Source organism: Daphnia pulex, chromosome 7, assembly GCF_021134715.1.
Source record: "Daphnia pulex isolate KAP4 chromosome 7, ASM2113471v1".
In the NCBI taxonomy this organism is placed as follows: Eukaryota; Metazoa; Arthropoda; class Branchiopoda; order Diplostraca; family Daphniidae; genus Daphnia; species Daphnia pulex.
This window is the reverse complement of record NC_060023.1, coordinates 3,859,711-4,001,812: the sequence shown is the minus strand read 5'-3', so window position 1 is coordinate 4,001,812 and position 142,102 is coordinate 3,859,711. Positions and strand designations below refer to the sequence as shown.

At 39.2% G+C, this 142,102-nt stretch overlaps 10 protein-coding genes across 23 annotated transcripts; 4 read left to right on the top strand and 6 right to left on the bottom strand.

Moving 5' to 3' along the window:
* Positions 1-12,306: 12,306 nt before the first annotated feature.
* Positions 12,307-20,614, bottom strand: LOC124196719. 3 transcript variants are annotated; one of them, XM_046591894.1, is made up of 6 exons: positions 20,267-20,614; positions 20,127-20,198; positions 13,516-13,723; positions 13,292-13,354; positions 13,063-13,215; positions 12,307-12,995 (listed from the first exon to the last, which is right to left on the bottom strand). In XM_046591894.1, the coding sequence occupies exons 3-6, from the start codon at positions 13,541-13,543 to the stop codon at positions 12,823-12,825; spliced, it is 417 nt and encodes a 138-aa protein (XP_046447850.1). In that variant the 5' UTR covers positions 13,544-13,723; positions 20,127-20,198; positions 20,267-20,614; the 3' UTR covers positions 12,307-12,822. The 3 variants fall into 3 exon arrangements, with proteins under 3 accessions (XP_046447850.1, XP_046447848.1, XP_046447851.1); XM_046591892.1 differs by lacking the exons at positions 20,127-20,198; positions 20,267-20,614 and adding exons at positions 13,795-13,866; positions 13,931-14,180; positions 14,283-14,341 and having other exon boundaries at positions 13,063-13,354; XM_046591895.1 differs by lacking the exons at positions 20,127-20,198; positions 20,267-20,614 and adding exons at positions 13,795-13,866; positions 13,931-14,243.
* Positions 20,615-25,922: 5,308 nt separating this feature from the next.
* LOC124197790 (uncharacterized protein K02A2.6-like) lies at positions 25,923-30,371 on the bottom strand. Its single transcript, XM_046593337.1, has 2 exons — positions 30,203-30,371; positions 25,923-30,130 (listed from the first exon to the last, which is right to left on the bottom strand). The coding sequence occupies exons 1-2, from the start codon at positions 30,369-30,371 to the stop codon at positions 25,923-25,925; spliced, it is 4,377 nt and encodes a 1,458-aa protein (XP_046449293.1).
* A 1,512-nt stretch (positions 30,372-31,883) lies between these two features.
* LOC124197667 lies at positions 31,884-36,400 on the bottom strand. Of its 2 annotated transcripts, XM_046593200.1 has the most exons (6): positions 36,029-36,400; positions 35,443-35,880; positions 35,139-35,366; positions 35,057-35,073; positions 32,730-32,870; positions 31,884-32,660 (listed from the first exon to the last, which is right to left on the bottom strand). In XM_046593200.1, the coding sequence occupies exons 2-6, from the start codon at positions 35,798-35,800 to the stop codon at positions 32,493-32,495; spliced, it is 912 nt and encodes a 303-aa protein (XP_046449156.1). In that variant the 5' UTR covers positions 35,801-35,880; positions 36,029-36,400; the 3' UTR covers positions 31,884-32,492. The 2 variants fall into 2 exon arrangements, with proteins under 2 accessions (XP_046449156.1, XP_046449155.1); XM_046593199.1 differs by having other exon boundaries at positions 35,443-36,399.
* A 7,636-nt stretch (positions 36,401-44,036) lies between these two features.
* Positions 44,037-48,839, top strand: LOC124198281. Its single transcript, XM_046594083.1, has 9 exons — positions 44,037-44,574; positions 44,639-44,701; positions 44,767-44,859; positions 44,925-46,075; positions 46,139-46,243; positions 46,327-47,088; positions 47,148-47,388; positions 47,447-47,787; positions 47,860-48,839. Exons 1-9 carry the CDS (start codon positions 44,298-44,300, stop codon positions 48,619-48,621), a joined length of 3,795 nt encoding a protein of 1,264 aa, XP_046450039.1. The 5' UTR covers positions 44,037-44,297; the 3' UTR covers positions 48,622-48,839.
* A 153-nt stretch (positions 48,840-48,992) lies between these two features.
* On the top strand, positions 48,993-51,602 carry LOC124198275 (cyclin-dependent kinase 8-like). Of its 2 annotated transcripts, none has more exons than XM_046594067.1 (10): positions 48,993-49,365; positions 49,429-49,615; positions 49,696-49,836; positions 49,905-50,094; positions 50,160-50,274; positions 50,335-50,433; positions 50,531-50,603; positions 50,673-50,770; positions 50,838-50,922; positions 51,036-51,602. In XM_046594067.1, exons 1-10 carry the CDS (start codon positions 49,205-49,207, stop codon positions 51,507-51,509), a joined length of 1,623 nt encoding a protein of 540 aa, XP_046450023.1. In that variant the 5' UTR covers positions 48,993-49,204; the 3' UTR covers positions 51,510-51,602. The 2 variants fall into 2 exon arrangements, with proteins under 2 accessions (XP_046450023.1, XP_046450024.1); XM_046594068.1 differs by having other exon boundaries at positions 49,079-49,365; positions 51,048-51,602.
* Positions 51,589-57,075, bottom strand: LOC124198274 (protein disabled-like). The gene is made up of 6 exons (XM_046594066.1): positions 56,884-57,075; positions 56,378-56,467; positions 56,085-56,320; positions 55,875-56,018; positions 55,712-55,816; positions 51,589-55,657 (listed from the first exon to the last, which is right to left on the bottom strand). The coding sequence occupies exons 2-6, from the start codon at positions 56,460-56,462 to the stop codon at positions 52,199-52,201; spliced, it is 4,029 nt and encodes a 1,342-aa protein (XP_046450022.1). The 5' UTR covers positions 56,463-56,467; positions 56,884-57,075; the 3' UTR covers positions 51,589-52,198.
* A 124-nt stretch (positions 57,076-57,199) lies between these two features.
* Positions 57,200-62,916, top strand: LOC124198280. The gene is made up of 6 exons (XM_046594082.1): positions 57,200-57,745; positions 57,984-59,836; positions 59,897-59,963; positions 61,884-61,967; positions 62,053-62,245; positions 62,306-62,916. The coding sequence occupies exons 2-6, from the start codon at positions 57,999-58,001 to the stop codon at positions 62,431-62,433; spliced, it is 2,310 nt and encodes a 769-aa protein (XP_046450038.1). The 5' UTR covers positions 57,200-57,745; positions 57,984-57,998; the 3' UTR covers positions 62,434-62,916.
* Positions 62,478-65,364, bottom strand: LOC124198279. Of its 5 annotated transcripts, none has more exons than XM_046594076.1 (9): positions 65,233-65,364; positions 64,910-65,003; positions 64,676-64,815; positions 64,431-64,563; positions 64,249-64,358; positions 63,849-64,170; positions 63,678-63,776; positions 63,006-63,605; positions 62,478-62,935 (listed from the first exon to the last, which is right to left on the bottom strand). In XM_046594076.1, exons 2-8 carry the CDS (start codon positions 64,995-64,997, stop codon positions 63,388-63,390), a joined length of 1,110 nt encoding a protein of 369 aa, XP_046450032.1. In that variant the 5' UTR covers positions 64,998-65,003; positions 65,233-65,364; the 3' UTR covers positions 62,478-62,935; positions 63,006-63,387. The 5 variants fall into 5 exon arrangements, with proteins under 5 accessions (XP_046450032.1, XP_046450036.1, XP_046450034.1 ...); XM_046594080.1 differs by having other exon boundaries at positions 64,449-64,563; XM_046594078.1 differs by having other exon boundaries at positions 64,910-65,000; positions 65,233-65,315.
* Positions 65,365-65,416: 52 nt separating this feature from the next.
* Positions 65,417-67,642, bottom strand: LOC124198276 (baculoviral IAP repeat-containing protein 7-B-like). Of its 2 annotated transcripts, XM_046594070.1 has the most exons (7): positions 67,330-67,641; positions 67,110-67,271; positions 66,851-67,048; positions 66,355-66,793; positions 65,981-66,285; positions 65,789-65,917; positions 65,417-65,715 (listed from the first exon to the last, which is right to left on the bottom strand). In XM_046594070.1, exons 1-7 carry the CDS (start codon positions 67,565-67,567, stop codon positions 65,651-65,653), a joined length of 1,536 nt encoding a protein of 511 aa, XP_046450026.1. In that variant the 5' UTR covers positions 67,568-67,641; the 3' UTR covers positions 65,417-65,650. The 2 variants fall into 2 exon arrangements, with proteins under 2 accessions (XP_046450026.1, XP_046450025.1); XM_046594069.1 differs by having other exon boundaries at positions 65,789-66,285; positions 67,330-67,642.
* A 609-nt stretch (positions 67,643-68,251) lies between these two features.
* Positions 68,252-70,252, top strand: LOC124198277 (loricrin-like). Of its 5 annotated transcripts, none has more exons than XM_046594075.1 (4): positions 68,443-68,600; positions 68,660-68,741; positions 69,040-69,090; positions 69,238-70,252. In XM_046594075.1, the coding sequence occupies exons 1-4, from the start codon at positions 68,592-68,594 to the stop codon at positions 70,065-70,067; spliced, it is 972 nt and encodes a 323-aa protein (XP_046450031.1). In that variant the 5' UTR covers positions 68,443-68,591; the 3' UTR covers positions 70,068-70,252. The 5 variants fall into 5 exon arrangements, with proteins under 5 accessions (XP_046450027.1, XP_046450031.1, XP_046450030.1 ...); XM_046594074.1 differs by having other exon boundaries at positions 69,040-69,174; positions 69,322-70,252; XM_046594073.1 differs by having other exon boundaries at positions 69,040-69,519; positions 69,652-70,252.
* The last annotated feature ends 71,850 nt before the right edge of the window (positions 70,253-142,102 follow it).

Here is a 142,102-nt window from a genome sequence, read left to right as displayed (position 1 = left end):
TCTAAAATGAGTGATACTGATTCTGCGCCATCTCCAGCTAAGAAAATATTCAAAAGAAAAATTCCACCCAGGCGTGTGAAAATAGCTGAGAAGTCTCCTCGGTTGGAAGCTCAGCCAGACCGTGGAGGTCCTAAAAGGCCCAACCATGGCAGGGGACAAAGTGAAAGGAGACTGGTATACAAAGAAGCGTTTCAGCCTCGTCCTAGACTTGTTCAGGTATGCTTCATTTTAAATTGTAATCTATTTTTTACCTAACTATTTTATGATTTTAGATGAAAGGCAGTCTGTATGGGCAGGGATTAGCTGATTCTGGAAAGAAAATGCGTGTATCAACATCCAAACCAGAGGTGGGTCTATTTTTAAAATCAAGTTATCCTCATGTATGAAATAAATTGTTTCGTGCAGATCCAGGAAAGCTCTGATCCATTTAAGCCTGCATTGGATGCAGATGATCAATATGAACATGTGGATCGATTAGTGTTGAAGAGAGTTTGTCAAATCAAAAATGTTGAGCAAAACATGTCTCAAAAGTTGAAATTCCACCAGAAAGAAGGTGTAAAGTTTATTTATTGTTTTCTGCAACCGAGAAGTCTCCTCGATTGAAAGAAAGAAATGCAGCTCAGCCAGACCATGGAGTTCCTCAAAGGCGAAACCGTGGCTAGGGTTACTCCAGAAAAAATATGAGGTAGTCCAGCAATGATTTCAGCCACAAACTGAGGACAGTTTAGAAGAGAAATTTTGCTCAAATTTTACCACCAAGGCGTGTAAGAGCAATAAAAAATTTATTGTTGCGTACCAGGAACATGATTCCTTGGCGGCGTACTCTCCAAATTGTAACAAAAATTTGACGTCCCTAGATAACTTCGTAAAAAAGGCTGACCCCCCCCCCCCCCCTCTTTTTTTAATTCAAAAATATCTCCCATCCTAAAAGAACGGCCCGATGACCACCTAGAAAACGCCGAACGAGAAGCTATGTGGAAGTTATAAAGATACACTAGTGTATCTTTATCATCATCATCTCGGTCATCATCCCATAGCTGTGTGATGAAGTGAAAGTATGCTTTGCTCAGAAGAATGCAATTGGTATTGGGTACAGAGAGAGATGCGACGTGACCGTCACTACAAGAGGGGCAAATTTGGACTGAAGAGGAGCGAGCCGTGAGCTTCTCTGTTGTGCACATCCATGGGGGATGGGTGCCGTGTTGCCAGATGTAGCGTCATCACACACTAGTTGCTATTTCTAGCCAAGGAGCCTCAAACTAATGTTTGCCGGCTTTTTAAAATACTATGTTTTTGAAAATTTGATTTTGTTTTCAAGCATGAGAATGTTTTTCGATGAGTGAACCGGTGAGGCACAGAGGAAATAAAACGACTCACAGCGTCACCCCTTCAAAAAAATTGCCAGATTGAGGGAATTGTACTCGTTGACCAGGGGTGCCAGTTGGGAGAAATAAAATAGGCAGGGGACTTCTGTTTTGAAGTCGGAAATGGAATTTTTCCTTTTTGTATTCCAAGTACATTAACACCCATCATCTAAAATTAAACAAATACCCGAGTAGTCTACTATCAAGTTAAAAGTGAACGCGACATTCCCCTCATCAGAAGAAATTGAGCCATTCCATCCCTTAAAGGCCGACAGATTACTTTTCTCTGGAGAAAAGTAATCTGTCGGTTATCTGAATTGTGAACAGAAAAGTCTTGGAAAATTGACTGTGAACACAAAGTTTTGAAGAATTTACAGTCAATTATCCAAGAATTCACAGTCAACACTCTATAATATATTTAAATGTTCTGGAGATCAAAATATTCCAAGCGACAAATTTAATTCTAGTTTACTTGGTTGATTCAATGCATATTTTATCAAAGAAGCATATCACAATAATCAAGCGGCCACAGCACACAAGGCAAGGGGAGTATTCTTTTAAAGTACAATTTTCCAGGGGGTAGCAAATCAGGGGTAGCCAGTGTCGGTTAGCCAGTGTCGGGGTAGCCAGTGTCGGCCGTATGGGTAGCCAGTGTCAGGGTATTAAAAGGGTAGCCTAACCACTTTATGTGGTTTGTGGCCTAACATAACAAACATCTTTTGAAAATAGAATTATTCAGCAAAAAATATTTTGCTTCTGAACTGGTCACTGTAAACAGTAACACCAGATTTGGTGTTACACATTTTCCTTGATATCTCACCTGCTGGGGCCATGTTTGGAGAACACACGATTGAATCAGAATTACAAACACGATAGCTGGAAATAGGTAGACCCCTAATTGACATTTATTTATCATTTGTTTATCTGAAGTCAAGATGAGTGCTTAAGTTTCCCTGGTTTATTTTTTAACTTGATAGCACTTTGTTATTTTTGCCTTGCATTCATTGTGAGAGATAAAAAATGTAAACTGTTTTCTAAAGGCAGGAATATCAAAACTGGTCCCAACTCCCAATGAAGGTAATTGCCATCTTAGTTAGAGCAGACAACCTTTGCCGTTATCTTGTCAATATCCTGGCATAATTTAATTCACTTCAGAAAAAAGTAATTTAACTTGATTCATGTGGATGTAGTCCTTCTCATAGTTCAGCAGTGCAGTGTAGACGTTAGGTGTTGATTGTCCAATGCAGCATATTGCTAGCTCTTTCCCAGTTCTGGGTTCCTGTGTTTGTTCTGTATTAGCCCAATGAATAGTTTTCTTGTATTATAAGTCAAATTTGTGTATACCTTTCAACTCGAGTTTTATCATGTGGGTAGAAAATCAAATTGATGTATCTTTTCAACCCAGCAATCAAACCATTTGCCCTCTGTGTGTCTTAGGTATAGTTTTAATTAATTGGTTTTATTCAAGATGTTTGTTTGTTCTTATTAACTATCTAAAAACATCTAATACAAATACAATCTAATGTAAATTTTTCAAATGTTAATGTCTACCATAAATTAATACCGCCTTTCAATGTCTACATCAGGGTGCCATCAGCAACTGCCGGAGGTGGCAAAACCATTTAACGCCGCCACTTGGTTTTCCACCCCGATTGTGTCAGGGCTCCCTGCCGTCGCTGCATCGAATGATTAAGTTTAAGCTAAGACAAAGAGCTGACTGAACACGGGTTTTAAAGGGAACACACGTCGATACTGTATTCCTAGTTTTGCCACAGTTTAAAGATATAAGACAGTTTACAAGGGACTTGACTGACAGGGAGTCGGGTGCCACGCCGGCCCGTATCTAACAAAGGGACAAGTCGAAAGAGAGAGAGGGCCGGATGCCAGCCGACCCGTTCGAAAGGTGTAGAGATTTGACGTACGTCTCAACAGAACTGTGAGACAGAAGTGAAGAATTAAACATAAAAAGCACACAAAGAAGACAACGAAAATATAAGAGGAATGGACACTTCATTGTTTCTAATGCGCGCTGATGCGTTGCCAAACGTAGCCTTTTAGACGTCTCGCACATTGCCGGCCCTGTTTCCGATTCCGGAAACAAACTGCTTCGTCTGGAAGGCGGAGTTGGATGGACCGAAGGTTGTAGAGATGTGGAGTGCGGTTGACATCAGGTGACCCACCGGCGTTTGGTCGTCTAGGAGTTGCACGAACGATTTTTCACATTGCGGACCGAAGGAATAAATCGGAACTCGGACTGGAGTCTACGACCGATCGGCCAGTATCCGCATGGAGTGTTGTTTTGACGAAGAGAATTCGTCTGAGTAGTTGCTAGGAGGATTTGCTGCATTTGGGGCCAGTTTAGTCTCTTCAATAATGTTCGGGGCGGATTCACGGAGCTGCTTGGTCCAACGATGAGTAATGGGCTATTACGCGTTTCAGAAGTTCATCTTTTAATCGGCTGGTTGCCGAGAGGAGGACTACAGTGAGATCCGGGATGATCCAGCGAGAACAGGAAGAGATAAGGAATTTTGGCTTAGAAGTTAGTTGTGTTTTACGCTGACGTGGGTCAACGGTAGAGAATTTGGGAGCGCTAGGCTCTAGTAATTGATTTGACGAGGATGACCTCGTTGACGGATTGGTTGTTTGAAGTGCCGCGAAGGGCGATTTTGGTAGATGTTGAATGATTGCTCATATTCGTCTCTACAGTGAGAAGCTAGGGACGATTAAATCTCCACTTTTTGGGTTTTTGTCGATTTTCTTTCTTCTTGGCCGGTTTAGCTTAGCTTCAGCGGGAAAGGGCGAGGTTGTTTTCTTCGGTTTTCTTTCTCAAAGATGACTAGAATATTTCTCCGTTGTCGCGTTGAGTAAAGTTGCGACGGACGACGACGGCCGACTAAACGGAAGATTGCACCGATGAGAGTTCGTAAATCCAAAGGAATCAGCAAACTTGAAGTACAGAGTTGAAGAATCAAAACAGGTGGAGGTCACGCTAGTGGACAAAGCAGATCTTTTCCAGCGGTACGACGATCAATGGGCCCATGATCAATGGAGCTGGTAGAATGTTGCGGAATTTGCGGATGAAAACACTGTTTGATGATTGGATTGACTGATAAGTTTGGATTGGGAATTTTGTGGTGATATTTAGCCCGGTGTGCGTGAAGCGTAGACTCTGGGTTGGCGGGAAGAAGAAGTTTGTGTATTTCGCTGATTACCAATTGCCAATTGGCTTTCAGACGACAACACGATCGAGATTTGTGTCTTCGGGTAGAGCGGATTGCTGGAGCTTGCCACCAACTCAATGATCCGGAATGAATCTAAATGTGTAGAGTTGACTGGTGGTGAAGCTGTTGGCACTGGCTGTATTTCGAAGAAGTAGAAGATTCTTTTTCTTCGAAAGCACGGGACACAGATGCTGAAGCGGAAGACGCGAAGTTAGAGCTTGCACAAAGGTAGAAGACACTTGGTGTTGGAGATCGATGTGACGAGCACTGACGAATGGAAGTAAACATGACACGCTGACTTTGAGTTTGATTTTAGTTAGAGTAATTTTGAGTTTTAGTTGTAGATGTCACGATGTGGTCGGTGTCTGGTATGGGTGGACCCATTTGCTGGATACTTCCGTATCGTCCGGTTGTCACTTGTCGTTTACGCCGTTGAGGCGCGTGAGCAATAAAAGGCGAGATGTTTTGGGCCGCGGAACCGGCAGTTGAAAAGGATGGCCGGATTGCTGCGGGAAAACGAGTTTGGTGAATTTATTTCGCCTGAAATGTGAAGTCGCTGCAAAGCGGAATTGCTGCACAGATTTTTGATGATCCGGTACGTGATGAACGCTTGAAGTTGACACGACACGATGAAGTGAATCGATTGATGCTCTTGTTGCTGCTAGTCTGCTTTCAGTAACAGCATGGATAATCGTGACGTGATGGGATCTGAATTTCTTTGTGTCTGAGTCGTACAGCTGGACGCCAAACACCGCACCTTGTAGCGTTAGACGCGGGACGGAGCTGACGGAGAAGGGCTGCTCTTGCGGAACAAGAAGAAGATTGAAACAGACTTGATGATTTGTGGAGTCGGCTTGCAGGTAGACAGCACAGGTGCACCGATTTCGAACTCGTGTGCCTCGGAGCAGACGTGAAGTACTGGGAGACGGGTTTTTTCGAGTAAAACGGAAACGGAGCGGAATTTTGTTTGATAAGGTGGCCGGAAGAACTTCTGTTCGAAACGTCCGGATTAATAACAGCAGAGAAGTTGGTTGCTCGTTCCAGTCGGTGAACCGCCAAATGGTTTTGAGTGTTTTCTGCGCGGTCTTGACGATTAGGAAGAGAAATCGAAACGGAATGAAGATGGAATCCACTTCTTGCTGCATCTCATCGTTTGGTCTTGATTTTAGTTTCAATCGACGATTTGAAGTTTGAATTTGTTGTGTTGCAGCTAACTGAAAGTTCGTTTGGGTTGGCTGCTTGTTGGCATCAAGGAGGTTGATCTTGAGAGACCAGAATAGTCGACCGTGACTGGAACAGATCGGGACGATGAAAGCCGATAGTTTGGAGCGCATGCTGAAGCTGCCACACTTAAACAAGGCTTGAAGATACCGTATGAGTGAGATGGCTTCGTCGTCTGTCTCCGTTGAGTCTAGGAGCTGGTCGGCGTGAATATTCTTGAATACCGTGATGATTGGCTGCGGGAAGACGGCGGACACCAGCTTCTGTCGTTTTTCTCGAGGCGTAGATACGAGTGTTTAGCGCCGATGTATCGTACGTGAGTTGGTTGGTTTTACGACGCCAATGAAGTTCCATGAAAAACGCGGAATGCGGAATTCTGCTGGTCTTGAACGATGACTTGCTGGAACTTTTTCGTTTGTCGCCTGAGGCTGGAGCGTGGATTGCCACGAACCGAAAGCGGACGCCGATGCGGACTGATTTGGAAAGTCGGGACCGACATAGAGTTGATCGCTTGGCGATTGTTGGTTTGAGTTGAGCTGATGAGATTGACACGGCGATATTTTGGATTTGTTAGGCCATGTTACAAAAGCTCTGGATGAAGAAGATAGTTGATTGGCAGGACACCGATGCTTTCCGTGAGCCGTGAGTGATTGACAAGGCTGTGTGAACCTTGATTGGGGAGTTGATAGCTGATGGACGATGAGTTGACGTTAAGTGATTGATGGAACCGCGGCGGATGCCACTGGTCGCGTTACACGTAACTGAAGAGTTTAAATCCATCTTGAGCTTCAACTCCGGCTGCTGGATAACGGGAATGAATCACATCGACGACACGAAGCAGGATACGTCGTAAGAGAACGTCGATTTCTTGAGTTTTGATTGCTTGATTAAGTGTCGTCGAGATGACTCGCTTGGTGATTGGCTGCTGGCCTATTCAGGCTTAAGGTGTGACTCTGTGAACGCGGAACTGGAAACGTAGTGTTGACTTCGGATGAACGACTGGAGTCCGCGATCGGGATGATGAGAGACACAATTGAGTTTGTTTTGGGGATCTTTTTTGTGAAAGGTTGACTGTTTCAGACCGTCGAGTTTCAGTTTTGTTTTGAGTGTTTTGTACAGAATCAATGACGCTTGGTTTTCTTGATCCAGATGCCGACTGCGTTGATTTCAATTCCGTTGGCTTTGCTTGTGATGACTGGAACTGCTAGCAGACGGGTGGTCGTTGAATCTCGTTCGACGGTGTGTGCACGGACGCTCTTTCGTTTGCTTCATTGCTGATACCGTTGATTGGTTTTGATCGTGCACCTTTTCTTTCTTGAACGGCACATCGATTCTTCTGGCGCCGTGTAGAGATGGGCGGTGATAGACAGCACGCTTTTCTCTGGTGTGGTTTTTCTGTACTTAAACAGTCACGCATCAAACCTTTTCTTCGGGAGCATAATCAGCAGCTTCGTTGATTCCTTAACGCCTTTCTTTCTTCTACGGATGACGATGAGGAATAGTTGCACGATGCGAGCGGCGAGCGCTTCTCTGCACAGAAGCCGCGCCTGGGTTTTCTTTTGGTTTACACCGTATTGCGAATGGCTGCTGTTGAGACGGGGCAGATGATCAGTTGTCACTGCTGTTGATTGAAGGCGGATGATTCGCCTTTTCGTCCGTCTGCTGCCGGCCCTGCTTTGACTGCGTTTTGTTGGGCTGGTTGATGATGCTGGTGTGATGGGACGAAAGCTTTGTCGTCACTTGAATCTTCACAAATGTGTAGATCCAGGTTGAGAAATCTTGTTTGTTGTGGTAAGAGGAAGACTGGGTGGCGAACTGCCATAATCTCCCCCACCTGCTTTGAATCCAGGGAAGTTGACAAAAAAGAGCTCGAGTGAGCATGATGACTTCGGGTCACGCTCGAATTTTCGGATTTTCAAAGCTGTGATGAGTAGATTTAACGAGAACTTGATCAGCAATTTTTCGGTGATTCAATCGAGGACTGGATGTAGGCTTGACACGATTTGAAGGTGGAGTTAAAATTTCTTGAGCTCAATAAAAGCTTCACTTTTCAAAGCTTAGCCACTGAGTCACCTAGTCGATGTCGTTTTTCTTGAAGAGTTGCTCCATCCTCGATGACGCCATTTTTCTTTTTTCTTTCATGCTGCAATCTGGTGATGAACCAATTCTCTTGATTTTTTGGTTTGCTGACAGTCTTGAGTTGATGACAGCAAATTGTTGATTTGGGCAGAAAAATCTCTCCTGATGAACTTGGGTTGAGTGCGACTTGCGTTTTTTTTTTTTGTTTGGTTGCAAGTTTGTAGCACAAGTTTCTTCTTTTTTGGGACGTTCGTGTAGTTTTTTTTTCAGCGCCTGATGAATTTTCAATGGTGGGTATTGGTGGATGGATCAGTTTGCACGTTTTGAGTTTGATTTGCTTGATATGCTCTCTGATCGTCTGCTTCAGGCGTTGAGTAGTGCATGGCCAATGCCAGCGAGTGGTTTTTTTTTAAGACGTTTTCAGCAAGCCCAATGAGAAGCTAGCCCAATGGACCACGAGGGATCTAGGACTTGCTCTTAGGACCGTTTTTTTTTTTTTACTGAAATTAAAGAGAAACCAGCAAGCCCAATGAAAGATGGCCCAATGAGCCTTGAAAAAGACTTAGAACCAATCCCTAGGACCATGCGTTTAAGAAACAGGATGCAAATCTTGATTTTGGTCTTGAGATGTGCTTGCGTTGGATTCTTCTTTAGATTTGGCAGCTGACTGCCTTTGTTGCTGCTGCTTGGCCGCTCGTTCGATGCTCGTTCGGCCAGAATAGCTTGCAATATTCTCTCTTCTTCTTCGATGGCCGCGTCAACTGCGGCTTGCCTGCTTGCTGATTTTGTTTTCGGCCGATGTCTTCTTCTTGAAGTTGCTCTGGTCAAAATCTTCGCGCTGGAATAATCTTCTTTTTCTTGTATGAAGCGGCATAAAAGGCGCTGAAGGTGTGGTGTTGTTAGGCTGCGAAGCGGCTTTGAAAGTTTTTAAACGACCACGTGGTTTTTTGAGAAAAAAGAATGGTGGGTGGGCGACTATTCAGACGGGATTACCAGAAAAGTTTTTTTTTTTTTTTACAAGATGAATTTACTTTAGAATGAAATTTGTTTGTTGGTTATATTAGCAAATGGATACTACAACTGCCGTGTATCACACCGAAGCGTGGGCAATTACGAGAAAAAATTAACTCTAACTGCTGTTGCTACGAATGAACGTAAGTAAGCAATGAATACCCAAAGGAACCTGCTGTTTTACATGAGCGAGTTTTAAGTAGTGGCCTGCCTTTAATTATGAATTAACATGGGCAAGTTTCAATTTTATTTAGTTTTAACCAACAAAGAAATTCAAAGAAATAAGTGGCCAAAGAGTAGCAAGACTTGCTATGAGCACGCAACATGTGGGCTCCTCAAGTCTTACTATGCAAGAAATTTAGACAAAGAAGAGATGTGGGGAGAGCTCTTAACCATACGGTCGTCGGCAGCGAGAGAGAGAGAGCGTCGTCTGCTACTCGCTGGCTCCCCCTAGTTTCCCGATTCCCTTCCTCTTGGCTCGGTTGCCAGATGAAATTAAATGGACTCGGCCGTTTCTATTGAAATTACGTTTGCAAAAAATTTTAGGCAATATGCTAGCTAGACAAAATCACCAACTGGTTTTAATTTGCAATGAATTAAATAGAAAAAATGAGTTTACGGGGAACGAGGTTTTTTGAACTACGAGTAATTCGGGTTTTTAGTTTTGGACTACAACGAATAATCCGGGTTTTTTGTTTCCACTGAGTTTAGACTAGTCGATTTTTTTTGTTTTTCCCTTTCTGGTTTAGACCCTTAAATGAAATTCCCAAGGAATACTTTTTTACCTATTGGGATGTCAAAGATACAAGTGGATAACTTTGACGCTGAGTGACGCCGCGCGCTTGGTCGTCAGCCATTTTCAAAGGATCGGGGGGAAGGACTACAACGAGTAATCCGACTTTTTGGGGATCTATCGCAAAGGTGGATGACGCAGCTTGGTTTTTTCTGGTTTTGCTACGGGATCGCACGCTAGGTCAACTCCCTGTGATCTTGCGGGACTAACGCGAAGACGTTTCCCTGTGATCTAGTTTAGTTCAAATCGCAAGTGCTTTACATGAATAGACAAAACAATTTTTTAAAGAAGCAAGGTTTTCACCAAAGCATGAGGTCTTTACATGAAGCGTGGTTTTTTGCGATTTGAGAGCGAAATGTCGATGCACACGATGTGCAAGACTTTTCGCGAAATTTTTAAGGTGATTTTTGCTAGGATTCGAAACGCAAGGTCAGTGCAACGATGTGCAAGACCATCGTAAGAAATGAGTTTACTTTTTAAGATTCGAAACGCAAGGTCGATGCAACGAATATGCACGACTTGCTCTACGACTGATTTTAGTTGGTTCGAAACGCAAGTTCAGGGCACTAAATACGCAAGACTTTTGCACGAACTGATTTTACCTTTTTCTAGGATTCGAAACGCAAGGTCGATGCACCAAATGTGTCAGGGCTCCCTGCCGTCGCTGCATCGAATGATTAAGTTTAAGCTAAGACAAAGAGCTGACTGAACACGGGTTTTAAAGGGAACACACGTCGATACTGTATTCCTAGTTTTGCCACAGTTTAAAGATATAAGACAGTTTACAAGGGACTTGACTGACAGGGAGTCGGGTGCCACGCCGGCCCGTATCTAACAAAGGGACAAGTCGAAAGAGAGAGAGGGCCGGATGCCAGCCGACCCGTTCGAAAGGTGTAGAGATTTGACGTACGTCTCAACAGAACTGTGAGACAGAAGTGAAGAATTAAACATAAAAAGCACACAAAGAAGACAACGAAAATATAAGAGGAATGGACACTTCATTGTTTCTAATGCGCGCTGATGCGTTGCCAAACGTAGCCTTTTAGACGTCTCGCACACCGATCCTTTTCCGTTTAAATAGGACATTTTCTCGTAGCTGACCAAATTTTAAAAATGTCCAAGGGGTAATAGGACAAAGCAAAATGGTTGCATTTGACTGTAAGACGCAAGAGCCGGGCTTGGTATGTTTTTTTTTTCTTTTCAATTTTTTGTTTTGTTTATTTCGGTTTGTTTATTTCGTTCCCTTTTAATTCTTTTCTGAATGGAGTGATCAGTAAGGAAATTTGCGCCTATCAATCCCAGATGCTTTTCTTTCATTACTTCTAGGTCAAATATTTTTTGGTTAAGGTCATGGGGATTAAAATTGTCTGATTGATGAACTATTTTCGTGATTAGATGTCAGACAGTAAATTTTTAAGTGATCGCGTCGTGTGTGTGTCTGTGTCTGTTTTAATTTGAGTTTCTTTCATTGTCAACAGCATTGAGGCGACGTTTAGCAGAAAAAGTGAAATGCGTTTGCAGTCAATTGTGCCCCATGTCTTCCCTGGTCTGGGTACGAATTCCGACCGGATTCATTTCATGGCTGCCGTTGAAGGCTTCGGTAATTGTCGACGCGCTGTATGGCTCCAACTAGAAAGATTTCAACATGGGTCTACTTCGACGGAGGTTGCAGATCCACAAGGAACCGGAAACTAAGGTAAGACCCCCTAAACTTAGAGAATCTTTATTTGTCTCTATAGTAAGATGGCTGATACGACTGCACTCACTGCCATCATTTTCCCTCCTTTTCACTAGTTTGGTATTAGATCATTCCTAAAAGCACTTTTGCGAGAGGTTGATGAATGTTTTCTGCTTTTGTGGATATTAGTTATTGAATGAGTCGAGTTCTCAAAATGGTATGCTAACTTCTAATAGATGAGGTTTGTTTAGTGTTCCCGTTTTTGGTTATGCTGTTCAAAGAAACGGGGTCGTTATCAGAGATCGTTATGCGTATTTCTTTGACGTGAACTGAGTACCATCTCAAAAAAACTCTTTTTGTGACACAAAGTGTTTTTAACTTAAACTTGGTTGGTCTTATCGATTCTTCTGCTCACGCATTTAAAGGTTCAGGGAATCTGATCATGTCATCTGTTGTACGGTATAGTATAAATGTTCTTTTGTTTGCAGTCTGGACGCAGCAACTTTTCCATTTTTGATTAACCTGTTTTGAAAGTCAGGAAAGCTTTTTAATGCTAAATGAGTTGCAAGGAAACGCTAATGAACAAGCGTAAAAAAGGGTATTATTTTCTGTTAAGTTCGTGAACTTCCTATTTTCGAATTTCGTTGTTGAGAAGGTTAGGTTATTCAATAAGCATCAGTGATTCGTGATTTTTTCCCATAACGATCGTGATGAACGCTATTAGCTTATTAGAACCCGCGCTGCCGGGGGTCTAATTTTTACGTTGAGGATAGTGCTGTGTGTTTAACATGTTGTTGTCAGCTTCTATGTTTTTTTTCTGATGAGTTTCTTTGCATTTGCTTGGCCTTCTCTTGCCTTGAGTGGATATCGACTTCATGCGTAAACGTAAACGATCGATTTCTATAATTCTGCGGATAGGCAAAAAAAAAAGAATTTGGCTGAGATTTCCTTTGTGTTGTGTATTGGATTTTTTCTTGGTGACAGATTTAGTCAAAGAAATGGAAAAATTATTGATGCAAATATATCAGTAAAATTGAAGGCAGAATCAGTTTTTAATGCATTTAAAAATTCATATTCCGGAAATCTCCTTGTCGATGGTATCGATAATGTCACCAAACTCATTTACGTTGTTATGTTTGTCCAGATATCAAATTAAAGCGAGAAAAACATTTTTTCGTGCAGAAGAAAACCAGTGAAATGATTATGGTGATAATTGCTGTCCCACAATGTGACACCGGGTGAAATGAACCAAATCTGCAACCATATTTGATCTCCCTTTTGCATACTTAGCGTTGATTGCATCGTTAGCGTGGATGAGTGGCCAGGGGTGTTTGCCTCACCCACCTCAGCCGTACTGAGGTAATTGCCGTTTAAGTAAAAAGCGATTTTCAATCCCTTTGTTTGCGAAGTACTTGAGAAGCCAGCCAATCCCGTAAAAGAAAAGAAATAGACTCCCTAGACGGGTGCCGTGAATTTTCCCGTTGACAAATTCATTCCTCCACCCATGTTAATTTTTTCGCTCTGAAACGGAATGGGAACATTGGCTTCGTCGAAGGCACTATTCCGCAGAGCGTAGAAGTAGACCAGAGTTGATTTCACGTTAGCGTAGCCGATCCATTTCTGCAACCCTTTAAATGGCATCATCTAAAGTTATAAACCTCTGTGCTGTTCTAAACAAGACGGCCATTATTTTACCTGCATCTCCAGTTGGTTTAGTGAAATCGCAATAGACGTTTTCGACTTGTTTACTTCCCATGACAGAGTACAATCCGCTTTTCTTGTGGCCGATCTGATGAAGATCTCCGCATGAGACTGGGATTTTGCCAATGGACGATGCGGCCGTACTTTCTGTTTTCACCGAGAATACAGTCAAAATGGTCAAGTTTGTGGTTGTCAGTATAAATTGATATTTGAGAAATTTAACTTGTAAGTTGCGAGGTCAATTCCTGAACTTTAGTATTGGTCACCACCAGTCCCTCCGTATTTTCTGCAAAAAAAGATTTTTAAACCGTCGTTGCAGTTTAATCCATAAATTCATAAATAATACGAAGTCTCAATGTGATTAGATTGGTAGTAAAATTCATTACTTTTCAGTTTTCAGATCCCTTAGGCATGGTAATTTTAAAACTTAGGGATTAGTGAACTTACCATTTGTATTAATTTTCAAATTTTTCATTTTTAGTCATTACGTTGCTCAATTCTTTCTTTACGCTTTCGACGCGTGATGTGTGAGTTTCGTCCAATCGTTAAGTAGTCTGTGCCAAATCGTTTTTGGTGATAATTTCTTTTTTCATATTTTCGACCGTGGCCATAACATTGGCCAAAAGTTGAGTTGACGTCGAGTTAAATGGCGTATCTGAGAAATCAATGGAGTTATTTCAAATTTCCATTATTCTTCGTTTGTAAACGAAAATAATAAAAAATCACCTTTTAGCTTATTCAGTTCCTTTTTAACATTTTCTACCTCGGAATGTGTGTGCACCAAATCGGCTTTCGTAGCTAAATTTCAAATAATTTATCTGAATTATCATTAGAAACGAATTTTAATTCATTTGTAACTTACTTTTCAGATCCCTCAGGCATGTCGTTAGCAGTACGACATGAGATCCTAGCGTGTTTTGCATACTGTGATCGTTGTAATTAGTGAATAGCTGCTGCGGATTTCCTGCTTTTTCATCGGCCGGGACCTTCTGGGTTGGCAGGTCCAGTGGGGTGTTGTAATGGTAGTTGAAGTAAGGGCTGGTCCAGGTGGTCGGTTGTTGGGCAGAGGACGTCGAACCGTAGGCCGTCAAGGAGACAAAGATCAAAATAATCTGAAAATTCAATTCAGTAGGAAGTCAGACAGTGGCATTTACGAATTGAATCAATATTTAACCAGCATATAAATAAATTAGCAATGATTTTTTTTTAATTACCGGGTATTTCATGGTTGCGATGGCTGCGAGTTTTTTACTGGATCGTAAAACTGGCGACGACTGATGGAAAACTGGGGAAATGGTCGCCCTTTATATAGTGCGGATTTTGCATTGCCGTCGGTTAATTTGCCATTTATTCGAAATGTCTGAATCAACCGCTGAAATGGAAGAAGAAACGACTTGACCAAATGTATCGCGAGTCTAGTTTTATTTTCTAAATGATTAGTTATGCGTTTTCCTTTGACGTGAACTGATAACCATCTCACAAATTTCCATTTTGTGTTAAAAAAAAGGTTTTAAACTTGAACTTTGTTGGTCTCATCAATTCTTCTGCGCACGCATTTCCAGTTCTAGGAATCTGATCTCGCATCTGTTGTCTATCGTCTAAATAGTAAATATTTATTTGTTTTTTTTTGTCTGGACGAAACAACTTTTTCCCATTTTTTGAGAAAACCTGTTATGAAAGTCACGAAATCTGTTCGTTGCTAAATGAGTTGTAGGTGAGCGCTAATAAAAAGCCACAAAAAAGCTTGCTATTTTCTGTCAAGTTCGTAGTATTTATAGCTTTTAATGCTCAACTTGTTTGTGGAGAAGGGGTCTACAAAACATCTTGCAGACTGAGGGATTCGAAGAAAAAATTTATCATTTCACTAATGATTAAAAGCTGAGAGGAAATCATGACGAATTGAGAGGAAAGGATTTGGCGTTTAATAGATATAATTTTAAAATTTATTTTTGTATTTAAAAGTGAAATTACTTAAATTTAATTTTGTTTTTTTAAGTGCGTTGGTAAATAATGAAAATAAAGGTTTTCTCGGAGGAATGCTTTCTCGATTAGAAATGTCGATGAAATTGATATGCACTGTACAGATGTACACTTCCTGATTCAGATAACTAACGATCGCGTCTGACGCTGTAAGAGATGAGGGACTGCTGAAATATTTCCAACCGTTTTTGGGATATCGTGAGCTGTAACTCAGTGAGAGCAGAATTTCAAGATCGTGTAGCGCAAGTCACAGACTATGTTGAATGGTCGTCGTTGGTTTATAAATTGATTCAAGCCAAAAGCCGCCAAAAGCAGATATAACGAGTTCATTTGCAACTTTTCCATTTACCTTGCATTTTATAGTTGATTCATTTCGGGACACTACTTCTTTTTGCACATTTCCATCTTGACATTCTCCCTGCCGACCCTTTACCCCACATCTATTGTTTTTCACCAAGATGGCTTTGGTTTAAGGTTGAACAATTTTTTTATTTATAAAGAGCTTCGTAAAATTGGGAGTGGGCAACGATCGCATCTTAATCAATAAGAAATTTCTCGCCAAACTCATCAAATCGTATCAGACCTTTAAGTTTACTTACGCGATCTTGATTTGATAACGCACTACCTTGTCGTACTGTCTTTAAATTAGAGAAAGAACCGGTTCACTTTCAAGCTTCTCGATGAATTTGACGGTATTTTTATGCCACTTTTTTGACTTTCATGCCCGCGAGCCAATTGTTTCCTTGGATTTTGTTTTATCTTGACAACCTGTAATTTGTTATTGTAACTTCAGCTGTTATATATCTTGATAAAAATGTGGTAGAAGGGGGGGGGGGATGCCACTATAGTTAACGCTTACTTCTCGTTCTTATCTGACAGCAAATCTATTCCACAATCGTTTCTCCCACTGGCACACCAAATACGAATTATTTTGTTTTACGTGTGTGAGAAAAAAAACTTGGCTTTACTTTAAATTAATCAGTAATAATTAAATATTTAACTAAATCTGTAGAAGTGTTTTGAACGAGCCAGAGCTATACACAGCAGATAATAACATTTAATCTGTTAGGGTGGTGGAGAATATTAGTGCTTATATTCCATTAGCATTGTTACCGAGTGTCTCACTAGTATGGATGGTATTAAGACTATTAACCTTTGCTGCATGTATTGCTGATTATTCCAATCTAAAAAAAAATTTTGAAAATAGATGTGAGCAGCTGAGAAAAATATTTTGCTTCTGAATTTGGTGAACTGGTCATTGTGGGTGGTGTTACACATTTTCCTCGTGACATATCACCTGTAAAGAGCCATATTTTGAGCAGACATGATTGAATTGCAATTACAATCTGAAGCAGTCATGGTATCTAGCTGTAAATTGGTAAACCCTTGATTGACTTTTTTCATTTGTTATCTTAAATTTCCTGGCTTATTGTAGAATTTGATTCCACAAATTATTTTTGTCTTGTATTAACTATAAGATACACACAATTCTGAGGCCATTTTCTAAAGCCCAGAATATCAAATTAAGTCACAGTGTTGAGCTCAGTACAAAAACCTTTGAAGTTTTCTTGTCAATATCCTCACATAATGAAATTCACATCACAAAAAAAAGTTTTCTCACAGTGCACTGTACATAGAAAAATATTGTTGATTGGACGTTGTTGAAGTTGCCAAGCTAGCTCTTCCCCAGATCTGGGTTCCGTAATAGCCTAATGAACCTAGTTTTCTTGTGTGGGAATTCAAATTGTTGTTTTTCTTTTTAACAATTGATCAAACCTTATGTCGTCTGATGAGCCTAAATTGATTTCATTCAAGATGTTTTTTTTTCTCTACTCCGCTACATTGCTGTATTAAAACTGATTAAAACTGATTGGTTATTTCAATATCAGTGTTTTTACTTTTCCCACCACAGTTTCCCACTATACCCCTAATTTAGATTAAATGTGTCATCTGACGGACGGACGCTGCTTTCGTAAAATTGATCTAGAAATTGAATTTTTAAAACAGGGTTTGGCACCAAGAGCTGCTGGAGTTGGCAGTAACCTCATCTCATGCTTCAGCTTGCTTTTCCACCTGGATCCTTGTCCGTTTGGCTGGGACATTTTTTCACCGACTGATTTTAAGAAACAGTGTGAAAATGTCATAAGGAGAAAGGGACAAGGCAAAATGGTTGCCTTTTTTCGTTGGAGCCGGGAATGGTATGTTCTTTTTTATTTATTTTTTTCGGATTATTTCGTTTCACATTTCGTCTCCTTTTGATTATTTTGTGAAAGGGGAATGGGTCATCAAAAAGGAAATTTGCGCCTATCTCTTCCAGTTGCTTTTCTTTCAAGTACCAAACAAATTATTACTTCAAGGATCAACACTTTTTGTCAAGGTCTTGGGATTAACAGATTTAGTTTGATTGATGCTATTGTCGTGATCAGTTGTCAGACAGTCAAATCCCTCAATTTCAAAGTGATCGCGTCGTCTGTGTGTGTGTGATTTTTAATTTATGTTTCTTTCATTGTCAACAGCATTGTGGAATTGCAGTGACGTTTAGCAGAACCACTGAAATCCGTTTGCAGCCAACTTTGGTCTTATATTTTCCTGGCCGACTGGTTTCATTTCATCGCTGCCATTCGGTAATTTTCGACGTGTGCAATTGACGAACGAGTACCTGGACAGAGGTTGCAAATCCACTCGGAACCGGACACAAAGGCAAGACCTCAACTAGGGGGATCCTTTATTGGAATTTTAATAATGATTCCGACTTGACTCAATGCCATCATTTTCCTTCCTTTTCTCTTGTTTGGTCTTAAATCAATTGTAAAAGCACTTGAGAGAGGTTGGTGAAGGTTTTTCTGCTCTTGTTGTTCGTTTTTGAATGAGTTGAGTTTTCAAAGTGGCATGCTAACTTCCAATAGATGAGGTTTGTTTGTTGTTCCAGTTTTTGGTTTTGTTATAATAGACAGGGGTCGTTGTCAGAGATTGGTAGGCTATTTTCCAATGTGCCCAAGCAACCTACGAGTTGTTTAATAAGTAATTTAGCACGATAAATCAGGACACATTTGTAGGCTCATTTCTTCGTTTCTCTCATTTCTTTCTCGTTCCTCATTTCTTACCGGACCGCTGACCGTCAGTGACGTAAAAAAAACAGGCAATTTTGCCATTGCATTGGCGATTCTATTTTAACAGACAAATGAATTTTTCGATGTTTGTTTGTTTCTTGTTCCTTTTTATTTTGACGGATAATTTTCATCGTTTTCCACCCTAAAGATTTTGATTGTGTTTAGCTGAACCGAACTACCGTCCGTGAACCGGTTTTTCTGCCCGGGCAAGACGACAACACGAGGAGGAGAACGTTCTGCCTTTCTAGTGTTGTTGAAAGTTAGGCCTTTTGTTTCATGTATGGGTGAACCATTTCCTTATTAGATTGCAGGAAAATATGCCCTGCCCGCCAAGGAAGTTTAATGGCCAAAGCAACACATTTTCCTGCATCCTACTGTACCAAAAACGAAATTGAAATTGACTAGCCCTTAATAATGCCTCACTAACCTGGCATATGGTTGGTTTCCGACTTAGCAAGTTAGTATAGCAAGTAGCACGATTTTCAAACCCATTCAACCGTTCTATATGATTCCATGAGGCCGTTGGGTTTTAATTAAGTTTTGACAAGCTCCTAGTAGAATCAGAACTTTTTTTCTTTAAAATAGGCAGGGATCTGTAATAAATAATAAACAAATCGACACCATTGCTTTATTTGTAACTAGTGTAACTATTCCCAGTCCAATAAAAATAGAACATTCGCCATTTTCCAATTGCAATTTGTCTTCTAAGGGCAAACAAAAGTAAACTATGCATGTTTTGTTAGAAATTGTTTCCGTAATCAAAATTGGTTCTTTCAAAATTGGCGTTTGCATGCCTTTTAATGAAAGATGTCTTCCTTGAGTAGCTGACCAACAAAATTGGTGAAATGGTGGGCGTGATCGTGGAGTATTCCATCTATTAATATGAGTCTAATTTGGTCGCCCTTAGCAAGTTGCAAGGTGGATTTAAGCGAAAATGTTTGATATTCACCAACTCCGATCCCTTGCGTTATCCTTGACCAATCTACGGTTGCTGTATTCAATTGCAGATTAAGACGCACGCTGCTACGATCACTAACACCCGAAAAAGTGAAAAAGTATTTGCCTGATGTAGGAGCGACAAATACTCCATTAGTGTTCATGGCATTCCCCACGTTTATTTAATCTCAGCAAATCAAATGGAACAATGGCGTTGAGAGTCCCAAAGCCTAATGATTTTTGGGCGTAAAAATAAATGGGCGTTACTTTAACGTCGACCTGACCGATCAATTTTTGAAAGCCTGTCCACCGAAATTGTGAATTAATTGATGGACAATTTTTGTTTGAATATTTTAGTCGGTACCTGCTTCAGTCATTGGTTTTGTAAAATCACAGTAGATGTTGTCGATAGTTTTGTCGCCCTTGACTGAAAACAATCCGCTTTTCCGGTGACCAATTTGCTGCGGATCGGCACAAGATTTAGGCATTCGACCAATACTGAAAGGAGTGCTCGCTGGCAATTAAATTAAAATTGAATTTGATTTTTTTTCAATCAGAGTGTGAAACAAAAATGTAGCGGGATTGATTGAACTTACCAGCATCTGTATCTATTTTCAGATTTTCAACTGTAGCGATTACGTCAGTCAGTTTATTTTTTACGCTTTCGACACGTGATGTGTGAGTTTCATCCAAGCGTTGCGTAGTCTGTGCCAACGCTGTTTTGTCGGCCTTTAAATCCAATGCTGTTTTGTCGGCCTTTAAGTTCAAAACTGTTATGTCGGCATTTAATTCCAACGCTGTTATGTTGGCCTTTAAGTTCAACGCTGTTTTGTCGGCCTTTAAGTCCAAAGTCTGTGCGAAATCAGTTTTAGTGACCATACCAGTCATCTCTTTTTTCATACTTTCCACCGTGGCTATAACATTGGCCAAAAGTGGATTTGACGTCGAGTTAAATTAAGTATCTGAGAAATCATTGGTTATTTCAAATTTTCAATTATTCTTTGTTTGTAAACGAAAATAATAAAAAATCACCTTTCAGCTTATTCAGTTCCTTTTTAACATTTTCGACCTCGGAATGTGTGTGCACCAAATCGGCTTTCGTAGCTGATAATAGTTTGTAAACGTAATTTATCCGAATTCCCATTAGAAACTTTTGTTTTATCTAAACTTACTTTTCAGATCCCTCAGGCATGTTGTTAGCAGTACGACATGAGATCCTAAGGTGTTTTGCATACTGTGATCGTTGTAATTAGTGAAAAGCTGCTGCTTATTTCCTGCTTTTTCATCGGCTGAGACCTTCTGGGTAGGCAGGGTTAGTAGGGTGTTGTAATGGTAGTAAAAGTGAGGGCTGGTCCAGGTGGTTGGTTGCTGGGCAGAGGACGTCGAACCGTAGGCCGTCAAGGAGACAAAGATCAAAATAATCTAAACATTCAATTCAGTGGAAAGTCGGACAATGGCATTTACGAATAGAATCAATGTTATACCAGCATATAATAAGCTTTATTTTAAAAAAAAGCTTCTGGGAACCGAGTTGGGATTATAAACCTCCCGACGACCAGGTACAATCTTTTCTCCTCTTCCTCGAGGCGAGGCTTCATCGCTAGGGGGTCCCGAAAAACCAATTGCACCTCCACGATTAACATCCTTCTTAGGCATTTCTTGACGCTGCGTGGGCGGACGGGAATCGTGACTGCGTTCCAATACACAGACGCGTTCTGAGGGAACACCTCTTGAGACGACACCATCTCGTCCGCGAGGCCGAGAATAAGCATCTTCATCTTTCCATGGTGTAACATCCCACTTGTTACGACCACATGCGAAGGCCCAATCTGTAAAAAATAGATTCACCTGACGGTTAGTGAAAAGTAGATTGTTGCTAACTCGTTAACCGTGCATTACCTCGAATCTCCTACTTGCCGGCGAATGTTGCATCCGTAGTGATCAACCAACTCTTGGTCACTCTTGGGCTCTTGCTGATTTGGGTCAAACATATCATGACCCCAACGATCGGTGGCTTCACTTCTCGTCTTCTTCGGTTTTTCCACCACTACTCTGGCTACAGGCTCTTTACTACACAAATGTTGAAAAATATTATCATTTACAATGAAACAAGTTAAAAGGGAAACTTGTTATATTTATGTGGCTGCCTCTGCAACTTTTTCGTGATTTCGAACATCGTGTTAAAAAAAGCCACCTCTTTTCGGAATATATTGAGGCTTTTGGCGGTCTTCATCATCATCTAATGGCTTGGCTAGAGCATCTTCGTCGTCACTTTCTTCTCTATCACCTTCTCCCTTTTCTCTTTCTACAACCTCTTCTTCTTCATGTTCGCCTTCAACTTCTTCGCCTTCTTCACCTTCAACTAGCTCACCTTCTTCGTCTTTACTGCTTTCAGGTTGTTTTTTCTTCCACATGAGACTCTTCCTGCACTTCCTCTGTTGCTCCAACTGGTGCATCCACCTCTTTGTTGCTCTCTACTTGAATTTCCTTATTGAAGAAGAAAAGTACCGTGATGCCAGCACAACTCTAAGAGAAATTGAACCAATCTACAGTGAGTTGAAAGGATTCATGGAAGAGCAATGGCAATTGCACGAGTCTCTCCTCGACTCTGAAAAAGCTACAGAGGTGATGGCCATTAATATGGGTCCGAAACAAGGAAAATTATCCTCTCTTCTAGAATACCAACGAAAACTGGAATCCTACAATTGACTGGACTACAACGCAATTGAGCGGAAAAGACTTTAAAGTTCAAAGGCGTTGGGTACCTTCCTGGACTCTATTGATCAGTTACAAATTTCCTACTTGCCAACAAATCCTTCGGAAATCCAAAAGCTAATTAGTCAAGTTTTGTCATCCAGAGACAATACTAACATCGAAATGTTGCTAGATAACCTCAAATATTCTGTAAAAGTGGAATTTTTTTTAAATTCAGTTGTGTTGCTCTAGCAGCAATTTTTTAAAATGTGTCAAATCCATTAATGTTGCTCTAGCAGCAATTTTTTTTTATGTTTCTATTCCAATGATGTTGCTCTAGCAGCAATTTGTTAATTTTTTTCAAATCCAGTGATATTGCTCTAGCAGCAATTTTTAAAATGTTTCAATTCCAGCAATGTTGCTCTAGCAGCAATTTTTTTTTATTTTTACGACCGTGCTGTAATTTCTATTGCTCTCATTGCAGCAGTTTTCTAATTAACTACGTAACATTGCTATCATTACAACAATGTTTTTTTCTGGTTTCAACGTAATTTCCTTTTTGTTTTAGGTACGTGGTTTGCTTGAAACATGTACAGATGCCGACGGATTTTTCATACGCTAGAGGAGGTGCAGTGACATCATTACATGTAATCACGAGCTGTACGTGTACTGGAAAGAAGTTTGTCTATTGATTGAAAGACAGTGTCTCTACATCGAGAAAACATCGCCATTGTTTTCTTTCTTAAATTCTGCACCAAAAGAAATATGTTTTGCGGTTTCCCCAGTTGTTATACAAGAAATGGAGGTAAGCACAGCTTTACAGATTTTTCACACAGGAACTTGCGAAAACTTGAACAGAAATGTGACGTGAACCCGCAAGAATCGCAAAGGTTTTCACCATAGAATGCTACAATAACGTTTTCTATAGAGCTACCTAAAGGAACTTGATGCTTATGAAAATTTGGCGAAGCATTTCCAAATTGAAGACAGTGTTCGTGATTTCATCAGTGAAATTTTCCAACACCACAGAGAGAAAATGGTAGAAAGGCTGACCATGGTGAAGATTGCTCTTACCAGGAGTGAGCTCAATGAAGTTGTTGAAGAGACAAGAAGAGAAGAGACAAACGAAGTAGTTGAAGAATCCATACAGGAAGTAGCTGATAGGATGTTTAACCCATTAATTTACGTCACTGGCCCATCTGTGAACACCCCATTTCTTCCTCCTACAAGTAGCCGACGAAGAGCGATAGGTTCTGGTGGTGGCGTTTTTACAGATCTTGCCTTTCAGAACGAACTTGAGGGCGAATATCAAGTGTTTGTTAACAGTGCCGTCAATCTTGCGGCATTCACCATTCAGCTCGTCTCCGAAGAGAGCCAGTTGAAGCGTATACAGGACGATCTAAACACCATGGAGCTAAGTATGTCTTCATGCAAATTTCGTTATAATTTGCGTCAACTACGTTTTCCTTTGTTTCACCCTTTTCAGAGTCTGTTGTTGTAAAAAAACGCAAGGAATGTGCCGCCAAATACCACGATGACGGCACGTGGTACAGGGATAAAGTTACGGCGAAGGGAGTCGAAGTAGAGTTCGTCGACTACGGCAACATCCAACTTTACGAAGAACAGGAGCAGGAGCAGCCACTTGCTTATCGCTGCTGCTTAACTGGAATTCGGGCATCACGTACGTGGACTGATGATGAAATTACCGAGTTTTGCTCTATCGAAGGTACTACAGTTCATCAAGCCACGTTTCTGAAAACGGTGGATGGCCTATCCCACATACGGTAATTTATTCTGCCAAATAATTTCCTCGCATAGCAGCAGATTTTAGTGTGTTTCATCTTAAAATTGCTCTCTCTGCAGCACTTGTGTAGAAACATTTCTTTTCTCTTGGTTTCTATATTGCTTGCAAAGAAGCAATTTTTTTTTTCAAAATCAACTGTTGCTTCCATAGCAGCAACTTGTCTACATTGTGTTCAAATTCTTTGTTAAGACTAATCCGTCGAGACGCACTACTAAACGTGAAATTTGGCATGCCCGAGTTCCGCAATGTACCCCTATTGTCTACTGGGTTCCTGGTGAAGCCATGGCCGACTCGTACACAGCACTGTACTGTTGCCTCAATCTTTAGCGCAGATGAGCTCTATTTGAGGCCATCCAATGTGGAAGATTACGAGGTAACCACCTTTTTTATTGTTTATCATTCTGCACTTTATGTGGCATTTTAATATTTGTAAACAATTGTCGCGGTTATAGATGATTTCATTTTTTATTTCTAGTAGCATTTGTTATCAGTGTTTTAGACCATTTATTGATCAACTAATGTAAACATTACTGTAGACGAAATTGGAAGACCTCAATGCCTTTTACGGTTACTTGCGGAAGGGTGAGTTGTCTGAGAACTCTGACTTTTACTATGGACAACCGTGCGTCCTACTGGACGACAAGGGCAAGTTCCATCGAGCAGTCCATCAGTCCGACTTGAACGCCAATGGGGACTTTAAAGTTTGCCTAATTAACCAAGGGATCTTCAGGTTGGCGAAAAAAACAGTTTACGCCAAATTGTGCCAGAATTCCTTGCGTTTCCAGCATTGGTAAGTTTGTTCAATGCAATTCAATTATGCTCAAGGAAAACCTTATTCTTGAAATGATGCAGTTGTGGAAGAGCAAAATTGCTGGTGTGAAAGCGTTGTTGGAAGAACCATGGGCTCATATTTGCGTTTCTACGGCTATTATGAAAAAAAGACAAATAGCTGAGACTTGTGACGTTATTAACGCAGGTAATTTCATCTAGGTTTTTTTAAAATCTTATGAAATTTAACTTATTTTTTATTTGGCAGGAGTCCACCATGTCTTTCTTAACATGTCTGCAACGGAAGACGTGGCTCGTTACCTAATCAGGGAAAACTTTGCCGTTGTCGGAACATAGGTAACGCGAAAGACTATTTCATCATAAATAATTTTTTATCTCGATTGTTTTTCAATTTTATTTAGATCCGCAGTTAATTCGACTTGACGAAATCATTTTTTTTAATGGCACGAATGTCTTCAATATCTACCTGTTTTTTTACTGTACGTCTAATTCTATTGCTTCGAAGAAGAAGTGATAAAGAGTTGATGTTTTTAAATTGGATCAGTCTATGTTTACGTGTCGAATTTCAATACCACCGTATGTGGTAGTAAACCAAGAAAGGTATATAATAAATCGAAATCACCTTCTGGATATTTTTTCCCACGACATTTTAGTTAACATTGGTTTGGCTTGACGATCTGGTGGTTAACTCGTTGGTTTTCTACTTTCTTGACAATCTAGTGGTCATTATCCAATGGTTCCAATGGTTCGACTGTTGCTGGGCACTCTACAGATATGTGGATCGACGATCTGGTGGTTGACTCGTTGGTTTTCTTGACCTTCCTGACAATCAAGTGGTCGTAATTCACTATTGTCTTTTGCTGGACGGTTGGAAATCAATAAAAATATTATTTTAATTTTAAACGACTATTGCATTTCATACGTAGAGCTCACTTCTTGAACCGAGAAGTCTCCTCGGTTGAAAGAAAGAAATGCAGCTTGTTGTGTCTGCGTTTAAGATCTTTATTAAGACAGCACAACTAAATTAGACAACGAAGATTACACACAAGGGTACGATGCGGACACGAAGGGAGAACCTTAACGCGAGGAGTCGCGAGCCCGAATGTCCACCTCTCATCTCTCTCTCTAGCCCGTCGCTGCCACGATCGTCGCGACATCTCCCGTACACGGAGAATGTCATCGATACACAACAACTCCTCCCGAGCCGACGTACGCTGTCGACGGCTGTCGACGTACGGGCGGCGGCTTCAATATCTAGATAATGAGGGTGCGGTATGCGCGTACACAAATAAGGAACTGATTTGGGCACATGAGACACATCATAATCCACGACGGTTGGCGCGTTGAACATGAGGGACATGGAGGACATTGAATGAAACAAATCGATGATTAAATATGAATTGACACCGACATGGATGGCATTAGACATGAAAGACATGGAATGACACAAATCGATGATTAAACATGAATTGACATTAACATGGATTGCTGTAGACATTAAGGACATGGAATGAAACATCTCAATGATTAAACATGGGACGTTAGACTGAAAACATAACCCGGGGCTTGCGTTGACGGGCGCTTCTGCGGGGAGCTGGTGGTATGGTTGCTGCCGGCTGCCGCCCGTCTTCCGGGCGGTCCATGGTCGCCGCTGCGTGTTGGTCGCTCGTCTCCGTTGACTCCGGTTCTGCGCCGCTCTCTTCCTCGGCCGTTGAAGGTACCATGAGACGGATGAATCGCCTGTTGCGCCAAAGCACGCTGCCGCTAGCGAATTTGACGCGATATGACCGGTATCGGCCAACCGCGACGATTACCCCAATGTGGCTCCATAATTTTGTCTTGTTATCCTGAACACGTACCGGCGCCCCGACGGGGAGGGGGCAGAGTGGACGGGTTCGGGAGTCAAAGCGGAATTTCGTGGCCGCGTTCGCTTCCGCCTGTCGTTCTCGCGCCGCCATAACCTCTTTCCATTGGCTGGCGTAGGATGAGCGGTGAGCTGGAACGATAGAGCGGAGCTGATGGCCAAAGACGATTTGAGCCGGCGACAGTCCCGTCTCGTGCGGAGTATTCCGGAATTCCAGCAATCCGGCGAGGAACTCCTCCGATGATAAATCTCCGGATGGGGCCAGCTTCAGCACCAACTCCTTCACCGCTTTCACCGCCGCCTCTGCATGCCCGTTACTTTGGGGGTAGTGCGGGGTGGAATTGCCCCACGCTACTCCCCAGCGTTGAAGAGCCCCCTGAAAAATTCCGGCATCAAATTGCGGGCCGTTATCCGAACGAAGGCGCATCGGAACACCCAATTCCACGAAGTTGCTGATGACGGCCTGCATCACCTCCCGGGCCGTCGGGTCATGCTTCCACTGATGCACTACCGGCCACCCTGACAGGCGGTCGGCATAAACCAAGACATGTAGAGACCCATGTTGGAACAAGTCCACGGAGACGTCTTCGAAAACATACGTTGACATAGGATCAGCCAACAGCGGTTCCTGGCCTTGGCTCGCCAAGCGTTCCTGGCAGGTGGCGCAGCGCTCCACCAACATCGTGACGTCATTGGTGATTCCCGGCCAATAAACGGTCTGTTGTGCGCGCCGTTTTGTCCTCACGATCCCCTGATGAGCCGCGTGCAATTTTGTGAGGATTTTACGGCGTGATGCGAGAGGGATAACGATGCGCGAGCCGTACAGAACGAGGCCGCCATCTGTGGACAGCTGATCTCGAATTGACCAGAATTGACGGATGTGGGTCGGAATGAGCGCACGATTCGTAGGAAATCCGGATTCAACTGCAGCGATGAGGTCAAGGTAATGAGGATCGGCTGCTGCTCCCGTGCGTAAATCGTCGAGAAGGTGATCCGGCAGATGACTCGGTGAAACTACTTCGTCTTCCGGTTCGATAATTGCGTTGACGCTCTGGATAACTACATGACGCACGGAGAATGCTAGTTCCGTCCCAACGCATTCATCGTCCACTGCCGGGTCGTTCACGGGTGCTCGTGAAAGTGCGTCCGGTATTGCGTGGTCTTTTCCCCTGCGCCACACGGTGGTGAAAGAATATGGGGACAAGCGCTCCTTAAGACGCTGGATTTTTGGATTGTCGATTGCGTCGAGGGTATATTTGTCAAGGATCGCCACCAGCGCTTGATGGTCGACCATCAACGTGAAGTTAGGTAGGCCTGACAGGTACAGGCGGCACTTCCGGATAGCCCATTCTACGGCGGCCAACTCCAGTTCCACGATGGCATATCGGGATTCGGTGTCCGTACACCAGCGTGAGTTGGCATCCACCAACCGCCATGAATCACCGTGGCGCTGTAGTAGGGCGTATCCCATGCCATTTTTCCGCGACGCGTCGACCTGAATTGTAGTTTCTCGTCCCGGGTCGAAATGAACGAGCACTGGAGGAGAAACGAGGGCTAGCTTCACTGCTTCGAAGGCCTGGTCGTGGTCTGCCGTCCAGACATATGGGTTGCGAGTGCTGAGCAGAGGGCGTAGAGGGGCTTTTGCGGCAGCTACTTCTGTTGAGAATCCCGCCAACTGTTCTACCAAGCCCATAAATGATCGGAGCTCCGAGATATTGGTTGGGCGGGGGAACTGTGATAATGCCTTCAATTTACCTTCCTCGATTGTGATGCCGCCGTGTTGAATGTCATAGCCGACCCAAGAAATTCGGGGTTGGGCGAAGCGAAACTTTTCCTTACTAAACGTAATCCCAGCTACGCGGGCGGCTTGCAAGATCGCGCAGACGCCGGCGACATGTGCTGGAAACGAGCGATCAAAGCGCAGCAAATCGTCCACCACTCTTATGGTGTTGGTCATGGCTGCAAATGCCGCGTCCGCCCGCCGGTTGTACTCATCGCCGGAGCTGCATAGGCCCATGGATGCGCGTAAGAATTTATACCGTCCCCATGGAGTCATGAACGTTGTGAGGTGCTGGCTGGATGGATGAAGGGGGATTTGGTAGTAACCGTTCACAGCGTCGAAACTAGTGAAGAAGCGACATTCACTGTCGATTTCGGCCACTGCGTCCCGTGGCGTGCGAGTCGGGTGTGTAGGCCGTTTGACGAATTTATTTAAGCGCGTGTGGTCGACACAAATCCGAAGCTTACCGCCTGGACCGCGGATCACTACCAACGGTGCGGCCCACTCCGACGGCTCACTGACGGGCACAATCACTTTCTTCTTGACCAGTTCGTCCAACTTATTCTTGACTTCGACGCGGTCGCCGAACGCAATCGGGCGCGCGCCATTGACGTAGAAGGGGACAGCATCATCGCGTATTTGTATCTCCATGTCTGGGCCAACCATCTGACGTAACTCGTCGTCTTGGTCGAACACTACATCAAATTCTGCCATGATGGCCGATTCGACGACAGAAATCTGTTCCGCACTAGGCTCCACCGGAATGTAAACGCCGCGGAGAAAGGGACCGCTAGAAGGGGCTACCGTGTCGCCCGGATGTAATGGAGCGTCCGTCGCCCTTAAAGAATTTATCGGCACCAACGGTTTAGGATAATCCTGATGTAGAATGTTCAGACTGATACAGTCTACTCGGCATAGCAGCATTCCACTAATCTCAGGGCAAAACACGACCGTGATGCGGGCACTTTGATCACTGTACCGAACTGTCAGATCCCGTTGCCCAATAGACAACAGTGGCGACGAGCGGTCTGCCATAACCAAGTCGAACGATGAAGCTGCCAACTGACTTTCAGATATTCCGATGGCCTCCATGACGTCCTTTCCGCACACACTGACTTCAGCGCCAGGATCCGGAATTGCATTAGTAAGCAGTGCTGCTACTGCGCCGTCTTCTTCCAGTATTTCCAGGGATATAGTAGGAGACCCCCGGCGATTTTGGTTGGCCTGGATGTTTCCAATGATGATATGTGCCATCTTAGATTTGGCGCCACCACTAGCGCCACCGCTCGTGCCGGTTTTTTCCTTATTCCGGTTGGGACATTTCGGGGAGAAGTGGTTCGGTTTTCCACATAGATGGCACGACTTTCCAACCGCCGGACAGCTTTCTTCTGGAGCATGAGATGCCCGGCCGCATGATCCGCACTCATTTTTGTATGGGCGACGGTCTGATTGACCTTGTTTCGTCACAATGGCTGCCACTCCGGATTGCCCACTGAGAATGCGCTCATTTGCCCGAGCCGATTCTTCGCTCCGACAAATGTTGACCGTGGCTTGTAAGGTTGGGAACGGACTAAGAGCCAGCAGTTTCTTTTTCGTTTCCGTGTCCCGAGTTCCGGCAATGATGCGCGTTACCAGTCTCGTTTCTGTGCATGTTCCGCACAAGTCTGCTGCGTCCGCCAGCCGACGCAGCCCGATATAGAAGTCGTCAAATGATTCTGACGGTCCCTGCTTCCGCTCTTCGAACGCCACGCGGTCCAGTGCAACATTCCGCTTAGCCCGAATATAATCCGCGATGCGGTCGAGCACTTGGTCGGGAGTGGTTATAGTCGCCGGAGTGATGTTTAGTCCAACCCCCACCACTTGTTGCATTGTGGGATCCAGTGACATTCGGAATGCTGCCATCTGTTCCGTGATAGGGTAACTAGCCAGCTGACTTAGTTCCACAAAATCATTCCACCGATTCCTCCATGATTTCAAAAGCGGAATAGATATATCGCTGTGAAGTTTGTCAACTCCGGATGGATCCAGTCGCCGTCTTTGGGGGGGTAATGGAGGCAACAAAGGTCCACCGCCACCAGCGCCACCGCCTCCACCAGCACCGCCACCTCCGCCAGCGCCACCGCCAGCACCAGCACCTCCGCCAGCGCCACCGCCACCGCCTCCGCCAGCACCACCACCTCCAGCACCGCCGCCGGCGCCGCCAGCTTGAACGATGGCCAAAAGTTGGGCCAATTGGGTAGCAATGGCCGTCTGACCGACTTCAATGGCGTCAATCCGTGCGTCGGTAGCCGCGACAGCTGCTGTTGCTGCGTTGGCTGCTGCCAACGCATCCGCTGCCGACGTCATGTTGTTGCGGGATAAACTGGGTGAACGTGGACGACGAGGGTGTCTGAAAAAATAGGGATCGTTCATGTACACCGCCCCACGATGTGGTTCAAATACGTTGGCCGATCACGCCACTAGTAAAGAAGGAGAGCGGCTACACTGCAATGTCAGATGTACTACGGGGGCAAACACGCGCACGAAAATAAATGAAGTAGCGGCACACCCGATCACACGATTGTAATAGCGTCACTATGTGAACGCACACACCGAAAGAATTACCAATAGGATGGGAGAATCTCCACACAGATGCACGTCGATAAAAGCGAGGCAGAAATGGCTACGCTACGACGTCAGATGCGAAAGGGAGATGGCATCCAAAATGGCGGCGATCACAGACCACGCGACGGCGAGAGACGCACGGTATTAGGAATCGCAGCACTAGTTAGAGGGGAAAAGGTTAAACCAACTGCGCCATGTTGTGTCTGCGTTTAAGATCTTTATTAAGACAGCACAACTAAATTAGACAACGAAGATTACACACAAGGGTACGATGCGGACACGAAGGGAGAACCTTAACGCGAGGAGTCGCGAGCCCGAATGTCCACCTCTCATCTCTCTCTCTAGCCCGTCGCTGCCACGATCGTCGCGACATCTCCCGTACACGGAGAATGTCATCGATACACAACACAGCTCAGCCAGACCATGGAGTTCCTCAAAGGCGAAACCGTGGCTAGGGTTACTCCAGAAAAGATATGAGGGAGTCCAGCAATGATTTCAGCCTCAAATTGAGGACAGTTTAGAAGAGAAATTTTGCTCAAACTTTACCACCAAGGCGTGTTAGAGCAATAAAAAAATTATTGTTGCGCACCAGGAACATGATTCCTTGGTGGCGTACTCTCCAAATTGTAACAAAAATTTGACGTCCCTAGATTACTTCGTAAAAAAGGCTGACCCCCCCCTCTTTTTTTAAATTCAAAAATATCTCCCATCCTAAAAGAACGGCCCGATGACCACCTAGAAAACGCCGAACGAGAAGCTATGTGGAAGTTATAAAGATACACTAGTGTATCTTTATCATCATCATCTCGGTCATCATCCCATAGCTGTGTGATGAAGTGAAAGTACGCTTTGCTCAGAAGAATGCAATCAGTATTGGGTACGGAGAGAGATGCGACGTGACCGTCACTACAAGAGGGGCAAATTTGTACTGAAGAGGCGCGAGCCGCGAGCTTCTCTGTTGTGCACATCCATGGGGGATGGGTGCCGTGTTGCCAGATGTAGCGTCATCACACACTAGTTGCTTTTTCTAGCCATGGAGTCTCAAACTAATGTTTGCCGGCTTTTTTTAATACTATGTTTTTGAAAATTTGATTTTGTTTTCAAGCATGAGAATGTTTTTCGATGAGTGACACGGTGAGGCACAGAGGAAAAAAAAGACTCACAGCGTCACGCCTTCAAAAAAATTGCCAGATTGAGGGAATTGTACTCGTTGACCAGGGGTGCCAGTTGGAAGAAATAAAATAGGCAGGGGACTTCTGTTTTGAAGTCGGAAATGGAATTTTTTCCTTTTTGTATTCCAAGTACATTAACACCCATCATCTAAAATTAAACAAATACCCGAGTAGCCTACTATCAAGTTAATAGTGAACGCGACATTCCCCTCATAAGAAGAAATTGAGCCATTCCATCCCTAAAAGGCCGACAGATTACTTTTCTCTGGAGAAAAATCTGAATTGTGAACAGAAAAGTCTTGGATAATTGACTGTGAACACAAAGTTTTGGAGAATTCACAGTCAATTATCCAAGAATTCACAGTCAACACTCTATAATATATTTAAATGTTTTTTAACTGTCGGTCAACAGTATCAAAATAATGTTTTACTGTCATCTGTCTGTCAAGAAAAGACTTCAAATATACTAGGATAACTAGGAAATTATGTCTGATCGTGTCAGATTTCTGCAGTTTTTTTTTTGCAAGATTTTGCGGAATTTTGGAGAAAATCGTGCGAGATAAAGTGTAGGATTTTTCAAAAAAAAACGGATTTTCGGGACTTTTTAAGACTATTTAGGCAACCCTGCATGACTTTGCTATTTCAGCGGATTTATCATTTGTTAATGATTTATCAAAAAAGGATTTGTTTGTTAATGATTTATCAAATGGTTAAACGTGTTTGCAATTCCGTACGGGATGCCCTTGCAACCGAAGTTTCCAGTGTCTCTGGCTCTTGCAATCACCAGGGACAACGTCGATGTCATGTGAGTATCGTTCCTCCCAAACGTTTTGCGAAGGCGACTGTCCAAGTCGCTTAACTATTTCATCAAGAGAGAAAATATTTTGAAAAATGAAGTGCGAGGGTAAAGTCAAATGTCAATCTATACTTCAGTGTTTTTGATTAAGTAATCTGGAATTTCCCACGAAAAATTATAATTTTTCTTTTGATATTCGTCTTCAAAGGCGTAGACACACGTCAGAGTGAGATTTGTTCCCGCGTCGATTATTCGCTCCCTCTCATCGGGGATGTGCGACATACGGGCCCCGCTATACGGGCCCCGACATACGGGCCCTCTTTTTTTTTCATGCGACACACGGGCCTAAAAAAAGACGACACACGGGCCTATTTTTTAATTGGAAATAAAAAGATGAGTTGAATACCTACTATGCGTAATCGAATTATTTACATTACATAAAGGGAGCTGGAATCGATGAAAAAAGAACACAGTAATTGGGATTCCGCTAAATGCTGATCAGAATAGATACAGACATGAAGCTGTATCGAAATTGCTGGCTCGTAGCACAACCAGCTTATAAAATGAATGTAGAAATAAAATGAGATAAAGTAGGTAGAGAAAAAAATAGTCTTAATCAGACTCGTCAAGACCATTGGCATTCCGGAGTTCTCTTAGTTGGGCCCTGGAGAACTTATGCGTGAGATTTCCAAGCGCCTCTAACAGTTCTTTAGATGAAATGGGATTCATGAGAATTGAAGCATCCCTAGAGATGTCCAGGTTGGTTGGGCAGGTATGAGGTACTCTGAGGGTGAAGTTGGCATCGCATTGCGACACCCAAGAACGGCAGAAATTCGGGTTTGTGTGCTTATTACAGCGCCACGCTACCGATCGCTTGTTGGTCCGCTTCACGTGGTAGCTGTGACCAACCCCATCGAATAACGTCTTGCGTTCGCTGAAAAATAAAACATGTTACTTTGGAAATAAAACATAAACGAAATAATTTGCATACTTCTTCATAGCTTTCTCCTTGATGTGCCAGACAGGCTCATCATCGTCGGATGACTCGAGATCATCATCTCTATTATCGACATCCTGGATGGCTATTGGCTGGTGCTGCAGCAGTTCGACAGTGTCTTCCGAAACTGGAACGGGAACTTCAAATCGGCTACTAGCATCTCCAACGGGAGTGATAGTAAAAGTCACTAGAAAGAATTTCGATTAAATGAGATAAAAGTACACTTATTAACAACCAACCTGCCACGCGAGCTTCGACTGTGATTGTCACCGGTAAAGCGTCAATCGGAGATACTCCAAATGGCAACAGTCCAGGTCCGTCGATGTTCATCGGGGAGGAAGTATCAGGCATTGAAGCTGCAGCAATTGCCAGAAAAGTTGGACGGACTTCCGGTTCCGGTTCGGGCAGTGTAGCAGGCAATGGGTGCTTACGCTATTTAAAAAAAAACAGTTACTTAACCCGTGGCGCCACTCGCGGGTGGTGTTGGAACCAGAGGTATATGGGAGGTATTAGAGGCCAGGATAGGACGTCACTATACTCATTTAGAAGCTTAAGTCTACCACATTCTCCCTCTCTCCCCCTTATTACTGTTGGTAACTTGCGTTATCAATTCTTCATTTAACATTTAACACATCCATCAACTACCAGAAGAATTTCAAAATTTTCAAAATTTAGCTTTGACGGGATTCGAACCCGGGTCGCCTGGACCGAATGGTTGAACGCTATCCACTTAGCTAACTAGTAGACACAATCGGTAGAACAATATGAGTTCCGTATTCACAGCAATTACTTCTTTAATATATAAAAAAAAACTTACTGGGCGTCCACGTCCACGTTTAACTGGTTGATGAGGCTCAGCACTCACGATAATTCCACCAACACATTTCACGCACTTGTAGTTGAACACTTCCCTGTCTTTCTTCATTCGGACATAGTCAGTGCTGGACAAAGACGTCGGCATACACTGACGATGCATAAATCCCCGGCACGACACACACTCAATAATCTGTGGTTTACGACCAGTGATGGAAATTTCACAAATGCAGCAATCCATGATGACAAGTAATGAGCGTGAGTTGTGAAGACAATCAATCTTAAAAAACGAATAACATTCAATTTTGCAAGTTGTGTTGATGAAGACTACTCCCTTGTTGCCAGATTGTATAATTTGTACTTGGACACAATTCACTGTTATCAAAAAATTTCTGGTTGCTAAAGGAGTCGAACTCAAGACAATTGCGTGAAAACACAGAGCGCTAACCGACTGACCAAGGTGATGTTCAAACGCACTTTGTATTTATGTTCCTTATAAAAAAATAGACATAAATATGAAAAAAAAACTTGGGCCCGTATGACGTTAAAAACGACGTACGGGCCTAAAAATTTACGACATACGGGCCTGGGCCCGTATGTCGGGGCCCGTATGGTGGGGCCCGTATGTCGCACACCCCTCATCGGGGATCATTTTAATGTATTGCGCTAATAAAGTAGAGACGGAAAAATCAATTAATAATTCATTTAGCAGGATAAAAATTTAAACAGACTTTCTTCATGGAACTTTATAGTGATTTTAGGGAGCACCGGGCAACACGATCCTGAATTTCCGTCTAATAATTTACAGGCTGTTGAACCATTAGTGGGAAGAACCTGGTCGTACCATAGGGAGCAATCTTCGGCCTGTCGGCAATCTGTCGTCAAAATCAAACTGTCGTTGCCATAAAAACTGCAGCTATGAGCACCACTTTCGCTTGTAGATTTCCAGTCGTCCCTTCCTGAATAACATAAATATTTTTTCACAATATTATTTGGATTCAAATTCATTTTGTCAATGGCTATGCTTTTAAATACCAATTTGAGATTCAAATCTCCAGGAAATGAAACCGCAAATGGCCGTGCTTTCATAATCGATGTCTTGACGGTGTGTCGTTGATGGCGTATTCTTCATGTAACACTTTTCCAGATAACAAAACACAAAGTGGCTGCATTGCGGGTTGGCAATACAAAGTCGGCCACACTCTTCTCGGGTTGCAGTTGTTAAGAGAACTTGACCTATATCGTCGCCGGGAAAATCACAGTTGGCCCGCCACTTGAATCCGCCGTCGCCAGTGTTCCAATCCGTCAAATTCTCGGCGTCCACGAGATGTAACATTGATAACAAAAGGATTCCAAGCCAATTGTTCATCGAAGACATTTTCACCGTTGTCATACTGACTACACCTGTTGACTTTCACTTGAATTATATCTCACGTTATAATATAATTCAGGCTCTAATCAACTGCAAAAAAACTTAAAAGAAGAAAAGTGTAATAACTGAATAAACCGGAGTAAACAAACGCGAGGTCTGAGGTGACAGTCAATGGTTCCCACTTTGATTAAAATCACTACTATTTTTCAGCGAGGAAATACGTAGCTACTGGTTGCAAAATTTACTTACTATTTCAAAACAGATTTTCCAGCCGAACGGATTTCCCGTAAATAATTAAGCAAGACACGAATGAAAATGATGTGCGTCTTTACAGTTCTCCTTTCGTTCTACAAGTGTTGTTCTCGGTTTTCTTTTTCAAAAGTTTGGGCACAATAACGGGACATAATAAGATAGAAAGCATTTCACCTGCAGCGGTATAGCATTTGACCTCCAACATGTTTTTGCGTGTTTCGTCTATTTTCGTCCTGTTACGGCCGTTTTGAATAATAAAATGATATTCAACTGCGTACTAGCCTCGTAATTTTCTTTAACGGTACTAATTTTAACATTTTTAAGATTTTGGTTTTCATGTAAGACCTCTAAAACGTTAAGTTGTTAAGACTAATATTACCTACAGAAGTTGAAAGGACCTTACGAAAAATTAAGCAGCTATGCAACGACTATGCAATATATCCGTAGATAGTTAGTTTTTCACTGACTTGGGGGTTCATATTCGTAACGCGCTAGGAACTGACTAGCGCGTTACGAATATGAACGATAGTTGGGAATTAATACTAGCTAGAACTAGCTTATTACTAGTTCGCACGGCCCTGTATGTAAAATACAAGCATGCGGCTTGTTGTTGTCTGTAAGGTTAATACGTTTATTTATAAAAAAGGGGTCCGATAAGCAAAAACGGACATGCTACTGACTTGTTTTAACAAGTTTTTTTCAACTAGTGTGTTATACGGCATTTAACCTATTTTCTCTCTCCCTCTCTCCTCATATGATACTCTCTTTTTCAATTAAAATAGCATATGAAAAGATAAATCCATATAAATAAGAAGATGAATCCCTATGTACCATATATACTATTTTTTTTGTAAAAACATTAAGCTAGTATTAATGCATTAGCTCATTCATAGGCGTATTTTAAAAAAAATACACCCTGTACGAAATTTCATCAGCTATTAATTTAGCAAAAACTAATTGGTTAAATTCCAATAGCGGCAAACAAAATGTTGTTTTATTTAGATATATACAATAGGCCTAATCGGCTAATAATAGAGGGAAATAACGTAAATTCAGAGTCAAGAAAAATATTTTTGTAAATCATTTGTATTCGACTGTTTATAACCCGTCAACGGTCACTGGTGTGTGCGTGCGGACTTCCTAAATTCTTGGCGCTGTATGGGTTGAGTTGTATGGGAAAACACGAAAGTGTCGAACCATTGAACTCCGCTATGGTCAAAGGACTAGGTCGTCTTCACTCTATTCCGGTGTTTACAGGTACCTTGAGGGGGGGGGGGGGCGAGGGGTAGTCAACTCATGATTTGGGTGTACGAATATTTAAATAAAAATATATTTTTCCGTATTTTTTATATTTTTTTGTATTTTTTATATTTTTTGTATTTCTTATATTTTTTTATATGTATGTTGTTTTGTGAGTAATATTTGCCTACTGAATAGTATCAACGTACTAAAACTATTTTATACACTAAAAAAATTGAAATACTACCGTGCCACTTATTTTTCTATAGTACTTAAATTTTTTTCCTACACTTAACATACTTATTTTAAAAATAATAGATAAAGCTGTGACCGAATTGAACACGGGAATACCAGGTTACAGTCGGATGCTCATCCACTGTGCCATTGTAGTTATTAAATTTCCTTTACAATCCTATCGTATCACACGACGGGAGTTTGGACTTAGAAACTTTTCCGCATGTTCAAACTTCACTTCATTAAGTGCAAAAATTCTCCTTTTCAGTACCCTAAAACACGTACTAAACATGTTCAGTGCAACCTTTTTGTGTAAGGCAAAAAAAAAATTTCGTGTTAAAACTTTTAATATTTTTTTTATTTTTTTTATTTTTTATATTTTTTCATATTTTTTCATTAAAAATACCGGGGTGTACGGATATTTTTTCGAGTTGACTACCCCTCGGTGGGGGTTTAATGGCGATTATCGATTGTAGGGCTGGTCTAGTCTCTTTTGTTTTTGCTTTTTTCTATTTTTCAATTTAAATAAAATTACGTTTAAAACTTCATATCTCTAACTTGTATTGTCATTCATATTTTTTTCGACGAAGCGGAAAAAAATAAGGAAAAATACTGATTCTTAGCTGATTTTTCGATGAATAGCCTACTAACAAAAATAGGTATAATCGAAAATAAGCTTTTCGTATAATCTCCTGAAGCGTTTTACCATAGTTTTTTCCGTGTTCTTCTCGGTGAGAGATGCGTTATGCCCTGTAGAAAGATGCTCTAATATAAATTACACCTGACGACGGGTCTGCCAACTTGCCCCACATACGGGGTAAGTTGGCAAGTGACGATTCTCCATTGCTCCAAAATTTCTAGGTCGAATTTTGAAAACTTTCAACTCAGCATCTCGTGAGAAATCTGTATGCCAACATGCCCCTCAAAATTTCTGACAACTAACCCCACAGGGTGCTTTTCGAACAAATAAATTGATAACTAAATAACTTTTTAATGTAGAAATGTCGGGTTTATTTTGAAAATAAACAAACATTAATTCTTGTTTGCTTGGGTTTTCTGACACTCTTAGAGTATTATACTTTGAGAAAAATGAAAAGTGCTGAGTGGCCCAAAAAAAACTTTTTGCCGTTTTTTTTTTCTTTTTGCTGTAACTCCTGTTGGGGAAGTCGTATACTTTTGAAATTTCGTATGAGTAAATCTAGGTGTTGTCTTTCATATTTGGTGTAAAAGACTTGATTTGTTGTGGTCTGTAAAGGGTCTAACTAGCAAAATGCCAACTTACCCCACCTGCCAACTAGCCCCCCTCTCCCCTACTGATGGTTGTTCCGATGGCTGCTTCTGCTGTTATAGATGGATGCTGCTGCTGCTGATGTGGTAATCTAAATTATTTATTATCTAAATATTTCAAGACATAAAATAATTTTAGTTTGTCTGTCATATTTTCTTATTTTGAGTTGTAATCGGAAATTTCATCACAACAAGATGGAAAAATTAAATGAAATAAAGCACCTTTAATAAAAGATGCATTATTTACTGTAGCCTACCCTTTATCAACGATTACCCTATACGGAACACCATTTCCAAATAATAACTGATGCAATTTATTTTCCGGAACTATAGCCAATTATAAGGATAAAATTTAAAATAGCCGAGGGGTTGTCAACTCAAAAAAATCCTCGTACACCCTCGGATTTTTTCAAAAAAATCCCTAAAAAATCCCAAAAATCCCAAAAATCCCAAAAATCAAAAAATCAAAAAAATCCCCAAAATCCCAAAATTCCAAGAATTTTGGTTTAATAAATCGACAAAATTTTACAAGAATCGATTTTTTTCGTTATCGATTCTAATTTCCCTTACTGTGTTAATAATTCCATCTTCAAAGTCTTCGAAATGAGGGGCCATATTTCGTGTCTGATTTCTCTTCTTCTGACTTCGTATGTATTTAAGACCCTACGCATCCCGGTGCTAAATGGCGATGCCTTTTAGGAAAGTTGGACAAGTTTATGCCACTAGGCAACAAGATTGCCAGTGTTGCCCATGTAACCGAGATAATGGCTAAAGTCGGCAAAGACCTTCATGGGTTGAGAGAAGGAGATATTCTCTTCGAGGACAAAATGAATTATGATGCGGTCCGTCGTTTAAGCAATCCGAAGCTACGTTCGTTACTGGAACAAGTACCGGGAGCGGAAGGAACAATCTTTTATCTTAAACTTGTGGATTTTTTGACAAATAGCTTTATTGATAAGAAACTTGATCCTTTAACCCGTGTGTACCAAATGTATATGTATGTTCTGAACTCAATGCTCATGGGTTAATTATGTTAATAGTCAGGCTAGGAAAAGACCACACACCACAGCTGTTCAAACCTTGGCTTTTTTCTAGTCAGCCATGCGAGTCATATTTCAAGGCTTGTCGCTCTTTTTCACCGGTTGGGAGCACCCAATTGACGTTTACATTGCTCGATTTTTTAATTCACCGATGTAGGAAGGCTGATGCCCACATTCGTTTAACATCCCTCGGTTCAGCTGATAACATTGTGTATCCGAGGCATATTAAAAACCAAGAACGTTATGGCAGCCTGTCGGAGGAAACATACCTGTGCGACACACTTCCTTCTTTGGATGAAATTAAAAATACGATGGAAAAGGCTAGGGTCGACGCCAAAATGGAATTGGAAGCACTGGGGGTTTGTTTAGGCGACTCAGATGACAAAATTTTCAATTTTGACGCGCGTTTAGCCTTTAAATTAAGCGAGTCGTTGGAAGCGCCAGCCCCTACTGATGATGACGCTTTTGAATTTGATGAATGTGAAGAAGTTGCTATTGCGAAGGAGAGGATACTTTTAATTTCATTGATTCCTATGAAAAGAGTTTATTGAAATAAATTGAAGGCACGCAGCTTACAGATTACAGTTCCTTGTTAGAAAACAGACTGATAAAATATTGCGAAAAGGAAAAGCCAGTTCGTGATACTGACCAAGAGATTTTGTCTAGTCCTTTTATCGTAATAACAAGAGAAGATGGGGCCGTATAGTAACTTTTAAAAAGCAGACAATAGTATGGCTTTGTGAAAATGGAGTTAAAAAACAGAATAACGATCGCCTCAAAAGAGTTACTCAGAGCTCAAATTTCTTACTTGCACAAAAATTGATTATAAATTTTCCGGAAAAAAGGAAAATTCGTATTGGGGATTGGTGTATGTTTAAGAGTGATGTAACTGGAAGAGGTAAAAAAAAGAAACAAAGAGTTTTGGTGGGACGTGTACTTTCTTTTATGTTGATGTCCGGGGGGAAAAATGAGATGAATTATATATATGTAGTTTGCCTCCCCCTGTGATAAATAATGAGTCCCAACTTTTGTTTTCTTCCGATATCACTGGTATGGAAATGAAAAACTTAATAAAAGGATTCTGTCTTTAACTTGTTTATTACATAAGTTAAAAAAATTTTGCAAAATATCTTAAAAATCCTGAAAAATCACGAAAATCTTAAAAAATCGAAAAAATCTTAAGAAAATCTAAAAATCCCCAAAAAATCGTAAAAAATCTGAAAAAATCAAATAATCTGAAAAATCTGAAAAAATCTGAAAAAATCTGAAAAATCTGAAAAATCAATTTTTGGATTTAAGATCCGTACACCTTCGGATCGAGTTGACAACCCCTCGAAAATAGCAAAGGAGGTGGTGCACAAAAGTTAACGGTTTAGCCTGAATGATCTTCTTCTTAGCAATTCATCATCCAACGAAGATTTTGTTATTCGTTAGTTTTATTGTTGCGGGAAACATCTAGTAGGTTAATTATTTTTAGGCTCCAAAGGGTAGGTAGGCCTAAGCGCACATGTCGTCGCATTTCTTCTTTGACGCGAAACGATTTGCGTTGCCACCGCAGCCGCCGTAAAGAAAATTTCGAGGGGTTGTCAACTCGATCCGAAGGTGTACGGATCTTAAATCCAAAAATTGATTTTTCAGATTTTTTGGATTTTTTCAGATTTTTTCAGATTTTTCAGATTATTTGATTTTTTCAGATTTTTTACGATTTTTTGGATTTTTTGGGGATTTTTAGATTTTCTTAAGATTTTTTCGATTTTTTAAGATTTTCGTGATTTTTCAGGATTTTTAAGACGTCTGTCCAAAATTTGAATCATTAAGTATATTTATACGCAAGTATAGGCCTATTTACAGTTTCCTTTCCCTTATGAACTTGTGCGTTTACTTACCATCAAATTGGGCCGCTTGCAATGTGACCAACATCAAACTCATAACGAGAAACTGATGGAATAAAAATTTGGATATTAATCGACTAACGGTACAATCTCGACAATTAGTAGTCTGCTCATGATATGAACTGTGAAGAATAAAGTAATATGTTTTAGCTTACCCAAGAAAACATTGCAAAAGATGTTTTCATGTAGCCTAATAAAACCGCTTGACAAATTTGAGTGTAGAGACGAAGGTGGAAATTGCTTTATTTATGGCTGCCAAAGCGTATCTGAAATATTTGAATGGTGTGACGATATGACGATATAAGATGCTCTAAATTATACGTTCTATTATATACTCAATTGAATTTCGCGTGCGTGTCAATCTAAACTGGAATCAACCAATAGTAAATTTACAAATATTATCCCTGTCCATGGGACAAAACTCACCGATATATTTAGCCAATGATGACATAATTTCGGCGGAAGTATTATTTTCCTGAGTTTAGTATTGCGGATACCTGATACTCGATAACCAACCAGGAAAAAAAGCACGGGTTTTTCTCTTAGAGTTTCTCGTCAAGAGCGTGGTTTTTCTCTAAAAAGCACGCAAATGTTTATTTTTATTGTTTAATTAGATTCATTTTACATTTCATCTTGACGTAATTCTTTAAATTAACATATTGGTAATCCCATACGCAGATCACGTGCCTGTTGGTGTTGGTTCTTGCCGCCCAAATTCAAGCTCAAATTTACGGATACGGTCTCGGCAAAGTAAATGGTCGATACTACGGAAACTACGGTGCCTATCCGTTTTCTGGCGTTCGCGCCACCACGGCCTATACACAGAGTGTAATATTCTCACATGTGTATTCTCGTGACTACAGTGAATAGAACTAATGTTCTTTACTACAAGGGGCAGCGCGTTATATAGCAGCGCGTGGTATATCGTGTTACTACGGGATACATGATATATCTATTTGGGGGCATATGCTATAGCTATGCTACACACAGGAATCCTCGTCACTTACGTCAATCCTGATCTTTCTCGGCCATCCAGTCAGGCAGGACTAGCGTTGTTTGGGTCCGTTGACGGGTTCATCCACCGATTCCTTCGGATTGTCACGAGGAGGGAGCGCGTCATCGCAAGCCGATGTAATACACAGGATTACAAGGTACGACGAGGCGATGTATTCACTGGTCGAGGGGTACAGACAGAGAGAGAGCGACACAGATTGAGACGTACAGGTTATATAGTGGGGCTATTGAGGGCAAGAATGATCCCGCTGGGTCGTGTTCCTGGTGGAGCTGGACCAGCGGGTCGGTGGAGCTGCCGAGTCAGCGTGCTGAGTCGGCATGTGCTGTGACGTAGACGGTGGGTGACGTCACGGGGTGTGACGTATGGAGAGGCGGGGCCTATAGGCTCCGCGGGGCATTACACCGACAACTACCGATGGCAAGGCTGACCGTCCAGCAATCTAAAAAATTAAATTTAACTTTAATCGACTTTAATTTTAAAAAAAGGAAAAGCTATCGAGATCCGGCTTGAAGTATTTGGTACACTGTACGGCAACTGTTTTAGTACCTCAGATGGCAACGAATTTGTTTTCGGGAGATGGGCGATGGATGCGCACATTGTGTTTGAAGCTAAGCTGTTTCAAAAAAATAACTGCTGGAAAAAACGTTCTTACTACTGAGATCCAGTTTCCTGTATTCGATCGGTATAGGTAGATTTTTAATGTTCAAATTTCAAAATAACAATTTATTTGTGTATCCAGCGTTGTTTTGAGTAGCCTATTGACAACAGCAGAGTTTCGATTCGAATTTTCAAGAAACACTTTTTATAACACTGGATTGGAACTCAAACTTATTCAGTCATTCGTATCAAGATCAAATTCATGCACCCTTATCGGCCCTTATAGCTTATATAAGCTCGGATCACGCCAACACTATTCGCACTCGTTCATTGGACTAGTTAACTTTTAAAAAAAAATACATTTTCAAGTTTACGTGGAAGAAACTATGATTTATTTGTTATTTTTTTTATTTTTACGGATACAATCATTTTCGGCTTGAGCGTCGTGGGTGTGTATAGCCTATACTGTGGAAACGAGCAGCTGGAGAACGTTGGCGAATCCAGTAAGAGCCCTCCCCCCCCCCCCCCCCCACAAAAAAAAATTAAATTACAAATATCAAATATGGTCGTGCACTGCACTGGCACTGCGTTCCCCTAATAAAAAAAAAAAAAAAAAAAAAAAAAAACAGTTTTTTTTTTCATAATAAGTGCAATAAGTCATTTCGAAAAACAAAGATGTTCTTTTGTTTTTTCACCTTTTACAGAGCAATAGATACCTGGTCGGTTCTCGGCCGTGTTGGCTTCCCTATCCCGGTTTTAGGGTAAACGTATCCCCGATTTTCAGACATTTTAGGGCGGAGCTTGTCAGAAGTTGTGAAGTGGTAAAAATGAAACAGCGCCATCTAGTGATAAGACGTTGACTTTCAAATAATACTTTTGGCCTCCATTTTTGTGTAATATGTGAATACGGCGGCCATCATCGTGTATTACGTGAATGAAGCCTAACCATAATTTCTGTAAAAATGGTTGGCAGGTGTGCTGTTCCTGGTTGTAAAACAACATATTACAAAGGAAATCAAAAAGAAAATGATGTTACTTTGTTTGCAGTTCCTAAAACTTCATTATCAAAATGGCAAGAACTAATTCCATGTAGCAATTTGACGAGCACCTCACGTATTTGCTCCCGTCATTTTGACGAAAGTGACTTTAAATCAGGGATTGAAATTTTGAACGTGTTCCATCCTTTCAAACGTAGGAATCTTAATGCTGGAGCAATTCCCAAACATTTTCTGATAAATGGTATTGTATATTATATATCCTGTATAATCTGTAATGCACAGAAACTGAACCATTTTCATTTTAGATACATCTAGTCGACAAGCAATGCAAAATGTTGGTGGATTTCAATGGAGAAATAACCTTAATGGTATTTTTACATATGTTTATTTTGTTTAATATCAAATAACGCAATTCTTTTAATATGTATTGTAGTGGAAGCAAATGCTAGCAATGCATCAGTAAGGAAACGACCAAAAGTAGACAAAATACCTACTACGTCAAAGAGAAAGAAATTTGACAGTACAGGTATTGATAATAGTTCTCTTTACATTTTATTTTGAAGAGCGATTTCATTAAATTTAATCTTATAGCACACTCCATGGAAGTTACCTCTACTATTCAAGAAACAATCGACATTCACCAGGCTGCTGAAGAAGCCATTTTTGATCCACTTCCTGATGTAATGAACGAAAACGTTGCTGTCGCTGTCGAAGATTCGACAGTTGCACCTTCTATGGACGCTACCTCTACTATTCAAGAAACAATCGACATTCACCAGGCTGCTGAAGAAGCCATTTTTTATCCACTTCCTGATGTAATGAACGAAAACGTTGCTGTCGCTGTCGAAGATTCGACAGTTGCACCTTCTATGGACGCTACCTCTACTATTCTAGAAACAATCGACATTCAACAGGCAGCTGAAGAAGCCATTTTTGATCCACTTCCTGATGTAATGAACGAAAACGTTGCTGTCGCTGTCGAAGATTCGACAGTTGCACCTTCTATGGACGCTACCTCTACTATTCAAGAAACAATCGACATTCACCAGGCTGCTGAAGAAGCCATTTTTTATCCACTTCCTGATGTAATGAACGAAAACGTTGCTGTCGCTGTCGAAGATTCGACAGTTGCACCTTCTATGGAAGCAAGCTCTACTAATTTCAAGTCTAATTTTGTGACATTTCAGTCACTAGTGACTTTATCAATGGTACCAAAGAATTGGATATGGTCTTTTGATGATATCAAACAAATGATTTATTGCATGTCGATGGATCAACTACCAAATGGAAATCTTAACATAAAAAGTGTACGGTTTCAAAACAAACAAGAAGTAATGTATTATGTCAACGGAACCATCATTCCATCAACCACTACTGCTTTGTCAAACCATTTCACAACAATTGAAGATATTTCGCAATTGATAAAGGATTTCAACGATCGAAAAATTTGTTCTGGCATTCCTCAAGAAAGGTTCAGAAATGTTAATTTGTCATCTCGTCTTTCTGCTACATTGGACAAAGCTGGCGTGTTAAGATCGAAATATTGCAGAACCATTTCAGAAAAGAACAGACTGTGCGTTAAATGTCTTTTTTTGAAGAAATACCTGTATAAAAGGTCAAGTAAAATTGAAGTAAAAATACCAATTTCAAAGGAGAAAAAGAAGAAATCTAAGTTAGCTGAGAAACAAAAGAAACTAGATAACAGTCTGAAACAAGTTAAAGTTCTGAAAGGAAAACAAAGGGTATTTATGATTTCAAACAATGCCATCATTATTTTTATAATTTAAAATTTTATGTCTTTCAAGGATGCCTGTAAGCTGATTAAAGATCTACGCAAAGAATGCCAAATCATGGTTCAAAAAGAAAAAACAAATGGACTAGATTATCAGCTAAGACATCTTTCAGAAACGGTAAGTTATTATTTGAACCCCATGCTACACCGAAACTCAGAAATACTATTCTTTTCTCAATAAATTGTCAAATTTTTTTATAGGAAAAAGTGGTTGTTAAGATGTTTATTGCCAAGGCCAAAATTGATCCAGAACGTAACAGACACCGAAAGACTATGAGATATGACCATTCCTTTCTAATTCAGTGCGTCATCCTAAGGATGAAAAGTTATTCAGCATATGTGCACATACGGAAAATTGGACTTCTACCTCTTCCTAGTCAGTCAACGATGAGAAGGATGTTAAGTTCTTCCGAGTGTCAGTTTGGATTTAATTCGCTTGCGCTCGAGCAGATATCCGATGCGTTCAAAGGATTACTGGCATGGCAGCGCTGGGGAGTTATAATGTGGGACGAAATATCAATAACCAAGGACATGAGATGGGACAGTAAAGGTCTGAAGTGGAAAGGCATAGTAGACTTTGCAGGTGAAGTTTCCATTATGGTCCCAAATGGTTTGGCAGACCATGTCCTAGTGTTTGTGTTCAGACCATTTTATAAAGGCTGGATTCAACCGTTTGCGTGGTTTGGAACAAAGGGTGGAGCATCTGGTACAGTTTTGCTAGAACTAGTTACGAAAAGCATTGCGCGTCTGTTTCAAGCTGGAGCTATAACGAAAGCAAGCGTATGTGATGGGTTTTCCACAAACAAAACGGTGTATTCCCATTTTGGTGTTTCTGGAACGGAAGATGGAGTTAATTCCATGTTACACCCTATGGATCCTTCAGTGAAAATTCATTGCCTCCACGATGTTCCTCATTTGTTGAAATGCACAAGAAACCATATGCTTGAACATAAATTAGTTCAGGTAACTTATTTTTCTTAATGTTGTTTTACTTAATTTGTAATTCTAAATATTATTTGTAGTTCCAGGGACACAACGTAAATTTTTATTCGTATGAACATCTACTGGAAGCCCAGAAAGGTTTGCAATTGATGTTATGCTGCCGATTAACTGAAGCGCACGTAAAACCAAACAATTTTCAAAAAATGAACGTCAGACTAGCTGCTCAAACATTTTCGGAACGAAATGCTCTTGCTTTTAAAATCTACCGTGAAATGCCAGCCTTTACTGCAAATGAAAAACGGCTGAAAAAGTTGTTTGAAGGTATTTTCCATAATTAATCAATCAATTTAAAATGCTATTGATTATTACATATTGTTAGGTACTGAACACATTGAGCGGCTTACAAAGACTGTGAATGACAATTTTGACGTACTCAACGGTAGACATATCAAAGAAGGAATCACTCCCAATAACTGGTGGATAAATGCACATGATGAAAAAGTGAAAGGCAGGAAACAAATACTTGAAGCCATGTTAGCAGTTCTAGCAGTAACTGAGAGGATTTATGAAAAGGACAAAAACCGAAAAATGTTTTGTTCCTTGACAACCGTACATGGATGGAGAATGACTATAAGAAGCGTTATTGCGTTAACTGAAGAAATGTTTAACGCAGGCTATACAGTAGTCCTCACTGGAAAAATGAATCAAGATCCAGTAGAGGTGAAACGAATTTTAATCGTGATTATCATTTCTATTGCAATTACTCAATAACTTTTTTTCTAATTCATACAGAGACTGTTCGGCATTGTACGTGGTGTTGATGCTCATCCCACGGTGACTTCTTTTCAACAAATCATTCGCTATGTGTCTCTTGGAGCAAGATTATCCACGATTATACAAGGAGCAAACGTTGACAATGTTGAGCAGATGAACATCCTAGTAACAATGTCAAAATGCCTTAAACGTCAAGCCAAGGAAAGTGACATTCGAGCTTCCGACCTGAGATCAGTATTAGAAGATAAACTACTGAAGGAAATAACAATTCGGTTTGTTGATAAAATTAACGAACCAGCGAATTCTAATTTCGTCAAAGATATTTTGATTTATGATTTGTGTGGTTATATGATTCACACAAGGAAGAGTATGTCAAAATGTCCTGACTGTTACAAATCCCTTCGCTGCGAGGAACTGGAGTTGCCAGAAGACTTCACTGCAGATCATTATACTCGAATGCGCAATAAGGGGTTTTTGATCTTTGTCACTGTAAATATGTTCCAAACATTCAGAGTGATAGAAAAGGTAATTGAGGGTCATTTTGAGCCAATTGGCCAAATGTATGAAGAGGAGTCATTTCAAGAGTGCATGGAGAAAATTTCAACTTGTCATTTGGTTCCCATTTTTTGTGACATTCATCGAGATGAAAAGTTACCTTACCTCATAAGAGAATATGTGGGAGTTAGATATTATTTTGAATCAAAAAGACTAAAAAATCTTTTGTTAGCTGAAGCTTCAGCAAATGTAAAAAAAAACAAAAAATTAGCAAAACTTGCGTAGGTACCTCTGTATTTATGAAACATTGTATGCAAGAAAATGATTCGTTTTAATAAATACCCATTTGTAACTACACTAGAATAAAATTCAAAGTAACTGAAAACTAAACATACCATGTCATTACATATTTTTTTTACACAAACAAACAATAAAATGTAAGAATGTGAGAACACTTAGAAAAATAGGACACTTATATATGACTTAGAGGTTTGACAGTTGGATACTTCTACCTTTTTATTATTGTTCACTTCTTGTAGAAAAGTAAGCTGTGATTGGTCAATGAGTTTTTCATAGACCCTTCCTGATTGGCTGGCTTCACGTAGTACCTGACACACTCACTAGAGGCGCTCATCAATTTTTCCAAATCGGACCACGGTTACCCTGAAACCGGGATAGGGAAGCCAACACGGCCGAGAACCGACCAGGTATCTATTGCTCTGCCTTTTATTTGAATTTTTAGTTTTTTCCGTCTGCTCTTCATTTCCTCCATCTGGCAAACGTCATTACAGTATAACAAACCAAAAATCGTCAACAAGAAAAAATATCAACATTACACAAATTGATTTGCATTCATGCAATAACTAGCATGGATTACGATTTTAAAGTTCGAACGAGCGTAGAACGTACCAAAGTAGAAGATCTGTTTGAATATGAAGGAAGGAAGATTGGTCGTGGTACTTACGGTCATGTGTATAAAGCGAAAAGAAAGGAAACATTCGCCACTTCGGATATTAATAAACTAATTAGGTTTGATATTCTCTAAGCACGAGAAATTGTGTAAGTTCAATATAATTATGTTTTATTTTATAGTGCTGACCAAAAGGAATATGCATTAAAGCAAATTGAAGGCACTGGTCTTTCCATGTCAGCTTGTCGTGAAATAGCCTTGCTCAGGGAGTTAAAGCATCCTAATGTGATCAATCTTCAACGAGTATTTCTTTCCCATACTGATCGCAAAGTTTGGCTTCTTTTTGATTATGCAGAACATGACTTATGGGTTTGTTAAAATCTTCCTTCTAAAGTTGTTTTGGTTCATGATCTTTTAACTTATTATATTTGTCACAAACCAAAATTTAGCACATCATTAAATTCCACAGAGCAGCCAAAGCAAATAAAAAGGCAGTTTACACTCCTAAAGCCATGGTAAAATCTTTGCTATATCAAATCTTGGATGGGATTCACTACTTGCATTCTAACTGGATCCTTCATCGTGATTTGGTATTGAGAATTATCTGCTTTTGTTAATATTTTCATCAACAAATAGATTTTTGCTTTCTTTTCCTTAGAAACCAGCCAACATCTTAGTCATGGGAGAAGGAATTGAAAGGGGAAGAGTTAAAATTGCCGACATGGGTTTTGCTCGTTTGTTTAATTCACCACTGAAACCTTTGGCTGATTTGGACCCTGTAGTTGTGACTTTCTGGTATCGAGCACCAGAACTGCTTTTAGGAGCTAGGCACTACACAAAAGCTATTGGTAAAACATTAGTAGTTTGTGTGGTGTTTCACAATTCTATATCATTGCTTTACAATTTATTTTAGATATTTGGGCTATTGGATGTATTTTTGCTGAACTACTAACATCAGAACCAATTTTTCATTGTCGTCAAGAAGACATTAAAACTTCCAATCCCTATCATCACGATCAACTCGATCGGTATGAAAATTTGCTCTTCGTGAGTGTCAGAAATGAATTATTTATTACATTTCCTTGTAGAATTTTCAACGTAATGGGATTTCCACATGACAAGGACTGGGAAGATATTAAAAAAATGCCTGAACATCCTACACTTCTCAAGGATTTTAAACGTAACAAGTAAGTGTTTATTTCCATTTGTTTGTTTACTTCTTAATATTAACTCCATGTTCAAAATGCATCTTTTGTTTATTTTTTTTTTATTTTTTTCTTTTAGCTATCAAACATGTTCCTTGATGAAGTATATGGACCGGTATAAAATTAAAGCCGATACTAAAGCTTTTCATTTGGTAATCGATATTTAAAATTAAAAGTTGCGTTTTTTTCTCTCCTTTTTTGACTGATTAATTTGCTTCAAGCTTTCCAAACTTTTAATGATGGATCCTACTAAAAGATTCACCTCAGAATCTGCCATGGCTGATCCTTACTTTCAGGAAGATCCTTTACCTACTTCAGAGTAAACTTAAAATAAGAATCATAATGTAATATAAGAATCAGTTTTGATCAGATTTGTGTTTCATTAGCGTATTTGCTGGTTGTCCTATTCCGTACCCGAAGCGAGAATTTTTGAGTGACGAAGAGCAAGATGACAAATCTGATAGCAGCAAGGTAATAATAAATTGTTCTTTTGATTTTATTTTATCTAGTCTTTTTCGTCTCCCTTGTTTTGGTTTTCTTTCATTTGCGTTTTATTTGGCATTTGGGTACACTTTTGAATTCAGATGATTGCTAAGAATCCACAGGGTCAGAATACTGCAGCGAATGCCCCCAATGACCAGTCTCATGGTCCTAATGCAAAACGAGTACGGTTGGCTCCCCCACATCCTGGAAACAATGTTGGTGGATCCAACATGTCAGGAGGCCCACCAGATTTCCATGGTCAACATGTTGGACAGCAACCCCATGTACAGCAGCATCCTTCTGCACAGCAACAACAACAACAGCAGCAGCAGCAACAACAACAGCAACAACAGCAGCAGCAACAACAACAACAGCAGCAGCAGCAGCAACAACAGCAACAGCAACATGCTTCACAATCGGGTAATTCTAATCATGGCCATGGCCATCACCCTCAGCATCCGTCACAACAAGGCAACATGCAAGGAGGTATGCATCCGAACTATTCCAATCATCCTGGCCATCCTCAACAACAGTCGCATCCTCAGCAAAACAACTCATTTAATCAAAGATTCTGATGCTCTTTTCATCTATTACTAGCAACTTATTGTATTTTGTCTTCATTTTGAATTCGTAAAATAAAATAAAATGCGTACATTTTCATACTAAAACGTTTAATAATGCATTACCGCTGGAAATGAAAAAGGTACATAGAATAAAAGATACACGATGGATCGTGTTTTGATTCCAGGAATCAAAGGAAAATTGCTGTAAACTATGATCATGTTTGACGAAGGGAGTAACTGCCAAATAGCGAAAACAAGTGGAGGCTGTGTATGGGTACTTGGGTAGAGCAAAAAAAAGCGAGAAAAAGAAACAATATTGAGTCCTTGATTCATGTTCAGCAAAAAAAATTAAAAAAATTAAAAGAAGGGTAAAATGGTAAGTGGCTACGAAACGAAAATACAATCACAAATAAAAAATAAGATGACTAGCCCGTCACATTTTCTATGCCAATTGACATCATTTGGCATCAACAAAGATGCACCAAGAGATTTGGTGAACTATTATTCTGCCACACTTTCAGGTCCACTTTCCATGACTGGTCATAAATACAGATATGACAGAAAATGTTACTTGGATGCTTTCTTTTTTGTTATTGTTGGGGACAGGGGATGGCAGAAACGACAAAGAAATTTTTAGCGCAAGAGAAAAGATAGTACGTCAATCCGCAATAGACAAGGTTCCGACTTTTTAAATGATAGTTTTAAAGAGTAAATTCATCGTCAACGTCATCAAATTGAATGTTATCGTCGAAGGGTTGAACCCACGCAAAAGGGTCTTCGACGATCGTATTAAAAACATGAACAGATGGTTGTTTAACCATTTGAGAATTAGAAGGTGCAGGGGAAGAAGCTTTAGCTGGAGGCAGATCCGGTTGGAAGAAGTCGTCATCAAAGGGATCGTCTACTCGTGAAAAGATGTTTACTGATGTCGATTTCTTGACCAACTGATCTCCTTTGGTCTTTAGCTGATGATCCGGATCCTTAGCCTCACTAAAAGCTGAACTAAAATCGACAGCAAACGAATCTGAAACGGGTGGAATATTTGGTTCGGTAACCATTTTATCTGAGGAAAGGTCAAAATCTGCAAACGAATCACCAAATCCTTCAACTGGGTTGGCAGGGAAGCGTGCTTCAAAAGCAGCAAACTTGTCAGCCAAATCATCAATGGCTTCGTTATCTTCTTTCTCGATGACTTCTATTCTTTCTGATTCATCTTCCTCCTCCTCTTCATCTGCAGGCGTTTCAGAAAAATTGTAATCTTTCTGTGTCGAACCATTCCAAACGGTGTGAGTTGCTGCTGATTTTACTGCCGAGTCCTCCTCGGCAAAGTGATCAAATTCGGCACTTCCGGAAGATACAGAATTTCCGCTAGGATGACATTGCACCGCAGTCTTGGGTCGGGCACCAGTCTTATCATATGGCGATTCAGTCAATCGATTCAACTGGATGTGGCTAAAATCATCTTCAAATCCGAAAATAGGGGAAACTGTTTTACCGACGGACGCGACTGGGGGGTTGCCATACAGAAATCCGGCTTCTTGTGTTGCTGAGTATGCAAGCACTTGTGTGACTTCATCAAAATTTGCAAATTCGGAATCACCATTTCCCATTTCCTCATCCTGTTGAGCGGTGGATGACACAGCCAAATCTTGTTCCATTATCTCTCTAAGAGCAGCGTATCGGTCGCTATCAGACACCTTTGAGATTTCAGATGGACGAGCTTCTGTTTGAGTATTCGTCGGTTGAGGCGCTTTAGCGTGTCGAGTAGCAGAATCATCCTCTGGTTCGGGAGCATCGCTGAGTATTTCGTACTTTTTACCACCTTTATAACAGATTTCCGTTTCATCTACTTTTACTTCAACGGGCTCTGGTTCTTCTTCTTCTTCCTCCTCCTCCTCTTCTTCTTCTTCCTCTTCTTCCTCCTCTTCGTCTTCCTCTTCTTCATTGTCTTCTTCTTCTTCCTCCTCCTCTTCTCCTCCAGTTGTCGGGAAGTAAGGATGCGATGGCGGGAATTTCTTTTCGGAATGGCGTGTTTTCTTATTTTCAACTTTGACTTCTTCTTTTGTCATCTTATTTAACTCTGCCAGTCGCAGGGCTAATTCTGTCAAAGTCATGCTGGTTAGTCGCGCAGGTGGCAGCTGAAGGGTATCCGCTAACTCAGCCAAGGACATGTTAGACAGTTGCAATAGGGATATTTGATTTAGTTTCGACTGAATCGGTTTGACTGGACGATGCGATTCCTCTCCATCTTCTCGAGAAAGGTGACGAGTGACATTCTGTCCTCTAGAGAGGGAACTAGATACTGACAACGGTTGTTTTGGTTTCCGAACGGGAATCGGAAGCGGTGGCGTTTGTTGCCCACTATAAATGAGTTCATCAGTAGGGGTTACAACTGGTCGCTGTGGTATAAGTGGCGGTTGTCCTTTGGGAGGCAATGGTGGCGGCCGGAGAACAGGCGGACGAGGAGGTGGCTGTGGAGGCATTGGTAATATTGCCAAGCCCGAAACAGATTCTTGCTGCAATGACTGCAAATGTTGTTTCGGCGAATGTTGCAGTTGCAAATGTTCTCTTTGTAACTGTTCATCTTCAACAGAACTGGACGATGAATCATCTTCACTTGACGACAAATCTAAAGGTGGAAGAGGCGAGTCTTCCGCTCCACTTACGGTTGTAACTTCAGTACCCATATGATGAACAGACCCAAGTTGACTTGGTCGCTGTGTGTTCGGACCTCGTGGTGACCAACTTAAACTGCTGAGTGAAGTGGCGTCATTGATGGCGTGTGGGTTGGTGGTGTGTTGATTACGCCGAGCTTGATTCGGCGAGGATGGTATTTGAGGGGTCACGTTATTCATCTCATTGTCACTATCCGACTGACTTTGCCTGATAGGCAGAGTCACCCGAAGTGTTCCTCGAGGATAACGGGAAGGACTGGACTTTGCCGTTGAAACTCGCAAGGGCGTATTCGTGATAGAGGATGCACTGTTCCTTGGACGAGGGGATATGGGATTTATTGCTTTAGAGACCTTCGAATAGCTACTGGAGGAAGTGGGGATGGGTGGAGACGAAGACTCAACTAATAACGATGAATGAAACGGAGCAGAAAAAAGCGGTGGAGCCATGGAGGCAAACTGAGTATCAAAAGGGTCGGCCTCGGGCATGGGGGCAAAGTGTAAGCTTCCAAATGGATCTTCTGACAACTGTGCATGCCAATCTTTAGCATGTTGTTGGTCGATAGTCTCAACTTGCGACGTGCTCAATTGTTTGAGCAATCTTTTGGATCCTAATGACGTCTTTTTTAGATCTTGAAAAAAGTCTTTCTTGTCGACATAGGGTCTACTGCGTCCCGTTCCTAGTGGATCCAACTCAGTAAAAACATCCACATGATCTGTCGGTGCAGTTGGTGCCGGTTCTACGGAAAAACTTGCTGCAAAAGGCTGGCTATCAAAACAATCAACGATCCTAGGTGACGAGTTGGTACTTGAATTAGCGCTGGTTGGTCGTGGTAAAGTGGCAGCCAAATTTAAGCTGGTGGTCTTTTCGCCCGTTATCTTGCGTACATGCAGAGTTGAAAGCTTGGCGGATGACGGTGGAGGTAAGGCGTTAACGATGGTGGGCATTTCCGAAGATAGACATTTCTGCTGTGGATGATTGATTGGCGCCGGCATTGGGTCTTTGTCGTTGCCAGACTTCTTCCTAGGCCGAATAGTAGAATAGTGTGACACAGTGGAGCTACTAGCTTTGACTTTCGGTGACTTGGTTGGTGGAGGAACTAATGGCGTGAGTTGAAGTGGTGGTACAAGAGAGACGAACGAGTCACTAAAGTTTTCAGAAACGTTTGCCTTTAGCTCTGGTTGAGAGACGTTCGCCATGCCACAAGAAAGATTCCCTATTGCTGATGGTGGGGGAGGGAGAGCTGGGGGCACTGACAACAATGGGGCCACTGTGGTTGATTTAGTGGCTGAATTTGACACTGTTGTTGGCGTGAATGATGTAACAAAAGGATCGAAAGAGCCACTTGATTTTTCTTCAGCGTGAAGATTCAACAAATCGGCTGTCTGAATAGCCGACATTTCAGATCGACCGCCATTCAAATGGCTACCCAATGCCAACATCTGATCTAAGCTATCCATGGAATCAGATAAATGCTGCACACCATTCTAAAGCAAAAAATATTTAGATTTGTTTCTAATTCAAAGGTTTTTGTTTGATACCGTTTTATTCCCGCTGCCATCAAACGAATATTGCTTGTTCTTTTCTACGTCCTTTTTCTTTAAGTCGTAAACAACTTGAAATAGGTCTCGCATCGCCACCACGACCTAAAAATACAGTTAGTGAAAAGACGTGCAAACACAAACTTTGAATTCGGTTGCATACCAAATTTGCATGTTTATCAGTTTTGATTCCAAAGAAGCGATGACCCTGATCGGGAGATCCGAAAATGTAACCGAACGCCCGAGGATCTGCCATGTCTTGGGCGATGAATGATATCTTGTGGACAGCATGATGGTAGAGGCAGTCCTGCAAAATTGAGGTATAAGAATTCAACTGTGAAACCCATGTCAACACCAAGGACTATTTCCGTACCCCAGTGCGCTCGTCCCTCAACCTGAGCCCATCTAAGGCTATACATATAATGATTCTTTGCTTATGTTCCCCAGCAGCCTTAATAGCCATTTTCAGTTCTCCAAGTGCCTCTTGACAAAGTCTGTCTCCTCTAGGGGCATTCACCTCCAAGACACCTATTAGCTTGGCACGAAATGTTACTCCATCACCAGAAAAACGAAGTGGATCATTCACATCAGCTGGTCTCTCAACTGTCCCTGTTCAAATAAAGTAAATTTATGGTCAAGTAAAAATAATACTTTGTCTTCACAAACCTTTACGAGACAGCATTAGAGTTTTGAAAATGGGATCCTTTCGAATCATGTTGGATTGACAGAATGATGAGAACTGGCATTCCATCACACCTTTAATGAATAAACAATCAGATTCAGATCCTGACTCAACATCACTCATTTTTTTAATTTAAAAAAAACTTGTGAGATAAACAATGAGGTGCTACAGCTGAGAGAAAATAAAATGATCTGGCACCAAAAGGAAGAGGGAGTAAACTTGGTCCTACATGAAGGATAAAAACCCTCTCAGACCCAAGGAAACGATTGACTATCATGGGTTGGGTTGTGTCTGCCAGACCAGTGACTGAAAATTTTATCACTGTAAGGTTATCAAAATGACACCACAGCAGTCTACATTCTAGATAAGACTGATCAGAAAACATGACAACTAAAAATTCTTCTAAAGGATGAGACCTAACCCCGACGCCGAGATTGTTGTGATGATCAACTTCCATAGGAAGCTGTCAGAAGGAATGATTAGATTATACCTCGGCCATAGTAGTTCACGACACTCTAAAAAGTGTACAAAACAGAGAGTAATGGAAAACTGATTTTAACTTTGTTTACATAAACAATTCACTAGAAATTACGGAAACTTAATTCATTGACTCGTCATTCTCAGCTGGCGAATTCAAGCGTTGCCATTTGCGCGTTTACAGCCAACACCCGTTTCTCCTGGCTACTCGATGGGCGCTAGCAGGCTAGCTGAATTGAGTAACTTGTCTACTTGAGTAGTTTTGGTTCTTTTATTAAAATTTTGTAATTTATGCATATTCTGAGTCATGCCGAGAGTTAGCAGGTAACCGGTAGCCTATAATTACTAAAAGTATTGAATTTTTCTTCAATTTTGAGTTTTTTTCCCATTAGCTACTCATTAAATTTAGTAATCGATATCTACTCTAAGAATTTGCACTTTAACTTATTTTAATTATTTAAAGCAAACTATAGATATTAACAAGCATGTTTCGGCCCACAACAATTTAAATAGGCCTACTCTTTCGTTCTTGTCATCCGTTTAATTTTGTCTGTTCACTAGCGCTAGTAATGCTTTTTGCGTATACACCGTGCAGGCCTTTTTCAAAGGCCGTGTAGGGCAACAGGGCAAATATGCTAAACTAGATTGAAGATTCTTGTCAGACAGATGGTGTTGATATTACTTGTGTTAAAGTCCTAGCGGAGAGCTGTTTTATTTTTCATCCACAACATTTTTAAATGGTGAAAGCATCATGCCATTTTCCTTTGTCATTAAGAGAAGGTACTAAAAAAGGCTGGTGTTCACAGAAAACAAATTTTTATAATGGCTGATGTTTCTTGGTGAACGTGTTGTCTTCCGCGTACGCGATAATTCAGGTATTTACTTTGGCAGTTTGACACATATTTAAATTGTTTTTTAGCTGCAGTCCTGCATTTTCTAATGACAATGACAAAAGCTTTGTAAATTGTAAGCCCATATAGGTGTTGTAAATTTCTTACATAACATGTAGGCTATGATTATCTTGTGATCTTTTTTTCCTGCATTTTTCTAGATGGACTAATTTCAACATAATCAACAGTTCTGAACAATTTTTTTAAATTTTATATTTAATAGGAATCTAGATTCAACATGGATTTTTCTCAGATGATTCAAGGAACTCGGCAGTTCTTCCAAGGACATCCAGGAAAACCCAGAGATGATATTGCCAATAGTGAACCACACTTGATTGAAACAAAGTGTGGTTTAAAAAAGAATGAGCCTTATACTTATAACCCTACGTCATATTCAGATGTGATCAAGTTAAACTATCCGCCTGTTCAATCATCCCATGGAACATCATCTGTGCCCCGATATTATTCTAGGCCCTTTTGTGAACAAATTACCTACCAACAGAAGGTTCCTTCTGCATATCAGGTTAATGAATCCTGTGCAAGGGATAGTGATCCTAGGAGTGCATCCTATGCCAAGCCCAATAACTCACAAATCATTACCCATAAGCCTGCAATTCAGTATGAAGAACAGAATGTCTGGGAAAACAACGGTTATTCAAAAGTATGCGATCCCTCATCGAAAATACCATTAAATCAAGTTCCAACCTTCTCAATGGCTACAAACCTAAATACCAATTTTGATACATCAGTGACATATCAAGCTCAGCAGCAGCAGCAAGTTCCTTATAGAACAAATGAGTATTTTGTTCCAGCTCCAACGTATTTGCATCAAGACTATGCGTCAAAAGCAGCTGATTTTTCTCAATATTCTGATATTGTCGTAAGACAACCGTTTATTCAATCGACTGCAATAGTACCACATGGGCAAGATTGTAATTCTACAAATGTTTACCAAGAGCAACGCTCATCGTCTCTTCCTTATCCGGAGAATGCAGTCACAATGAATTTTCGGGATCAAGACCGGCAACAAACTTTTAGTAAATCATTTGATGCGGCACCGAGTCTGTTACGTCAAACAGAAAATTCATCGGTAGTTGCATCTCGTGAATATGTGTTGAATCAACAGTACACATTACCGGCCGGTCGAACGAACCAACAGCACATATTGCCTCACGGACAACAGCAGTGGGACTCTAAAATCCAATGCGCTTCAGTCGGACATCATGTAATACGACAAAACAAAGAATGCGTTCGTTCAGCATGTCCGCAAGAACAACATAATGTTTTTGAAAACCGTGAGATAACGAGACCACATCAGAATCCTCAACAAAACTACCACAGTCAAGAGCTTTCCAAGACAACTTCAAAAAATTGTGCCTTTATTCCATTTTATGCAAGTGCTGAAACTGAAACAGCGTTTCGTCCGTCAACAAATTCTCAAGCAGATCAAACTACTTTTGTAACTGGGTCGTCATCTGTTAAAACCCAAAGTAACATTGGCAGTGGTTTTGCTGGAGTTAGTGTTATTCAACATTCAATGAATAATAAAGCAATATCTGTTGGTTTTATCAAGAAAAACGAAGAACGAAAGAGTGTTATTAGTTATACGAATCAACGTGATTTAGGCGGTGAAAGATCGACTACGGTTCATGATAGTTCAACAAAATGTAGCCAATTTGAAACAGTTCCAATTCACGCTATAGTTCCTCAGCCGAAAAAACAACTAACTCCATTAGGATGCGACAGCTTACGTCCTGATATCCCTTCTAATTCTACAAAGCTACTAAATCCAGTAAATGCAGCGGTGGCTGCGAAGACTGTAAATAGTTCTCCGTTGGACGTGAAGCAATCACCCAGCAAGGCGATGAAACCGCCTAAATTAAAAGTTAAATCGTTTGGGAATTCAGTGAAACTTATCCCACCTTCCAATGCAGTATCGGTTGATACAGCGTTGATTCAATCGGATCCTATAGTTTCTGATGAGAAATGGGAAGAGTGGAAAAGCTCATTTGATACAGAATGGACCGCCTTTGTGGAAGATCTTGCAAATTCTAGAAACATCAAAATAATACACAGGTATGCATTCTTCTTTTACTAACAAGTAATCAGCTCATGCTAAAATTCTTTTTATATAAGGGTAACTCAACCAGTCCCCAAAAGAATCAAACGGAGAGAAGACATACCAAAACCAGGTAAACACTCGGTAGATTTCAAACCATCAAAAATCGAGAATTTTGCTTCGGATGAGGACATTCCCCTCAGCTTGAGACGAAAAATAAAGGAAGAACAGTGTTGAGTTCTAATGATTTTTATTTCAAAATCGAATTCTCATGGAAATGCAGTCGTTATTATTAGCTCGTTTTCAATTGACAGCAATGAGAAAATGTAAACTCTGATTTTGACTATCGAACAGCATTAGGTAGCAGTAATTAATTTGATAGATCGTAATATTCATTCGGATTTTATGAAATTAAAAAATTTACTTTAAAATGCAATTTCTTGTCTTGATGCTTTCTCTGAACGGCTGATAATCTTTTAGTGTTAAGACGTCATGATGAATGGAATTTTTTGGATTCCATTGGTGCTGAAATGAGCGCAATTCTATTCGATTATTTCGTATCTGTAATGTAAATCTATCGTTCAAGTTAATGGCATTCCTTCAAACTAACCCTTCATTGATCTCATTTTTCTCTTGGTAAATATCTCAACATCTCCTCGTCAGCTATCGATCAACTATAAGACTGTGCGCTTCAGATAACGATTTTTTTCCGTCGTTCACCACTGATTATGGTTTAAATTTAATACGGTAAACCTGTAAATAATTCATAGTGACCTTAAAGATCGAAATTTACCATTAAAATTTGCGATTGCTCTGAGATCATGAAATTATTGGTTTATGACGCTTGTTTTCAAAACCTGTTGACACAAGCTTTATAACGGCTATGCAATTGGTAGCAATACAGGCAAAACCAGAGTAAAATTGAATAACAGAACTTCCCATCTTCAACTGGAATTTGTTAAACAGTTAAATTTACTTTTTTTTGTTCGGTTTAAACCGACTTGTAATACCTGATTTTGATTTTGTTTCTGTTGTCATTCTGATTGTAATAAATTGTACTTCATACTGCAACTGTCTTCATTCGACGTTTTAACTTTTTTTTTCATTTAAGAGCCTTGCTAATTGCTTGCTTGCGAGTTCTCACCCAAATTGTGTTATACAGTAGACTTTCACCGATAAAATTACACTCGTTAAAAGTTAAAACGAAATTAATTCGGATTCATATTCATATTAAATTCGTGTGTCCAAGAATACCGAAAATGGGCTACACTAGCCAACGTAAACAAAATTTTGAAATGACTCATTGTATATACTACAAATTAAAAGATCGTTGAGCGAAAGTCAATTCGAAATCATCATCTACTAATTTATGGTCGAAGTTCCTTCGTTTCAGTGTTTATTCCAAGTTATCTTCTCCGGTAGTAATTTTTTTTTCCGAGAATGCGCGAGAATGCTTTACGAAAAAGATTAATTAGTCTAAACAATCCGCAAACACCATACAGAGCAAATTTATAATAAAATCTTCAAATAATGTTTCTAAGGTCAACTAAGGTTCTAAAACAAAACAAAACAAAATCGGTGCGGTTTTTCGGGTTTCGAAGAAAGCGCAGAGTCGCAGAGAATGGAGCAGTCTAACATCCTGCGTTACCATCAAATTTGTGACCAAAATGGCCAATCAGCGTACAGCATCTTTAAAACGCTTACGCTGATTGGGCCATTTTGGACACAAATTTGTGAAACGTGGATGTTAGACTGCTCTATTCTCATTTCAAATTTCCGACTGGAATTTCCACTAGGTGTCTCTGAACTACATTTTTTTGTGGGAAGTTCGACAGTAAGATCTCGCCATCTCGGCCTGATTATTATAGATATACAGTATTTACTCGTATTATTTTTGTAGTCCATTTTATTTTACCACTTTACACAGCCTTGAAATATCTGATGTTGGAAATTCTAAAAAAAAAATTGCTACTTTTTGTGAACAATTTGTGAGCTCCCAGTAATTCGTATAGTTTAAATTGACCGGATTCACGGTTGTCTCAAAAATCACAACAAATGTCTCAGAATACTTCAGGTTCTACGTCATCAACAAGCTATTCAAATGCACAGAATTCGAGTTCGACTGGTGGAGGAAATTCTGAAAACCAAGTAAATATTTATCCAAGATTTCTCTATTCAGTTTTATTAGCTTGCCAAAAATATAATGTCATGATTTGGAATGGTGGTATCACAGGTTCTTACAAGAGGAAGACTTCAAGATTTGGTCAGAGAAGTAGACCCCAATGAACAACTAGATGAAGAAGTTGAGGAACTCTTGTTGCAAATTGCTGATGATTTCATTGAATCTACAGTAAATGCTTCCTGCCAACTGGCTAAGCACAGACAAGCAACAGCACTAGATGTGACTGATGTCCAAATGCATCTAGGTGTGATTCTTTGGTGTAATTCCTAATACATTACTTTTATTAAGTTTTTAATTTATTTAGAACGCCAATGGAATATGTGGATCCCAGGATTTGGAACAGATGAGCTTAGGCCATACAAGAGGGCTCCAGTGACCGAAGCTCACAAACAACGAATGGCTTTAATAAGAAAGCAAATGAAAAAATTTTGAATACATATGAATCATTTTTGTAAACATGGTTAATTAACAATAAATTTAATGACTTCTATATGTTTATTGATGTTTACATTACATTTTCTACATTTTCACAAATCACCATGAAGGCTTGTAGTCGGGGCCATGTTCCCTTCCAAACAGGGCACTTCTATCTTTAAACAATGAAAGTCTGTCATACTCAATTTTTTCAATTTTCCATCCAACGTAAAGGCCAATGAGTGGGACGATGGCCATAGCATTTTTCGGCCTCATCAAATATTTCCATGTCATAGAAAGTTCTCTACTCATAATCGACATTTTCAAGGTTTTTTAGTTCTTGGTTTCTGGCGATGTCTCGTGCTTTACACCTTTGAGTGTACGAATAATCAGAGTAGATGAGACCGGCAGCAATAAGAGGGAAGGTTAAAGAAATGGCGTTCCTTTTCAACGATGCAAGAAAAGACCGAAGAGGAACGTTATGCAACAATGCCATCAAATTCAACAACTGAAAAAATAGCTTAAAATGAATCAAAACATTAGATTGACATTTCAAATTCAATTGGGCCAAATTTATAAAATTGTTATACCTTTTTAGCATGTGAATGCTAATCTGCTTCTTATGGATAATGGCTGTGATTGCACGTACGGGCGTCCAGGTTCAGCGAAAATAACAGATGGGCCTCTGATCCTAGAAAATAGTCCGAAAAGGCGGAAATGTTACCATGTTTGTAGTGTGTTGTCATCTGGTGGTGAAAACCATGAGAGAACTGAGAAAGTAGTATGAAATGGACAGAAGGCAGCGCCATAGAGAATAATAGCACATTGAGTCATTGACCATGACTGTAAGACTGTTCAACCAGTTCAACAAATAAAAATAAATAACACGCTAATAAAAAAATAATAAAACATATAGGCCTAATAAGCATTCTTCTTGCATGTTGTTTATTGAAAATTTTAGCAATTGTTATGTCATTTTTTGCAAATAAAATAATTACGATCAGAGCATCTTGAAGAGAACCATTTGCCTTGTTTGTGATATTTAATTTCGAGACAGTTTCCCTTTATAAGTAAAGCTTCTTGTTCTTCAAGGGCCCAGTTGGTGAATGTCACAAGTTCATTGTTATTTGTCCAGATCCACCCGTCTCCTTTACTGTTTTTCTTTCCTGATGTCCAGAAGGTTCCCGATGCTTAAATATAGAAATTAACCATTTAAATCATTTAATTTAAAAATATAGGCGAAAATAAATAATGTGCTGTACCTTTGCGCTTATCAACTATTTCTAACAAAGACAAGGGGCCCCGCCATCCCTTGTTGCTTGGAAAGTAAACCAAGCCACTTCCACCAGCAGCGTCCAAATCTGCAACAATTTAAAAAAAAAAACGATTTTTACCTCAACTCCCAGCAATTAATAAAAAGATTGCGATTAAACCTGATATTATTCCAACTTCACCAGGTTGAACTTGCTGCGAAATTCTTTGCTGATCTAAATCTGAAATGTCCGAAGAAATATGAATGCGGACTTTATCGCCTGGTTCAAATATATCTTCTTCCAGTGTGAACACTCCTTCGGACGGCCGACGTACATTTGAGCTATTCAGACTTCGAAAGCCACCCATTTGCAGATTCTGGGCGGGATACCAGCGAACGATACCCGTCTTCCATTGCACTTTAATGGCTAAACCGATGTATTCCCGATCCTCATAATCTAACACTCTGCCTTCGTCTATGGAAGGCCGTATTTGGCGCCCACACTGAAGTTATAAATGAAAATAAGTAAGGAATTTTAGCATAGTCGGCGGTACAATGAAAATAATTTGACGACAACAAACCACTGAAACGCATTTCACTAACATTCCTGGACTGATGTTATCATAGACATAATTAGAGTAGACTTCTTCACTTGCGAAGTCATTCTTTTTAAGGAATTTTCCCGCCGAAACTTGAGTATTTTAAAAGATTATTTTAAATTAAATTATTACACGGACAAATAAAACAATTAGTTAAGGTTTACGAAATGTGAGTAGCTTACTGTGGTAGTTGTTGCTCATGAAATTGTAAAGGTATTCATGCTCTTCTTCGTTTTCCAAATAAAGAAGTTGCATTTTTTCTTCACGACAATAATGGTTTGATTCCGCGAAACTAGCCTACAACCATAGAAAATCATGCATACTTGAGAAACTTGTTAAAAATTTTAAGTCTTTAAAACTTTCATCCGGTAGGATCCCACTCATTCATTCATTATAGGCTATATAGTACCAGGAATTGACTAATACAATAGAAATGAGTGCCAACAAAGTAGCAATCTGCCTCTCCATGATTGCTAGACAAGTTTCCAATGGGTAATGGCCGAGGAGGAAGAATTGCTGATCCATTGCCGAGAACGATTCTTTTAAATCCTGATTCGTTCATGAATATCATATAATTACAAATGGCATCCTGATTTCATCTTGATAATAGAGAAGTAAGTACATGCACGAATGAGGAACTTACTATTTGATTTTTCGAGGTCACCATGACTGTCCGACCTGATCGAATGAACAAGGAGGATGAAGAAAACCGCCGCCTTGGGAGAACACATTGCCTGCTGGAAATCAAATACCGTTATTCGTTAGTGGCTACGCATATCAAATTAACAAGTGGGTTACACTCAACAGTTAGAGACAGTAGGCCTAATCACATCGATAAGATATTTAGGAATGAAGGCTTGTTTTTGTCTACTGGCAATGCACACAGCGAAACGAACGCGTTCTTTGTTATTGCGAATCTTAACTTTTTTTAAAATGTTTGTTTTGTTCTGAAATTATGTTACAGACCTTACTCTAGGACGTGATGCTTGGTGAACACGCAAGACTTGACTATTGGCCATACACGCACTCGCACCTTTAACATTCAACTTCCTGTTTCGGTTGAAAAGAGACCTTCACGGTTTCACGGTTGAAGTGGCCATCGAATACCAGAAGCTTCTTGCTATCACTGAAATATTTCGAACTTGAGTTATTTGAGATTTGAATAACTTTCCGTTTATTTTTTAAACTAAAGCCGGTGGGTTTGCAAGAACATTTGCAAGAATTTAAATAATAAACAAAAATCCATACTAAATACTTATTAACAGTGGAATTTTTTAAATTTACAAGTACTAAGTTGTTCCAGAACTTAGAACTGTACTTCAGAAAATATCTATAGTTCGTCTTTGCGATCGCCAATTCATTTAGACGAATCCAAATGAACTACTTAAGACAAGAAGATGCGGACTGTTCCTTTAATATTTTTTCGACAAAGAGGACAGTGTTCGAGAGCTAAAAAAAAAAAAAAATTTATTAAAACGCTAAAATTTTAGTAACATTATTTGATCAAAATATTGTAGTTTACCTGCCGCGCATTGGACACAAGTCACAATGTGTCCACAAGGAATATATGCAATTGACACTTCCTCGTCAAGACATACTTTGCAGAGACGAGCTTCTTTCAGGCGACGAATCTCCTCTTCCAAAATTTGGGCTACAACAAATAAAATGTTGGTCAAATTAATTATTTCAAAATGTCTGAAAATTAATACATTACTTCTATCGACGGATTGTGTGGATGTTTCACATGAAGCTGATACCTCTAGGGCACAACTTTGTTCTTTTATTTTTTCAGGATTTTCTGGCTTACTAAGAGTATCCATTTCCCGATGCGAAAGCGGGGTTTCAGATCTTACTTCCGAAACCAATGGTACAATTGGTACGTTCTCATTGGTATTTGTTCTATGTTCATCGCTCGGTGTACTTAGAGAAACGGGAAGTTCTACAAGGGTATATCCAGTTGATGTTACACGTCGACGAGAAGAGGAAGGTACAGCTGACGGCCAGTCCACATCTTCATAGCTAAGAAGGGTGAAAGGAATCAATGAAATGTCTAATTCGAGTTGAGAAGTGAACACGCAAAAGACTTACTTGCCATCTTCCAACGACTGGCGATGCTCGCTGTGATGCTGAATTTCAATAGCTGCCTCAAGAAGCGAATCAACTGTGTTGAAAGGCTGCCCAGTAGTACGAATTTGGTATTTTAGGGCCTGCCTAACACGAGAAAGGTCAACGCCCATTGCTAGAACAGTCTGAACTATGGGAGTTCCTAGTAAACTTCGCAGATCAGCTTCTGAAGCCTCTCTTGGTGAGGCACGTGAATTTCCCACTGATGCCGACAGGGAAGGCTTGGCTTTAGGATGATTGGACATGGATTCTGTCGCTTCTTTAATGTACTGTTCTCCTTTCATCAGCATAACAAAGCGACACTGAGGGAACCATCGAGCGTGTTCAAGCCATGGGTCGTCTTCTGGTTCCCAGTTTCTTAAGCCCGATCCACAATGAAAACAATTGACATGATCGTTGGTCCCTAAATCCATAAATTAAATTAACAAAATAAAACCAGAATTTTTTGTGCTATTTGTACCAAGATGGAAGAAACCAGATAGAGCCATTGCTCTTGGAGTTTGCTTCAGGTGGGAAGGCCAGTTATTATAACTTTTAAGTCGTGCATCCAAAGTAGCATATGAGGAATACCGAGGTCCGCTATGTTTAGTTATGCCCAACTCTTCCAAATTTTCTCCTACTAATGCATTCAATTGCATACTGTCTGGAGATCTCAATTCTATGAAACAAAATTGTATTGTAAACCAAATAGATAATGAAGTAATTAGTGGTTGTCATACCAGTGTCTGGTGAGGCATTTGGTCTAAATTGTGAAGTAAACTGCCTGGTAGCTCCAAATCCTATGTTCAACTGCTGAGGTACAGGTAGAGAAGCAGTTCGTTCTACATTCAGATGTACAGTGGATGGATTTTCACCCAAAGGTATATTACCTACTGGTAAACCTAACCAACGGACCACAAATTAATGTCATATTGCAATTTCCGAATTTAACAGACCAACCTAATATGAAAGCGCACGACGGAAACAAACGTTGATGCTCTCTTCTTGGGTCGTCATTTATTTCCCAATCTCTAACCACTCCTCTGCAGAACGCGCATTGAACTTGATCGTCAACTCCCACATAGAAGAAACCGGCTTTAGCAAGTAAGAGGGGGCTTAAAAATGTGGCAGAGAAGTGTTCGTTAAAAGTTCGCAAACGAATATCTTCTCGTCTAAGGGTTATCCATTCTTGAGGCATGATGAAAAAAGAAAAACAGACACGACGTCAGTAATACTGACACCATTGTGTCAAAACAGAGCAATGTGACGTTGCCAAGTATTTGGACTTTGGATATTCTGTTTTTAAGAAAAATAAAACTTTGTTTTATAAATGTTAGTTTTAAGTTTTGTTAGTTTTGTTAGTTTCTTAAGTTTTTTCTTATAAATGATTAAAAAAAGAAGATTACAGAAAAAACTAGAAAATTTGAATAAAATATGAAAGCATGACCTGATAAGCTTTTCAATGATAATAAAAGTTGGACGAAATGAGCAGTCTGTCAAATTTTTTGACGGTCGTATTCTCATCAAGAAACAATAGAAACAAACAATGATAACGGCTTAAATTTTGAATGGACTATTTATTTTGATTCGGACACAAACGGTTGATTCTCGCATCTATTTACAGTGAATGTTGATGATCTATTCACTTCAAACTCAAATTTATTAAACCATTTCGGAGGGAGACGCCGACTTTCAAACAAACAAACGACGAACTGAATGTCGAAATAATTGTTTGTCGTGTTGAAGATGAGAATTCTCATTTCATCATGAACGCGCATAAAAAAGAGAAATCGAAATGTCCTTACTACACCCCATTCGAAGGCGGACAATTGAAAAAGCGAAAGTGTTTAATGCCTTAAAATCTCATTGCTTTTGCCGCTGTTGATGTGATTGTGCCGCAGCAAAGGACCGAAAAGTGCGATCTTAGGTTTTTGTTGCCCTTTTTTGAATCGAAGAAGGCCCTACTCCACTTACTTATTGAGCCTCAGTCAACAAGCGCATCGTCGCGCTCTCTCTCACCCTCCAATTCTTTACTGTCATGAAGTTTCAAACACGCAGAAAAAAAGAAAGAAAGACCAATAGAAAGATTTCAGGCAGTGTGGTCATTAGTGGCGAAGACCTGGTGAAGACGTATATAAGGAGAAAAGATTTATGACTGAAAGCAGACGCTGAACTGAGCTGAAGACTTGAACACATCTAGTATTTCTTCTCAAGTAGTAGCAATGAAGAAGGTAGGCAACTAATATACTTGTTATCAAATTTTAGTTACATAACATTAAGATATTTCCAGGTTTTACTGTGCAATTGCCTTCTCATGGCAGTCATTGCCATCAGCCAGACGGATGCATTCTTCCTAAATAAGGGCTCTTCAGGTAAATCATTTTATAGCTATTCTTGTCGTCGCTCAAAAGTTACTGTTAGTGCCTAAATTTATACCACTTGTGTGCAACATAACTCAATTTCAGTAGTCATAAACTCTTGGCTGTCCCGTTGTAGTTAAGGAGTTTTGACTCTTATTTAAATAGGTAAATTGCATAATTATTTGATCAAGGTAAAATTTTCCATGCTACAGCTTGTTGTTTGAATTTCAGAATATTAAAAAATTAAGTATCGATTAAATTCTTTAGTTGTTTTTTTAAATACGAGTTTTTAAATTGTTTGATTTTGCAGGGCGCGCAATGAGATCCTACGGTGGTGGTGGTGGCGGCGGCTATCGTGGAAGTGCTGGAGGTGGAAGTGCTGGATATGGAGGCTCTTCCGGGGGAGGAGGTTTCGGAGGCTCTTCCGGGGGCGGTGGATACAGAGGCTCTTCCGGCGGAGGTTTCGGGGGTTCATCCGGAGGCGGTGGATACGGCAGTTCATCAGGAGGTGCTGGAGGTGGAAGTGCTGGATATGGAGGCTCTTCCGGGGGAGGAGGTTTCGGAGGCTCTTCCGGGGGCGGTGGATACAGAGGCTCTTCCGGCGGAAGCGGTGGTTATGGTAGCCCAGCCGGCGGCGGAAGCAGTGGATATGGAGGTCCATCAGCAGGCGGAAGCGGCGGATTTGGAGGTCCTTCCGGATATGGTGGCTCATCCGGCGGAAGCTTTGGGGGTAGCTCCGGAGGTGGTGGATACGGTAGTCCATCCGGCGGCGGAAGCAGTGGATACGGGGGTCAATCGGCTGGCGGAAGCAGTGGATACGGGGGTCAATCGGCTGGTGGAAGCAGTGGATATGGGGGTCAATCGGCAGGCGGAAGCAGTGGATATGGTAGCCCATCCGGCGGCGGAAGCAGTGGATACGGGGGTCAATCGGCTGGCGGAAGCAGTGGATACGGGGGTCAATCGGCTGGCGGAAGCAGTGGATATGGTAGCCCATCCGGCGGTGGAAGCAGTGGATACGGGGGTCAATCAGCAGGCGGAAGCAGCGGATTTGGAGGTCCGTCTGCAGGATCCGGACAATATGGAGGCTCATCCGGCGGAAGCTTTGGAGGTAGCTCCGGAGGAGGTGGATACGGAGGCTCGTCAGGTGGTAGCGGAAACATTTATGGAGGCTCTTCCGGAGGAGGGGGCTTCGGAGGCTCATCCGGCGGTGGATACGGTAACCCATCAAGCGGCGGCGGAAGTGCTGGATATGGATCCTCTTCGGGAGGCGGCTTTGGTGGGTCTTCTGCTGGCGGAGGAAATGGATATGGAAGCTCATCCGGAGGTGGTGGATACTGAAAATAAATTCCAGTGAGTAAATAAGCATAATCCCTAACAGTACAGTAGCAAAGCTTCAATATGCATCTTTTACATATTCAAAATTAACATTTTGGCTATCCATCTTTTATTGAACATTGAAATGATGGATGGAATTCACCAATATGTACCTTACAATTGAAATACACATCTGTCGTCTCATTTTACATATTTCTATAAAGTTTTTAATAATCCGATCCGGGTAGTGATAAATAAAAGTGCTTTTTCTTTAATAGCGCACACCAATTCTACCCATTGTACCAAATAACAAAAAATCATTTTTTAATTAATTTTCGGAATGATTTTTTGGTCCAACAGAAATCAACGCCTTTATTCTCCTTCAAACGTATACCAACGGACATGTTTGTTTAAAAAATTCGAGTCTTTCCATTATCAATACAGCACAATCTGTGAAAGGGCTGAAATTCTCTTTAAAGAAAGATTGGTATACATTGGTTTGCATGCTGGTGACTTGACCGTCCTAGTATCTAGACTGGAGTCAACAACAGCAGAACTTTGGACACCAGCAGCTTCAGCTTTAACACCAACACCTCTAGAAACAACCTCTTCCCCAGATAACACAGTCTCGAGCTTAAGTCGTCCCTGGTAAGTCATACTGGTACGAGTGCGACGTCCCAGGGATTGCACGATTTTCAACGTTTTGGTGTTTGGGACGAGGTAGGGACTATGTAGACGGAAGGCGAGGAGCTATTGGATTTTGAGGTTGATTTACCGCTATTAGATTACGTTGAAGGGCCTATAGAAGTGCAAGAGAGCATGGAAGAAAGTTTGTCTTTTCTTGCAATTCTTCCTCAATTTGCTGCCTACACTTATCAGAAACACAGCAGTTTAACATATTTGTTAAAATTACATAAATTTTACAAACCAGAAGTGGTAAAAATAATGACAAAAATTTTGTGAATCCAATGAAGCTGGGAGACGGAGGGAAGTATATACCTTTGGGATTAGAAAGTGCATTAAAGTGCAAATCGTATCTCCTGATATTTTGCACAAAGATGCGAATCTATTGCAGTTTCTCAGGGTCTATCGAGAAAATCCATCTTTGCTTTGCAGTACGAGAAAAGGGTTAAGTTTATAAAATACTCAAGGTTATTTCTTAATTTTAATAAATTTTAAATTTTAGATTGAATTGTATGATCCTATCCTCCCTGATTGTCAAACGGAAAAGAGGATTCGACTTTCTCTCGAGCGGTTGTCCATATAAACCTGTTCCCCAATGTCAACCACATTTTCAGGTTGGTGTGTTTATTGATCCCGTGAAGGTATTCAAATCTTCTGAAGGCCCGTCTGTGACTCCTATATTGGATCGGCTCTATTGTATACAACCAAATTTAAATCCAAGGAAGGGATCTTTTGTTTTAAGATCTCCTTTCTCCATGTTCCTGTACGGCGACAGCCTTAGGTGCGTTATATCTGACATTTCAATATGAGAAGTTATTTGAATGGTACAAAAGATCATTCTGGTTACTCCAGACGGGTTCAGCTGGGGTTCGAAACCAGATCCTCATTGCCTTTTTCCAAAGTGTTGACGCTGTAGTCCACTACACCCCACATCCCCAATCTGGGATGTGAAATTAATCGTTCTTTTCAGATCCTTATTCTGATATCCATATGATGTCCAATACTCATCACGAATGTACGGCTGACTTCACATCCGAGTTTGGTACCAGATGGACATCCATAGGACATCCCAGTATGACCATCCGCGACCATCCGTTATCTGGATCAAAATATACCATCCATAGGATATCCCTAGTTGACGCTAAACGGACGGACGGGTTTCCGACGACTGGATGTCCATAGGACGTCCTGTGGATATTGTGTGCTAGTAGGGACCAGGATTTGTAATTGACAGTATGCTCACTATTTTATCAGGGGATTCTTTAAGACGACTTGAAGGTTTTGAATTATACCTTTTAGATGGTAAGTTGAGTCCCTACCAACTGTCCCAAGTGGAGAAGCGATTAAAAATTTTTCGCAGTTGCCGCCCGTACGAATTCGACCGTTACGTAGGTTTATTTTCTCAATGTCGGAAGTACAAATCGCATGTCCTGCACCAATTTCTTTATTACTCATTATTTTCTGTTTTTAAGGCATTGTTGATGAGGTCAGTCTTAAGCACGTTATGCTTCTTCAATATGCTATGATGCTTATTGGCGCATACAAAACTAACATACCAAGAAATCCTTCGGATATCGAAAAAGGACAACTGATTTTGAAAAGATATTCTTCAGAACTGTCTGATCTGGGTATTTCATGTCTTTTTGTTAGTTACCAAATAATTCATTTGCATGAAGATGTGAAAAATTTTCAGATTTCGGTAGAAGCCAACTGTGCGTTTGAGTTAAAATCATTCCTACGTTTTTTTCGTAGAGCTATTCGAAATGGATACATACTAACCCAACAGATCAGAAATAGACTCGTTGAAAAATCCAAATGTCAGTTGGAAACTATTTCTTCTGGTCTGATTATTTCCAACAAATTTGAACTTGAGCTTGAGACACCAAAAAGATTTTCCCATGATGATGGTTTTCGAAATTTTTTCATCATGGTGACAAATGGCCAAAAAAACTTATTTTCAAAAACTATGCTCTTTCAAATAAATTTCCGAATAACGTTTGCTCGATGAAAGATGGGTCGGTAGTAGTTTGAGCTAATTTCAAATCTGGAGAAAACATCCTCTTTTTAATCAACAATTAATTAACAAACATTCAATAAATTGAGTTGTCCTTGAGTTGAGCAAACCGTATGTTGCAACTTGCAAAAAATTGAAAACATCCTCTTTTCAATTAACAATTAATTAACAAACATTCAATAAATTGAGTTGTTCTTGAGTTCAGCAAACCGTATGTTGCAACTTGCCACCGAATTTCATATTAATCGCGCATCTGAGTTTATGTAAACAGCAAGCCGTGTGGCCAGTTAAAGCAATTTCAGCCGAATACTATGTTCTTTCATTAGGTCCCGTTGAAACACCATACACCAGACATTTAAAATCCCAAACAAAACAGGTACATTAGTCCCCTTCTGCACACAATGAATATTTGATTTTTATTTATTATGAAAAACAGTAGTCCTCAATAATACAAAATGCTGTTCTTTTTCTACTACTATTTTTCCTTTATTAGCATTATCCACAAATCGCTATTAACTTGCTATTATTGCGTAATTCTATCTTCTAAAGGTCCCTCCAGACTGGCACTTTCGTATGCCTTTATGCCGTTAGGCGCTTACGTCAAACTAATTTGTTGCATTATTTTTGGGCTATATACGCAAAAACTTTGTCAGGAAGACGTAACGAAATAAAAAAGCGTTTTCAAAACGGGGTGAAATTTGACATAAAAAGAGGGGGGCGGTATTTGTAGATACTTTTGACGGAAGCATCAGCCAATAGAAACAAGGGATTTATTACTAAACTGGCATAAGGCTAGACATAAACTAGATATAATTGTGGGGAAAAGGCACCATTTAATTTTTGTTATGTCAGTAATGACAAACAAACGTAAGGACTTTACGCCAAACTTACAGAAAAAACACAAGTCTGAACGCACTTTAAGTTTTACCATCGCCATCGTAACTATATTAGTGGAAACCGGACCCATCTTGGTGGTCAGGTGGCATACCATGTTAATGTGTGTTCCTGCAAGCTCCTGGAGAACCCGGAGCTTCTGGAGAAAAGGGAAATGCTGGTGAGCCCAGCATCTTCGGTGAAGATGGCAATCCTGGTGCCGATGGAAATCCTGGATACGATGACGCTCCCGGTTAAAAAGGTCCAACTGGCTGGCAAGAAGTTTCTCAGAGCAACCCATGTTGATTTGGGATCTGCCAATGCCTACTTCCTGCATAAATTTAGATGAATGCGTGGCCAGTTTTTTGGCGGATGCCGAATGCGTTTGGACGTGTCCAAGCTGTGGTGGCACTGAAGCCACGATCCGAACAGCCGTACAGCATTTTCCTCGGTATGCCGGAATGTTTATTTTTTTTTGGTTTTTCCGATTTCGTGTGTTGGTGGTTGCGTTACTATATATGTGATTTTTAGTGATGGGTGGGCCTTGATATGCAGTATTCTAGTTGTTGCACTGAAAAGGTTTTCGAATCCCCGAAAAATCGACAAACATGTAGTTTTTCCCGCGTTGTGGCAATCATTTCAGGAGGAGGGTGGAACCGCATCCGCAACCTACACTCTGCAATCGCACGTCACACACCGACGCGAAGAGATGGACTCTAGTAAAGCCTTTTGAGTCTTGGTTTAGATGCCATTGCTGGTGAAATTGTGGCAATGGTCAGTTGAATGCATGTCGACGGGAAGGTGCAAGACGTTATCTTTGCAAATGGTAATTTTTTTTTTATGGTCTCTATTAGGGCACTATGTTTGTCAAGGGTGGCAAAGCGATGGCAGTATATTCGCCGTTTTGACGATCACAGAGTCCCAATACAATACAACGGAACGAAGAGTCTGCTGCCGCTTATCTCTTATTCTTCGTCAAAGTGCGGTAGAAATGTTGACTGTGTTTCGTCCCTTTTTTCGTGTTTTGGTTCACGTTATTTAAGTAAACAGAAAATGAAAATTTTTTTTTCGCTACTTTGCATTTTTTTAAATTTGGGGTATAGAAAACTTGACATTGTTTTATTAAATTGGTATGTTTCTCCGGGACCGGGAATACGTTTTTGGTATTCATGTATAGAAAGGTTTGAACTCTTCCACACAAATTGCGTGTAGTTCTTGACGATCATGTAATTCTGATCGCTGGTGTAAGTTTGCTTACTCATTCTTTTTCTCGTTTCATGTAAATAAATATTAACATTTTTTTTTGTAATAGGACAAAGAGCCCGACGAAGATGAGGTGTTTGCCCTGGTATCAAGTTTGAAAAAAGTTGCCATCTTCTGGTCGTGCCACAACCTTGGACCATGGAATTTGTGGGTTCCTCTTTACAACGCTGTACGTAAAGCTAACGATCAAATCCGGTCTATGCCACCTGAGGTAACACATCATTTATCTCTTTATTTGCACACACTAATGTATATGTTACATTTTTAGGCTACAAAACACTGCATTTCAGCCTGCTATTCTGCCATTTTATGGAAACTTCTACAGCTGAAAAAAGGAATGATAACCATGGAATGACTACCAGCCAACAACAACAGCAACTAAATATACATTTGAATGACTATATTTCGTTAATGAATAAGCTCAAAATCTCTTCAAATGTTATTCTGGTTAGAGATCAGGTTCGTATTGCATCTTTATAAGTTTGTTATACCCCCTTAAAAAATGTTCATTTTTTTGTAGGCCTACCTGTCTGTGTGCAATTTGCTAATCGCTTTTTCCAAAAAACTAGAGGGCAATCCTCTATTGAAACCGGTTGTGTATGATCCTGATCATGTAGTTAAGCAAACTCTAACTAATTTCATTCAGAAATACGTATTTTTTGAGAAGAAGGATAAAAGTGAAATATCCGAAGAGAAGAGTGAGACAAAAATGGTAGAGGAGGACAAAGAACATCTCGAACATACAAAAAAGGATGATGAGGACGAAGAACACGGACATGTGAAGAACTGCACAAACGCCGCAATTACTTGGCTGGGTTCTGCAAATTGGTTGTTTACAACGTGCTGCCCATGCAATCTGCGGCTGATGTTTTCCGAAGCTACGTCAAGTATTACAATGATTACGGTGACATCATTAAGATGACCTTGGAAAAAGCCCGAGAAATCAACATAGTTAGCTGTGCCAGGACAATGGTTCTTAGTCTCTCCATGCTTTTTCATGATTTAAGTAGAGCTGCTGGAAGTCATATTGATCGACAATCAGAACATTTCTTCAGCATCAAGGTATAAAATTTACCCATCTCATTGAGAGTAAACTATCGTCAATACTTAACAATTTGTTTTCTACATAGGAATTGGCAAAAAGATTTGCGCTTTTTTTTAACTGCGTGGAAAAAGATCGCGAAGCTATCACCTACTTCCATAGAGATGCCATTCTTTTTGCAACCATCTCTAACCTGAATCCAAACGATCAAACTCGCCCTCCACCCAATTTAGCGTTTCTGGAAATCGCAGACGAATTTACATTTCTCATGCTGAAAAAAGAAAAAATCTCGGTTCTAACGTTTTTCCAAGCATCTTTTTTGGTTTCCGTGAAAAAGAATTCAATTAGCAGCACAGAATGGGAATCTCTTTTACATTATTTAAAATCTTTGAAAAATTTCTGAACTCTCAACTATAAAGAGTACAACGAGCAAATGGTCAGAGAAATGAAAGTAATGGCAGCATTTTGTGTAGCATAGAAGATTCAGAATGTTGCGATACTTGAGATTGATTTGAGTTTTAATTGTAATTCTGATATGACTTAATCATTTATCTGGTTTTTCTGATTTTCTACGTACTACGTACTTACTTCCTTTCTGTGTGTGTAATCCGGAAAACTGTTTCTAAAAATAAAACGATAATTTATCGTTATTTCGAAAAGATGGATCTAGGATGAATGATTTACATTGCTTTATTTTCCGACAAAGTCGCTAAAGACCCCTCGTCACCGACGTTTTCTTTTATAGAAATAGTAGAAGTATACAACACAAACATTTTGTGTAGACATGGCATGGCATGGCATAGACATAGACATGGCAAACAGAATGACTACTGCCGCTATTCGTGATGTTATATTTGCCAGAGGACTTGACCACTTCACCAGGTAACAGCAGTGGCAAGGGACTAACCGGAGGCGATGATGGCTCGTTCTGCCCCACATTCTGGCCGACACTATCTATTGTGCCAGGGGCTTGCTATTACTGATATGCAAAACTGGCTACTCTCACTGCAGTTCAAACAGTTCCCTCTGCTACGACTTTAGTCACGGAAGATGTAACGGGATTCTAGACTGTCTGGAAGAAGAGGATCTTGCATTACAAAGTTATTTTTAGAATGACGAAGATTTAAAGAAGGAATTGTACAGTTCACAAGCTCTTTGTTTGGTCCAGCACGAAACAAAAAATGGGAAAAGGAAAAATGTTAAATCCTAGCCGCGTATCAAACATGAAATTCTCAAATCAAGCCTGAAATTTGCTGTCGTTTAAGTTTCTTAATAAACAGGAAGTCACATCTATAAAGAAAATGAGCGGATTCAAAAAATGAAAATAAATAAAGTAATAATATTTTTACCGTTAGTCATCTTCGTCGGTGTTCTCGACATCAGAGCAATCATTTGATCGACCCTTCAATTGCAAATTCTTCCGTACGTAAAATGCTTCTCTAAAAGAAAAAAGAACACCACTTGCACCGCCAGCTCCATCCACAATAGGAATTTTTTCTTTCATCTAGAAATGAAATACTTTAAATTATTAGAATCTATTGTAATAAACCAATTTTTGCTACCGCGGTCTTCAACTGTTGACAGGAGATGCACGTTGTTTTCGGCAGTGTTTTATTTTCAGCAATTTGTAGACCGTAAAAAAGAAAATAAATGTACCGTAAGTCGACGGAATACTTTTCAAGGGATGTAATCCATTCCATCTTTTTGATAATTTAAAAAATAATGTGTAGGGAAATTAGGAAATTTTGGGCTTTTTCGGATCTGTTTTCTTTTGCCGTGCTGCGTTGCCAGATTAAACGGCAAAAGAAAGCAGATCCGAAAAGCCCTATACTGATTATTAAGGAAAAATTACCAGCCCATAGCAGCTGACAACAAATCCACTTGTATGAAGACTGGATATGAATATTGGTTTCCCCTTAGTGTACACGTAAACGATTCGGTGGATAAATGTCACTAAAGGAGTGTAGTTAACTCTTTTGTGAACCAAAGGCATCATTCTTCTGTTTCCCCGAAGATTGAGTCATACTTGATGGAATACTACGAGCACTTCCCTTTCCAACTGTATTTGGCATTTTGTAGTAATTTCCAGGTATAATTCCTTCCCTAATTTAAAAATAGACTTTGTAAATATTTAATTTATTTACATGACTTACTTTATTACATATTATTTATTATTATATTTATTTTACATTTATTAACATGAACTTACAGAACACATTTTTTGACAAAATTCTCCAATTTATTAAAGTATGTGACTGGGTACGGTTTGTTATTTGAAACTCTAAATTAAAAAAAAATTTTTAGGAAATAAATTCTTTACATAAACAAAGATACAACTAACCTATTAACAGGGAAAACAAAAGCATCCATTGCTAGTGGAATATTTATCATTCTACCATAAATTTTTTTGACATAGTGGGATATTGTATGTTGACTTTCAGTAACGGAAATTGTTTTCTAGCACATGAATGGCATTGTTTTGTTTTCGAATTATTAAAAGCGAAGACAGCTCTTTGGCAGCCACTAATAATTTTAAATTCATTAACATTTTAAATTTAGATATAGACAACCTAAACTCTTGATAAAACTCACCTACAGACCAACTCATTATTTTCAAGATACCAAGTATTTGCAACAAATGGGATAACTTTTTCTGAATTAGCCACCATCAATACCCCGACCATTACATCATCCAGATACAAAAAAAAACATATTTAAGTGAAATAGTTCTAGTCATTCATGTATCTAGTCATTGATTCATCATTCATTGATTCATCATTCATGGTCTAGTCATTGCATGTATCTAGTCTTTCTGAATATGTGAATCTTATTTTATTTTATCTTATTTCGTTTGACGTTTTTATTATGTTTGCCGAAGATGTAACTTCTCATTTTCTTACCATTTTGTTTCCTTTATCAAGTAATTTAACGAAATGTTACTCAATTCCGCACGAACAGTATCGGAACAACTCATCAATTTCCACACTAATTCCATTGGTTGTACGAGGGATTACACTTTTCCCCTTTGACTTTCAAATGTTAGGGCCCAATTTCATGATGGCACTTAAATGCGGCCGTACCAAGACACTTAAACAACTTTTTTTCAGGATGCATGTCTGGATCTGGAATATTTTCACTTTCCAATGAAATTAACTTGTGATCAAGTAACTTTTCGAATTCTAAATGAAATTCCTGAGATGACACAGAACGAGAAAACTCTTCCATTTTGAATAATCAACTAAAAACCTTGAATGTACGACTCAGAACTATAAACTTGAATGTACGACTAAAAACTATAATTTTCAGACCGCTCTTCAACAAGGCGTACACGCGACAGAACAAAGACTTGAAAGACTTGACAAGTAAAACAAAATTTTTACCTTTTTTTAAATAAATTTGTTAATTTTTATTCGGGTGGGTTGGCAGGTCGTCGCAGCGACTTTTGAACGTTTTCCGCTCGACGGATCTAAGAGCTCCGCTGAATACGCTCAACCTGGACGTCTCGCCCACTCTACTCATTCCGTATTACGACGAGGACAGCGCCACACTCTTCCTGACTGGACAGGTATAAACGATACATCAATGAAATCATTTCCAATTTTGGGGGGTTTAGTTCTTCATTCTACCGATTCTATGCGCAGGAAGACGCCACAATTCATTGTTACGAAGTGTCGGAAGACTATCCACACCTTTACCCTTCGACAGCCATTCAGGTAATTTAAAAAAAATGTTTAAAGTAATGTATTTAAAAAATCCAATTTACAATTTTTTAAATGAAAAGGGATTGGCTTTGATGCCTCAGCCTCAGTAGATGACGCCATCAACCACGACGGTTCCTCCAATCGTCGAGCCAATCGCGTCTGTGACCAACGGGGGCGGAGGCATTGGTGGCGGCTTCTTATCCGCTGTCAGCGCGCGTAAAGAGCGTGCATCTATAGATATCTATAGACCCAGATAGCACAGTGCAGTGCCATAGACGTCCAAAATACGTCACTTTGAGACGTCTGAGATGTACTTGGCACATAGCAGATTCCCAAGTTTACATTCCAAGGACGTCTTTTACGTATGGCCAATGTCCGCTTCGCCGAGATCTCATAGCGGTCCTTATCCCGTCCCATTGGATGGACTTTAGTTGTACTTGGGACGGAAAAAGGATCTCAAGATGTCATTAATAATAAATCTTTTTCTGGACTCTGAATTTCGTTCCTTTTTTCTTTCCTCTTCTTTTTGTTATGAGTGTTTGCTGTGCCGACATCTTTTCACGAACGCTGAACCGGATATCCGGACGACAAGTTTATTTGTCAAAGTATGCAAAGTGTTACCGGAAACACTACATAAATCGACAGCGTACTAACAGCTTTGTTGAAGAAATATGCAACCTGAACCGGGGATCGAACCCGGATCGTCGTGGTGAGAAGCCAGTACTGTACAGATGGGCCACGAATTCTTGTATACAATTTCGAAGATAAAGGTAATAATAAGATTTTAGAATCAAACTTTGCCGCGAAAAGACAAAGACAGTTTCTCCGAAATTTTCTAAGTGTCGAGAAGGAGCCAAAAAATAAAAACGGGACGCATCAGAGACTTCTACGAGAGGGAGTAAAAATGACGTATCCGACAAGATGAAAAATGAGTAACGTATCCAAATAAGGGCTCGCAATGGGACATCTTAAAGATTCCCCTGTGCCCACCGCACCAGCCGCACGGCTTTGGTCCCGCCTTGGGACAAAAATTCCTATCTGGGGATATATATGATATATTTCACCAAACTACACTCACCTACACGTCTGTCTTTTAAATGCAATTTGAATGTGTCTTGTATTGCTGTTGCCGGAGTACCGGGATTACCTGGAACAAAGGGAAGATAAATGGCCAGAAGATTTTAATTCAAATTATAAATTCCAACAATGTAGTACAGCTTACAATTCCACATTTTAAAAAGATATGTTGATTTGTTTTATTCGGCTACGGGCGATATTGGGAGATTATAATATTAATTGGGGTGTGGGGGTGTGAGCCTGTCAATTGAATGTTTTCATTATCTATGTTCTATTTCAACCATGCAATACAAATTAAAATACATTTTCTTTCGCTCTTGCTTTCATCCGTCAACTGTGAAATGTCTTACACCTTCAATAAGAGTTTATGTTTGTCTACGAAAAGAAGAAGCATATCTCAGATAAAAATTCGACCTTTCAAACACATTTAACACAAAGCGCTAACCTTCCGCTATGGTTCGGGATGAAGACGGAGAGAAGGATCATCATCAACATTCTCTATGAACCAACAGTACTGGATCATCACACACCCCGCAACACAAACCCCAGTCTCCCCCAAAAAAATGTTTAGTAATATGTATGGCATTGGTTTTTTGGAAAGACTATTTGCAAACGTGCTACTATTTTGGTTTGATAGGTTCCAATTTAGGCAATGATGTCATCGACGAAATTTTAGAAACGACTCTCCACATCAAGCACGCCCGAGTCAATGTTCAGCCCTGGGAGTGCATTGAGTATCTTAGTGATCTCGATGATTTCAAATGAGCCTTGACGCCAACGAAAACATTTGAAGGTTTATTGTGCTAATGGTTTTCAAATCTACTTTTTGGGGGGATCAAACCATTGTATGGTTTTTATTTGTAGCGAAATAACGACATTGGGAAGTGAAATGTGATGTTATTTTTTAAACCATATTTCATTATTAAATACCGATCGTATTCCTTTTTTGCTACCTCTGATATGACATGGCGCACGTACAGTATCCTACAAAAAAATCCGAACGGCGATTTTTTTGTTTTGTGCCACCTATCTATATTTCGTGAAACTGTTTGGCTTCAGACCTTAATTCGAGAGGCAAGGAACAAAGCGAATGGTGGGTAGGCTGAATGAGCCCATGACCATGTCTCCACCCCCCCCCCCCCAAAAAAAAAAATATGAACAAAATCAGACAGGCTGTCTGGAATTGTCATGGCGCGAAAAAATGAACAACGAATTATTCCCTCAGCTTTTTGGTTTTCTCGTCACTTGTCCAAAAATTGACAACGAGACTAAGGCTATTCCAGACATTTCTTTCTTCCCACCTTTCGCTTTGTTCCTAGCCCCCTAAATTTATAAACAAAGTTTCCCGTTCACATAAGATATATCAAACTCAAATTGCAAGTCCCAAGTTAGACGCTGCATTAATTCACATTACGAATTATTCTTTCTCATAAATAACTAAGTAAACTATATGGACCACATACAAATTTCAAAATCGCCCATTACACAACATGGAGAAATTTGCACTTTACACAGTGCACCTCATGTAGTCTAATTTAAGTGTAGAGCAATATGTTTTTTTCTAATCTACGGCTGGACTCGACAAAAGACGAATTTTTTCTTTGTTATCTAAGAATTTCTTTACTTCGTATACAGCTTTGGAAAAATTATGTAGATGTTCAAATTCCTTGAAACTTTTAACACGTCTTGCTGGGAGGTTCTTATTCCGATAATTGAATTCTCGTCAAAAAGACGTTACTCAGTAGAGAGCACCCAAGACTCTAATGGTCTTAGTTTGTTTTTTTGGTCCAAACGACGTAACTTAGTTGAAAGCGTAAAAGAAACTTACATGTGTTTTAATTTCTTCAGTTACGTCTTAGTAACCAACGTCAAAGATCTCTTTAAGTCTTCTTAAAATTGAGATTCTTATCATCAGGGTTTCCGTTTTGTGCATTAATTTGTGTTCTTTCAACGCGTGCAAAGTTATTTAAGCTTATTTATATCTAAAGTTATATTTTGTTTGTTGTACATTGAATGTTGAAATTTACATCTTTTTCTCTTTTCAGGTTCCGTTTCTTGGATCTATGTATTGATTTATTGTTGAATGCATAAAATTATATTTACCTTTTTCTGTTTCAGATGTCAGAACTTGGAGTAGCAGAAGCAGTTCCGGCTGATTTGGATATAGAACCTGTTTGGGATGAATCTAGCCATGGAGTCCCACTACTAATACCCACATGTGTGGTTCCGTCAACACACGTAGTAATGGAAGAAAAAGAGCAGCAACAGCCACTGCCGCAGCGGCAACAGCAACAAGAGCAACAGCTTCTATCACCATCGCCACCGCAGCAACCACCACAGCAACAACAACAGGCAGTACCACTGCCACAGCAGCAACAGCAACAACAAGTAATGCAACTAGGGTTCGATAGCCCCATAACATCATTGGCAAAAGTCCACATTTTGATTTTGTTGGGTCATTTGGCTAACGTAGTTATGGATTTTACAGCCGAAAACCTTTCCACCAGTGGTCTGGTTGTATCTGCTTTTTAAATTTTTATATTGGGGTTTATTACTTTGAATCTTATCATCGTTTTCATAAACCTTTATTTACCTGAAAACCGGCTACACCTTCATAATTTAGCCTTCGCCGCTTATTTTTTTGGCCTCGCTCATTTTTATTTATCGCAAATTATATTTACCTTTTTCTGTTTCAGATGTCAGAACTTGGAGTAGCAGAAGCAGTTCCGGCTGATTTGGATATAGAACCTGTTTTGGATGAATCTAGCCATGGAGTCCCACTACTAATACCCACAGGTGTGGATCCGTCAACACACGTAGCAATGGAAGAAAAAGAGCAGCAACAGCCACTGCCGCAGCGGCAACAGCAACAACAGCAACAGCTTCTATCACCATCGCCACCGCAGCAACTACCACAGCAACAACAAAAGGCAGTACCACTGCCGCAGCAGCAACAGCAACAACAAGTAATGCAACTAGGGTTCGATGGCCCCATAACATCATTGGCAAAAGTCCACATTTTGATTTTGTTGGGTCATTTGGCTAATGTAGTTATGGATTTTACAGCCGAAAACCTTTCCACCAGTGGTCTGGTTGTATCTGCTTTTTTTTTGTTATTATATTGGGGTTTATTACTTTGAATCTTATCATAGTTTTCATAAACCTTGATTTACCTGAAAACCGGCTACACCTTCATAATTTAAGAAAGATTAACGTTTTTCTGATGCATGTGTGATAGTAATTTTTGTGTGTACCCTTCTAAGCTTTTTTTGTAGTTTTTATGCAGTTCTGACATTAACTGCACCAGGTGACTCCGAAGTACTTTCCAGGATCAGAGAACACACTCTTTTAACCGAGATGTAAAAAGCAGAGAGTAATGGGTATGATAAACAGTATGAACTAAAGTAACGACAAGTAATTGCCGTAATTTGTATTCCCCCTGGAACCCAATTGGATTCTTACCAACCATAACAGCATTCCCAAGATCATACCTTCATGGTAAATTGCTGTGATGCATAATTTAATCTAAATTCTTAAATGAAAAAATACGGATTCAGATAGGAAAATTTTGTCATCGGTCTATAAGGTAGCTGACCGTCTGCAGACTCGTGGACACTTTCGTGAATGCTGAGAGGATCCTGACTTGGCAACTGGTCAGTGTTTCCCAGCTGCAAAACCCATTGTTAACAGTTGGTTAAATGGCGTTCACAATATTTACCTTTCGCGGGTCTTTCAGTAGGCACGACGGGTCTTCAACGACGCAGAGTGCGCCGACCAGCAGGGATTGACAGTGGCAGCTTCATCTCCTCTTCCCAGGTGCCTGGCGATATGTCCTAGGCTTCAAGGTAGGACGCAGTTTTCATTCTAACTATTTCCCACTACTTGCCAGTCCCTAAACGTTTAAAAGCAGCCGATTTTAATTATCGATGATGTCAGATATCGACCACCGCGACTAAATGCTCTTATCGAGTTGCAAATCATTTTCTTGGTCGTTCCATTCGGCCGTCCACTCTGTAAGATTGAATTCATTCCATTTTCCGAGTCTATTCTGAAAATAAACCGCTTTTTTCCTCGTCAGGTCTGCATCAAGCTTAACTGTCGCCGCCGTGCATTTCCTAGGCAGATTTTAAATTTTGCGTCTTTTTGCTCAGCACTTTCATTGCGACATTTAGCTGTTTAAATGGTAATTCGTTTAACTTTGCATGCAGTGACGCTCTTGATGATAAGAGTCAGTATAGTGATATCATTTCATGTTTTTAATACTCTAGGCTGAAATATAGGGAAAAGTCATCAACCGAAAGAAATACGGAAATTAAAATAATCGCCGCTTACTTTTTTGGCCTCGCTCATTTTTTTTTAAATTGCTCCATGATGAACTTCTTGGGAGGGGGTGGCTTTATGCCTTAATTAATAAGTTAAATCAGTAAACCACCCCCAACCGCAGCAGCAGCAACAACAACCATGGAGTCTAGGCAATCCAAATTGCAATCAAAAAACACAAAATTTCATGATTCGACAAACCAAATGTAAAATTCGATCGACAAACCAAATGTTTCTCGTGTTACAAATACAGTGTTTTATTTGGTTGACGAATTATTTGGTGTTATTTAATTTTGATTGACGAATCGTGACATCGTGTGTGAAAGCTGATAAAATCTTCAGGAAATATGCGGATAGAATAATGAAAAATATTTGTTTCATTTCATATTTTTATTGTTATTATTTATTCAAATATTGCTATGAACTGACGAAAAATTATGTCAATGGGAAAAGTGTCTATAGAGGAAGAAGCCCTGAAAGATATTCTGCCGCTGGCTGGCGATTTGCTGGACTCTGACGACCTGGTGGAGCTATACAGCTATACAGACGTGGTGTCAGTGTGAGAGTGAGAGAGATCGGGGCTTTGCAGACGACTATATGCTAGATGTCAAGGGGAAGAGAGGATTGGGTTATGCAACACATGGGGTTCAGCAACTGGGATCTTGGGGTTGTAATATTAAATTCAACATCTTCCGGGACCCAATTTTTCCCACTACCAAAATTTCGCCAAGTAGTCACTACTAGCAGGGGGTGGGGTATACCCCCACGTTGTACAACCTGAACTGGACAAGAACATCAAAATAAAAAGATGGACTAAAAAAGAGTTTACTTTCCCAAAAGGAAATGAGTTTGGCTGTACCTTACTGGTGTTTATACCTGGCTTAAGTAAGTCTTTAATTTTTTTTCCTTTTTTTATATTATTTGTAATAATTTCTTTTTTTTTCCAGAATACAAGGTGACGGTGATTGACTCCATTAAGGAAAATTCAGTCACTGATGCCTACCTTAGGCTTTATAAAATCCTTTATCAATGTGGTAAAGTGAATCCTTTTATATTTCGCCAGAAGTTACAACTTCCGGAACCAAAATTAAATTGCACAACATCAGCGAATGGTAAATTTTTCAATTTAATTTAATTAAAATAAGAAATTGAAAAAAATTAATTTTTTTCCAATTTTGTTAGAAATCCAATTCAAAGTTTTCAAAATTTTATGTTTTCTTCATTCAAAGTAAGGTTTCGATCAATAAAAAAAAGTTGATTATCACATGGGTTGGGTAAAATTTTAAGATAGTTGTGAACAATCGATTTGGCAAATCACAGCAAGCTAACGGATAACGGGACTCATGAAACAAAACATTAGTCGACAAGTAAGCTTCCAAACGAGTCAGGATCCTACTATTGAAGTGTATTTTATTGTTTATCCAGCCATGACGAAGTAATGCAATGCAATGCAAAAAAGACCCATAAAAATTTCACGAACCAATCCCTAAAATCAAGGTTTCGATACCTTCGTAACAGAAGGGTTGAAAATAAAACGAAAGAAGACAAATGGGAAAATTTAAATATTAATATGTAGCGTGATCTTATGGGTAGGATTGTTACAATAATACTAGAAAAGAAAATTTATCTAGAACAAATTCTGTCCTATCCGTTAACGCCTGTGCCTATGTGTTTTGCACACATGAATGGAAAAACGAATAAAACAACAAAGTCAACATTATTTAAAGAATTGGAGAATTGGCCTCCAAGAAAAAATGGATGCAAATGTCGTCACGGTTTTTCTCATGTGGAGTCTTATGCAAAACAAAAAGAATCTGCTGAAACCTCTCTGAAGGGAAAATGTTCAACAAATTTCTCATTAAGCCGTCATTTCTATGGGAGTATATAAAATTAGAACCCCAAACAGCACCACTTTTTCTCGATTTTTCTGGCGAAACCGATGGTTCCCTTATGGTGGAAGTCCGGGCATGCGTGGAAGGCATTTGCTGGAACAACATTTTACATAGAGATTTCTCTTTGCACATAGAGTTTTCCAAGGAGAGCCTTTTTTTTAAATTGATCATCGTCCTTTTGAAACTGAGCTCCAAAAAGCCCAGGCTAACTTAGCAGAAGCGGAGGCCTCTTTTTAAATTGCCTCAGAGACTTTTCAGCGGATGAAAAAACTTCTGCCCACAAAAAGCTATCAGCAAAAAGATATTTTGATGACTCAGAAGGAAATTTTCTATCCGGTTCTGTGGCTGTAAAATCCGCACACGCTGATATCACCCAAGTAAAACTCTCCCTTGAATACATGGATTTGTTGGCCCCCATTTTAGGGATTAAATCAGATACTCATTCCAGTGAAAGATCCCTTGTTTCGCCTCAAGAAATCTCATTGTTAACAAAAATTGTCCAATTAGACCCCATTCAGATTAACTTTGAAATCTTCGACAAGGGGGCGAAAGTCTTTATTTCCCTATCGGACGACTGTCTTTATCCTTACGTCTGTCAACTGACATGATTTGATCCGCTGATTTACCCCAAAACGGGAACCTTTCCTCTTCAAGCCTATTTTCTCAATCCCAATAATCTATCTAAAGTGGGTCAATTTCAGCGCGTTTATCAGCAATGGAGGGAAATCCTGGACGCTCTTTTGGTCAAGACAAACTGCTAGTAATATTTGGGCCTAATATTACTAGCAGTTTGTCTCCCGAATCGTTCCTTTTCTTATACTAATGCTGGTTTCTCTGGTAGTGCTAACGATGCCAGAGTTTTCCGCTGCTCTGATTTGGGTCTATTTCTTGACGAATATATGACTTTCCTTTTCCCTGGTTACCAATATCATGTAATGTCAGATTCTACTTTTCCTTGCTCCCCTCATGTAAACCTGCGATAAAATCAAGTCTTGCAAGAAAATTTTTGCCAAAATAAACTACAACACGATTTTATAAAAAACCCGAATAATGATCGAACAATCTTTTGGAGCCTTAAAAAACACTAGTGGTGACTACGGTACATTTACGCCCACGTAAAGAAAGCAACCAGGATTATCTCCTGTTGTTCTCCTGGAATAACTAAGTGATCTTGAAATTCCAAACACCAGTTTGTCTTCGTCAACCGTGCTAACATATTCATGTATGAAATGGTAATACATTGTGGTGTGAAATTTGACTAGAGTTCACTTACATAATTTTACTTGAGTTGCTACGTGGGACATGTCCCCCCTGCTTCCCTACAGCAGTTTGTGTACGACACTATGGGAAGCAGGACACCATTCTCCTGGAACCTCTTGACTTGGAAGGTCTTGACAAACAAGGCATGCTAGGAGTTGGCGGCATTCTTTTGACCCCCTTTTTGTTCTTTCGTCCAAACTAGACTGGATTCTAATGCACACTTGACTATAATCGCAACCACCATTAAGATAACACTCCTGCAATTAAAATTAAATTAAATATTCAATTAAAATGTTTACTGTCAACTAAACTTCAGCTACATAATCTACCTTGTTCAAAACTCAAAAAACCAAAACTAAACCATCGGGAAAACTGAATAGATTGTGTTTGTCCACAACATTTTCATCCAAATCAATTTAATTCAGATCTGCCTCAATTAAAGGAAAGATTGTTGGGGTTAAAAAAGAATAGATTCTGGAATTGACATTTACCTTCATTAGCTAGTGAAATAATACTGCAACTATTCATTTGCACAACTAATACAAAGCTGCTCTAAACTGTTGCCATGTTGGAATCACTCGAACCCATACCAGACCAAGATTCCTGATGAACACAGCAAGGGATATTTGAATGGGTTTTACACGTGTGAGCCAGTATTATTATAGCATAGATATTTTGGTTTTTATTTTACGCTTCCTAAGACAGTCACAGTGTCCCTTTAACTATCATGTTGAGTTGTTGTGGGACATGTCCCCCATCTTTTCCGACAGCAGTTGGTGTACAGAAAGCCTAGAAAAAATGAATAATACATGAGTAATCAGCAATTATGTATTAGGGACTCGCGATATTGACAACTAATTATCTCATGAGCCACTTACAAAGAGAGAAAAGATGCAGCATTTTGTTAAAGTTTAGTATTTGATGATCTTAATGATGGGAGCCGACCATAAAAGGTTTTATTTTGAATTGTTTGTTACATGCTGGTTTTTCCTTTCTTTGCATCTTCATATTCACGAAGAAATACACAACACTGATCTTGGAAGCAGTCAACAAGTTAGTCGAAAACCCAGGGTCCACAACACTCCGCACGGTCTAGGCATTTTCTTATGAAATTCTCCAAGAAAGCCTGGTAACAGGAAAATCCTTCAAGAGTACTAAACCACAGGCAGCGAGGAGGCAAGGGATCCAAGTTGGATGGGGACGGGGCCGAGCGCAGGTAACACACACAGTTACGATGGCCGGGATCATCATATTTAAAACACCTCCGACTTTTTCTCGGAAAAATGAGGAGGATGCGGTGGATTGGGTGGAACGTTGTTAGACAACGGCAGATTATAATAGACGGGGAGAAAAGAGTGAATTTCGGGATGTTCCTGGACGATCCGGTGCGGAAGTAGTTTCAATGCATAACACCACCAGTAGGTTGGACGGATACGGTAGCAGTGCCGTCGGGGGCAGCGGCTGCCCCTGTGGCTCCGGCAGACGGGGTGCGTACAGTGTTTCTGAATGAATTACTAAAACAGGGGTATCCCAGACACCAGGCGTCGAAGCTGCGGAACAGGCGACAGGGTAACAACGTGCCGAGGTTAGAGTACTTTTTACGAAGTTATGAACCTATGTCGGTTAGGGGATCCGCAAATGGCAGAGGCAAAAAAGCTAGAATACTCATTTGACGGACTGAAACCCTAATGGAGAAGGTGTAAGTGATGCGACCGAAGACGTGCGATGAATTTCTGACCGCAGTGAGGCTACAGTTCAAGGCAGCGGAAATGGTGGTACAGGGGAGCCGGGCGGTGAATATGATCGATGAGAAGGAGAAGCAACTGCAGGCATTAGCAGTAAGCAGGAGTGGAAAAGTAAAACCAGGGGTAGAGGAAACACTCCCAAAATTGCAACAACGGATGAAAGTAATGCAGCAGATTTAAGGCGAGCTGTTAGCGCTAACGAAGAGAAAGGGGAGGAGCAACCCTGGGGTGAACACGGACGGTGAACCACAGAATAGCGGGTTAGAGAGACCAGCGAGATCAGTGGATAGAAAACTGATATGCTTTACTGTAAGGAAGAGGGCCACATCCGAAAGAAATGACCGAAAATGAGGTCGGATGAGGCTAAGTTGGAACCGGAGAAGGTGGTAGACACCGTAAGAAAAAGGGAGAGGAAGACGTCCCCCTACTTCTGGCGTCGACAAACCCAATTCTGGCGTCGAAGAAGAATGTAAATGTGGAAGATTATGATTATTTTCTTGCATTTTTAAAACCTCCGTATGCTTTGACTCGCGGTGTAGTAAAAGAAACGCATTTAGTGAATCGCATTACTTAGATGAAAAGATTTTATATCATCGCGGAATTATTGGAAATGTTACAGATACTGGAAGATACTGAGAAGAAAGCCTTGGCAATAATTGCCAAATTTGCTTTTCTTAAAGGTCAGAAAATCGACCCCATTATTGATGGTGATATGCGCGGAAAATTTAAAAAATCCGATGCTCCGCTAAATGTGGCACTGAAAAATGCTGAGCAAGAAGAGATGAAAGACACCACTATACAATAAAAAATCCATTGGCTGAAAAGAAGAAGAGGTCACCCAGACAGTCGGGACGGCGGGGATCATCATATTCAAAATACCTCCGACTTTTTCGGGAAAAAGTGAGGAGGATGCAACGGATTGGATGGGATGTTGTTCTTTTTAACATCACTAGATCTTTGTTTGTTTATATGTTTTTTGTAGATGGCAAGGAAATTCGACCCGTAAAACAATCATTCATTACTGTTTGGTTTCCTGACAAAATATGTGGGAACTTCCTTTCTTCTTGAGACAGTGAAGCATCCCAATGGGTATGAAACAAGTTTGTCTATCTACGGAGAGTCTACAACAGTCAAACATTGTGATTGTGTGATACGGCTATCAAAGCAGTATTGCCTGCTGCGCTACATCAATAGTCTTGTAGTAATAAGTACATGACTTGATTTTCATGGCTGGTTCAACAAGAGAAAACGCAGTCACGATTGTTACTTAGATTTGCGGAAAGCGTAAACCCTCATTTTTTCTTTAAAAATATTAATGATTCTGGACAGGATTCAAGGTTGAATTTGAATTTGGTGCGTGAAGCCGAGAGACGTCATTTGTCAGAGCTAATTCGATCTATCCAAGAGAGAGAGAGATGAATGCGCCATGATGGATTGTAGAGGAGAGGTTTATGCAGTGTGGCTTTTAGGATTTTCGACACCCGCAAATATGTTACATCTGTCCTCACAAGTGTGTAACCCAGCTGTGGGTGGAGCCTCGCATTGCGATTACGGTGAAGCAGAGTAAATGTTATTCCAGTCTCCTATTTGAGTTTAAACACAATTGAAATGGATAAATTACGTCCAAATAGCATTGAGGTATGTTTACATTTTTCTTTGTGCAATGTTGATTTGTAATAACTGTAACTATTTTTTATGTTTATCGTAATTAGAATGACAGGGCTAGTGGTGCAGTTGATGCTGTCAAAAATTTTAAACGTAAATATAAAAAGTTACATGAATTGAATCAACAGATACATGATAGAAAACTTATATGCTTTAACTGTAATAAGGAGGAAGGCCACATCCGAAGGAAATTCCCCAAAATTTGGTCGGATGAGGTGAAGCCGGGTCCGGAGAAGGCGGTAGGAACAGTAAGAAAAGAAGGGAGATGAAGCCGTCCCCCTAATTCTGGTCGACACAAAACAGCTGATTACCAAGGAAAAGTCTGGCCTGGAATCATGAGCTCCATGTAATAATTTTCATTTCGTCACTAACAAATCAACTGTTTTCAAATCTGATTGATCCTTTAGTGTTCCAGACCTGACTATATAAAGAGGATCCAACACCGGAGGCGGGTTATGAAGTTATTCCGAAATTTGCACTTACGAAGCTGGGGAGAAAAAAACGAGAAAAAGGCGAAACAGGAGCAAATGCGCCAAGTAGGTTTCTCAAATCGTAAAAGGTAGTGATGCGGCAACACTCCGTGGCCGCTGTCTGCTGTCATTGAAATTTACTATTCGATCCATTCGATTCAGCAACATGGAATTTGCTGAATGCTCCGTCGTCAAGGTTTTTGGAAGATTTATGTGGAAAAGAAACAAAAAAAGTCAGCTTTTATGATTTTATTAAAAAGGACTTTTTACGATAGAGAGCAAACAAAAAAGCTGAGCAAACTGCTCACTTTCAACCAGGTTTGTTGATGAGAACAATAGTTTGTATGGCTCAAGACTTCGTAGGTAGCAACAACGTTAATTTGCTCATCCGCAATGGCCAATTTGGAACTCGGCATCAGGTACTTTATTAAGTGGAATTTTGCATGACGATTTTTTTTATTTCTAAAAACTTTTTATTTATTATCAACAGGTAGGTAAATATGCTGCTATTCATCGTTTATCTCTAGAAAGATGAGCAACTTACCACGCCTAATCTTTCCCACACTATGCCTTACCGCGCGCGGTGTGCGCACGCACAAAATAAGACATGCGAATTAAAAATGAAATTTAAAAATTCTAACTGATGAACTGGTTACGGGGAAAGTTTCATTTTTTGATGGGGTGTTCTACACAGTACAAATTTGGTTCTGATACAAGAGGGTATATTTAATCTGCTGACCATTAACAGAATTTCGTGAATCAATTAAGATTCATTCGTGAAGTGTGCGACAAAGTCTTCTATTTCAACTTCAAAGAGGTAAGCAGATCTCACAAAATTTTTTATTTATTCTTATTCATGAACTTTTTTTTCATTATTTTCCTTATTTCTAGACTAATGTTTTGGTGGAGAAGATGTGTCAATTACTTATTATTAACATCTTTGCCGAAACCTATTTTTCAATCGAAAAAAAAAGATTTCATCAAAAGATGCGTCATTTTCTCATCTTATTTCCTGTTGCTGCTTGTCAATAGTTTCTCGTCTTTCTTGTCCTTTTTCGCACGGAAGACGTGACCATCACTACAAGGGGGGCAAACAGGGCGCGAGCTTCTCTGTTGGGCACATCTAGATTTTGAGGGAATGGGTGCGGAGTTGCCAGATACGGTGTCATCACAATATTCTGCAAACTGAAAGTGATGTCACAGATAAAGATCACTGTAAAAATTTCCCTCCTTCTGGTCTTAGTGTCCAGTGTTTGCTGAATCAAATTTGATTTTAAATCGTTTCGTAAAGTTAAATCAAAAATTAAATCAAAATTGATTTAATTACAAGAATTAAATCATACAGAGAAATTTGATTTAATTCGTGATTTTAATCGTTTGAAACACAGTGAATCACGGGTAAATCAAAAAAATTGAAAAAAGACGAGAAAACCTACAGATTTTCATGAAAATTTTCTCGATTTCCAATCAGTTTTTAAAATAATATGACTATTCTAGTTCCTTTCCTAAAACAAAACAGCAGAGAAACCGAGAGAAACAAAACGTATTTTTTTGCTGAAGATTTTAGGTGTGCATAACATATATATTTGATTTTTTTTGCCAAGTATAATGCAAAAAAACTATATGAAATTTGATTTTGATTTTAATTTATAAATTAAATCAAAAATTTATTTGATTATTGATTTAATTTTTGATTCATCTAAAATTTCTAAAAAATGATTTATGATTTTGATTCATAAATAAAAAAAATCGTGATTCAGCAAACACTGTTAGTGTCCTAGTTATGAATTATTTAAATTGGTTCGATATCCCTATCTTTAAAAACAGGCGAAATCGCACCAATTTTGGTGCAGTTATGAAGAGATTTAGTATTTTTTTTAAATCAACCCTAAAACGCATTTTCTCCGCGTTTATAAAAACTGTTTCCGTTTTTAACACAGCGCTTATGGGGGAAATGTTTTTTTTAACAGTAGGGATTGTCCAGGTGGTATTCGATCGGATAAGTTTTCGATCAGCTGATTTTCTAATTTTTTGTACAGTACCCTGCAAAAAAATCCGAACGCGATTATAATTGCATAAATCATGAACGAGTAGGAGAAAAATTATAAAAACAACAAATAATAAATACAATAAAACTGATTATCTATTTAAACGTTAATACAAACAATGGTGGGGGAGAATCAGACAAAAAATTTAAATAAATCAGACTACGGGACATTTTCAATTCCTTTCATTAATGTCAACATAGAGGACTATGTTTATCGTAAGACTCTTTTCTCACAGAAACCATCTAAGAACAGAAAAATTGTCATCCGTTTTTGCTGAAGCCCATAGATATTTCCGCAGTTATTGATGGGAAAGAAGAACCTTGCATTTACTGGAAATCGATACAAAAAATAATCCCATGTCTTGCAGTTATGGCTCGGGAAAGTTCTATTCCGGTCCAATATACCAGTGGATTAGCCCTGGTCTCCCCTATGTCTACTGAAGGAGCCTTTTCGTTAGGGAAATTAATTCTAGGGCAATCCTAGAACCTGTCTTTCTCCTGAAATATTTTAGCAATCTTGTGTCTTAACTGTTTACGTGGATTTGAATGGTCAACTATTGCAAAGGACCAAGCTTTGGTTCCCTGTGGTTATCTGTTGAAAATTATGGATTCCCTCAAATGACTTCAATACATTCAGAAAGTTCAATTTCTTAACTATTGAGCTTTAACAAGTTTCGAATCTCTTTATTATCTTTAAGAAGATGCAATTATCATGAGATAATGTTTTTAATGCCATGAACATTGTTAATTGTCAAAACCAAGCGATTGAAATAGTGAAAATACACGCAAAAACAAACAAAAAATATAATTTCACATTAACATATTTGTGTGGTTGGCATCAAGTGAGAAATCAGTGGAATCATACAAAACAGGCAAATCCTGATTTGCTGACTGTTTGCTAACTTGACTCGGCAAAGACTCAGTTGTTATGCTTGCGTTGTTTGGTCGTCATCTTTGATAATTTACACTTCAACTGTATTGTTTTACGATTTCTTTGTTATTATATTCAAATATTTCGATTTCTCCTAAGCAAAGTAAAGTGACGATTTTAACGGCTGTAAGTAAATTGATTGAGCAGGATATTGACGAATGTGACATATTTTGTCAAGAAGCCTTCTATCGCCTTACAACACATTTTTTATTCAGGACGATACAGTACCAGAAAGTTCAGTGATATAATAAATGGCTTTGTTAAAACGAGAGGAACTGGTTATTCGTCCAAGCCATATTTAGAATGCGGGGAATAAATTTTGAGGTATTTCTTTCCTATTATGTGGTTGCATAGCTAATATTTCAACTATTATATTTTAAATTCTTGGAACTTGTCACGTAAAATGTGGCTACCTAAATATAAATAAAAAAAAATCATGTGTTCCTGTTGAAACAAAATTATGTTACACTTACACCGTAGACTTTGGGGAACAAGGAGTCTCTTTGAGAAGAATTGGCAATCGATTTGGATTGGAAATGTGTCAAAACACTTAGAAAACATTAACTTCAATTCACAAGGCAGTTTATCACATGATAGGAACTTCAGATTACATATCTCTTATGACATGCAGAACATTCCACGCTAACTCTGGAAAGTTGATCAATTGGCAGGAACGAGTAGAATATCAGAAATTGTGGAAAACTTACTTTCCCAGGTGCAATTGGTAAATCATTTTATGAAAAAAAATCTTAATACGAAAGCCTTGGAAAACAATTTTATTATCCCAATCTTTAGTATTTGTAGGAAGTGCTGACAGCACCTACGAGACAATATATGCTATTCCTATACTCAAATGACAATGCTACGAATGGTAAAAAGTTCTGTGCCATGATTCTTCAAGCAGTTTGCAAACCAAATAGAGAATTTATTGGTGCTTCCACCGGATATGCTACAGTCTTTGCACATAGTAAACTTGGCCACAATATAGAAAGGATACTAGCATGGGCCTTTAATCACCTAAAAGGCGACTTTGCATTTGGACTGACGAAGACATTGATAAAACTATATCAAGATAATGGTAGATTTGATGAGGATGGGATGTGAAATTATCTTTTCTAGGTCCCCGAATCTTCTTCATTGTGAACCACTGGTCAAAACTTGTTTCCAACATTTATAATTGTGAGTGAATGACCTAAAAAAAATTCAGAAATTCCTTGACGTTATAAATTATAATGGGTAGTTAGTTGTAAGTTGTAGCTGTAGTGAAGGCCATAGCGTTCATTTACAGAAACACAAAAGTTTTTATCGGATTTTATCAGGAAGCAGATCTGAAATAGAACAGCATTTACGTTGTTAAAAGAAAAATAGAGACGTCTACGATTTCTTGACTTGCTTTGGTTTTTTTTTTCATCTTATGTTTTTTTTAGAACCAATACAGTAAGCTGTCAAGTCTTATCTCAGTTCTCTCTCTGTTTGACTGTCGTTGACGACACTGATTTTTCTTCGGACTTATGCAATTATGTAAGTGTAATTCTAGTTTTTTTTTAGTTTTTTTGTATCTTATGTTTTTTTAGTTCATTATTTAGAACCAATATGTCGTGTGACATTTGCTTAATGCAATTCAGTGCTGGTAGGAGATAGCAAGTCATCCCTTGTAAGGCTACAAAGTGCCATATTAACATTCATCGAGAATGCTACCCCGGTGGTATGATGCAGTAAATGTAAGCCGTTTTCTTAACTTCAGTTCGTAAACTTGTTAATAATGGAACTAATTTTCTTTTTCTTTTTTTTTAATGAAGTCACCTGGAATGTACGACCCACTTGGCTATAAATATGGATACAGTTATACTAGGAAGAGGGATCAAATGCAAGTGTGGCGTTGTGTTCGCAGACCTAATGGGAATGAGTGTAAAGGTTCGGCAATCCACGATGGGAAGAACTATTTCTCTTGACTATAACTTGACTGAATAAATTTGACATGTATTTCCATATTAAAAAACTTTGCCGAATTATCTTAACTCTTGCCGAAAACGCAAAAATTAATAAGCGAATTCGGCATTGTAGCCGAATTCACTTTTGCCGCAAACACTTCTTATTTTATTGCCGAATTCACATGGACTCGTTTGGTCGGATTTCAGATATTATAATGCATGTTGTCTTCACAATTTTTATCGTTCGTGCTGGTGACGTAAAGGATGAAGAATTCCAAAATGAAGATCCAGAGGACGATGATCTACAAGTAAACGTAGAAGTCGATAACGAATCATTAGTAAAAGCTATACTGCCCATCCTAAAAAGAACATTAATTCAACGTAGGAAAACAACCTTTTATCCAGATCTTCGTAACTTTTTGTTCATTGTGCCACTTTTTAATATACCATTCATCTTCCTGTTTATCGACTCATTAACCTCCCCCAAAATATCATCATTGTCATCGTCATCTATCCCTTTGGGAAGATTGAACATTTAGAGTTAACCATCAGTTAAATTTGTGCTAATTCTATTAATTTCTATATAAAAGTGTTTCCCATATTCTATTGTAATTGGAAAACACGGATGTGGATGCATCCGCAGTATGTCGGCTGTTAGCAGCAGTGGCGGAGAAATCCAATAGTGATATTTTTTCCGAACGGCCTCGAGGAGAGCTAATTGCAGCATTTCTTTTATTCTCTGTCTTTTTCACGACAGTAGTTTAATTTTGCCATCTTCAACAACAACACGGGGATCGCCTAGTTTCCAAACAGTGTGTTCAGTTTTTATGTCTTCACTTGCTTCATCAAAAGAATCCATAACGCATCCCATTTTTCCACTAAAAATATGATTAAATATTTCACATATTAGTAAACATCTTGAGAATATTAACATATTTTCCAATTTATTTCAAGATATTACCAATAGGAACATCCATTATTCTTTGTTCTTACACTAAACTTCACCGTATTTTTTCCTAATGCTGTTTGAAGTTTTCATAGACCCCAGCGATTACTTTTTTCATATAATTCGCATCTAAATCTAACAACAATAGCTATATCAGAAAAAAAAACACTTTATTTTCAAATGAATTTAAAAGAATTCTTACCGGTATCCATTCGCAGCTTATCTTCGTCAGAAATTTTCAAATTACATAAATCCCATAAGATAACGTACATTTAATGAATTTTTAGTGTGATAACTTTAGTAATGACTTTTTACCGTTCAGTGCAGAAATTAACTGGACATTTCCGTGTATTATAGACATACGTAATACTTTGGTTGCCCAAACTCTATTACGAAAATAACTATCATCCCTTTATGTATTTCTCCCTTTTAAAGGCGCTTCTAGAAGTTAATATATTTTCATCATAAAAGCATTTTTCTCTTGTTTACTTATTGTTTTCTCTAGTGCGAAACCTTAGAAGAATGAAAAATGAATAGGCGATATACTGTATGTGTAAACTATGTATACGCTAATGACAATATTCTATTATTCATATTCATTAGGTTATTAACTTTGAAATGTGAATCATTGATTTAATTATACCCAACTATCTTAACTTATTTATGTCTTTTGGTGGTTTTTATTTTGTGTAAATAAAGCATCATTCCCGTTGGATGGATGGACGTATTATTGCTCGTTTTTCACGTTAGATCACTTTGGATCAGGGATTTTGTGAGAAGTCTCATCTACTTGATACGTCTGGGGTCAAATTCTGAACATGAAACTTGATTGAAAATTGACTTTAGTCGGTTTTTTAACTTGACTTTAGTAATTTCTTTTTTGAATCTAAAAGTGTGATTCCAAACGAAATTTTGGAAAACAAGTAAAAAACTTGAACTTGAAAATGGCAAATTGGAGTGACAAACTGAATCTCAAGCCACGGTACGTATCGACGTACCTTGGCTTGACTTTTCTGACTTAAGTGAGGTAAAGAGAAGAGAATTCTATTCAATATATATAGGAACGTCCGCTGCATTTGTTTACAAAATATCCATTTTAGTTGCCTGCTAGTTGTTTCTACTACGAAAATAAATATCGAGAACAACTTTATCGGTGAATTTGTTGATGATTTAGCTTATATTACAGACAATGAGGGTAGTTCACAGTGATGTTATAATGAAGAAGAAGAAGAATTTAACTCAAAAAAGTGAGGATATATCGAAGGAGCAAGTTTATCCCTTTATATAATTCTTGCAAGGACATCTTTACTCACTTTGAAGAGGACAAGTTGATCAAAACCTTCAGATTTGACCGGGCATCGATTGCATTTATTCTGAGTATTATATAATTTTTATGTGCTAAATTATCTTTGTGGTTTTTCAATGATTGATAATTCATCTCTCAAAATAGGCTTAATTTTTCACCTCTTGCCCAAGCGAAAGACCAAAACCAAGCGAAACCTGGAACCAATTGATATTCTATAATAACTAATAATAACATTGCAATTCTATGCCATAGACACCTTTAAAAGTGTGGTTGGCAATGTTTTACGCAAAACCAATCATCAGTTTGTCGCTCGATAACCATCGTTTCATTGGCACTGGCCATGATATCCAAAAGTCAGATTACATTTCCAGCTGACCTTCTTGCGTTATGTTATTATTGTTTACAAGCTTTCTATGACCTTTTCTTGGATTTGCACAAATTTTCATGATTTATAATATTGTCCATTTTAGGGTAGGTTTAGCAGAACTGGATTTCTTTAATTCAACCAATAATGCTGTTTTTAAAGCAATGCTCTTTTTATCTACCAGGATTCCAATTCCCAGAATTGTGGGTTAATTTTCATGCTAAGATTATTGCTATTTTAATGTGCCGGGATTCTAATTCCCGGAATTTAGGTAATGTTTACTGATTGGTTTTTTTATTTCAAAAGGTGAAAAGAGATTTTTATGGGATCGATCGGAAATGGAGTCCTATTATATGTATCTATGCTTAGTTTTAATTGATGCACTCAAATAAACCAGATGTTTACCTTGTAAATGATGGCATGAGAGAGCAACGAGTCAGTTTCGCCATCAGTCCACGTCTCTCATTTCTTCTAGCCGACTGATGCTGAAGCAAGATGATTTATTATATATATATCTGTCCTGTATTTCTTGGATTTTTAACTGAAAAAGAGTTGACTGTTTTAGTAGCCATATCTTTCGATTCTTTTGCAAATGAGATCAACACAAGGCCACACCGGCAGGAAAAGTAATAGAAATATCAAACAAGGCTGGGATTATTGTCTGCTGTTATTCCTTCCTACCATAAAAGCACTGTTTCTATTGGTCCACTAAACTCTTCCTTCTTCTTTTGCCAAGTCAAGTATTAATTTTTAACTTAGCTAAGTTAGCATCGTTTTTGGGTTCAGAATTTAACTTTGACTTTTAATTTCAAGTTCGAACTTGAAGAAAAATATTTGACTTTGTCAAGTCAAGTTCAATCGGTTAAGTCAAATTTTTTTTCCAAAGTCAAGTGCGAAGTTCAGAATTCGATCTGATGGTCATCTTGGAAGGCAATATGCTACTCGTTAATCGTTATTAACAGTATCCTCTGAAGAGCGGAGATTTATCTCTTCTTTGCAGATTGAACATGAGTTAAGTAACTCACGGTTATGTGAAAATTAACTAAAAGTTATGCTATATAACTTGAGCTTCATTATTCTCAAAAATGAATCAATACTTGAGATGGACTAATAATTTTTTAAAACCCTTTAGAATTATTATGTCCGTGTAGCAAGAGAATTTTTTACGCTCCATCTTGGAATCCAAGGGAAACAAGTGTAACATCCATGCATCCCTATCCACCTATCCCGAACCGACGAATGCATCTGTTGGCTTGACTGGGCAGGTGAGACCAAAGAATGCAGCTGGTGTTGAGTGTAAAATGCACTCACTTACGTGAAAAACATGTAAATCAGCACCTCCATAGTTTGATCAGGCAAATATTAAAACGCAGTATTTCCAATTGGAGTGAGCTTATATATATATTTGTAATTCATCGTCCATTTCCTTCTTGATTACAAGTGGATGCTAAGACATGTTACAAGCAAAATGAATTCAATAAAGAAAACATTTCATTGGCAAGCGCAATGATTTGAGTGCTTCGGAGAAAGAGCATATCTTCTAGTGGTAAAAATTGAATTAATTTAACTGCATTCCCAGACTGGGATAAGATTGTATAGTAAGACGATCGATTTATTAGGCGTTTTTTTCAAATAGTTCTTCAGGGCAATTTCTTCGTACACATTTAATAAAAGTCTAAGGTTTTTTAAAATTTTCGGCCACCATAGACATAGGTTCATTTTTGCTTTCCATGTTGATTTTGACAGATTGATTCCCACTTACTTTAACCCGTACATGGAATGGTTTTGTTGTCATTTTCAAAACTCCTTGAATAAATTTTCGCATTTTGTACATTTTTTACTGATACTTTTTTTGTAATAAGACATTTAACTCATAGAATAGTAGACAGATTTTTTTTTTTGATTTCGCCCTAACCTTGGCTCTAGCTAACATAGAAGGCTCTATTGGATCCCAATTTGGATTATTTGTTCTAAGGTTTCTACAATTAAGGGTTCCACAGATATGAGAGCAGGTTCTCTTAAATTAGGTGGGGCATATGATTTTGTACGGGCGGACAATATGGTGTTAAGCTTAAGATGCTGTTTAGGCGCACGTTTTTTTACAAAATTGTTGCCTTACTAAGTAAAATTGTTGCCTTAACTTTACTTAGTAAGTTTCAAAAAACAGGGGCAGGTCAGACATAGGAATTAAAGCAGTTAATTTTTTGCGCTAGATGTCTTATCCTAGCGTACGAAAACTCAGAAGGGTTACAAATTTTTGCAAGGATGGGTTTGGAATACACTATCTAGCTGCAGGGATTGACAGAATATTCCTTAAATATATCCAGGAAACATCTCTTGCACTTGGTTTACACGTTCAGTTGCAGATAAATATAACAAATCAAGATGACAAGTTATTAAACTTATTATAGTAAAATTAATTATCTTTTCATGTATGGCCGGGTTTTTATTCATGAGGCGGCCAAGGCCGGACAAAATATTTCACCCGTCTTATTTTGGGGTCGGGGAGACCCTGCTTATTCACTTCGTCTTTGTCTTGTACGAACAGATTATGGGTATTGGACTAAATATTGAATAAATGGTTTCTCCGGGATTATTAAAACATGTGGTCTTGTTTTATTCATTTTTATTAACCATATTTCGTTTGCTTTGTTTTGCTGCGACAATTTACTTGAAAAAAACAGTTGCTAATAGTTATATTTTCAGAACTCAGTATGTTTTTTGGTGGGTTCCAGTTGAATTCATAGTTATAGTAAAATCAATTATTGTCTACTAGGTGGCTAGGAGACTCATTTCTGCATCATACTGTATGGCCCCTAAACAACAAAAAACAAACTTAATGATAGCTCGGGTAGGCATGACTGTGTAAAATCGCCAATATCTGTGTAACGACTATATGCCAGGTTGTCCATCTCTATTGGAACGACCATGTCAGATTTTCAACCTGTATCGGGCAAATTTTTTTAGCAAAATAGGGTCTCAGGTACCGCAAAAAAAAGGGGGGCGATCCCTCAAGGGACGAGGGGTGGGCTCAGGGGTGGGCTAAGGGGCGGCCAAGGACGCTACGGAAGCCCGGTAAACCAAAAACTTTAAAGTCGATTTACTCAGGGATGCTTTCATTTGCACAAACTTTCCTTATACCATTCGAATAGGCTTAACGAGCTCTATCGAATTGCGTTAAGTTTGATTTCGATTGGAGACTGGATTGGAGATTTCGTGCTACTCTAGGCCACTGCCCAAACTTTGCTTTCTAGTCTTTACTTCAACCATTTCTGTACAATTGGAAATACTCGTAAGGGACACATTCTTTCAGTTACACATGGAAGTTAAATACGTGAGACTCAGCCTTGGCTGAGTAAACACTTTGGTAAGGGATCAAATATTGGGTCTCAATTGAGACTTCACACTTTCTGGCTAAAATGAATACAGATACCCGTTATGGGCTTGATAAAAGTTAGGGAGGGTACAATGGACTAAAAAATAAAATCTTAACTACCAAACTGAGACATTACGTAGAGAATAATTCGTCTCACTTCAAGTCAAACAACACTCTTGGGAGAGAGGTAACAAAATACTATCTCACAGAATCGCCGTAGCTGGTCCACTAGCTCAGGTTCTATATGCACATCGACGGAGGTGAAGGCTCTATGACACGAAGGCGAGTCCGAGGACGCCTTGGATCGTCCATCCAAGCTTGGTTGTGATGGCCACCAGCTCGTTGTCAGCTCCCATACGGTAATCAGTTGATGTGATGAGAGTGGTCTGGTTCGATCCGATCAACAAGGCAATCCTTCCACCGGAACTTCGTAGAGGCGAGAAATCCACCAGGTGACTCCAAGAAACTGAGTAGTTTATCCCACTCGAAGACAGGAGCTGGCTGCGTAACGGTCTTTATTGTTGAATCCTTTAGCGTCACAGTGTCGCCGAAGGCCTTCTTCAATTGCAGCTCTGTTTCTTCGGAATTTGGATGTGTCGAGGTGGCCTCAGCTACTCCGTCTGTTCTCAGCGTTTGTCGTTAGCCCAAGATCCAGAAAGGAACGGGAAAATCCTTCTCGAATGAACTTTGTGTTTCTTCCAGCATCCGGCAGGACGTTGCCACTTACTGGGTCTGCATGTTGGGCATATAGACGAATTACTCCAAAGGCAATGTGACATGAGTTTGTTCTAGTGGAATGCGAGATGCCTCTTCTTTCTGGTGGGCCTTTGGCGGTGTGTAGTAAAGGGTGAACTTTTCTTCCTTTTTTTTGCTGTAGGGGGTCTGTTCGTTGGGTATTTACGAAGAGGATTATCTGTTGACATTTGTTTGTTAAGGCTGTGACTTGGCATGTTGCTTTCTTTGACTGCTTTTTAAATCGATTTTATTTTTACTTTTTCAATTTAAGCATTTGCAGAAATGTTTTGTTGTCGTCGTGAAGGTTTTTTACTAAACTTTGATTTTTCTTCTCACGTCGCGTGGAGCGTATCCTGCTCCGAGGGAAGAATAAAAGAGGGAAAACCGCCGGACCTCTTTATTCTTCCCTATTGTCTTCCCTCTATTCTTCCCCCGGGATAGGATTTCGTCCCTGCACCACGAAAATTAATCGGCATTTTTTGTTTAAAAAATCGGCAAAAATCAGTGTATCATTTAAAAAATTTGAAACTGTGCCCAATTGTAGATAACTATAGCGTCTACCGTTTGTGCAAGTTTCAAATAATAATTAACATATTTGAATTTTTTAGAATTTTTTATTGGACATACACTTTAGCTTGGAACCATATGGCGAATTCGCCGATGTTTCCAAACTTTATATCTAGGACTTTAAGGCTAAACAAATATTCACAAAAATTTAAAAAAAATCATGGTGAAAAATAATTTTTTCCTCAACAAGAGGGATTTTTTAGATTTGCTTTGCAATAACTCAAACGTGAGTTATAACTCAAACGCAATAACGCAAACGCAATAACTCAAACGTGAATTATTGCGTGAAAAAGAGAGACATTTTGGCCCGTAAGCCGCCGTGTTAAAAGCGAGAAAAAACTCGTCGTGTTTCCAAACTATGTGTGGGCACTGTACTTTTTCCATATTTTTTTATGTGAGAAGTTACTACTAAAAGATAAATACTGCCAGTCATTGGTATAATTTCTCATCTCATTCTTTAGATAAAGTTTTCAAATATAGAAGGACATAGCCAGCGAGAAGCAGAGACTGATGCTGAAAAAATTTAGCAGATCTAGATCTAGAATTACTTTAAGCTGAGACGGAAGGCCCTGAACTTGAAATATAAAATTATCCCGCCATGATGTTCTACAAATCTCAGATTAAGACATTATTGCCTCTGTAGAGAAAATCAGCACTGACAAGATTTACGCCAACTTTAGTAAAAAAAAGGTTTTTGTTAAATAAAAAATTTGAATATCCTAGCAACAGTCTGTAACATTCATAATAACGTACAATTTGCTTATGATGCTGGTACATCCTATCATTCATATTCCAAAATGGTAAATTCTGCATTACGAATAACACAAACTGAAACCGTTTAGAAACGCTAATAACATCTTTCGACAGAAAAAGTAAGTGTTTTTATTTTTCTCTTGATTTAGCTTTGTGGTATTCGTTAGTCTGTTGTGTTGCATTACCTCCACTTTACAAAACATTTACACACAACATCGAGTCAAACACAACACTTTTTTTTCATAATTTTTGCGTTCCTGACATTTCCTCTCCTCTTTTGGGTAGTGGGGGGGGGGGTGTTGAGTGTTTGGGGAGGGGAGGGGGGATCTCCAACACATCAAAAAATACCTCGGGCATCGAGCTTCTCCAGTTTATTCGGATGAATAAAAAATAAGGCATTCGATTGAATTATATTCACTTCGTTGAATGAATCGATGATTATTGTAAATTCAATTTTCCCACTATTCTTAATGCATATGTTTGTCTCCTTCGCATTACGCCAAAATTGCATAGTTGATCTTTTCTTTAAAATTTTTCATTTGATCAATTTGAATGGCGTTTCAATAATTAATTTGTGAAATTTTATCTGTAATTCAATTCCAAATCAGGGTAGCAACCCCCTCTTCATTGCCGGGAAAGTAAGGATTGTTGAAAGGTTAAAAGGTGAAAGGTTCCTCACTCTTAACGTCAAATGACACTCGACAATTCTGGGGAAACGAAAAATTTTCTTTTTTATTTCTTTTTTTCTTTTTTAAAGTGTTGTTTAGAGAAAGAATTTCATCCTCACGAAATGTTAAAAAATATAAATAATAAAAAATTTAAGAACAATTAAATGTCCAAAATGAACGAAAAAGAAATTCGGCACGAGACACGGAAGATGACCTCACACCCCTCGTCAAAATGTCAGACGATTTTCTAACATGTAAAAATAATACAAATGAAAATGATGTTAATGTTAGCCAATTCGTCAGCAAAGCGAATTTACGTTCAAAGAAATGAAGCTTTCGTGGGATTGATTTTATTTCAAATCCATCCCCTAACTCAAACAATTTATGTCTTAACAAACAACACGAAAATCGAAATGGAAGAATCCTTAAATTAATTGTTGACTGGAACATATTCAAACAAAATAACGTAACTGGAAGTTTATAACTGTGTGTTACCCACTTTGTCCCCAATAATCATTCATATTTTTCATTTGACTTTATCGATGATGGTTAATGGTAATGATTATGGTAATGATGGCGCGTGAATCTGTTTGATTGTACGGACATGATGGATAGACAGATTAAATACGATAGTATGGATAACAACCCCTTGCGAGGGGGTGATTATGAAATGGTCATAACAACAATTAAATAATAATTAATTTCCGTTCGTGAAGAAAAAACCACTCCCTCGAGAAATAATTCTAAAATTATCCCGACTTGTCGACGACTAACATTTTTTGCCGCGCATATATCCAACTCCCATTTCTCCTTTTTTTAATTTTTAATTTTTTTTTACAGTGACAGGCGGAGATGCAACAATAACTGCGTTGCCTATGAAGAACAGTGGATTTGTAAAATCTTCAGGAGGTGTTATTGGCAATGTTATTTTCTTCTTTGAACCAGACGGTGTCCACTGCCAAAATCCAGGTAATTTATGATCATGCAGCGCCAGCGTAAAGATCAGTAATTGCGATATTTTTCGTCAAAATGGACCGCAAGTCAAGGCAAGAAATATAGCTTGGACACTCCCGAAGCTAATTAAAATCCGGACAACTAGGCCCATTTTGGGGGGTTCTTATCTCTCGAAGTTCTCATGGGTGTGTTATTCCACAATCTGTTTTCGAAAAGCTAGAAAACACAGTTCGCAAAAATCAACAGTAAACAAATTGTAAAGTTAATAATTCATCAAATATAAACCAAATCTCTTTACAAAAATCCTACCTAAAGGAAAAAACTTAATTGAATTATGAAATCCACATCGTGTAAGAATCTGGGCATAACGACTCAATTCTAGCAAATTTTTCCGATTGTTACCATAGTACAAACAACGGAGAAAAAAAGACCTCCGTGTGACTTCGAGCAACATCAACAATATTTTTTTTCTACAACTACTACAAATCATCCATGTTTGGATACTTATCCAACTCCTCAGGAGATTTATCTGGAAAAATTTCCAATCATGGAAGTATTGCAAAACAATATAAATTAATTTTTTTTTTTTTTTTACGGTAGCTGTTCGGCGTTTCAACTTCATCGTAAAACGCTGTCGCCATACCTTGCAGTTGAAAAACTTCAATTTTAAGTCGCTCGCAAGTCTAAGCATTCATTGGAAAAAGGTAAGAAATTAAATTGAATTTTTGATTTAATATAATAATTATAATTTTTAAAATTGCAGAGAATGGGAAAGTCTAACAAGCAAAAAAAGAAGACCCCCAAGAAGGATGGAGTGAACTTGGGGAAAAGAGAAAGAAAGCAAATAAGGCGACTGGTAAAGATTTTGGAAGGGTGGTTGAAAGAGGATAAAGAGAAAGAGAAAGCGCTCCAAGAAGCAACTCAAGCCAGAGATATCAAGGAGAAAAAGCCAGAGGAGGACGAAAAAGATGATAAAGAAGATGAAATATTGGATGAATCGTCTTCCTCTGAATCATCTTTAGAATCAGACACAGATGATTCAGATGCTCCGGCTGTTGCTCAACCCCCTTAATTCTTTATCACTATTTGAATATAAGCTGATTTTTTTTTGTGATTAATTCTTACCCCATCTGATCATTTCTTACCTTTTAAATGCAGGTTCTTCATCAGCAATTTTCCATCTGTTTCTGTGCTGAAAGCCGTTCAAATATAAACAATAAAAATAAAACCTTTCTTGAATCCTTTCCCTTACTTTATCTGACAGCGAGTAAGAAAAAGGTGGCTGCTTCGAAAGAGGTAGACGTTGAGTCTCTGAAAAATCTGGCGTTGATGAGTCCGATAGCACCAAAGCCGTCCAAAGGCAAGGCGCTAGTCCAGCCGAGGTACGTAACACAGTTAAATTAACTGGGAATTGAAAAAGTAGAGGGTACCGAAATAGAAAAAAACGGTGAGAGTCCTTCTTGAAAGGTGCGACGAGGGAAAAACTGTATCCACACCAGTGAAAATCACGTGAAAGAAGTTGGAATTCAACCATCCGTTAAAGGAATTAGTGAAGGCAGACGCAAAATTGACGGCCCGGCGAAAGAGCCTCAGATCGTCGAAAGATCTCGAGGCAATCCACCTTTCAGACTCGGCCAAACAACTCTTCGGAGACGACTTGGACGAGCTGCAGAGTGAGAAAGAGGAAGAGCTCATCAAAGAGACTCCTGTCCCAGTTCGGGCTTCAACCCAGGCCACAACACAGGCGGTTGCAACGACAGCTAAAGCTTAAGATGACCATCCGCAGCGTTCGGTCCAAGACCATCTCGCAAGCGACTCAACTCAGGCACCGAGTCAGAAGTAGCTGCATTTGGCTGCAGAAGACGAAGAAGAGGCCTTAAAGGAGGCGACGCTCAGTATCCTCCCCAAAAAGTCGGCCGAATAGCCAACTCAATTTGTAAATATTTGTGTCTGTGCGAAAATACAACCCTTGTAAAAAATAAAATAACTGTTTCTGTTTTTCTTTTCGAATAAAATGTTACACTCGGATAAAAAGAAATCCAGGCGAAAGGGAAGTAAAGATGATACCCCTAACCGGTTGGCACTGCCGAAAGCAGAAAAAAACATACCAGAACAGGGTACAGAAACAGAAGAGGCCACTAGACGGATTCTAGCCGACAGTGAGTCGGAAAGAGAGACTGGGGCGAAATCCAGGAGAGCCCCAAAGAAAAACCGAGACGGTACGCTCAACCTAAGTGGGAGTAGGCCGTCGAGAAGAGCCTCAGATAGAAATCCGAGTGGGTCGCCATCGATAATAATAGCAGAGGGGAATCCAAATAGACCCTAGTCACCGAAGATAGGAGCCAAACAGGCAAAGAGCCCGAAAAGACCGAAATGTTGCCGGGTAAGTCTGGGACGAAGTAACGGACGATAAGACAAGTCCAGACAGGCAAAACCACAGAGGACGGTCGGATGAAAGAAGGGGGGGAGCAGCATCCCCAAATCCGTCGTACTGCAGTGCCTCGACGGCAAGCGACCAAAGACCTGCACCAGCTCCGGCTCCAGCTCCGGCTCCTGCCCGAGCCCCAGCGGACAAAGATCACTGGCGTGAATTGAAGTAATAGTGACATAGCATGGAGATAAGTAACTACGTGAATATATACACCATGTGAACAGAATTCACAGCGAGGACTTAAGTTAGGTTGTTGGTAACATCCGTTGCGTGGATTTAGACCGTAAAATGGATAAAAAAATATTATTGCGTGGTCATAAGGGGTTGGATTGTTAAGTCTGTGTAGTTAATTAAGTAATTAATGAAATGTATTCAGTGAAATAAACAAGCTTCCGTCTACAGGCTAAGCCGAAACGAGACTGCCCTTCTTTTGGCCCGCTGCTTCCAATGGTCTTGTGAGCCGCACGCCATCTGATGGTCATGGAAGGAAGTGCAGAATAACACTACCATGCTACCATAAAATTGGTGGTTTCAATGGTTTTCATAGCTTTTTATTGCAGACCAATATCACTACTTCTTCGAACAATTAATTGAATGTAGACTTTGTGCTCTGCCCATCTAAAAGATCTCTCCATCTAACGCGGAGAAATCCTTTCAATACTATTTGGGTCCACAACCCAATGTTCTTTCGGAATAAAATAGTGGCAGTCGATGTAAGATAGTTTTACTCAAGAAAACCTTACACAAAGAAAATTTTAGCTATCAAGAAGGAAGACAACATGACTCGGGCGATTCTTTGGCATCTTTAAAAAGACCCCACCCTCTTCGAATTTTTCAGCAACATGATTCAAGACAAACTAAACAATCAATTCATCGAAAAAGTGCCTGCCTCCAAAACAGGACACCCGTGTCATTTCATCCCGTATTATATATCAATAAAAATTCAAAAACTACCCCAATTAGGATCGTGTAAAACTGTTATGTCAATCCTGGAATGAGACATGCTTTATCGACTGCGTACAAACTGGTGCCATTTTACAAAGCGATCAAGTCCAGATTATGCTACGCTTTCGTTCTCATCACATCGGTTTGGTTGCGGATGTGAAAAAAGCATTCCACCAAATTGAACTTGATAAATCCGAAAGAGAATTTCTTAAAGATGGTTTAGGTTGAAAGACACCAACGATCCTGAATCAGTACTTGTCCCTTATTTTTTATTTATTTATTTTATTTATTTTATTTATTTTATTTATTTTATTTATTTTATTTATTTTATTTATTTTATTTATTTTATTTATTTTATTTATTTTATTTATTTTATTTATTTTATTTATTTTATTTATTTTATTTATTTTATTTATTTTATTTATTTTATTTATTTTATTTATTTTATTTATTTTATTTATTTTATTTATTTTATTTATTTTATTTATTTTATTTATTTTATTTATTTTATTTATTTTATTTATTTTATTTATTTTATTTATTTTATTTATTTTATTTATTTTATTTATTTTATTTATTTTATTTATTTTATTTATTTTATTTATTTTATTTATTTTATTTATTTTATTTATTTTATTTATTTTATTTATTTTATTTATTTTATTTATTTTATTTATTTTATTTATTTTATTTATTTTATTTATTTTATTTATTTTATTTATTTTATTTATTTTATTTATTTTATTTATTTTATTTATTTTATTTATTTTATTTATTTTATTTATTTTATTTATTTTATTTATTTTATTTATTTTATTTATTTTATTTATTTTATTTATTTTATTTATTTTATTTATTTTATTTATTTTATTTATTTTATTTATTTTATTTATTTTATTTATTTTATTTATTTTATTTATTTTATTTATTTTATTTATTTTATTTATTTTATTTATTTTATTTATTTTATTTATTTTATTTATTTTATTTATTTAAAAGGGCAGAACTTGGATGCCAAGTATAGCCCTGTGCATTGCACCCACATAAAAATAAATATAGAATTTACAGGGGTTGAAATAAAAGCATGAATACAATACATCGGACGGACGGGGAAACTGTGCTTGCAGGCTGCTCTTGGGCAGGCAGACACAGGACACCCATGCCCATTGTACTTGAATACCTTCCCGGCTTGGTTAAACCTTCAAGACTGCCAGCCGACGGTTGCCGGTATAGCTACCAATGGAGCTTTGAGGGAATACAGGTCACTTCGGCCAAACCATTTCGGCCAACCATTTTGGCCTAGGCCGAAATGGTAAAAAATTGTCGAAAAGTCACTTCGGCCAAAGAGTAAAAAAAAATTTTTATAAGATCCCATTTCGGCCAAAATATTACCATTTTGGAGTTTTCTATCAGGTTGGATTTAGCCCTCAGAAGTTGTTCTTTTCCCAACTCTAGATCTTTTTTATCAACCGCATTGTGTAATTTGTCACAGTACGACGTTGCCAACGTCTTAACTGTTTTCAAAAGTGGGCCAAGTTCTCTGCGAGTGGCCAATTCTCTTTCCAACATCCGGATGGACAGGGCGCGAGAGGAAGGATCTTGGCTGTCGAAGAAACTCAGAAACACTAGGAGTAATTCTTTGGTTTCTTCCTGACGGGTGTAAGATCGATGTTTTTTTTTAATTACTTGGATCTTTTCTTCTTCGCCACGTACAACTTCATCTTTCAGTGGCTTGGCCATTTTGAACTCTACGTGCTTTGCTTCCAGCAAAAAATCTTTCTGCAGCAGAAATTCGTTTTTCTTCACTTTTGCCAAATTTTGGTCCTTGAAGCAATTCCCATAGAGCGGCCTGAAAATTCGCACGGTTGAGAGAGAGAGGGATAAGGGGGATCATAACAGTAAAAGATGAGCAGCTAGAAACAGGAACGTTAAAGGCGAAAAGGTGTAGACAGGATCAATTCTCTGCTCATGGAGGCACTAGGCTCCCAGATTGAAAAAAACCTCCACCTGGTCATCGATAACTACGCTCACCGTCATGGTTACGCATAAAATGTGAAGAGATTCATGGCCAAACGGGGAAACGTAGAGAGGAACATTGACAAGAAATAAAAAAGACGAGTCGCTAGTGGCCTACAGAGATAGTTTGAGGCGTCCGGTTTTAGCCACAAAGCTAACCAGAACGTTCCAGAGAGGGACGTGAAGGGGGAAAGCCGAAAACAGAGGAGGTCAACTGACTACGCTTGTCATAATTTCCAAAGTGAAAACTAGAGTTGTGATTCATTTCTGGCAGACGCGAGGACATTCAAAAAGAAAATCATCGAATGACTCTACAGAATGCCCTCACAGACAGGCCGTGGTTTCAAGGAAAGCCGAAACGTTTTTGATGGACGTTTAGAGAACAGTGGCCTGAAATCAGCTGGTATACACCGACGCTGGGGCGAATTTTGAGAAGGAATTAGGCAGAGCTGGTCGTTGGGAAGAAAAGGTTCGTTGCCAAGCCCTTTAACGACGAGACCCCTTCCTCTTTCCAGCACTTGTATAAGCTGTCAGAGATGTGTTTGACTATTGGTGACCTTTCAGAGTAGGGTCCACTGGTGAGAGAATCAGTTTTCTCGTCCGATTGCGCGGCCCAAAGCTTGGCCAGTTGGAAACTGGTTGATAAAGAATTAGCAGAGAGGAGTAGATGAAAAGAATTATCGAGATTCAAGATGCTCAACAACAGTAACGATTCCACCGAGGAAATTTGGACGTTTGGGCATAGAAAGGCATGATCTGACTAGGAAAGAAAATATAAAATACTTAAAACTGTGGCGTAGGCTGTGGATCGAACCTACAATCTTGGCAAGTGCTGCACGAGTGGTGCGACGATAAAAGGTTGAATGTGTTAGAGTTGAGTTGTAGACAGACAGGACATGCTCAAAGTGAGACGCAACCACACTTCTTTGCAGCAATGGGAACAGAGCTTCTAAAACCGAGGATATTAGGGGCTTGATGTTCCATGGAGGCCGATTAGAATGAAAAAAATTACTGGTGGTCAGGATTGTCTTAGAGCAAAGAACAGACGGTACGCAGGACACTAGGGTTTTTAGAGACGAGGGGGAGAAACAGTCACCAGTTTGAGTTGGCAGGTATATGACGCCCGCAAATTTCATAAGCTTTAAGGCTGAAGAAGGTTGGCTAACACAAACAAAGATTCGGTAGTGGCAGTTTTATAAGACCGTGTGATCAACTGAGCGGCAAAGCGCTGGAAAGATCTTAATGACTTTTTACCAGATTTGGTTTTGAGGGCAAATAGCCAAATAGAGCAGCCATTATAGAGTATGGGATCAATGGTGGAGAAGTACTCAAATCTGAGGCGTTTACCGTCGTAGCCAAAAGATTAGCGTAGACTGCTATTGGTCGTAAGGAGAGCAAGTTTCGCAGACTCACATTTTGCTTTGTGGTGCTCCTTACATTTAAAATGTGCGTCAACAATAAAGCCGAGGAAGTGAACCGAAGGGGACGGAGTAATCTTGACTCTATTAACGTCAATAATAAGAACCAGCCAGGCAGAGCGTTTCCGTGAGAAAAGAACAAGCCCGTTTTAAGGGCATTCAGAGTCAATTTTCTGGAGCTGAGCCACACCCCAACAGCATCGTAGACATTTTGAAGATTGCTATGGCCGGACGGAGAAGTCGAAAGAGAGCCGGAGTAGGTATTCAACCAAGAGGTTCCATAAGAAAAGTGAGTGTACTTTGATTACTATTCCGGTTCGGTTTTTTTTACTCAGTCTTTCAACCGGTATGCTCTCCCCTGCCTAATAATATCCAGAATTCCAGTCCTACTTTCGATCTTTTGCCTAATTTTTCTTCTCGGTTCCCTCTCTCTTCTCCCATCCTCCTCTCTTATCCTTATTTTATCTCTACTTCATAATAATTGGACTCTTGTATTTTACCATGCCTATGACAAAAAATTGGTAACATTCGCCTTCGGCGAATACACACCTCATTTAAAAATAAAATACCGGTTCGCCAATGAAATTATGAAGTGAGCTGGCTTACATCTTCAAGCGCATGGTTGAAAAAACTCTTGGACTACAATTGGATCGCCGCACCGACTTGTGGAGTATCCAACCAAATCTTTTTCACCATAAGTAACCCACAAAGATGTTCTGCATGGAACACACTCCATACGATCCATTGGTTTTTTATGACCCCTTAAGTGTCAGAGGCAAAATTCTCCTTCAGGATTTAAATAGAGAAAAAATTCCGTTTCATCTAGAGCTTTTAGAGCAAGGCGTCAATGGAAGAAAATAGCCACTGATATCGTAACGAAGTCGTTCGGATCTTTTCTACAAGTTTATTGGTGACTACGTCTTAGACGCCATGACTCAAGATTCCCCACGAGAATGCCCTCGCCCCCACTTTTGTACCCAGATAATGGGCACATTGTACAGGAAAACCTGCATCACATGAACGGCAAGATTCCGCCAATTACACGATACTACCGGCAGGATGCTACCGACTACACGATACTACCGGCGTCAGTCGATCACTGGGCAATGACCGTGACATCCCCTTACTAAGACTCAATCGACCCGATTGAGTTTACTTCATCCTTACATATTCTATTCGTCACAAACCTACACAATAAAATTAATCAACGTACGTGACATTCTACGGTCAACACCAAGGCTATCTGCTTCCAAACATAACAAAAATTTTGGAACAGCAAGCAAAATAACATGTAATTTTCCAATTATGACAACAACGTATACGTCGAAAGCATCAACGGTAGTTTCAGAAAAATTACAAACATAATAAGCCATTTGTAAACAAATATTTCGACTCTTCGTCCTTCGACCATCCGGCTTCAGAAAGGGCCTCCTTCATTTTCTCTCGAGCACCTCCTTGTCCCCACCGAATTGGTGAACTAGCCTCCCGTAGGCCTTTCTTCATCCTCTCTCGATCTTATATTCCTCTGCCGATCTTTCCACCCGACGCTCCAGTCTTCACGAGGTCGTCTTCTTCATCGTTGAACCGACAGCCGAGCTTTCCACCAGACGACCCTGTCTTGACAAGACTGTCTTCTTCTTCGTCGTACCAACGAGCCGGCCTCCAGTAGGCCTTCCTCTCTCGCACTCTTCCTACTCGACCGAGCTTTCCACTCGACGATTTGGCCTTGACACGGCCGTCTTCTTACTCGCCGAGCCGACAAACCAGTCTTCAGTAGGTTTTCCTCTTGCAAACTCTTCCTCCTCCGCCGAACTTTCCACCTGACGATCCTGTCTTTACGAGGCCGTCTTCTTCCTCGTTGGAACAACGAGCCGGCCTTCAGTAGGCCTTCCTCTCTCGAAATCTTCCTCCTCCGCCTAGCTTTTCACCTGACGATCCTGCCTTGGCAATGCCGTCTTCTTCCTTTACGAAACAACGAGCTGGTCTCCAGTAGGCCTTCCTCTCTCTTCAACTCTTCCTCCTCCACCGAGCTTCCCACCCGACGATTTGGCATTGACGCGGCCGTCTTCTTCCTCGCCGGGCCGACGAACCAGCCTCCAGTAGGTCTTCGTCTCTTGAACTATTCCTCCTCCGCCGAGCTTTCCACCTGACGATCCTGTCTTGACGAGGCAGTCTTCTTCCTCTTCGGAAAAACGAGCTGGCCTCCAGTAGGCCTTCCTCTCTCGAACTCTTACTCCTCCACCGAACTTTCGAAACGAGGATTTGGCCTTGACGCGGCGTCTTTTCCTCGCCGGGCCGACGAACTAGCCTCCAGTAGGTCTTCCTCTCTCGAACTCTCCCTCCTCCGCCGAGCTTTCCACCTGACGATCCTGTCTTGGCAAGGCTGTCTTCTTCCTCGCTGGGCCGACGAACCAGCCTCAAGTAGGTCTTCCTCTTTAGAGCTCTCCCACCTCCGCCGGGCTTTCCACCTGACGATCCTGTCTTGAAGATGCCGTCTTCTTCCTCGTCGTACCAACGAGTAGTAGCCCCCTTTCTCGAACTCTTCCTCCTACGCCGAGCTTTCCATCCGACAATTCGGCCTTGACGTGGCCGTCTTCTCCCTTCACCAAAACTTATCTCGTTCGTCGGTTGCCCTGTTCTCGCGACCTACTCCAAAGATAATTATACTTTACCGATTTGGTCTCTGGCCACTCACGTGGTTCTATACCCTCGCAGTTTCAGGCCCACAGCCCGCGAGGTCGCACTTTCCAATAACCTCTCAACGTCGAGCGCCTCCTTTGACCACTACGGTTCGGTAATCTCATAACTGTGCTAATAGCTATCACAAAGACAAGGCGACTTTAACTTACCAGAGCCTTCTGCATCTCCACCATGTAACAAAGTCGTTCGGATCTTTTCTACAATTTATTGGCGACTACATCTTACACAACAAAACTCAAGAATCCCCCCGAGAATGCCCTCGGCCCCCATTATGTACCCAGATAATGGGAATGTTGTACAGGAAAACCTGTATCACATGAACGGCAATATTCCGCCGACTACACGATACTACCGGCAGGATGCTGCCGACTAAACGATACTACCAGCGTAGGCTGATCACCGGGCAATGACTGTGAAAATATTACCGATGCAGTAGATCAATGAATTATGTCGCTTCCGCGACCCTTCTTCCCTAATTCCCTTAAGCAATGTGATTTGCACATATTCGGCGACGCCAGTAAGCGTGCGTACGGATTGATCGTTTACTAAGTGCAGAACAATCAGCAAAATCAGAGAATAATACTCGTTCTTTCATTACTAAAAGAGTAAAAAAAAATATGTGAATCTACCCGGCTACGAGCAGCTACTTGGAAGTATATAACCACACATCAAAACACAGCTGACATTTTCTCTCGTGGAGCGACGTTAAAGGAATTTAAATTGTTAAAAATTTGGAGAAACGGACACAGGTAGTTGGCGGACCGAAAGAGTTGGCCGATTTGGTCATTGGCTAATTTTAAATCGGGTCAGGTTCTTACCACGCAAGTTAAACCAGCAACAAGTCAACCAGACATTCTTTCTATCATTGATCCGTCTATATAAGTACAATTGGTCGACTTTGCTGCGCGTAAAAACTCTTATTCAACGCCTATGCAATCTCAAAATTAAAGATCGCAAAAGAAACTCATGGAATCGAAAACCAATCACTGCGCCAGAACTGATTGAAGTGGAAACGATTTGGTTTCGTGTATTTCAATGACTTAATCTACCCGAAGAATTAAGCTACTTACAAGCAAAAAAGAAAAGCTGACTCCCAGCCCTCGTCTAGCATTTAGACCTCTTCTTATATCCACAAGGAGTTATTTGGTGCTCGTACGCTATGCCAACGCCAACATGAAAGAAGCAGCGAAACATCCCCTTCTCATTCCAAAAAATTCCCAGCTGTCGAAGTTAATTGTCAGAGCGGTTACCGAAAGGTTCTTTCACCTCAAGGGAAAAGGGAAAAATGAGCCTCTCAGTAAATTTGCCATATCTCAACCAATTAAATCCGGAAAGAAAATTCTTTTTGGATTTTGGCAGTTGAGATAGCAATAAACCTTTTTATATAATTAGTTTTTTCTATAGCTCCTTCGCTTTTCAGAAAAACGATGTCAAAGCAACCCCCCATTTCTTAAAAAATTCAAAAAACCCAAACTTTAACGCTTAATATCTCGTAAACGGGTGGGAATTTCGTCTTTCTGCAAACGCAGATAAATCCGGCGTGCAGAGACGAACATGATTATATAATTTTTTTATTTTTAAGGCCTTTTCCGGATTTAGATCTGGAAAGCCGCTACAGGATTTTGGTCTACTTGAGTCGTGGATCGCTTGTTAAGTAGTAAAAATCTGATCAAGAGTCAGAACAGCAGATATCTCGGCAAGCAAAAGAAAAACTAACAGACCAATGAACAAATTGTATCCACTTGAGATAACTTAATTAAAGATTGATCCTGCCAGCCAAGACAAGCCCGTAGTGGATTTTGAGGACCAAATAATAAGAACAGTGCAGCCCAGTAAGCAGCGAACAAGAGGCAGGCCAAGCGCGCAGCAGTGGAAGAGGCGAGTCGTCGCTTATGAAGCTCCTAAAGTATACTTCCATTGGCACTTTCCTCGAGGGCACTTCCAGCGACTTTACCTTGGATCATCCCGGCTGTAGAATAAAATACTAAAACATTTTATCGGTCGAGGACAAATGTTAGGTATTTAAGTGTAGTCTGTCCATTCTCACAGAATCTTGTAGAATATTTTTGAATATCTAGAATCCCGAACCTTCGTAAACTTAAATTAGCGAGTTGCTACCACCTTGTTTCGGTAAACAAAGGTTTTATTTGAATTCTTACCATTCAGCAAATGTTCTTTTCAAAGCAAAACTTAGTCGGTTTACATGCTTTTAATGGAAATAGTTGCAATTTTAAATGTTTTCATGTAGCTAGCATTTCTTTTCTTACTATTAAAATGACTCGAATAGGCGAATTGATTCGAGCGCAAACTATATACATTTTGTTACAATAACTGGCAGGCTTTTAACAAGGACGAAAAAGAACCCGACAACAACGTGACAAAAATGAGAAACGACATTTTGGATGTTAAAAAACAGGCCATAGATGAGGAAATCATCAGCCGTCGACCCAGGAAGTAAGACTACAGTGGCTACAACATTTCTCATGACGTTCCACAAAGTGCCAAGAATGTGTGGTCGACAAACGGGCTTTTTGGTTAAGTCTTTTTGTGGCCTATTCAGTTCAGCGTTTGCCTTCGGGCGAGTGAATCAAGATTGTGAGATTTATTTGTTTTTATTTGTTTGGGGTTGTTTCTTTGTTAGATTGGTTTCAGGCGGCTTCTAGGAGTAGTCTTGAGTACCCCTTCCTTTTCTAGAGTTCTTCCTGGTAACTATTTTGCAATATTGATGTTTTTCATTATAATGTATGTTCCCTTGCTCTCTCTCAGGTCTTATCTTCTATTGTTTAAACAAAAATTTCCTTCTACATCAGCTATTCTTGTTTAAAGACACTCATACAGAGGAAATAGGTATTCAGTTATTTTTTCTCTGTCTTATATTCATTGTTGACGGCATAAACAAATCTTCATTTGCAAATGTTTTCTGACTCTTGATAGTACAGTCATTTTGAGCCAAAAAGGGGACTACCCAAAACAAATTGTTAAAAGTGATTTTTTTAATGAGCTTTTTTTATACCTAAGTTTTCTTACTCTGTGTAAAACCCACCCAAGAAAAAATAAGTTTCATATTTAAAAATGTGTTAAAAAATGTACTTCATGCTTAATGGTATTTTTTAATTAAAAATTTTGTATTTTAAAAATACAGGGTTAAAGGAATTTGCAAGATTAACTCCAAGTTCCAATTTTGGTTTAATTTAAATGTAATTTAGAATTTGAAAAAATTAAAATCTATTGAAAAATCGGTAGGCCGTCGAAAATTGCTTTGCGCGTTTTAACATGGCGGTTATGGGGAAACGAAAAGTTTTAAAATCTCTCCCATTTGTAACCTAAACGACCTAAAAATACAATCTTAGTGTCGTTTGATTTATTGTTTCTTCTTCTTTTAGTTTTTATTAGTTTTTTGAAGGCGGGACCTATTTTTGTTTAAGTTAGACGGGTTTTTATTAATGTTTTTATAGACCCCCCCAATCGTCAATTTCACTTTTTACACCCGCTGGGAGGCTTCTGATCATAGGCAGTGCAATTTCATTTTGTCTCATTGTATAGTTTTGCAGACTACAAATCCCAAATTAAACGAGATTGAAATTGGATTGAGTGAAACTTATTGAAATGTGATCTTATTTGTTTTAATGTTGTGTGGTGCTTGCTTGTGTTTACTTATATTTTACAACGGAGGGTGTGGCAAAAGAAACCGCAATTTGTGTTATTTGTGAAGTTTATGACAGAAGAGAAAATTTAACCTGTGTAACAAGTAAAGGACTATCATCGTTGAAAGAAGTGTCGATAAAACGGCAAGAAAATCACAAAATCAACAAATTTGTTGATAATTGCCACGTCCATGAAAGTTGTCGAAAGGATTATGTGGAACAAAGGAAAATAAGGTTTTATTTGAAAAAGAAAAATAGTGAAGAAGAAAGTAAACAAAAACAGTGTGCTCAACTAAATAATACTCGAAAAACTTCATCAATTTCAAATTCTTCCTGCATTTTGTGTTCTTCATCGAACAAGAAAGATAAGGAAAACATAGCCTTTGTGCAAAGTGAAAAATTGGAAGAATTTATAAGAAATCGATGCAAATCAAGATGTGACAACTGGTCCATTGAGGTTCTGTCAAACATTTCTGCAATTGGAAACTTAAATTTAAACAAAACTTGTTACCACATTAATTGCTATCAATGCTTTCTGACAGATGGAAAAAAACCAAAAGAATTTAATTGTGAAGGTAATTTGCTTATTATGTACATCAAGGTGTTAAAAGAAAGAGTGAGGAATTAGTTGGGAAACCTGTGGATGCTGAACGTAGTCTTGGATTTTCTTATGCAATGAAAAATCTTGAGGAAAATGAAGAGAAATTCATAACAGTTAAAGAATTATGTCAAGTTATGGATTCATATGGCTATGAGTCATATTCTATTCCATACATGAAGACAAAATTAATTGAAACTTACAAAGATAACATTCAATTTTATAGCAAAGAAGGTTCTCGTGATCTTATTTGTTTGACGTATTCATGTGATAAAATAATTTCAAAAACTACATTCTCATTTAAAAGAGGCAAAATCAAACCCTGAAAAAGAAAAAATTGAGATAATGTCAACTGCAGCAAAATTTCTTATTCAATATATCAAACGAATGGAAGTCTCCATGGAATCCTACCTCATTTTTTCAGCACTCTTGAGTTCCACAGAAAGTTTAGCTTTGTGCCATTATTTTTACAAATGTTTTTATCAAAAATTATAACATCCAAAAGTAATTAAAAAAAACTTCCTTCAATTGCTCAAGCTATTATTCAATTAGTTAATCCCAAAGGCTTTATAGCGCCACTTCAGGTTTTCATATTTCATATTCTATTTAATTCGTACTTTATAATAATGATTCAAAATTAAAAATAGATTGGATTAGCACTACAAGTTCATCTATTAACTCCATCCAAATTGCTGATTGATATTCTTCATGGTCACGGGTTTACTGCTTCATACAATGAAGTCTTGAATTTTTAAAGGTGCGCTGCAGTTACCACAAATACGAAATTAAACCTGGGCGCGAATTCCTTCGTGCAATATGTGGCGGACAACGCCGACCATAATCTCTGTACTCTTGATGGGAAGGGAACTTTTCATGGGATGGGGATCATTGCTGCAATCACACCTGCTTCGAAGAAAGAAAATTTTTTTAATCAAAGGAGACAAGTTAGTGTAACTTGTGTTAACGCTTTTCTAAATTAATAAAATTTATCATGATAAGGTAACAGATGGAGAAATTCTACAACGTGGGTCAATACCGATACTCAACCGCAACATAAACTATAGTGTTATGACAACAATTAAATTTAGCCTGTTGGAAAGAATTATAACCGAGGACGCAGCAATTTAGATATGCTTTACCTTGCATCCTGTTTCCTGAATTCATTGCGGCCAGGTTGGCAAGGTTCTATATGCATGCTGCTTTGGCAAAATGTTCTCATCCAGGAAAAGCAGAAGTAGTATTCCTACCTATGATAGATCTTTCAGCAAGCGATGACACTTTCATTTATTCTACCTTACATTTCATTGCAACTCAAGCAAAATTCTACAATTACACACCCATGTTAACCTTTGATCAACCCTTTTGGTGGAAGGCTTTGTTGATATTAGAAAATACTGAGTTATCCAGTCCAATTAAAGGAATTATTTTAAGACTTGGTGGGTTCCATACCCTTATGAGTTTTCTTGGATGCATCGGTCCCCTTATGGAAGGCTCAGGATTAAAAGAATTACTATGTTTCATTTATGCTGATAATACGGTTCCTCAGATGCTAACAGGAAAAGGATATTCAAGGGCAATAAGAGGATATTTTTTTTATTGATTCTGCTCTAAATGCTTTATTGCATAGTAACCTATTTTGGCTGCCAGGAAATGATGAGGGATTTAATTATTTGTTTTAATCCATCGAAAACTTCTGAATAATTTGAAACAATTGTTCCAGGAATCCTTACTGCAAGACCAATCTCAAACAGTTTTGACAAGCGCAGAAAAATCAGAGTTAATACGACTATTTGAAATGATGATGGGTGGTTTAAGTGCTGGTGAATTAGAAGAGATCCATAATTCAGAAATATTGAAAAAAATTAAAAGAATGGTTCAAGATAACATATCAAAACATTCAAAAACAAAAACTGGAAATTTTTGGATAAAATTTCAAGACATGATAAATATTATGAAGGATTTTTTGACAGCTGAACGTACTGGCAATTGGAAATTACATCTAAAAATTCTCATGAAAATGATACCTTACTTCGCATTGGCAGGCCATAATAACTACCTTAAGTCTACTTACTTATATAAATATGAATAAACTGGAAGATGATAAACCAGACGTTTATGAGAAATTTTTGTCTGGTTATCACGTTATAAGAAGAAGTGATAAATTTTGGGGTGGATTGTCATGTGATCTTGTCATAAAACAGGACCTCATGAGAACAATGAAATCTTCTGGTAATATGTCTATGTTTTATGAATTGTACAAATTTTTTCATTATGCCATAATATTTTTGTTATCCAATTTGTACCACAATTAATTTCCTTATGATGAATTTAATTGAAGTTCAACTACAAATCAGCGAACAACATCAAGAAATGACAAAATGTAGACAAGAACGGGATAATACTGACATTGATGTCTTATTACAGTACATGAGAATCAATAATCCGTTTTCTCAAGAGCAAGACAAACTGATTAACATAGAAAGTGTGGTCGAATCACCTGAATTTTTAAACGTCGACACAGCGGAAAACGTGTGAAATGAAATAATTAAGAAAATGATAAGTTTACCCATATCTCAATTCATTCCACGAAAAAAAGACCATTGCATACTAATGACAGCAACGAAGAACCTATGAGGAAATAAGAAGAACATAACCATTGATCCTAATCTTCTTTTTCAGAGATTGGCTTTGGTTTTAACATCCAAAAAAGAAGACTCGACTTTTTGTGAATACTTCAAATATGAGCTAACAACCTTTCCGTTATCGCTATTTGATAGCAATTGCCAATTGAGAAATGCCAACAAATATGAATTAGCAAAAGAAATCGCCACACAATCAAATTACAATCATGAAAAAGAAGAAATATTTGTGGATCAAACAAGAAAAGAACACATCCAATTTGTGAAAGATGGCGGTTGGCTTCTTCATCGTTTGCCTTGGTCGAAGTGTAAAAGTATTCTAATATCTTGTTAAGTTATTGTGATTACGTTATCAAAAACTATGGAACGCGCGCAAAGGTTGTGTTCAATTTTTACTCGTCTGGACCTTCTACTTAAGACATGACTCATATGAAGAGATCGAGATCTGTTATTGGCAAAGAAATTTTGTTTACTAACGACATGAAGCTCAATAATACCAAAGAAGAATTCCTTTCAAACCCACAAAACAAACAACGATTCCTGGTCGAGTTAGGGAAACATATGAATGCAAGAGAGATTGTTGCAATTCATGCAGAGGCAGATACAGATCTAACTATAGTGAATGCTGCATTAGAATGTTCCTTAAAATCTACTACTGTTCTCATAGGAGAAGACACGGACCTGCTGGTATTGCTAATTCACTACTGTGATTTTTCACACAAAGAAATGTACATGAAAAGTGAATCGAAAAACAATAAAGGTGGTAAAATCTGGAATATTAAAAAATTACAGTGTATGTTGGGCAAAAAAGTATGCACCTCACTGTTATTTTATCATTCATTTCTTGGTTGTGATACGACATCAAAACCATTTGGGAAGGGAAAGCTATTGCATTGAAGCTCCAAAATACTAACCTAATGTTATTATTATTATTATATTTATTATATTTGTATTTGTATAGCGCACTTTCCATATTATAGATCAAATGACGCTTGGGTTTTGGGTACAGAATCACAGATAGTCAAATTAAAAATTATGCATTGAGCGCGACATCGAGTTTCTGAGTCTAAATTTAAAAGTTCTGAGATCGGTGGAAATCTTGATGTCCTGGAGCAATCCGTTCCAGAGAACCGGTGCTGCATGAGAGAAAATCTGTTCAAAAATCTACTGACAAAAGTTTTTTACAAGTCAAATTCTACATATAAAGAAATAGAGGAAGCAGGTGGGAGTGTGATGTGCATTATTTTTTGTGGTTTGCCAAGTGATGGAATAGGCATGCTGCGGTATAACATTAAAAAAAAATTGAACAATGCAAATGTTACTAAAGCAATTAATCCACAAAATCTTCCTCCCACTAAAGGTGCTTTGAAATATCATTGCAGAAGAGCTAACTTACAAGTATTAGAGGAAAAAAGATTATTTTCTTTACCGATAATTATTATTTTTTTTTTATTTTGTAAAGGTCCGACTGTGGTTGGGGACGAAGAATTTGAAGGAAGTTGAATGGGGCTGGTTAATAAAAGATGGTATGTTATTCCCTACCACAACTGATCTTCCACCTTCCCCCATTTCAACACTGGTAATTATTGTAAACTATTATCGTATAATCTGTTCATGGCACATCATATATATATGTACGCATTGCTGTATTGTGGAAGCGTTATCGTTTCACAACTCTGTCTTTCCTGATCATCACGTGTGGACGTTATCGTCACACGTTTATCGTAATCCTATGTACGTGTGTAAATGTGCCATGAACAGTTTATTGTATTAAGCCTGGTCTAGCCAGAAGCTCCATTATGGAATGATTCATTGCTTTACCCTGTGTTGAAACAATACAGAAGCCTCGTTAACAGTGACCAATCCTTGTATAATTTCAAAATGCCGAATCGACCAGCACCCAAACATAAACAGTAACACAAAAAATTTCGTGTAGCAGTTTGTTCCCGATAACCCCCCTTTTTTAATATCTTGACTACACTAAGGAGTGAGATCGATATCTTAGCTCCGATTTTCACTATTGATTCGTCAACTTGGCTTCAGCCACAGAGAAAATTTCCGAGAGGAGAAGTTAACATGGCAGTGGCGCTAACAGTATTCTATAGTTCTGATAAATTGGAAAAAAAACCTTTTTGACATTTTTAATAACAAAAAAAAATCAATCCTTTGAAATTATCACCAAAAAACCCTAAAAAAGGTAAAAAAATCACCGAAAAACCCTAAAAAAGAAAAAGATAATGTGTGGAAATTCATCCTCTTGTCAATTTGTCAATGTTGCGTAGCGCGGTTTTTATGAAATTCACTGCACTAAACGCACTAAAGAGGGTTACTGACAGAGATGGAAAATTCTAGATTCAAGTAGGGATTTGAAAATATTTTGAAAATATAACGCCAATCGTACATATACCTGCAAAAATTGAATGAAACGCAGAAAAATCGACTAAAAGATAAAAATGGTATTTTTTAAATGTTATTTTTGTAATGTTAATTTTTCTGTGAGTAAAAACAAATTGTATTCTTGGACAATTAAAAAAGGTTATCAGGCATCATTTGTTCCAGACCTAAAAAATGAAAAAAACAAACAAACATTAGATTTAAAATAAATACACTTTAAAGACTAGAAAACCTAGTAAAGCGGGTATAAAAAAATTCCTCGTTCAAAGCTCCTTAGCGTAGTAACGTTTTAATCACCAACACAGGTAAAATACAAATTGCAAAGATGATAAAAGACTTTGACACTGAATTTCACACTTAAAATTGAAAAATTACTTCGATATCGATCCCCCAGGGGGAAGCGTGCAGGTTGCGTTCGAAATCAGGGTAGGGTTTGCGTCATGCACTACCACTATAAAATGAAGGAATATTGGAATAAGTTTTAGTTGAAGTATTTATTCCATGTCTAATACCTATCCGGTAAATAATTCCCCGGTAATAAAACTTCCCCCCCCAAAAAAGATTTATTCCTCGACTGCCACCTACCAAAAACAAATCGACCCCTTCCCTAAATCCAAACAAAACAAACAAAACTTACCTATTATAAAAAAAAAAAAATATTAAAGCGGTTAAATCGCCAGCGTTCACGATCCGCTGAACCATATACTACTTAAGCTAGAGGACGGGTCACTGTGACGATTCCTATGTCAGCTACCATATTTTTTTATTTATTTCGTTGATACATATTTAAAATGAAAGAATGCCTTGTTAAATGTTCCAATGTGGGAAATGTTTACTTTCGGAGATATTTGCTTCCAAATTACATTGGTCGGGAAAGAGGTTTGTTGTTTTTGTTGTCTCCCCCTAGCACCCAACACTGAAACATATTTCACACTAAGGATTAAAATATGGTTAGGGGGTGGGGAGGGGTTTGTGAGTAGCAAGAAAAGCCACGTCTGTCAACTGGCGGCTGGGGCGTTCAGTACAACAAAAGACGTTACCTCGGTGGTTGACACACCACAAAAATGTTGGGTTGCAACTATGCACTTGTCGTGTCTTAATCCACGACGAAATGAAATGAAGGTTAATAGATGGCAGGAGAAAATGGGCATAAAAAAGGGTTAAAAAATTATCAAAAGGGTAAACAAAACATTCTTTAAAAAATTGATTCGTGGATTGCGTCTTCATTCTTATCCTAAAGAATCACATTACCAACTAACTCTCTTCGAACTTCAGTATTTCAAAAATGGTCCCACAATTCCACAGAGAAATGGCCGTTTTCCAAAATTTACAAGTTTTTACTTTAATTGTCTTGAACATTATTGATTCTTTCCACTGCTTTATAGCCAGTGACACTCTCTTCAATCTGAATCGAATGTCAAAAGATGGTGTCTTGGATGCTCTAAAGGAGCATAAAAATGGTTGTCACACCAAAAAAATGTTGGGTTGCTTATAAACTATTACACTATGCCGTGTCTTAAGGATCCACGACTAAATGCAATGAGGATTAACAGATAACGGGAGGAAATGGGCATAAAAAAAGAGACAAACAATGGGTATGCAAATGAACATGTTTCAGGGTACTTATCCTTTTAAAAAATTTATTTGTGGATAGCGTCTTCATTTTCATCCCCAAGACATCCATAACCAAGTAACTCTTTTCGAACTTCAGTATTTGTAAAATGGTTTGACAATTTATTTTTTCCACAGTTTGCCCTTTTCCAAAATTTACCAGTTTTTACTTAGATTGTCTTGAAAATTATTAATTCCTTCCACTGCTCCATAGCCAGTGACGCTCTATCCAACTTGCAACGAATGCAAAAAAATGGTCTCTTGAAATTTATTAGGCCGGAAACTGGCGAAAAAATTTTGGGTCCTTTTTCTGTGACTTGAGTGCCGTAATTAACAAAAAGTACCACGAATTTTTCAGGGATTTCTTTTAACATCTGAACTCTGTAGAAGCTGTTTGAATACTTAGAAACCCCGTAAAGATATAGGCAGTTTTAAAAGTCAATTACATTGAGGGCAGGTTTCTGATGGACGAAAAAAAGTTGAGTTTACATATCACGTCACCAAACCACAGTCTTGCAATAAGTGTACGAAAAACGTTCCTTCTTCCTCAGTTGAAATGACAAATAGACATTTTTTGGTAATATTTTTTTCACCAGATAACTTTTATGAGTCGATCTTTACAACCAAATTGATGAAAAACAAAAACCCAATAAAATTTAATACCTTGTCGACTCTCAGTGAACGACTAGCATGTCAAAATATGGGTTAGCAGTTTTAGTTTTCTTAAATTGCGAGTTTAGATTGTCAAGAAGACTGCGACCGTTGTTGTCATAAAGTAAAGTTTTCTGATTTCCAGTGGTTCTGTGCTCTTAAATCTCGGCAGCAAGGCTATAGGATTATTCTAAAGAAGTAATGAATGATTTATCAAGCCAACGAGGTTCTTGGCCACCTCTTCATTGCAAAACAAAGAAACGTAAAAAGCATACAAATCTTTCAATCAATCAATTCGAGCCTTTTCGAGGTCAACGGGCACCTCGATGCAGATGTCTGCAAAGATGACGATAAGGCAGAAATTTCCCTGAAATGGATAATGTCTATTATGATTCTTCGATAAACAAGATTATTTCGTGGAAACAGTGCAAGTCAAAACATTCCAGAATTAGGTTATCCGAAAAATGAAGTAAGCTAAAGAATTCATTTGTTTGCGTAGATTCAAGAGGCCAGCATGATTTTTTTATTTTAAACAGGTAAAACAGGAATGGTCCGTTGGGCATGTTTGTAATGACTTCGTTATAGGGTTTCTTGAGAAAAAGTGTATATTTTTTTAGTAATAATTAGGGGGTAGAAGAATAAATTTTAGACAAATTTTTCTTGTAGATAGACTTGTTTTTTCTTGTAGATATCTTATGCATTTTTGCTAATGTTGTTTGATACAGGCAGTGGGGTCAATATAATCTTGTAGACTAGAGTTGTTTTTTCTTGTGGATGTCTTATGAATTTCTGCTAATGTTGTTTGATAGAGGCAGTGGGTTCAATAATCTCATTTGTAGCTACTATAGGTTTTTCTTGTACCTGAGATTATTTTGTTTCATGTTAACGCCTTACTGTGATTAGCAAGGAGAAACTCACCAGTGTCGTTACAATAATGTGAATAAAGTGGTTCCCAATTTTCCTTGATACTCATGGGGGGGAACAAAAAAATGTAATAAGGGGGGGGGAAATAAATCGCTTTAAAGTTGACATAATTACTTCAATTAATAAAAGGGTAAGTCTCACTACTTGCTTTTAAGATACAAGTGTTTCTTGGCGGGTAGGTTCAAAGAGTGTTAGGACCATAGAAAATAACTGCTGATGACGAAGACGAGAACAGGTAAATTAGTTTTGTTACAACAGTATTCCTGAGATGTCACATTGCATCATGAAACATTGTTACGTGAAAACTCAAATTAGATTAGACAAACTCACATGATATGTTCGATTCTCAATTGAATCACAGTTACTGCACACTCAAAAAGCTGCAAACTCCTTCTTTGAAGTTTCTAGCACATTTGAAAGCCAGCCCTAGTTAGTAATGTGTTTTAGCCAACGCCCTAAAGGAACAATAATAATATCTCAAGGGAGAGTTTGACCACAGTGTTAACACAATTACAAACCAGCTATATAATGGGAAAGAAGCTTTTGAATTGCAAGACATTCCTGCAAATTTTTTATCGCAGCAGTATATAGTTATCTGAGGAAAACGCTGTCTTGACCAAAAAAATAAGAGCAACAAGTTTGGATGAGAAGATTCTTCAGCTTTCCTGGTAAAATAAAAAAAAATTGTTGGCAAATTTTTTTTTTAAATAAAAAATTATCTTTGAAACATTTATCAAACAATTCCCAATCCAACTCCTTGTTAGAAACTGTACTGAAAGCACCACAATTATTTTTATCATCATCATCATCAACGGAATAATCTTCAAAGGGTTTGCATCCTGAGGAAGCGCCAGACCTGTCAGCAGCTGTGAAAGATTCATGCATGTATACAATTGACAAAGATGAATATCTTTCCTTTTCACGTGTTAGACAATATTTTACATATTCTATTTTTTGGGAGAGGGTTCCACTTTCACAGGGACTCTAGTACTAAATGATGGGTAGTACATAGATGGATTCACTCATCTGGTCGCCGGCAGGAGTAATAATACCTCTGAGTGCCTGCAGCCACGGTTCCTTGAAGGAAGAAATTTCAATCTTCTTGATTCTGGTGTAGAGCTTATGAAAAAGAGGATCGGCCCGCAATTAGATTACAATCAATTGACTGAGATTCTTTGCCACCATGAGACGAAGTTGACGATCTGGATCGTTCAGGATTTTTAACACATCTTGAACTTCTGTTGATAGTGGCAAATATGGGCCAATAGCTTTTGCATAGAAAAGTAAATTAACCATTTCCATATACGCATTCACTTTAGCTAGTTGCAACTTTTTACCTTCTTCAATCACCTGGAATACTAAAACACAAATTTTTATTGTAATATTTCATTAGTTACAAAAAAAATACTTACATTTTCCATTCATGAAGATTTTGAGATGACAAACGTACTTGCTCACCCGGAAAAAGTTTTGTTTTTTGTGTGATGTGACATGTCATGTCTGGCAACAACTCATCTAAGGAACGCACAACTATATGTGGATGATAAAATCTATTTGGACTGATTGATTTTTCAATCCGCTTCTTAAAGATATTAAAAGAAGTTCTCTGGGAGGAATGCCCTATTAATTATTCAAATAAAAAATTATTATTTGAGTAATAATAAAAAAAATATAAGTAAATCAAGTTACCAAGTCATGAATTTTTCGACAACAATACTGTTAATGTATCGAAGTAGAACATCTTTTTTTGATTGCTCCTTTTTGAATGTGTGTGTGAAATTGAGCTTTCTCCGTATACGAACAAAGTAGATTTGTATCCATTGGGAACCTTAACTGTTTCCAGATTGATGGAAGTTTCCGCATACTGTGTTAGGAACCCATAAAGTCGTTCGTGATAGTATTTCTCATGAAAAATTTTTGACATGGTTGCTGTAAAAATGAAAGTCTGCCAAAAATAAAAAAAACAAAAAAACATTTGAATAAACCAGTCTGACCAGAGAATAAATCAAACAAAAACTTGTCGGAAACGTGAAAACATGAAAACCACTCTCTCTGGTCACAGCCACTAATTATTTTAATTTTCAATGACAACCTCTTCTGCAATATGGTTTCAAGCTTTTTCTCCTCTGTCTCTTATTGTTGACTGAATTGTTGAGGAGGTTCTCGGACGGGCGAAAAATTCTTGTGACATAGCAAGAGAGTCCCAGCAGCGACGGGAATCATGGCTGGCTCGTCCAAAGCGGGGTGACCACCACTATTGACGCTATCTCTCTCCGGATTTTGGATAACAATCCCGAATAACCGAAAAGGGGGGAAAAGCGTAACCCTTCATTGATCTCCAGTTCAATGAAAAAGCATTCGTCGCCCACGCTCCCGGCTGTGCATTCCAGCTGACAAATGTTTCAAGCTGCGCGTTCCAAGGGTTGGAAAATAGGTCGACTCTCATTGGCCATACTTCCATCAGACTCCTGAAAGCCCCCGGGTGCAGTCGCCAATCGCTCCAATCGATTCCCCTGCGGGATTCCCTGTCTGCAATGACATTCAATACTCCCGGTAAATGTTCTGCCTGCAACGAAATATTCTTGGTCTCGCACCAACGAGCTATTTTGATGGCGAGTTCGTTCAATGCCTGGGACCGTGTGCCCCCCACCCTATTAATATACGAAATTGCCGTAGAATTGTCCAAACGCAGCCTGATTGTACAATTATTTTCGAAACCTGCAAACGATTGTAGGGCATTGAATGCTGCCTGTAGCTCAAGCATGTTGATGTGGAGGGAACTTTCTTCGGATGTCCAGATCATCCCGATACTTGTCTCGCCGCAAACTGCGCCGAACCCGTTAATGATGTATCGGCGCAAATAGTTAAGGCTGGCTTGGCTTCAAACATGTTCCTTCCTGGTACATAGACCGATCTATCCATTCTTCAGGCAAGATCCATCTTGGGAAAACGTGATAGGTGAGTTTTAGCTCGCAAATCTCCCCCACATTATCTGGAATGCCCAATATACACGGCCTGGACGGTCCTGTAGTGCGCTCTAGCTAAAGGAACCGCTTATTCCGCCCAGTTAAATCTTCCCAGCAAGCTCGCTAAGTCTTGATGCGACAGATATTTTGCCAGCGCTTCGGAACATTTAGTTCGGATTGACTCAATCTTATCTTCGGGGAGGAAGATTTTGAAATTTACCGAATCCACCAGCAGACCCAAGAATTCTAGAAACTGAAGTGGCGACTGGGAGGATTTCAAATCATTAATAATAAAACCCAACACTTGAAGCAGGTGCTTCACGAATGAAAGTGTCTGCATGAGCCTGATTTTACACTGGTCTAATAAAATGCGGTCATCCAAGTAAATGACCAGACAACATCCCAGACTGCGTAAAAAGGCAACTACTGGTTTGAGCAATTTTGTGAACGCCCACGGAGCGGAAGCCAAACCAAACGGCAGACAAACAAACTGGTACACTTTTCCCTCCCTCCCAAAGAAACTGCAAGTATTTCTGGTGTCCCTCAAAGACCGACCGTTAGGTATGCGTCTTTGAGATCCAGCTCGACCATCCAGTCCCCCTTAAGGCTCGTTAGAACTATGGTCTTTCGGCTAGCCGAAAGACGAAAAATGTATACCGAAAGCCGACAAAAATTCGATTTCGTCTCGACTATTCACACTACAAATTTTTTCGTCTCAAAGCAGCCTTTTTTTAAATAAAATGCGACAAGAAATGCAAAATATTATTTGTAGATGGCGTTTTTTATTTGTTTTTGACGGTTACTTGTGTTGTCTGCAGATTTTCAGATTTTCCTGTTTGATTATTGTGATTGTGACGTGCGTTTTACTTCATTTTTCTTTTTGAATTATAATGGAAGTAGGAATAGAGGAGAGTAATTTTGAATACGATCTACAGGTTTGGAAGCTGAAGGTTGTTTACCTAATGCTTTCACATTGGAAAGTGAAGTTGTCGTTGGAAAAATGCGCAGCTGCACGAAGAAGAAGACCAATTGGAAGGTTATGGACACGTTTGCATAACACTGAAGAAAAACGTGAAATGCATTCTTGGTACAATACGATCCTAAGAGAAGCTGCAATGCACGACCAAGTTGTCTTCTTTGATATCACAAGAATGACCCCAACTTCATTTGAGGATGTTCATCAGCGATTAGGTAGAGTTAAGTCATTGCACAAACAGGACACAAAGTTACGCAAGCGCATCCCACTAGGTACCAAAAATATCCAAATATAAACACAATTGCATTACATATTTTGTTTTATAGCTGCACGACTGGCTCTCACACTCCGTTTTCTTGTTACCGGCGATAACCTCAGGAGCCTCGGCTACGCATTTCGTGTTGGACATTCCACTGCAACGGAATCAGTTAATGCCATCACAGCAGCCCTCTTTTCAAGTTCTAGCAGGAGACGTACTGAAAAAACCAATCAACAGAGCAATGGCAAACAAAGGCAATTGAGTTTTATAACCGCTGGAATTTCCCCAACTTTGTTGGTGCTCTAGATGGTAAACACATATCAATCCAATGTCCTGGCCATTCAGGTTCGTAAAATGATTGTAGGATTGTATGATATGTTGACATTGATAATTAATAATCATTACTATTTAATAATTTGGGCTCTTTATACTATAACTATAAAGGATTCTTCAGTATGGTACTTCTGGCAGTCTGTGACGCTAATTATCGTTTCACAATGGTTGACTTCGGAGCGTACGGCAGAGAAAACGATAGAAGTGTATACAACTCTTCCAAATTTAAAATGCAGTTCGTAACTAACTCCTTGGGTAGGCTAATTTGATTACATTATTAGTATTAATTTAGTCAGTATTGACATCTTATGGATGTTACAGGACTGCCTCCACCTAGTCGTCTCCCAGACACAAATCCAAGTGATTACCTGAGATGCCTTATGGTGTTGTTGCTGATGACGCTTTTCTCAAGAAGTGTACATGTGGAAGCCTTTTCCAGGCCGCTGCACTGGTCTAATGCCCAGGTCGTGGATGATTTACAACTAAAGGTAACATATTATTGTTAAAATAATCAAATATGTGCGACAGAATCTCTTCTAAAATTGAAACCGATCCTCTAAAAATGATCAAGGATCTCCAGAGCACGACGGACTATTGAAAACGCGTATGGGATCATGGCAGCTCGCTGGCGCGTATTCTTGAAATCGATCCCTTGTCAGCCAAAGAATGTGAAACATTTAGTCCTGGCAGGAGTGGTGCTGCACAATTTCCTCTCGGTTGCTGATCCTAGGTATGCCGATGAAACTTACGGTGACCGCTACCACAACGGCAGATTATTAGCAAGCCATTGGCGTCAAGACATCAGTGAAAGAGATAGATCTACTTGCTGTTTCCAAGACATGGCTTCCAAGATTGGCCAAAATGCGTCGTATGCAGCGAAAGATGTTCGTGATTACCAGATGAAGTATTTCAACAATGAGGGTATTGTTCCGTGGCAGGAAGAATATTTTATTGAGCACGAATAAAAAGTTCAAGTGGCGATATTGACGTTTCCATTTTTATTGCTATGTTTCAGTTATTACAAATGGCAATGGTATAATAAGAATGGCACATTAAATGTGTTGGAGGGAGAGTTCTTCTCTTTGTCGGTCATTGCAATGGTTTCTTCTTCTTCAGATCCTGTTTTGCATGGTAAAATGCTTGTTCAAATTCGTGGCTGATGTTATCGCGCGACTCCTCGTCATCAATCGCAGCAACACGCAATTCCAAACTTTTTCAATAGGTGATCCACTCTTCTTGAATTTCGTTGAGAATTCGCTCGGGAGGGTTTGATTTCTTGACTTCGGGTTTGCTCTCTAAAACTTTCTCAATTGATTTCATTATCTGTCCAATTCCTTTGGCAGCCTCGCCCTCCGGACTAGCCTTCTTGCCTGTTAATAAATAAGAACAATCTTACGTTATACATAGTCTACGGAGAAAACATAAAACTCTCTTGATCATACCTTTCTTCTTTCTAAGCGGAGTTGGACTTGGAGCAGGAGATATCGGAGTTTTATAATCAGGTTCTTTTCGTCCCTTGATGGTCTCCAGGTTATAACTATCACTCGATATTGAATCCATTTCAATAACGACGGAATGATCAGAAACATCAGATTCAATTTCTACGTTATTCAACGAGAATGTTTGAATTTCTTGATCGTTATTATCATTTGAATCTGAAAGTACAAATCTTTTATTACAGCATTTCTGTGTGAAAAATTTAGAAAAGGATATCAATTTTAAGTGGTACCAGAAGAATCATAAAAATTCCCCGTTTCAATTATTGCTCTCAACCTCCAATTTCTTCCTCCTCATATTCGTTTCTTTTTCCTTCTTCATCCTCTTCGTCTATATTTGTAACCCTTCTGGTTTATTAAATTGAAAATTTTCGTTATTGTAGCCCTACGTATAGTAAATTTCATATAACATATCCATACTCGGCATCCACATGCACTGTGGACATGAATCCCGTTTGGTCAAAGTATGTCAAAGGTTTCTTCGCACGTTTGGAACCCTCCAAACCACTGTCACTTGGATCTTCTTCGTTCAGTCTTTTCTTTTCAGATCTGTAGGTGTCCTTCAATTGATTCTATTTTCTTTTTACTTCGCCAGGACCTGTTAAAAAAAGGTTACGTAACATATTTAAAAAGAATATATTTGCAATAATTTGTAGAAAATGTAAACAGCATACTGATTGAAATTCCCTTCCGATGACAGCTCTAGCTGTAGCTTGGGTCACTTGGTTTTTATAATCAGACATCGTCACATCATACAAAACTTGATGCTTTTCAATAGAATGTATGAATCTCTCAGTTGTTGCTTTGGACCACATTCTAGCTCGTTTTTTTCCCTATATATAGTAGTATTCCTATAATAATAGTACAAAAATGAGCGATGGTGATCACGTAACACAGTTCTGAAATTATAAATTTATTGACACATACGCGTTGGTTATTTGTTTGCTTGCACCATTCACTCCGAGATTGGGAGATTTAGTCGGTGACTTCATTTTAGACCTTTTTTAATCCATACTAACAATAAAATAATCGAAAAACAATTACAAATAGCCAGAAATCACGAGGAACACACGTTGAAATAATTACGAATATTGAAAGAATGACAGCAGACAAATTTTGCATTGCTGATGTTGCCCCAATATAAAAAAATATTTGCGCATCAAAAATGGAATGCTGTGATTGGCTGTTCAGTTTTCGGCTTTTGACTTTCGTCTTTCCGTCGATTTCGGCGCCGAAAAGTTTGGAAATTTCTAAACTTTTCGGCGCCGAAAAAAGTAATCGAAAGACGAAATTTTTGGAAGAATCGGCTCTCATTTCGGCTCGTTTTTTCGTCTTTCGGCTAAAAACTAGCCGAAAAACCCCTAGTGTGAACGGGACTTTAACAATAAGGTGCCTGAGATAATTAATGTTTTCCATCTTGAAATGGCGGAGAATTAAGAACTGATTGAGTCTCTTTCGATTAATGATAGGCCTAAAACCCCCCGTGGCTTTGGGACTAATAAACATGGGACTAACAAACTCAACTCTGCTTGGCTTAATTATAGCCCCTTTTTGAAAGAGATCCTTTACCTCTTGTCTACCGATAGATAACTGGGCCTCTCTCATCCCGGCATTGTGAGGAACAATCCATGCTACTGGAGAGGACTCAAATTCAAACCTGAAACCCTCCTGCACGACCCCCAGGATCCAGGGGTTCACAGAGATGAGCCTCCAGGCCCTCCAATAATGCCTGATCCATCCCCAAATAAAAACCGGGCTAAAGCGATACGGGTCTAAACGGTATAATGAATGATTTACATGAACCAGCCTCCGTTGGATGGGCCGGCGTCGTTTGAATTAGTCGGCGGGCCACTGTTGTTGCGGCGAAAGTCGAATGATCCGGCTTGGTTGGGCTGGATAGGAGCGTCTTGCTGTTGTGCTCCACCGGGGCCGCCCTGGTCATAACGATGGTAGCCATTTTGTTGGTTGCGTTGTTGCTGTAGTTGCTGTTTTGGCGTCGTCTACTGTCACCAGGGGACGATAGTGGTGGGGCCAAACGATCCTTCACCGATCTCGACCTTGATTTTCCCAAATCTAGGCTGTTGATGTCGCTCAGGAACTGCCCGTCGATCCTCAATTTTTTCACCACCTCTTCTATCTTGAACTTGTCCCTATCATTCACCAGGGAAACAATGTTTTGGCCGACGATCTCCAAAAAATTCCTGCGCCTCATGTCCGACATGTCGTAGAATGCCCTGCCCACCAGGTTGGCCAGATCTTTCACTGTCTTTCCTTGAGCACCTGGCAAATTCTGATGCTCCAAATAGGCAGGAACAGGGAACATGGGCAAAAGGGACTGCTGCGACTTGTGAAGCACTTTCTTGGCCTCGATGATGTTGGTCTTGCACGCGGTGCTGCCTAGCTTCTTCTGTAGTAGCATGTACATCGGAAAAAAAATTGAAGGCACTTTGAAACCTAACTTGTCACGGAAAGACACCTAGTAGCGTTTCTTGACTTTTGACACACGCTTGTTGCTCACGCCCTTTCTCAATCTCTTCACCAACTTTTTACCCTCTCGTCTTGACGGGCGCACCTTCTTCTTGCTCGATTCTTAAACCACGCGATTAAGTTGAGCCTCAATCGGAACCTGCTCTCCGTCCAGGCCCCCTCCAATCTCGTGCTGCTGTCCCCCATGCTCTTGAGCTGCTGGTTGTTCTACCACATTAACTGGCAAGGGCTGATCCATGGCAACAGGCGGATGGGCGGGATTGGCTCGGATACGGTCTCGGCCTCCCTCAGCCACGCGATCGTTCTCGCGCTCACGGTTGCGGGCCTGACGGCGCCGACGGTCTCCTCTACGCGAGTAGTCACTTGATGAAGAGGAAAAACTGGACGATGACGACCTAGAACTTTCTGAGCTTGAACTAGATGAGCTAGATCCACTATTAGCCATTTGAACTAAGGTTTTCTCTTTTTTTTTCTGTGAAAAAGGGTGAACCTTCTCTAAGCGCTAGCAAAAATAGTCTGAAGAGGGACATGATGATGTAGTGCTAACGGGGAGTTATTTAGAATAGAATAGAAGAGGGAAAACCGCCGTACCCCTTTGTTCTCCCCTATTCTATTCCCTCTATTCTTCCCCCGGGCTAGGATTTCGTCCCTGCACCATGAAAATTATTCGGCATTTTTTATTAAATCGGCAAAAATCAGCGTATCATTTAAATAATTTGAAACTTTGCCCAACTGTAGATGACTATGTCGTCTACCGTTTATGCAACTTTCAAATAATAATTAACATATTTGAATTTTTTAGAATCTTTTAAGGAACGAACATACACGAGCGCCACGAGCGCCTCGAGCCTGGAAACATATGGCAAAGGTGCCGATGTTTCCAAATTTTAAATCTAAAATTTTGGGGCTAAACTAATATTCAAAAAAATTTCAAAAAAATCATGGTGAATGATAATTTTTTCTTCAACAAGAGGTTTTTTTTTAGATTTGCTTTGCGATAACTCAAACGTGAGTTATCGCGTAAAAAAGTGAGACACTTTGGCCCGTAAGCCGCCGTGTTAAAAGCGCGAAAACACTCGTCGTGTTTTCAAACTATGTGTGGGTACTGTACTTTTTTCATATTTTTGTATGTGAGAAATTACTACTAAAAGACAAATACTGTCAGTCATTGGTATAATTTCTCATCTCATTCTTTAGATAAAGTTTTCAAATATAGAAGACATAGCCAACGAGAAGCAGAGACTGCTGCTGAAAAAAGTTCAGCAGATTTAGATCTAGAATTACTTTAAGCTGAGACGGCAGCCCCTAAACTTGAAATATTAAATGATCCCGATTTTCTACAAATCTCAGATTAAGAAATTATTGTCTAGCTCTGTAGAGAAAATCAGCACTGACAAGATTTAAGCCAAACTTTAGTAAAAAAAGGCTTTCGTTACATAAAAAATTTGAATATCCTAGGAACAGTCTGCAACATTCGTAATAACGTACAATTTGCTCATGATGCTGGTATCATCCATATTCCAAAATGGTAAATTCTGCATTACGGAAAACACAAACTGAAACCGTCTCGGAAACGCTAATAATATCTTTCGACAGACAAAGTAAGTGTTTTTTTTTCTTCGCATTACCTCCATTTTCCAAAACATTAACACCCAAAATCGAGTCACACACAACACTTTTTTTCATAATATTTGCGATCCTGACATTTCCTCTCCTCTTTTGGGTGGTGGGGGGTATTAAGTGTGTGGGGGGATCTCCAACACATCAAAACATACCTCGAGCATCGATTTCTCCAGTTTATTGGAAAGGAATAAAAAATAAAGCGTTCGATTGAATTATATTCGCTTCGTTGAATGAATAGATGATTATTGTAAATTCAATTTTCCCACTATATTCTTAATACATACGTTCTTCTTCGCATTACGCCCAAATTGAATAGTTGACCTTTTCTTTTAAAGTTATCATTTGATCAATTTGAATGGCATTTCAATAATTAATTTGTAAAAATGTCGAGTTCTAACCAAAAACGAGTTCTTGTATTCTTTGCCAAGAAAGTAAGGATTGTTGAAAGGTTAAAAGGTGAAAGGTTCCTCACTCTTAACGTCAAATGACACTCGACAATTCTGGGGAAACGAAAAATTTTATGTTTTATTACTTTTTTTGTTTTTTAAGTGTTGTTTAAGGAAAGAATTTCGTCCTCAAGCAATATTTTAAAAAAAATTAAATGTCAAAAATGAACGAAAAAGAAATTCTGCACGAGACACGGAAGATGACGTCACACCCCCCGTTAAAATGTCAGGCGATTTTCTAACATGTAAAAATAATACAAATGAAAATGATGTTAATGTTAGCCAATTCGTCAGCAAAGCGAATTTACGTTCAAAGAAATGAAGCTTTCGTGGGATTGATTTTATTTCAAATCCATCCCCTAACTCAAACAATTTATGTCTTAACAAACAACACGAAAATCGAAATGGAAGAATCCTTAAATTAATTGTTGACTGGAACATATTCAAACAAAATAACGTAACTGGAAGTTTATAACTGTGTGTTACCCACTTTGTCCCCAATAATCATTCATATTTTTCATTTGACTTTATCGATGATGGTTAATGGTAATGATTATGGTAATGATGGCGCGTGAATCTGTTTGATTGTACGGACATGATGGATAAGACAGATTAAATACGATAGTATGGATAACAACCCCTTGCGAGGGGGTGATTATGAAATGGTCATAACAACAATTAAATAATAATTAATTTCCGTTCGTGAAGAAAAAACCACTCCCTCGAGAAATAATTCTAAAATTATCCCGACTTGTCGACGACTAACATTTTTTGCCGCGCATATATCCAACTCCCATTTCTCCTTTTTTTAATTTTTTATTTTTTTTTACAGTGACAGGCGGAGATGCAACAATAACTGCGTTGCCTATGAAGAACAGTGGATTTGTAAAATCTTCAGGAGGTGTTATTGGCAATGTTATTTTCTTCCAAGAACCAGACGGTGTCCACTGCCAAAATCCAGGTAATTTATGATCATGCAGCGCCAGCGTAAAGATCAGTAATTGCGATATTTTTCGTCAAAATGGACCGCAAGTCAAGGCAAGAAATATAGCTTGGACACTCCCGAAGCTAATTAAAATCCGGACAACTAGGCCCATTTTGGGGGGTTCTTATCTCTCGAAGTTCTCATGGGTGTGTTATTCCACAATCTGTTTTCGAAAAGCTAAAAAACACAGTTCGCAAAAATCAACAGTAAACAAATTGTAAAGTTAATAATTCATCAAATATAAACCAAATCTCTTTACAAAAATCCTACCTAAAGGAAAAAACTTAATTGAATTATGAAATCCACATCGTGTAAGAATCTGGGCATAACGACTCAATTCTAGCAAATTTTTCCGATTGTTACCATAGTACAAACAACGGAGAAAAAAAGACCTCCGTGTGACTTCGAGCAACATCAACAATATTTTTTTTCTACAACTACTACAAATCATCCATGTTTGGATACTTATCCAACTCCTCAGGAGATTTATCTGGAAAAATTTCCAATCATGGAAGTATTGCAAAACAATATAAATTAATTTTATTTTTTTTATTTACGGTAGCTGTTCGGCGTTTCAACTTCATCGTAAAACGCTGTCGCCATACCTTGCAGTTGAAAAACTTCAATTTTAAGTCGCTCGCAAGTCTAAGCATTCATTGGAAAAAGGTAAGAAATTAAATTGAATTTTTGATTTAATATAATAATTATAATTTTTAAAATTGCAGAGAATGGGAAAGTCTAACAAGCAAAAAAAGAAGACCCCCAAGAAGGATGGAGTGAACTTGGGGAAAAGAGAAAGAAAGCAAATAAGGCGACTGGTAAAGATTTTGGAAGGGTGGTTGAAAGAGGATAAAGAGAAAGAGAAAGCGCTCCAAGAAGCAACTCAAGCCAGAGATATCAAGGAGAAAAAGCCAGAGGAGGACGAAAAAGATGATAAAGAAGATGAAATATTGGATGAATCGTCTTCCTCTGAATCATCTTTAGAATCAGACACAGATGATTCAGATGCTCCGGCTGTTGCTCAACCCCCTTAATTCTTTATCACTATTTGAATATAAGCTGATTTTTTTTGTGATTAATTCTTACCCCATCTGATCATTTCTTACCTTTTAAATGCAGGTTCTTCATCAGCAATTTTCCATCTGTTTCTGTGCTGAAAGCCGTTCAAATATAAACAATAAAAATAAAACCTTTCTTGAATCCTTTCCCTTACTTTATCTGGCAGCGAGTAAGAAAAAGGTGGCTGCTTCGAAAGAGGTAGACGTTGAGTCTCTGAAAAATCTGGCGTTGATGAGTCCGATAGCACCAAAGCCGTCCAAAGGCAAGGCGCTAGTCCAGCCGAGGTACGTAACAAAGTTAAATTAACTGGGAATTGAAAAAGTAGAGGGTACCGAAATAGAAAAAAACGGTGAGAGTCCTTCTTGAAAGGTGCGACGAGGGAAAAACTGTATCCACACCAGTGAAAATCACGTGAAAGAAGTTGGAATTCAACCATCCGTTAAAGGAATTAGTGAAGGCAGACGCAAAATTGACGGCCCGGCGAAAGAGCCTCAGATCGTCGAAAGATCTCGAGGCAATCCACCTGTCAGACTCGGCCAAACAACTCTTCGGAGACGACTTGGACGAGCTGCAGAGTGAGAAAGAGGAAGAGCTCATCAAAGAGACTCCTGTCCCAGTTCGGGCTTCAACCCAGGCCACAACACAGGCGGTTGCAACGACAGCCAAAGCTTAAGATGACCATCCGCAGCGTTCGGTCCAAGACCATCTCGCAAGCGACTCAACTCAGGCACCGAGTCAGAAGTAGCTGCATTTGGCTGCAGAAGACGAAGAAGAGGCCTTAAAGGAGGCGACGCTCAGTATCCTCCCCAAAAAGTCGGCCGAATAGCCAACTCAATTTGTAAATATTTGTGTCTGTGCGAAAATACAACCCTTG

Excerpts from the sequence above, each read along its gene's own strand:
- LOC124196719 (XM_046591892.1), bottom strand. Across the intron at positions 13,867-13,930 it reads ATGCCTGAGGGATCTGAAAA|CTACGAAAGCCGATTTGGTG; the intron begins GTAAGTTACAAA and ends TTTGAAATTTAG. Across the intron at positions 13,724-13,794 it reads GGAACTGAATAAGCTAAAAG|ATACGCCATTTAACTCGACG; the intron begins GTGATTTTTTAT and ends TTGATTTCTCAG.
- LOC124198274 (XM_046594066.1), bottom strand. The coding sequence starts at position 56,462 with ATGGAATGCCAGTTCTCATCATTCTGTCAATCCAACATGATTCGAAAG. Across the intron at positions 56,321-56,377 it reads TCTAATGCTGTCTCGTAAAG|GGACAGTTGAGAGACCAGCT; the intron begins GTTTGTGAAGAC and ends TTATTTGAACAG. Across the intron at positions 55,658-55,711 it reads ATGGCAGCGGGAATAAAACG|AATGGTGTGCAGCATTTATC; the intron begins GTATCAAACAAA and ends TTTTTGCTTTAG.
- LOC124198276 (XM_046594069.1), bottom strand. The coding sequence starts at position 67,567 with ATGCCTCAAGAATGGATAACCCTTAGACGAGAAGATATTCGTTTGCGA. Across the intron at positions 67,049-67,109 it reads AAATGCCTCACCAGACACTG|AATTGAGATCTCCAGACAGT; the intron begins GTATGACAACCA and ends TTTGTTTCATAG. Across the intron at positions 66,794-66,850 it reads ATCTGGTTTCTTCCATCTTG|GGACCAACGATCATGTCAAT; the intron begins GTACAAATAGCA and ends TTATGGATTTAG.
- LOC124197790 (XM_046593337.1), bottom strand. The coding sequence starts at position 30,371 with ATGACGTCGGCAGCGGATGCGTTGGCAGCAGCCAACGCAGCAACAGCA. Across the intron at positions 30,131-30,202 it reads CGCCGGCGGCGGTGCTGGAG|GTGGCGGTGCTGGTGGAGGC; the intron begins GTGGTGGTGCTG and ends GCGCTGGCGGAG.
- LOC124198279 (XM_046594076.1), bottom strand. The coding sequence starts at position 64,997 with ATGTGTTCTCCCAAGGCGGCGGTTTTCTTCATCCTCCTTGTTCATTCG. Across the intron at positions 64,171-64,248 it reads TAGTGAAATGCGTTTCAGTG|TGTGGGCGCCAAATACGGCC; the intron begins GTTTGTTGTCGT and ends TTATAACTTCAG. Across the intron at positions 63,777-63,848 it reads TGAAGTTGGAATAATATCAG|ATTTGGACGCTGCTGGTGGA; the intron begins GTTTAATCGCAA and ends AAATTGTTGCAG.
- LOC124198277 (XM_046594071.1), top strand. Across the intron at positions 68,742-69,039 it reads CCTAAATAAGGGCTCTTCAG|GGCGCGCAATGAGATCCTAC; the intron begins GTAAATCATTTT and ends TTGATTTTGCAG.
- LOC124197667 (XM_046593200.1), bottom strand. The coding sequence starts at position 35,800 with ATGACAACGGTGAAAATGTCTTCGATGAACAATTGGCTTGGAATCCTT. Across the intron at positions 35,367-35,442 it reads GAGATTTGAATCTCAAATTG|GAAGGGACGACTGGAAATCT; the intron begins GTATTTAAAAGC and ends TATGTTATTCAG. Across the intron at positions 32,661-32,729 it reads ACTTAATCAAAAACACTGAA|TTAAGCGACTTGGACAGTCG; the intron begins GTATAGATTGAC and ends TTGATGAAATAG.
- LOC124198280 (XM_046594082.1), top strand. The coding sequence starts at position 57,999 with ATGGATTTTTCTCAGATGATTCAAGGAACTCGGCAGTTCTTCCAAGGA. Across the intron at positions 59,964-61,883 it reads CAAAACCAGGTAAACACTCG|AATACTTCAGGTTCTACGTC; the intron begins GTAGATTTCAAA and ends CAAATGTCTCAG. Across the intron at positions 61,968-62,052 it reads GAGGAAATTCTGAAAACCAA|GTTCTTACAAGAGGAAGACT; the intron begins GTAAATATTTAT and ends GTGGTATCACAG.
- LOC124198281 (XM_046594083.1), top strand. The coding sequence starts at position 44,298 with ATGGTTGGCAGGTGTGCTGTTCCTGGTTGTAAAACAACATATTACAAA. Across the intron at positions 44,860-44,924 it reads AAAGAAATTTGACAGTACAG|CACACTCCATGGAAGTTACC; the intron begins GTATTGATAATA and ends TTAATCTTATAG. Across the intron at positions 47,389-47,446 it reads GCTGAAAAAGTTGTTTGAAG|GTACTGAACACATTGAGCGG; the intron begins GTATTTTCCATA and ends ACATATTGTTAG.
- LOC124198275 (XM_046594067.1), top strand. The coding sequence starts at position 49,205 with ATGGATTACGATTTTAAAGTTCGAACGAGCGTAGAACGTACCAAAGTA. Across the intron at positions 49,616-49,695 it reads ATGCAGAACATGACTTATGG|CACATCATTAAATTCCACAG; the intron begins GTTTGTTAAAAT and ends ACCAAAATTTAG. Across the intron at positions 50,771-50,837 it reads GATCCTTTACCTACTTCAGA|CGTATTTGCTGGTTGTCCTA; the intron begins GTAAACTTAAAA and ends GTGTTTCATTAG.